The sequence below is a fragment of the Schistocerca americana genome, chromosome 1 (genome assembly GCF_021461395.2).
Source record: "Schistocerca americana isolate TAMUIC-IGC-003095 chromosome 1, iqSchAmer2.1, whole genome shotgun sequence".
Taxonomy (NCBI): Eukaryota; Metazoa; Arthropoda; class Insecta; order Orthoptera; family Acrididae; genus Schistocerca; species Schistocerca americana.
In genome coordinates this window covers 697,095,277-697,239,455 of record NC_060119.1, presented here as the reverse complement: position 1 = coordinate 697,239,455, position 144,179 = coordinate 697,095,277, and positions in this window count along the sequence as shown.

Below are 144,179 nucleotides of genomic sequence, written 5' to 3'. Positions count from 1 at the left end.
TAATCCGCAAACGAATTTCAGCATACTGAATACTTATAGGACAGTAATTGCACAGGGTACTTCACAACTATGAACTGATTTTAAAGTACGATCTCTAAGAGGAAAAGCAGGCCTACAATTATCCTTCGGAAAAAAGAACACATTGTCAATGGCAAACAGTAAGACTGCACCACTATATTAAGCACAAAGTACGAAAATATCGAAACATATTGATACATTTAAATGTATAGGAGAAATAACAATGTCTGATGGTGGAGAAAATGAAAGTATCACGCAAAGATTACGAAAGATGAGCTTATTATTGCATTTAACAAAAGATGTTTCTAATAAAGTAAATCACTCTCTAGCCATGCAATACTTCATCATTTCAAGATTCAAGACAGTAATACGGTGAGAATGAAGATATCCATCAGAAATACTAATTTTGGGATAAATAAAATCATAGTTAGAAGTTAGGAAAAAGAAACCAAAAGCTGTGAGGAAGACATTAGGAACTAGAATAGTTACATTTAAATTAAGAAGTAATACAGAAGTATACAAATATATAAACGAAAATACATGTAAATTAGGAAAAGAAGACTAGTGTTCAGGTTGATTCTTGCAGAGGAGAAAGCAGCAACACCCACTTACAATAACGCTGTTTATTCGCGTAAATAGCGCCGTTATTGTTTTCGAACCGAAAAGTTCATCATCAGACGGCTGTTCACGTTAAGACACATTTTTCATTTACATTAATTTTCAATTCTTATTCACCCTTACGGCGAAAATTCCTTGGGTTTGTGGGGTCCCGCAACCGTAACACGATATCAGAAACGGAATATTTAACTGTAATTGTAATTGATAACAATTAAACACAACGTAAACAACTCATTGAAATGAAACTGTTATAGTTTACGGTTACCTACGTCGTAAATCCCGCGTCATTACGTTGCAATGCTGCAATAATTAACCTGAAAATGTCAATTTTCGATAAAGCAGATTCATGTTCTATGAAGATTTCCAAAGAATACCCTTTCAGATTGACAAGAAACACTACAAAATACTTAGAAAAATTAAAAGCGAAATTAGCTTTGGAAAGTGCATCAAGATCTTGAAAATGATATAAACAAATAACATACTGAAGGCAGAAAAAATGCAGAAAGAGAATTAAGAACGCCTGGAGCAGGGGGAGGGAGACCCAGCGATAACCTTGATCCGCCTCGCCGGTTATGCGCCGCCCTAAGGTTTTGCCAGGCCTGGCTGTAGAAGCAGATAGCGTGTTATTAGCGAGATTGCTGTGTGGGAGCTGGGGACGTCGCGTGTCCTGACAGCAGTGATTGCCCTCGACCACGGCTCTCAGAGGCCAACGCCTCCAGCCGGGAGCAGTTCATGCCAGCCGGGCGCCGCTCCACCGTAGAGACAGCCCGGGGCAGTCACGCGGTCGCCATCCCCCCGCTTATCTGGCAATGGAGGAACGGCTATCATTTGCAAACTGAGACGTCATCTGTGATGGACGAGGCGAGCACCTCCTATCCACTGCCGTACGCTGCTCAGCGACAGATTTGTTTTTCAGAGGCTATTAAGACTCACGCAGCAGTTCGAAACTTAAACAAGTTCAGCAAACCGAGTTGTTTGTACGTATCCGCCCAAAGATCAGATCGTGGTGTCATTAGGTCGCTGCTCAGGGAAAACGAAATATATGGGCTCTGCAACGATCTTGTGACGTCACACTAGTGGTCTTGTCTGCCGCACTTTCGCGTACTCTCGGTTCCGTGCAGGGCCCACGAAAAATCAATACTTAGTTGAAAAGGTCTGAATTTTGTCGTGTGATGTTGAGAACTTGTATGCATTTAAATACGCAATCAAGAATTATTAAACTCGTCTGAAATAGTTACTCACCCCCACCCCGCCGGAGACGGCCGCTGGCATTCGTAAGACCTGCAGTGTCACGTGCTGTGACGTATGCGTGAGCCTGGGTCGCTGCCGCAAAGTTGAGCACACAACTGTTATGAAACTTCTGATGGGAAGAAGTTGGCACTGTTTGCTTCGTTCAGCACTAAGGCTCACAAGCTGTCTTATTTCAATTGTTTTTTTTTCCTTTAAAATTATTTTTGTGCTGAGTTTGTTTGGCCCTAGGTATATCCTAGAATAGTAATTATTGGACATTGATAAAATCCTGGTATCAGAGAAACGAATTCGGTGATTCCCTGGTTCCAATTGATGATCTGCTACTGCCGATACATCAGTGTTTCCCGCATGGTAATTGCTCTTGTGTTCTTTAATACGGGTGCTTTTTAATTTCTATGCGTATTTGACTGCATGTGCAAGCGATTTTGAGTACTCCTGTTGTGATAAGCGGTGGGAGTAGGTCGTTTGTAACATATTTTCACAGTGTTTTAACCATCAAGTGATGTGCGTCAATATTATAATTTCACTGTCTTTGCCGGGGGAGAGCTTTATGGCCACGTAACATTATAAGGTCGCTTATCTGTGGGTGATGGATGTTGTTGCCCAACGTCGTCAACAGCCAGACGGTGGCGGGAGAAAAATTGTTATATGTATCTCAAAGTGCAGTCTTTACATCCTCTTGAGGCGTGAAAGATCAATTTACCGACAATAATGTTCCTCCGCCGACTCTCGCTGGAAATGGACTGGTCAGAAGCAACTCGTACTTAATAACGTTCTTAAATACTCGATGATAACATTTCTAGCAAGTGCACACTTTTAAACTGTGCCGAATACCGTTAACTTGCAGAATATGAATATTAGGTTCGCCAGCTTTTGTCACATGTGCTACATCCGCGAACTCACAGTCTGGTGGAAAACTTACCCACGTAGAAAAACGCTTAACTGTTTTTATAATCACTTTCATTGTCTTAACGCGTGTTTTAATAACCACTTTTACTGTCTTTATGCGTGAGAAGCTGTATTAGCATGCAAATACAGTTCTCACATCATAGCAGCGAATTCAGTTGAGCCAAGCAGCAATAGTAACAACTTCAGAAAGTAATTTACACATGTCCCACGCTACGATCATTGCACAACGAGACCGGAGCATTATAAGAAGAGATTACTTGTTCCACGTTTCCTGCGAACATAGTTCTGCTGCAGTATGGGGAACAGGTGCATCACAGAAGTGGCACTGTGACAGGAAACGTACTCAAAGCTGAACTACGAGGGACAGTACGATTTTTGTGGGCAAAACCCTAAATATCACACAGATTCATTATGAAATGCTGGCGGTTTATGGACCAAATGCAGTGTCGCGTCCAGCCGTAGTGAAACGTTGTCAACACTTTGACCAAGACCGTAAACACGTGGATCATGCCGTTAGGGAAGGAAACAACCCGCGTTTTCCATCTTTTCGACAAGCTGAATGCGCATCTAGGGGAAAAGAGATTCTCCAACAATGAGGACGGATACATAGCGGTCTATTTTGTGTGTGTGTGTGTGTGTGTGTGTGTGTGTGTGTGTGTGTGTGTGTGTGTGTGTATTGAACTGGGGACCTAGAAACGACGGAGAGGCTTCATCCCACCGTAGTCCTCAGTGCTTCACAACCCCACAACAGGCCACAGCAGTCTACCCACCTCTCCGGCGCCCCACACCGAATCCAGGGTTATTGTGCGGTTCGGCCCCCAGTAGACACCCCCCCCTCCCCCCACCCTACCGGGACGTCTCATACCAGACGAGTGTAAACCTAAATGTTTGCGTGGTAGAGTAATTATGGTATACGCGTACGTCGAGACAGTGTTTGCGCAGCAATCGCCGACGTAGTGCAACTGAGGCGGGGTAAGGGAAGCCAGCCCGCATTCGCCGAGGCAGATGGAAAACCGCCTTAAAACCCATCCACAGGCTGGCTGGCACACCGGACCTCGACACCAATCCGCTGGGCGGTTTCGTGCAGGCTTTCCCTCTCGGGGAGCAGCGCGTTAGACTGCCCGGCTAGCTGGACGGGCTTTTACATAGTGATACTCCAATTCCCTCGTGACTTAGGACCGGATTCCTATCGAGGAAATGAACAGCTTGCAGAACGTCCCGGCTGTTGTTTACAGAGACTTTCAAAAAATAGTGTCATGTATCTGTGGTACGTTGAAACTTAGCGCACCATTCAATAAAAGTTTCTTGCCCTCCCATAATAATGTGTAACATACTTTTTGAAGTCGCCTCGTGCATTGTCAGTACAGCTTGTAGCATCTGGTGAAGCTCACTATTTGAATCGGTTTGAACTCTCTCGCACACATCTGTTCGACGCATTCTTCCAACGAACATCAGTCTGGCAACCGCTATACCCGTGATTATTTTAATGTGGTCGTTCCACTTCAAATCGCTGTGTACCCACACTCCTCGATATTTTCTGGAGGTACTTACATCCAGTGATTGTTCTGGCATCGTGTAGTCGTACAGTAAAGAGTCTTTCCGTCTGTGTATTCATATTCTAACACAACGTCACAGACTACTGAGAGAGGGCAAAACTACCTACCTAATCACGTAAAAATTTCCAGGTGTCGCACTAAAATAGATATTCCATAACGACTTTCACTGCTATGAGTGTAGAACAGGGGCTCATAAAATAAATACTGTGAGACATTCTAAAACATAATCAAATATTAATTTCACCGCAAACTGGACATCCCTTATTATTTTTTACACAATCAATAACATGAAACATCACAAAATGAAGGGCGTTGGTTGCATCTCAATACGTCAGTTATATCCCGAGAAATTGCAAAGCGAAATTGACGCATGAAATGAACGAAATGCGCCGCAATTGCACATCTCGAAATGCAAGCGTGGACCCCACATTTCTCGTAATCGCGATATGATTGACTTGCGTAATCTTTACTTTCACTGTTGTCACGAGGGATAAAAGTAATAATAGGATTTCCTGCCACAACATTCATATGTGGGATCACGCTTGCACCTCAGGATGTGCGATAGCGACGCCTTTTGTTTATTTCAAGCGCCAACTTCGGTTTGCAATTTCTCGGCATGTAATTGACGTATTGCGATGCAAAGAGCGCCATTGCACTTATACTGGATGTAATTAACGTATTGCGAATATATATACAGGGTGTTTCACTAAATGTGTTTGCCTCTGTAACTCACGAAGTAATAGGCGACGAAAATATTTATTGCGGTAGGTCACCTTAAGAAACGTTACACTGTCTGCGGAGCTATGAACATAGTTTATTGTGTTATTATCCAAAGAGTTACAGCAAAAAGATACTATTTTTTACATGCAACAATAGTTTTTTTTTCTATCATGCACTGGAATCAGTAACACCAGTTGTGTATACATCAGTTTAAGTTACATGTCTTGTCAGTTTGGGAGCTACAACCCTTCAAAGTTTCAGGGGCAGATACCACACACTCTGCGCATAACGCAACGCGCCTTCTAAATGTGGTGCGGCCGAGTTGTAACGTCGCCGGTGTCACGGAACGAGAAGCTTCCTCGATGCGCTGTTAGCCTGCCGACTGCCACCGCACACGGCCGTATACCCGACAGTTGGAGCCACACAAACAAACGGGGCTCAATATACCACAGTTACTGACATCGGATGAAGTTGGCATACACGAACAACGAGTACGTTGACATGTTGCTGATGCTCGGCGAATGCCGACACGATGCCACTGAAGCAGCCCTGGCGTAAGCCGTGAGATATCCTAGGCGAAGAGCTCCGGCAGCCATTACGTTCTAACGTTCCGAACAACGACTTCGGAAAACAGGCAGCTTAGCAATGCCCCGCAGTAACAGACGATGAACTGCAAGAAATGAGGAGACGGAGGAGTTTGTTTTAGCTGCAGTACACCACGATCCTCATGTCAGCTTACGAGCCGTTGCTTCAGTCGCTGGTGTCAGCCTCACATCTGTGTGGCGTATACTACACGGCCACAAGTTTCACCCGTACCGCCTGTCACTGACCCAGGAGCTGCATGGAAACGATTTCCGAACGACAGTTACATTCAGTGAATGGACCATGCGCTATTTCAAGCTGGAGTCTTTACGAGGTGTTGTGTTCTCTGACGAGTCAACGTTCACAAATTATGGTGCAGTGAATCTCCATAACGTGCATTACTGGGCCGCAGACAATCCTTGGTGGCTACGACCTGTCGACCGCCCACGTAGGTGCTCTATTAACGTACGGTGTGGAATCCTTGGGGATGAAATCATCGGTCCACACTGCTTCCTAGGTACATTGACAGATGAGTTATATCGCGCGCGCCGGCCGCTGTGGCCGAGCGATTCTAGGCGCTTCAATCCGGAACCGCGCTGCCGCTACGGCCGCAGTTTCGAATCCTGCGGTTCTAGGCGCTACAGTCTGGAACCGCGAGACCGCTACGGTCGCAGGTTCGAATCTTGCCTCGGGCATGGATGTGTGTGATGTCCTTAGGTTGGTTAGGTTTAAGTAGTTCTAAGTTCTATGGGACTGATGACCTCAGAAGTTGAGTCCAATAGTGCTCAGAGCCATTTGAACCATTTTCAAATCCTGCCTCGGGCATGGATGGATATGTGATGTCCTTAGGTTGGTTAGGTTTAAGTAGTTCAAAGTCTATGGGACTGATGACCTCAGATGTTAAGTCCCATAGTGCTTAGAGCAATTTGAACCATATATCGCGCGTTTATAGTCGACAGTTTTGGTGGTCTCCTTGAACATGTGTGTCTACACACGAGAGTCCGTATGTGGATGCAGCACGATGGTCACCCAGCCCATTCTGTGCGTGCTGTTGCGGAATAACTAAACAACAGGTTTGCAAGAAGGTAGTTGGGGCGCCATGGTCCTAATTCATTGCCCGCAAGGTCGACCGATCTAACACCATTAGATTTCTTTCTGTGGGGATTAGGATCGTGTCACTGAACCCACATCCTCAGATGATCTAAAACGGCGCATCGAAGACACCAGCGATGTTACATCTCGTCTACAGATCCTTTAGAAAGCGCATTGCATTGTGCATTCAGGAACATGGACACACATTTGAACATCTCATTTAAATCAACTTCCCACCGCCAGAACACCCATCACCCACCACACAGCCATGTATTATGTACAGCGTGTGGTATCTGCCCCTGAAACTTGGAAGGGTTGTAGCTCCCAAGCTAAAAGTGACAGGAATGTTGATTTAAATTGATGTATACACAGCTGGGGCAACGGCCTTGCCGCAGTGTATACACCAGTTCCCGTCTGATCACCGAAGTTAAGCGCTGTCGGGCGTCGCCGGCACATGGATGGATGACCATCCGGGCCGCCATGCGCTGTTGCCATTTTTCGGGGTGCACTCAGCCTCGTGATGCCAACTGAGGAGCTACTCGACCGAATAGTAGCTACTCCGGTCAAATAAAATCATCGTAACGACCGGGAGAGCGGTGTGCTGACCACACGCCCCTCCTATCCGCATCCTCTATGAGGATGACACGGCGGTCGGGTGGTACCGATGGTCCACTTGTGGCCTGATGACGGAGTGCTTGCTATACACAGCTGGTGTTACTGATTCCAGTGCTTGATAGAAACAACTATTGTTCCATTAAAAAATTGTATCTTTTTGCTGTAACTCTTTGGATAATAACAGAGTAAACTATTTTCATAGCTCCGCAGACAGTGTAACGTTTGTTATGGTGACCTACCGCAATAAATATTTCCGTCGCCTATTACTTCGTAACTTACAGAGGCAAACACATTTAGTGAAACACCCTGTATGTAGTTCCTATATTGCAATGGCGAAAAAAGTGAAAAGATAAGGAAAAAAGAATTACTTCTGAGAATCAGCAACGTCCCCAAAGACCACATGTTATTTAATACGTTTCCACAGACTACATGTTATTTAAGTACGTCAGCGGAGTGGATCGCTGTAGGGAGTTACTCGGTAGGTAAACGCCTGTTTCTCAACTAGAGTGCCAATAGAGTCTGCTTATAGTCGGGGGACCACAGTAAATTCATACTGGTACTCTTTAAACCACGCACATACACTGCGAGTTGTTTGACACAATGCGTTCTCCTGCTGATAGATGACATCGTCTCGAGAAAAAACAAAAACTGCATGTAGGAGTGACGTGGTTCCCAAGGACAGATGCATACTTCTATCGATACATTATGCCTTCCAGAACGACGAGGTCACCTAATGAATGCCAAGAAAACATTTCCCAGACGGTAACGCTCCCTCCAGGTTGCAGAGTTTGCTTACAAATGTTACATGCCTTTTACACCAACGGCTGTCGGATGGAACATAAAACGTGATTCATCTGAGAAGGCTACGTGTCGCCAGTGGTATTGGCGAACAAATTCCAACCTCCGTCACCGATGAACGGTAGTCAGCAGGGACACATGAAGCGGGCACATGCTGCCGAGGCCCAAACGCAGCATCGTTCTTTACGGAGACCCACATGTAAAAATGTCCGCTGAACAGTTGTTGAGAAGAAGCTGTTGGTAGCCTCTTGGTTCATCTTGGCGGTCAGTTGTTCAACAGTTACACGTCTATTCGTCTGTGCACATCTCCGTAGCCATCATTCACCCATGTTATCTATGGCTGATCCACTACAGTTGCCTCGAAGCCGATTTTGGATATCGCCATTTTGCCACGCACAGTGTATGGTAACCACGGCACGACGCGAACACGGAAATGCTTCCACCCTTGGCCCGAAAGCCAATGATCATGCGCTTTTGGAGTCAGACGTCGGATAAATCGCTCCGTTTCCGCATTACTACAGCGACAGCACTGTTTTACGCGTCCCCCGATACGCTTTATACACCATCCGCAGCTAGTGATTCCATCTGCCGTCTGTGAGTGGTTATTGCACGTTTACGTCGAACATAGAAGATGGTCACGTTTATCTGACTGACCCACGTATATAAACACAATAATTAAAGTTTCCTTATTTACCATCCTCCCTGTTGTTGCAGTTTTAACAGCCAGCAGTGTATATCCAAAAACCAACAGAAGATGTGTAGTCCGACAGCTTCCCACCGATCCAGCAAGCCAGCCACAGTGTAATTCCCCGTACTGAGCCACAGTGACTTGAGTTTTCATCCCTGTGTACCTTAGCCGGAGTAGACGAATATCGCGATGATATTTTCAATGACAAGCGTTGTATCACATTCCTTCGACTCTTCTCAACTCAACTACAGGTCTACAAGCTTCGTTATCGACAGCGAATCAAGCCCACAGAAAAAAAATGTAGTGACCTTTACAACCATCTTATTTATGAACTTCAGTGTACATTTACTGTTATTTCTTTCATTTTTGGAGGTAGTACACTAGCTAACATACTTGCGGTTATAATTAAATCGATGGTGTTCTGAGTGCTGCAGTGCAGGCTGTATACATCGCAGGACGCTGCAGCATCGTAAATATGTGCTTCAATCGGAGCAGTCGCAGAGTATGCTGAAAAACATAATAGTTGCACTTTCTGCCACCAGGTGAAAATACGGAGCTTTAAACAGTCAAAATATGCTGCGGGTGCAGGAGAAGGGGAGGAACGACCAAAAACATGATAGTGGCGGTTTTGGCTCGTTTAATAGGGTATGGTCACAAATTAGAACATGCGTTCAGTAAGGTCTCCCTACTCAGCGACATGCTGGATCCATAACATTGCGTGGTAGACAGTTGCTTGCAGCATATCTGGTGTAATCTGAGCGATATGTCATCGTATCTGTCCCTCAGCTCAGGAAAGGTTCCGTTAATCGCTCATAGACACACATTTTGAGATATCCCAACAACCAATAGTCACATGGATTTAGGTCCAGGGATCTGGAAGTTTCCACATCTTGAAATTGCCTAGATATGGTGTGGTTGATACGTAAGGTTTCTCGAAGTAAATCTTTCACTTGGCAAGCAACATGTGGTGTCGCCCCATTTTGCACGAAAATAGTGATCTGGACACGGCTGCGATCTTGCAAAGTGGTATCACGTGTTGCACATGGAGGTCCTTATAACATGCAGATATCACTGTGCTCCTAACAGGCCTACAAGATGTCATGTCCTCGAAGAAAAACGGACCGAGACTGAAAGAGCTCGTGAAACCACGCCAAACATATGAGCTGAGCGCATTGGATGTTGCATTGGATGTTCCTGCGCAACATATCGCGGATCGGAACCCCATTTGCGACAATACTGTGCATTCAGGACACTGTACGTAGTAAAATGTGCCTCGTCTATCCAAAGGATATTCCTAGACCACATGTCAACAATTTAAATGGGTACTAAAAAACTATGTGCGAAGTCATGGCGTTGTAGCCTATCTTGGGGCTTCATGCGGTGCACATTCTTAATCTTGTAGGGTCCCTTTGTAAAATGCGCTACAAAATCTTTTCGTCTGTTGACCAGGGTAGAGACAATATCCGTGACACAGATGGAGAACTTCCTGCAGAAGTTGAGGCATGTGCTGTGCAGTCAGCTATAGCTATATAGCTACAGCACCTTCATCAACAACTGGCATGGGAATGGGCTTCCTCCATCACACCGCTGCACCAGCTACATCACCCGTTACTTTAAATTTCTTTATCATATTCTTCAGCCCATTTATTGACATGGAGCCCCTTCACAACTGTTTCCGTTAGCGATATTCCCGCAATGAAACGTTGGCATTGCTGCCGTTGGCCAAAGGACTTCACTAGCAGTGCACGGCCATTCTTCGCAATAGCCATTACGTTTCTTGTGGAAAACTTCAACCTTTTTGACCCTTTACACCAACAGTAACTTCACAAAGAAACTCAACTAGCGTCATCAAGTGATAAACAGCATACTGACGTCAAAACAGGTAACATTTCACATTCTGATTACTTACAGCGCCATATTTTCGCCTTTTGGCAGAAAGTGGAACTATTGTTGTATTCAGCGCACTGTGGGGGCACACCGATTAATGAACATCCCTACGATGTTTCAACGTCCTGCGATTTATACAGTCTGCACAGCATCACTCGGAACTTCGTCAGCTTATTATAACCACGCGGTATCAAGCAGGTCACAACTCTTCAAGGTCAGTGCATATGAAACGATCTGTACATTGCAAGATCAGATTGGAAGGGTTTAAGCGGTTCAGTAAAACTGAAACTGCCGGCCGCGGTGGTCTAGCGGTTCTAGGCGCTCAGTCCGGAACCGCGCGACTGCTACGGTCGCAGGTTCGAATCTTGCCTCGGGCATGGATGTGTGTGATGTCCTTAGGTTAGTTAGGTTTAATTAGTTCTAAGTTCTAGGGGACTGATGACCACCGATGTTTAGTCCCATAGCGCTCAGAGCCATTTGAACCATTTTTGAAAACTGAAACTAGCAAGACGATTAAAGCTAGAGTAAGTATGATTTTCCGACGCGAATGCTAGTTCCAGAGCATCAGTCTTCCGGCATTTTTGTGTCTCGCCTGGAACTCAGTCAACATGTTTACATCTGGCGCTTGAATCGTTTTAAAGTGCCATGTTAAGGGAAGCGAGCGCCGTGCTTTAAACACCGCTCGGCGGTCTGGTCGCAGAAAGGAAACGGCGAGAGTGTATAGTCAGCCAGCGCAAGGTCACAGCAGGCGGCCGGGTCACTTTCACTGCTCTCCGTGCCTTTTTCCGCACGTTTAAAAGCCAGCGCGTCATGCGACCTTGTCTGCCTCACAAGCTATGACAAGACACCGAAATTTCACACGAATTTGTCGCTTGCGTTTTACCAACATCGGCACAAGAGCGGAAAGAGGGCCTATTCCATCATTTTCTCCTTTCTTCACTTATCATCCAAATGATTTCTTAATTTTTATGCTCATCGATCACTCCTGCTCTAGTCTCAGTCTTCGCCCTCCACCCTATTCATCTCCTTCCTCTGCTCTTCCTAATCATCTGCTCTTCCTCTCTCCCTCTTTCTAATCATCTGCTCTTCTGCTATCCTTTCTCAATCCCTACAGACACTGCTTTTTGTGTACCTAGCATCAGCCCTGTTTATTAGGTGTAGCAGCACCCTAATTTCAATCGTCTTGAAATATCAAAAATCAAAGTAGTCCCATGCTCAGAAAATGAGCGTTGGGGAGCATCACCGCACTGGGTAAAGTTGGCTTCAAATGGCTCTGAGCACTATGGGACTCAACTTCTGAGGTCATTAGTCCCCTAGAACTTAGAACTAGTTAAACCTAACTAACCTAAGGACAACACAAACATCCATGCCCGAGGCAGGATGCGAAACTGCGACCGTAGCGGTCTTGCGGTTCCAGACTGCAGCGCCTTTAACCGCACGGCCACTTCGTCCGGCATGGGTAAAGTCTCAGCAGGGTTGGTTAGCTGTTGCTTTCTTTCAACCTGTTATGAAGACTCAAGCGTGTATCTGTGTCGTGGGAATAACTGTGATGAGCACTTGTTCAACGTAATGATGCGTTTATGATGTCATGGATGAAGAGAAGTAAGAGGTGAAAACCCTGTGCTGGCACAAAGCCTGCTCCTAGTGAATAGCACCAAAGGGGCCGCCGAACTTAACGTACCATCCGATGGCGGATCACTGTCAACAGTGCCATATATCGTCATTTCGGAGAGATATGGAAACTGATTCAGGAAATGGGCGCACAGCCTGGTGATGAGGAAATTTACATCACCACCTTTCCTCCCCTTGCTGGCCAAATATTGTCACTGACAATTTCAACCGCCACCAGGATACTCCGAACCGAGCGCCACTGTATACTCGTACGTTACTGGCCTCTGATACGGAGGTTGCTCTGTCTTTAATTATATTGCCCTGGATACTTAGATCATGCACTGCAATATTGATCTTGTGATACTCAAGGCATGATTATATCTCCTACTTGCTCCAGTACATGGTAATAGCTGTTTGCGAGTTGATCTGGTCTAGAGTATCACGGACCTATTCCTTGCGCATCACCTCCACTTTCCTAATATTATCACACATACAGCTTGCCTATGGGACATAGAGTGCATTCTATTTAAAGAAACATATATCATCTTTACTAAGACAACCTGTTATGTTTGTAGGTAGAAGTCAAATCTTCTGACTGTTCTTTCCAGAAAAATGTAAGTGCTACACTAAATACTGACAAAAGCACGCCGGAAAAACAGTTCTCATACTTAAGACACGTCACGCTAATATCGAGCAGACCCATCTATATAGCCGGCCGCGGTGGCCGAGCGGTTCTAGGCGCTTCAGTCCGGAACCACGCTGTTGCTGCGGTTGCAGCTTCGAATCCTGCCTCGGACATGGATGTGTGTGATGTCCGTAGGTTAGTTAGGTTTAAGTAGATGTAAGTTGTAGGGGACTGATGACCTCAGATGTTAATTCCCATAGTGCTCAGAGCCATTTGAACCATTTGAACCATTTGAACCCACCTCTATCTTTGAAATTTCCTCACTTCGGCGACGAATCAAGCACCTAAGTTTCTTGAGATATGCCACATGTAGCTGAGGCCACTAATTGTTGATTAAATCCCATGATCTTCCAGAGATATTAATGCGCAGCAGCATTTGCCACGCGGCGTATCATTTTTAATAAGCTGCCCTGAGCTACATGCTGCCTGCTGCACTGTATCAGTGAAGTTAGAAGCGTTTCTGCTAAGCCTATAAAGGAGGAAGGAAGAGCTACAGGTTAAAGAATAAATGCAGTCGACACAATCTTTATAATAACTCTATATTACGCCAACTGAAGATTGGTGAAAACACGGAACACGGCATAAATAAAAGCATACAAAAAGTGTCCGGTGACTGTATTTCTGCATGTAAGTTCACATATTATACAGTATGCGTTGAATTAGTCTACTCTAAGCCTTTTTCCGTGGCTAACAACTGTGTAGTAATAACTGCCTGGCTCTGGAGAGCAAGCCAAGATTCTGTCTGGAAACGGGCCAATGACAGCTCATATGACATTTAGAATTACTTTACATCACACCTTTGTTGCGCACACGAAGAAAAATAATCATGGTAAACGCAATACTCATGCAAGAGGTCCTATAGACCTATCCGATGTTTCAAAATGGTTCAAATGGCTCTAAGCACTATGGGGCTTAACATCTGAGATCATCAGTCCCCTAGACTTACAAACTACACTACTGGCCATTAAAATTGCTACACCAAGAAGAAATGCAGATGATAAACGGGTATTCATTCGACTAATATACTAGAACTGACATGTGATTACATTTTCACGCAATTTGGGTGCATAGATCCTGAGAAATCAGTACCCAGAACAACCACCTCTGGCTGTAATAACGGCCCCCGATACGCCTGGCCATTGAGTCAAACAGAGCTTGGATGGTGTGTACATGCAGTTTCAACACGATACCACAGTTCATCAAGAGTAGTGACTGGCGTATTATGACGAGCCAGTTGCTCGGCCACCATTGACCAGACGTTTTCAATTAGTGAGAGATCTGGAGAATGTGCTGGCCAGGGCAGTCGAACATTTTCTGTATCCAGAAAGACCCGTGCAGGATCTGCAACGTGCATTATCCTGCTGAAATGTAGGGTTTCTTAGGGATCGAATGAAGGGTAGAGCCACGGGTCGTAACACATCTTAAATGTAACGTCCGCTGTTCAAAGTGCCGTCAATGCGAACAAGAGGTGACCGAGACGTGTAACCAATGGCACCCCATACCATACACCAGTATGGCGATGACGAATACACGCTTCCAATGTGCGTTCACCGCGATGTCGCCAAGCACGGATGCGACAATCATGATGCTGCAAACAGAACCTGGATTCATCCGAAAAAATTGCGTTTTGCCATTCGTGCACCCAGGTTCGTCGTTGAGTACACCATCGCAGGCGCTCCTGTCTGTGATGCAGCGTCAAGGGTAACCGCAGCCATAGTCTCCGAGCTGATAGTCCATGCTGCTGCAAACGTCGTCGAACTGTTCGTGCAGATGGTTGTTGTCTTGCAAACGTCCCCAACTGTTGACTGAGGGATCGAGACGTGGCTGCACGATCCGTTACAGCCATGCGGATAAGATGCCTGGCATCTCGACTGCTCGTGATACGAGGCCGTTAGGGTCCAGCACGGTGTTCCGTATTACCCTCCTGAACCCACCGATTCCTTATTCTGCTAACAGTCATTGGATCTCGACCAACGCGAGCAGCAATGTCGCGATAAGATGAACCGCAATCGCGTTAGGCTACAATCCGACCTTTATCAAAGTCGGAACCGTGATGGTACGCATTTCTCCCCCTTAAACGAGGCATCACAACAACGGTTCACCAGGCAACGCCAGTCAACTGCTATTTGTGTATGAGAAATCGGTTGGAAACTTTCCTCATGTCAGCACATTTTATGTGTCGCCACCGGCGCCAACCTTGTGTGAATTCTCTGAAAAGCTAGTCATTTGCATATCACAGCGTCCTCTTCCTGTCGGTTAAATTTCGCGTCTGTACCACGTCATCTTCGTGGTGTAGCAATTTTAATGGCCAGTAGTGTACTTAAACCTAACTAACCTAAAGACATCACACACATCCATGTCCGAGGGCAGGATTCGAACCTGCTGCGGCAGCAGCAGCGCTGTTCCGGACTAAAGCGCGTAGAACCGCTCTGCCACAGCGGCCGGCTCTGATGTTTCCTAAGGTCGACTATTAGCCTCGTAAATCTTACCCATCAAGTGGTTAAATGCGCCGCAGCACCATGAACTTTAAACCACTGGTTGTCAGTTTATCGTCACTTTTCGTGTCGGCAATCTTCTTCCAGAATGAGTACTTTTGTCACCATGCTTGGCTGTGTAAGTTTATCGCCACTTTTTATATATACGAAAAGGGGCGATAAACTGATACAGTCAAGCATGGTGACAAAAGTACTTATTCTGGAATAAGTCTGCCAAGAATCCCAATCACAATGTTCACTTGAAATGGGAAACCGTTATATGTGAGACATAACGGCTATCGCACAACGGATTTCGTAGTCCCAGATGTAACTGCTGATATCACTGGTGTTCACAAAGTCAGCTTCTTTTGTGAATAACACTTATTTCTGGAAGACAGCACCATTACTATTTCGGTGAAGACACTAGTGCAGAGATTCCGTACACACACTTTTTGATCAAAAGTATCCAGACACCTTTATGTAATTGGCCACTAGGTGTTACGAGAGATGAACTCGACACTCTTACAGGAGGCGGCGAGCGTGTTGTCAGTAGAGAACCAGTGACAACAGAATGGATTTGTTAAGAGCGCTCCGTGACATCGACTAAGTTATTGGATGTCACTTGTCTCACAAATCCATCACGAATATTTCAATCCTTCTCAAGATGCTCAATTCGACCGGTAGTTACGCTACTCTGAAGTGTAAACGTGGAGGGACGACCACAGCCAAATCAGGACCAAGCAGACCTCATGTACTGACGGACAGTTATCGTCGAGTATTGCGGAAGGTGTTTCTAAAGAATCGCATTAAACTGAGTGGTCAGCGTGACGGAATCTCAATCCTAACGGCCCGGGCTCGATTCCCGGCTGGGTCGGAGATTTTCTCCGCTCAGGGACTGGGTGTCGTGTTGTCCTAACCATCATCATTTCATCCCCATCGACGCGCAAGTCGCCAAAGTGGCGTCAAATCGAAAGACTTGCAACCGGCGAACGGTCTACCCAACGGGAGGCCCTAGTCACACGGCATTTACATTTACCTAACAGAATCACTCATGAGTTCCAAGTGCTACCGACTGTTCAGCTGGCACAATAAGTGCGCGTAGAGGGTTGAAAAGAATGGTGTACACTAGTCGAGTAGCTCCTCATGAGCCAACATCTCTGTTGTCAGTGCTGAGTGACGCTTGAGGTGGCGTAAACAGCGACGACACTGGACAATGGATGCCTGGAAACGATTGGTTTGGAGTAACACCCTGTGCCAGTCCGATGGAAGGGTCTGGGTCTGGCGAATGCCCGGAGAACACCGTCCATCGTCAGGTAAGGTGACAATAATGAAGTACGGAGGACTGGTGTTACGATACGTCTTTTCCTGGTTAGGGTGTGGTATCCTTATTGCGCTTAAGAAAACGCTAAATGTGGAAGAATGTGAACTAGTCTTACAGCATTGTGTACTCCGTACATAGAGGAACAGTTGGGATACGATGATTGTGTCAGCATGACAATGCAACCTTTCATAAAGCAGCATCTATGATGCAATGGTTTGTGGATAACAACACTCTTGAACTGGACTGGCCTGCCCAGAGTTCCGATATGAACGCAGTGGAACACCTTTGGGATGAGTCAGAACGCCAACTTCACTCCAGACACCAGCGTCCAACATTACTACCGTCTCTGGTTACGGCTGTTACGGCACTCCTCCACAGACGTTCAGACACCTCATTCAAAGTATCTTCAGCAGAGGTCAAGCCCTCATATTAAGGTCCACAAAAGGTGTCTCGATACTTTTGAATAGACAGTGTAGTGAATCGTCGAAATCCAATGTTCATTCTTCATGCCTCCCACCATAACCACGCACAGGACGAAGACTTCCTGAATCATTAAAGCACTGGTAAAATTAGCAAAGGTATTGTGGTGTGAACGGATCCTGCTGGGAAACCGAAGGAATGAAGATTAGTGTTTAACGTCCCTACGACGACTAAGTCATAACAGACGAAGTACAAGCTCAGTTGGTGAATGATGAGGAAGGAAATCGGCTTTTCGAACTAATTATCCCAGCACCTGCGTTAAGCCACCATAGGAAAGCTTCCCACATACGAGATCAGTCTCCTCCCTTCATATCACCTCTTTCGGTTGGGAAAAGTGCATCCCGTAGGTACGACGAGTGTCACTTCCTTTATCCCTCACTTCAGCGTGTTACATACATACCTGTGACCTCGAAAACTTTGTAGCTCGTGAGGGATCTAAATCCCCACGAACGAGTACAAACGACAGCTGATACCGGACACTAAGGGGTTCAAATCATAACTTCACTGAAATCGAAAGGAGTACGATTAGTTTCAACTAAACATAAAGCAAAGTAAGCTAAAAATCGGATTGGTTGTGTTTTATTCGTGTTATCAGAATGTGCAACAATCATAGGCATAACTAATGAACAACGGGCTAAACATTAAAAAAAATATTCGTCTGTGTGACCTGAAGTCCTTAACGTTCCACCGTATGAATTTTTTTTCAATGTGTTTAGTTAACCAATGGCCCTAAAACAAAAAATTAAATAAAAATCACCAACTTCCAAATATTACAGCGAGGCTGTGAATGTTTCGTAGAACAGCACCTAAAAAGTAAAACTTTTTAAATAATGCAGATATTTATTCACACTTGAAAAAACTTGGCGTGGTGCGAGTAGGCCAACCTTAATTGTATGTATAGACGTTCACCCTTCCCACAGATCAAGAATCTCGAAGATTTTTGCCTGTTACCTTCATTGATACTGGCAAGATATCGGTCCCGGGAATTCCAAGACTTTCTAAAATGTTTTAATTTTAAGTTTGAAGTCAAATAACGATTGACAAAAGAAATAATTTTTGGTGTGATATACTTACAAACTTACAATTTTCCGATTATTTCCTTTACTTGTACTGTAAAACCTTGCTTCTTGCCATATTTCACGAGTGTAGGTCAACTGAAGGTACGCTATAGTTTTCTATAAGTGAGTTTGTATATAAATATGTGGCATACGTGGCTGTATCTTTTGGTTTCATTGACTTACAAGCTTACGTTTATTACAGTGCCGACAGACATTAGACATTATTAAGTGACATATATTTCAACTTGATACGTCAACCTTTTCCTGAGAAAAAGGGTTCTTAAAAGAAGGACAGACAGGCAGGCGGTCGGGATAACAAATGACAAATATATTTTTTCTTGTGATATAAGTACAAATTAACAATTTGTGAATTTTTACCTTTACTTCTACTGAGAAACTTTGCCTCTTACTGAATTGCCTGATTCCACGTCAACGACAGATGCCATATAGGTTTTGATGAGTGAATTTGCGAGCATCAAAACATGTGACATAAATGACCGTATCTTTTGATTGCAGTGATGTAGAAGCCTCAACTTTTTACGCCGCCAAGGATCATAGACCCTAGCATGTGCCATAAATCTGAACTTGATATATTTGTCTGCTCCTGAGGAGAAGGGCTTTTAACAGAAGAACAGGCAGACACACCGATAGATAGACAACAAAGTGATCCTATAAAGGTTCTGTTTTTATTGATTGAGGGACAGAACCCTAAAAACAACTTTTATCTCTAGAAAAAAGTAATTTATATATCAAAGACTTTTTTTATTTCGTTCGCCACAATCACGAAAACTCGAATATTTTTGCCTGTTGCCTACACTGATACTGACAAGATATCGATCCCAGAAATTCCAAGACTTCCGAGAATGTATTAATTTTAAGTTTGAAGTCGGATAATGATTGATGAATGAAATCGTTTCTGGTTTCGGCCTTAAATTAGCTCGCTCCAGAATCTATACGTCGTAGACAACGCGTGGAGAATAAGGATCCATGGCATGAGTACGACGATACATGTCGTGGACGATTTATTCGCAACATGATATCTGTGTCATATAGATCTGAAAGATTTTGGCCGAAACCGGTAGCGGTTGAAATCGTGTTCTATGTTTTTGTAAGAAACAAAAACGTACATAACATAATGCAACAACAGATTATTCCATATTGAATTTATAGTGATTGCAGAGAGCTTTTGGCGACGTAGTACTGTAACACCCCACCCGTCACTTATCTGGTTTTGGCGTGTGTTCACCCCAGCTAATTGACTAACAGATCAACAGAGAGTGCAAAACTGCCGTAATATCGGATAACGCAAGGAACGTATTAAGGCCCTGTGACTCCTGATTGAACTGCAGTGGCAGTGTTGACACTAATTGATTCAGAATTGATCACTTTTAATTAAAAAGGGGTGCACATTGATGTTATATTCAGCTATTGAACACCAGATGCAAATGTTGAACATAAAATTAATTAAGAAAATGACTTGGAATTTCAACTACTTGATTTAAAACAGATGCAGTCGATTAGCACAAATTTATTTTAAGTCACGACCTTCAATCATCACATTACATGACTCTCCTACCAGGCAGTGGTAATAAATTGCGTTTGCGTGGAGCAAAGCGCAATAACTCAAAAGTAATTCCTATCGACTGACCCAGGCATAATGCGAAGTGCGAGAAGAATTCTACAATACATGGTCCATGAAACCCTCATGGAAACTTTTCCGACGTTATCCAACAAATTAATCAGTGGCCGGAGCGGGCGCAATATCACCGAATACAGCGTGGCGGAGTGGCGTCGTTGTGTGGACGTCGGCCGACCTCGTGGTGCTGCAAGGCTGCGCTCGTCTATTACTCCTAGCTATCTTGCTCAGTACATAGCTGAACCAAAACTTCCTATGTCTAAGCTCAATCGTTCCATTTGCTAAGTCCTAAACTGCAGAGATGCTCACTCTTTCTCAGGCAAGCTGAGTAAAGAACGCCACGTCCGCACGCTAGGCAAGCTGGGAACGGAAGACCTCAATGGAGACTTCTCCCAGTCCGCTCTTCGCCTCAGTTTCCCCTCCAGCAAAATCACTTACGCCAATTGCAGCGCAAGTCGCGTTAATTATGCGTTGCTTCCCAGCGCCGACCAATACCTGCTCTGGAAAGTGAACAAATTCCCACAAAATTTCCCTTCCTCTCAACTTCTGCTATTTAGTTCCTCCCAGGCCACCCATCAAGGTTAACGTCTGCACAAAACCAATTTTTCTGGAATTCTGACTCCCAGGAGAGTACGTTCCCATCGGAGGCCGACGTATTTCGTTCTGTCGCTCTTCACCTGATTTACTTCAGACTCTGCAGCCCGTGAATTCAGTATGAAGTTGCTATAGTCACGAACACGCATATTTTGACCTCTGTTGACCGCTCCACCGTAGCTTTCCGCGGCTTTCTCGCATGTATCACTGAAAACGGGATGACGGACATTTATCAACAGGCATACAAGTTCTCCGTCTGCTTCCCGGTACACTAGCATGGGGTCAACCACCCACTCACTGTCACTCATCTTAAGGCAGCTGGAGGCCGCGCCCCGTTACCGCTTTCTCAGAGCTTGAGCCGCCCTAAGCTGCCTATTGTCGCTTTCCTTCGCCGCTCCCCCGCCGGCGATGGTGGTCAACTCGAATACTTCCCTGGGATAAACTAGCCTCCAGTAAATTGACGCGTTTCCACAAAGTTTTCATGTCGTGTCAATTACTTCAAAACCATCACCCGACATTAATTATTCCAATACGTCCTTACTATACCCTCTACAAGATGCATTGTGCCTTGTCAGTCATTTTTGTTGAGCCCTACTGTTCGCTCAACGTGAGTTAGGTGATCTTTAATGGCTTCATGTAAGGGGCATAGTTCTTGCCATCTGACAGTACAAGTGACACTTTTTGCATTCGCATGTACTCTGTATGAAAAGAGCACCTCGTTCGTTCAAAAGGCAGCCAGTCGGCATTATTTGCCATTTGTGCTACGAAGAGAAATCTATTGTTACGAGGTGTGTTCAGAAAATTCCGCGCCAGTGGTGTGTTGGAGAGAAATGTGGAGGTTGCCGTTCCTGCACACGCCTGTGTTTCATGTGTAACTGCCGGAAGTTTCATTCTTGTATGTCTGTTAGTTATAGTTCCTTGCTGTATTCAGCAGAATGTTATGTCGCACAGTCTGCGAATTTCGAGATGGCAAAGTTAGAGAAGCTATGCATCTGCATTAAATTTAGCGTGAAGCTCAAGAAAACATTTACAGAGACACGCCAAATAGTGCAGGAAGCCTACGGTGATGAGTGCTTAAGCCGTTGTCAGTGTTACGAATGGTTCCACGGTTTAAAAATGACCATAGTTCAGGACGACCTTTGACGTCTACCTATGACGCCGTTGTCTGGAACGCCAACGAAATTGTGCGTGCCAGTCGAAGACTGACTCTCCGAGAGATTGCAGAACAATGTAACGCTTCAGTTGGATCATGTCATGAAATCCTGACACAGCATCTTGGTATGCATCGTGTTGCCGCCAAGTTCTTCCCATGCACCCTACATCCATCTCTGTTGGTGCGTGACTATTCCATAAAAACGAAATCATTGTGCTGCCTTATCCACCGTGCTCTCCAGACCTGGCCCCAGCGGACGTTTTTTTTATTTTCAAAGTTGAAAATCCCGTGCAACGATAGAAGAGATGCGGACAAAGTTCCGGAATGTTCGAACAGTCCTAGTGCAGCAGCAAACAGCACCTCAGAAACAACTGAAACGTCGCCATTACTAATTAACTACTCAAGTTCTTCATGTATTTCAGTTTTCACCGGGTACAGTTTCTCGCACTTTTGGGGTCTTTTTTACAGCGACGATGCAATACAGTAAATTGGTCCCGTTGAAGAAATGTCACTTCTACGACTGATTACTGCAAGGGGCAACGAATTGTGCCGACTGGCCGTGACGGCTGTTGCGACTCAGGTGCAGAATGACGTCAGCAAACAATCACACACACACACACACTGTGGTGTCGCCAACCGTGGAACTCCGTCTGCGATGACGGGTGACAATTTCAAAAAAAGCAGCACGGTCTTGGCAACAGAGGCCGGCGTTCGCTAGCCAAGAGTTGCATTATTCATAGCTACGGCGAGTTGGGGCGGCGATGACATTTCCCTTGGCGTCGATGGCGTGCAGCAGAGAGTGGGCGGTGAGATGCGACGGTGCAGAAATTAAATTCCAGCTACACAAACGCTGCGACGTAACTGTCTGAGTGTGTGTCAAGATATTCCGAGACGTAAATATACCCAGTGTCTGTGATTCTTGAGTTTCTCCCGGCGTATTTGATAATCAAAATATCCACGGGTGTACTGCCGGTCTACAGTATTTTCTTCTTAGTGGAGAATACTACGAACAAACGGAGGGAGTCGCCATGGGTAGCCCACTCTCACCGGTGTTAGCGAATTTGTACATGGAGAACTTCGAGGAGGAAGCCCTGTCGTCATCCGAATGGAAACCTACTTGCTTTTTCCGTTACGTGGACGACACTTTCGTCATCTGGCCACATAGTATGGATAAACTCCTTGACTTCCTTACACATCTAAACTCCATACACCCCAACATCAAATTAACTATGGAGACTGAAAAGGAGAGTAAATTACCTTTCTTTGACGTCTTGGTCAAGAGGAGGGCTGACGGCACCCTAGGTCATGGGTTGTATCGGAAGACAACGCACACTGATCTGTATCTGCACGCAGACAGCTGCCGCCACCCTTCACAGAGGAATGGGGTACTTAAAACTCTAGTACATAGGGCGCTCACTATCTCTGACGCAGAGAGTCTACCCCAGGAATTGGAACAGCTGAGAACTGTATTTCGAAAAAATGGGTACTCAGAGTGGCAGATTCAACGTGCTCTCCGCCCAGCAACTACAACACAACCTGTGGAGATGGATGAAATCACGAGGGAGGAGGTAGGCACTGCGTTTATTCCATGTACAGGCGCACTCTCGGGGAAAATCGCCCGCATTTTGAAGAAACACCGGGTCGGAACTGTGTTTTGTCCTCCGAATAACACTCGTGCACTGGTGGGGAGCGCCAAAGATGACCTCGGTTTGAGGAAGGCCGGCGTGTACCAGATTCCGTGTCAATGTGGCTAGTCGTATATTGGTCAGACGATGCGTACCGTCGAGGATCGATGCCGTGAACACCAGAGGCACACTCGACTGATGTATCCGAGCAAGTCGGCGGTCGCTGAACATTGTTTGTCGGAAAATTACGCTATGGAGTATGAACGCACGAGGATTCTGGTACAGACGTCGAGATACTGGGACAGCGTTGTTAGAGTGGCCATCGAAATTCGCACCAATGACGACCTCAGAAACCGTGACTGTGGCCATAATCTTAGCAAGGCTTGGGAACCAGCGATTGGGTTAATCAAGAGTAAATCGAGCAAACGTATAGCTGTGACAACCACGGCGGACAGAGCCATCACACCGACGTCATCTCAGACGCCGTCGCAATCTGTTCCACCGCGCGACTGTGGCGCGGGGCGCGGACGGCGGAGTGAGCGCGCCGCGGGCGGAGGGCATTTAAATCGGCCGCCGCCGCGACCGAACCCAGTTCCCCCTGAGCAGCCATAGCATACGGATCTCCGTGCCGGCACGTTCACGGGAGCTCAGTCCGTCAGTTCACCTGATGATGGCGACATGTATGATCGCCGAAATATTGTGCCCGTTGGACACTGTAGACCGGCAGTACACCCGTGGATATTTTGAATACCCAGTGTCTGTGCTGAAACACGTCTGCAGATTTCGAAAAACATTGTTGCTATCTCCGGGCCTGCATACCGTCAGTTATATGTTTTGTATCGTCTATTTGCTTGTTTGCGTACTTTTACCTTTCCCAAAATTATACGTCGTCTTCCTGAAAATGTTTTACATAATGGTTCGTTCTTAATACGCAACAAGTAAGACCATACGAGTACATTAGCGGCAACTGTGCGATGAAGATTGTCAACAAGTGTAATAATATTGTGAATGTTGCATTTGTTCTTATTCCTGTGCTTCCTAAGATAACTGTAGAGGCATTCCGCTTCATGCCAGACACCTTTGTAGTTTTGTTTTCACCCTGACATGTTTCAGTACTTTTTGTGCAACCTTGCGTGGTTTTATATGTTTATATTCTTTCTGTAAGAGTGTTGTTACAAGTTAACCTTTACAGAAACGTTTGGTACAAAATACTCACAGGTTACAGTGGTTTGCCTACAGTACAGAGCTGAAACACGTATCACTGAGTTGAGGAATTCCATGTCGTTTATTTACAATATGTCTATGGGTTCTAGTTTTGTGGTACATTTGCTTCTAGTTTTTTAGTACGTTTGGGAAAGAGGTAGCACAAAAATCACTATGCATCGCATTGTTTAGCGCTTTACTTACAGTTTTAGATGCTGTGGTATTTTTACTTTGTTTGCCTCGAAGTAACGCTTTTGTCGTCTCATATGCATTTTCAACGATAGGCGAACAGATCCTAGAAAATGCATATGTAACGACAGAAGCGAGGGATATAAGCGTGTTACCTCGACGCAAACAAAGTAAAAACGCCACAATATCAAAACTGTAAGTAACACGCTAAACAACAAGATACATAATATTTTAAGCCAGAAATACATACTAAACTGAAAAATAAAATAACTTTTAGCTGTTTGCAGATGACGGCTGTAGACTGCGTGGTAGACCAAACTCTACTAGTATAAACATCCAGTAGCTTCATTTGGCGTACGTACAGGCTGACAAATATTGAAATATACGAAATAATATCGTCATAACTTCTGAACGGTTTGCGTTAGGGCGTTCAAACTGCACGGCTGGCCGCGGGGCATGATGGGAATTAGAATGCGTATGCATTGTTTGGCTTAGCAACGAAGCCCACTTTCATTTCGAGGGGTTCGTCAATAAGCAAAATTGGCGCATTTGGGGGACTGAGAATCTGCATTTCGCCATCGAGTAGTCTCTGCACCCATAACGGATAAGTGTGTGTATTGTCCAGTCATGGAATAATTGGTGCGATATTCCTTGATGGCTCGGTGACTACCGAAAGGTACGTGAAGGTTTTGGAAAATGATTTCATCCACATTATCCAAAGTGACCCTGATTTCAACAAGATGTAGTTCATGCAAGACTGTGTTCGACCTCATCGAAGCAGGAGAGTGTTTGATGTACTGGAGGGGCACTCTGGCGACCACATTCTGGCTTTGGGTACCCAGAGGCCACTGGCATGGGCCCCGATTTGCCACCATATTCTCCGGATCTAAACACATGCTACTCCATTTTACGGGGCTACATTAAAGACTAGGTGTACAACAATAACCTCAAAACTATTGCTGAGCTGAAAACAGACATTCAGGAGGTCATCGACAGTATCGATGTTCCGACACTTCAGAAGGTCATGCAGAATTTCGCTATTCGTCTGCGCCACATCATCGCCAATGGTGGCAGGCATACCGAATTTGTCGTAAGCTAAATCCGAATATCTGTAGTGACGTCTACATGCTGAATAAAGTGTGTGCATGCCATAGTTTGTAACTAATTTACTTTTTATTCCATAGAGTTCAATATGTGTCACCCAGTAAACAAATGCATACATCCACTTTATTTCCAAATATACTACAAAACTAGAAGCTATAGACATATTGTAACTAAAGAACTTAGAACGCCTCAAGTCAGCGACGCATGTTTAAACTCTGTCTGTATGTAAACCAGTGTGTAATATTTGACGATGATCGCTCATTTTGCAAACGTAAATATTTTGTACCAAACGTTTCTTTAAAGGTAAACGTGCAACAATAATTTCGCAGCAGGAAAATAAACATATAAATCCACCGAAGGTTACACAAAAAGTGCTGAAATATGTCTCGGTGAAAACAAAACTACAAAAGTGTCTTGCATGAGGCAAAATTCCTCTCCGGCAATATCTTTACGAGCTTGTTTATTTTGCACAGCTGACTGATACCTAATATAAGGCATTAGATAATTTCTTAGGCACGGCGTCTAAAATTATGAAAGAAAAGCACTCGATTAAGCCGAAGAGCTCCTGCCCCACAATGCTTATTACGCATGAATTATTTCTGAAAATACGTGTTCTTCTAGCTAGTTTTATTTGAAAAGATGAGCCACACGATGACACGTGTACAGAAATACGCATATTTCTCAAACAAGCGTTCCATCCACGGCTGAGGCTTGATTTACGATCTGAACTTTGGCCAGGCGCCTGACAGCGTCTGGCCAGTTTCCAAAGTCAGAATGGTGTAACGTCTTTGACAAATCAGTAGCAGTAATTCTGAGGCACTGACAACGGAGTTGTGGGGTTTGGCAGATATCGTTGCAGGTCATTTCGTAGCATTTGCCGCCAAATCTACCACTATGTTAATTTCTCCATTAAAATTGTTTTTCTGCAAACAATGAACGCTCAGTATAACTTGTGTATGTCTTGATGCAAAGATACAATTCTGATGATCAGTTTTGATTCCTAACAAGCTTCATATATTTGTTGTGGTCTTCAGTCCTGAGACTGGTTTGATGCAGCTCGCCATGCTACCCTACCATGTGCAAGCTTCTTCATCTCCCAGTACTTATTGCAACCTACATCCTTCTGAATCTGCATAGTGTATTCATCTCTTGGTCTCCCTCTACGATTTTTACCCTCCACGCTGCCCTCTGATGCTAAATTTGTGTCCTACCAACCGGTCCCTTCTTCTTGTCAAGTTGTGCCACAAACTCCTCTTCTCCCCAATTCTATTCAATATTTCCTCATAAGTTATGTGATCTACCCATCTAATCCTCAGCATTCTTCTGTAGGACCACATTTCGAAAGTTCTTTTCTTTTCTTGTCCAAACTATTTATCGTCCATGTTTCACTTCCATACATGGCTACACTCCATACAAATACTTTAAGAAACGACTGTCTGACCCTTAAATCTATACTCAATGTTAACAAATTTCTCTTCTTCAGAAACGCTTTCCTTGCCATTGCTAGTCTAGATTTTATATCTTCTCTACTTCGACGATCATCAGTTATTTTGCTCCCCAAATTGCAAAACTCCTTTACTACTTTAAGTGTCTCATTTCCTAACCTAATTCCCTCAGCATCACCCGACTTAATTCGACTACATTCCATTATCCTCGTTTTGCTTTTGTTGATGTTCATCTTATATCCTCCTTTCAAGACACTGTCCATTCCGTTCAATTGCTCTTCCAAGTCCCTTTCTGTCTCTGACAGAATTACAATGTCATCGGCGAACCTCTAAGTTTTTATTTCTTATCCATGGATTTTAATACCTACTCCGAATTTCTCTTTTGTTTCCTTTACTGCTTGCTCAATATACAGATTGAATAACATCGGGGAAAGGCTACGACCCTGTCTCACTCCCTTCCCAACAATTGCTTCCCTTTCATGCCCCTCGACTCTTATAACTGCCATCTGGTTTCTGTACAAATTGTAAATAGCCTTTCGCTCCCTGTATTTTACCCCTGCCACCTTTAAAATTTGATAGAGTATTCCTGTCAACATTGTCAAAAGCTTTCTCTAAGTCTACAAACGGATGATGAGCATTGATAAAAACGACAAACAACCGGGACGGATTCCTGACTGGAAATCGAGGAAAATAAGATCCTATGAACACGTGTCCGGAAGGCATCGTTACCACGGTAGATGGCGATTGTAAACAGCACACTGGTGCAATATGCATGTCAGGAAGAACTCGAGATGGTGTTTATGTAGGACCAAGCAGACGGAAACGGTAAAGTGGCAGAATCCAATCCTCGAAATCTGGTGTACTCACAGTCCACCGCCTCCCTGCACGTTCGTCTGTCTGAAAGGACCCACGACCACACAAAGGCCAACAAAGGAGTTGAGATATTGTGTAATGCGGCTGGTGTCTGTGAGGGTGCTTGTTTTGGTATAGCGGTGCTGCCTCTCGACCGTTTACCGTGCGAGGTGCCGCAGTGGTTAGCACACTGGACTCGCATTCGGGAGGACGACGGTTCAATCCCGCGTCAGGCCATCCTGATTTAGGTTTTCCGTGATTTCCCTAAAGCGCTCCAGGCAAATGCCGGGATGGTTCCTTTGAAAGTCCACGGCCGATTTCCTTCCTCATCCTTCCCTAATCCGATGAGACCGATGACCTCGCTGTTTGGTCTCTTCCCCCAAACAACCCAACCCCCAACCCTCTCGACCGTTTCCATCTGCATGGCGGTACACAAACATCATCTCGGTTTGTTCCCGACATGACCACTCTGCTGTTTACAGTACGCTGCGTCAGTCACGCAGCCTGGAACACACAGGGAACACACGGGACGTGGTCAGGGGAACTGACATTCGTCAGCACCATATACCGTGGTAGCGATGTTTTGCGGACACATGTTCATAGGACCTTCTTTTCTCCATTTCCAGTCAGCAATCCGCCCCTGCAGTTTGTCGGTTTTATTAATGTTCAACCTGTAAATGTGAAGACAACTAAGTTTTATTACATGTCTTCATTTAAGTCTTTTGTTGTGAGTATTTATGGTGAATACGATTAGCGCTGATCTTTTCTGTCACGTTTACATCTGAACGTGATAGTTTGGCAGTCAAAATTGATCATCAGAATCGTATCTTGCGATCAAGACAAATAAAATTTATAGAATATTTGTGAAATTGTGTGTTTACTCTCTTATAAAAGTGATTCAGTTGTATGTTTACGGAAAAGAATTTAATCAATACTTTTTTTCTTTCGTTTCAGGTAAGTACCGTAACCAACTGGCACGTCGTTTCCACTCAGGATGTCCACCAAGGAAGATGCGTAGCTCCTTCGCCCCGCACACGGTAGAGAAGTTACAAGTTACTTCCTGGGGCTATTAGGAAAGTATCTTCTTCATTATCTAGCTTATACCTCTTTGTGATCAGAGCGGCGCGCCTTTCTAAGATGATACACACTTGCGACTGACAGGCTCTTGTTAATGTAGGCCGTCTTCTACACGCCTGCCGCCGAGACAACGGACTATACTGTGATGACCCATTAACGAGACTGAAACACCAGATTTTTGGAAGTACGAAGAGACAGAAATCTCTCGTGTAACTCGTGTGCTCGTGATCCGCATGAGAAGTTAAATGCACCCACATTTACGATTAATATACCAGCCACATCCATCGTCAGTGGTAATGTAATAGTTACTGTGTTTGTATACATTCATTCTTTGTTGTCCTTTTCTTTTATGGAGGAGATGGGCATGGGGCAGGCGTATCATTCTTCTTTTAGCCTTTAAACGGCCCACCATCTTCCTCTGTGTCAATCTCATCAACTCAGCTAATGTCTGTCTTCCCCCCGCAATGTTCCCCTCTACAACTCCCTGTACTACCGTCGAATTTATTCTCTGTTGGATTAACATTTGCATTATTATGGTGTCCGTCCTCCTACTTAGTATTCCCCAATAATACTTACACTGGTTCAAAGATCCTTCTCACTGCTTATTGGTCCACTTCATTCTGATCGTCCTTCAGTAACACGCATTTCAAAGCTTCGATTCTTTACTTTTCCCGTTTTCCCACGGTAGATTAGTCCCCTTCATACAGTATTGTGGGCCAGGGCTTCGTTCTCAGAAATTTCATTCTCAAGCTAAAGTCTACCGTCACTCTTAGTACTCTTGATTTGACAAGGAATGCCCTCTTTGCCTCTGGTGGTCATTTCTTACATCCATATTGCTGGTACGTCAATAATTATCTTGTTTCCAAGAGATCAGAATTCATTCTGTATATTTTAAGAAGGAAATATCGGAAAAACCTCATGATTCACCACCAAGAGCTGCTGATAAAAATTTCTTTGCTACACAATGTGTTTCGGTCCACAGACTATCTTCATATATCACAAAACATTAATTATTTTGTGGTCCTGTGTTTTTTAGTCAATCCATAAACGTTCAGTAGGCCTTTCATTCCGTTCAAAAGCTTATCTTGCACATAATTTTTCAATGTAAATTTGAATCTCACATCTAAAAGTTTCTCGTATTTTCAAATGGTTCAAATGGCTCTGAGCACTATGGGACTTAACATCTGAGGTCATCAGTCCCGTAGAACTTAGAACTACTTAAGCCTAACTAACCAAAGGACATCACATACATCGATGCCCGAGGCAGGATTCGAACCTGCGACCGAAGCGGTCGCGCGGTTCCAGACTGAAGCGCCTAGAAACGCTCGGCTACTGCGGCCGGCCCTCGTATTTTCTTCACTGCTTCGGCGGTATATACGGCCATCACAAACAGTGTGAAAAGCTTGAAAAGATGTTGCAGGGTAGGTTGTGCTGAAAAATAGTTGTTAAGAAAAAAAATCGATACGTTGCGCCGTTTCTGAGTTAATTAGCATTGAAGTTAGCCAATCAGACTGTTGTGCGCGCAAATTCGAGTGCCCCGCCAGAGACGGAGGTTCTAAACGTGTTATTCGTTTGGTTTTCTAAGACCAGACAAGAGAGTGATGCAAAATTGGTAGTAAGGATCGAACCCCATGCAGAGTCTGAGCAGTCTCGTGCGCTGTCACCTACGCTATGAGAAAAACTGAAAATAATTTATATGGCGGGCCGCTTGGATTGACCCGCGGAGCGGCCTGATCGGCTAATTTCAATGCTAATTAACTCGGAAACGGTGTAACATATCGAATATTTTTCTTAATAATTATTTCTCGGCACAATTTACCCCACTACACCCTTACAAGCTTTTCAGACTCTTCCTCACCTCTCTTTACAGGTTGAACAGTTGAAAGACCATATCCCAACTTTAGCATGTTTTTCTGTACATGTTGTATGTTACGCGTCTTTTCCCTGTAGCGTGTATTTCTTTGAAAAAGAAGGATGATTATATCGGATTGCCGAAGGATCGGAAAGAATATTGGCTGTGTCCAAAAGAACCATCCTGGCATTCGCCTAAGCGTTTAAGGGAAACTATGGGAAACCTAGACGTGGATGGCCGGACGGGGATTTAACCTCTGTCCCCTCAAATACGAGTTCCGTGCTTTGACAAAGACGCCGCCTCACTCGATTCCAACGACGAAACGACGGGGCCTAAACGTCTGGTGTTTGGGATGCTAATATTTAACCTACTCCCAGGCTTTAGTGTTGAATGTAGCCGGTTGAGCTATATCCGCCGATAAATATTTCGTTCACTAGTCATGACGTGGTTACGTTGCGCAACGAACTCGCGAGTGGCGTACACCACCCTAGCGACGTCCCTTCGCGAGTTGACACAAAAACGAGGAATGGAACAGGAAATTGTCTTGTACCCATTTCGTCATCAAAGCTCCGAGGTGGGAAGCATCTGCCACCAGCAAAATAGAAGGGACAAAGGAAATACACGGAAGAATGCTGGCAGCCAAGTCCAGGTTTGGCACGGCGCCGACTCCCCCTAGGCACGTTGCAGAACGGCGGCGAAATAACCCGGCGGCAGCGCATCCCGCCGCGAAGAGCAGACGCCGTGGCAGTGGGAATGGCGCCCTGGCCTCCAGCCAGATGGGGGCGCGGGCTGCCAGAGGAGGCGGAGGAAGGCGAGGTGGCGACGCAGCGACACGGCGCCACTGTCAACGTGACAGAGGCAGCCATAACGTCCGGTCTGAACCCATTTCCTCTAGCTGGCACTGGCTACCACCAAACGACGCCCACCATCTCCTGTGGCACTTGTTGCACGACACGGATGTAAAAAGACAGAAAGAACATCGGGAGTGCCAAAGGGAAACGTCGTAGCCACCCTCATACGACGCGGAGCTAGTCGAATTTTGTGACGTCACAAAACGGAATCCCATGTCCCACAGCGTTGTGCAGAGTGGAAGACTGGGTAAGACGTGAGATCTTTGCTTCGTGGAGAGGAACGTGGCGATTGAGATGCAAGATCGTGTTCTACGTCACCAGCGGGAGACGCCATACTGTATGTTGTCGTTTTCAGTTGAATCCCATATTTTTTAGTTTCTAATCACAGTCCACTCACGTTAATGTGATCGCTGCCTATGTTCGACGTCAGCTTGCAGTGACCATTCACAGACGGCAGGTGGCAGCACTGGCAGTCTAGAGTATGTACGAGGGGCGTTTGAAAAGTCCGTGCAAAGTCCGAGAGATGGCACCACCGGCGCGTAACGAGGTCATGTTTATTTACTAGCATCTTTAGAAAGAACGCACACCAAGTTTCGGCCATATTTGTCTACTTCTTTGTGTTTGGCATTCGTGTGAATCAAGGAAGTCGAGTGATTGTGAAAAAATGGACGAAAAATAATTTCGTGTGGTGATTAAACATTACTTTATGAAAGGCAAAACGTCTCAGGAGACTAAAGACAAGCTTGATAAACATTATGGTCACTCTGCACTTTCGATTAGAACATTTTATAAGTGGTTTCAAAATTTTCGGAGTGGCCATATGGGCACAAGTCACGCTGAACGTTCAGGGCGCCCTGTGGAAGTTATGACTCCAGAAATCATTGATAAAATCCATGATATGGTGATGGATGAGAGAAGAGTTAAGGTGCATGAGATTAATGCTGTGGGCATCTCGAATGAACGGGTGCATAGCATTTTGCATAAACATTTGGATGAGAAAGCTATCCGCAAGATGAGTTCCGCAATTGCTCTCGCTTGACCAAAACCGGAATCGTGTGAAGTGTTGCAAGGCTGGTTTGTAGCTGTTCAGGAAGAATCCGCAGGACTTTAAGCGTCGTTTCGTCACTGTGGATGAACCGTGGATACATTACTATACTCCTGAGACCAAACAACAATCTAAACAATGGGTTACCAAGGGAGAAGCTACACAAAAAAGGTGAACACCATTCCTTCCACCGGAAAGGTTGTGGCGACTGTCTTTTGGGATTTACAAGGGATGATCCTCATCGACTATCTGGAAAAGGGCAAAACTATTACAGGTAGATAGTATTCATCGTTGCTGGACCGTCTGAAACCCGAGCTGCAAGAAAAACGCCTGCGATTGGACCGCAAAAACGTCCTTTTCCATCACGATAATGCACCAGCACACACTTCAGCAGTTGTGGTCTCAAAATTAATGGAAATAGGATTCCAACTCGTTTAGCGTCCCACTTATTCTCCAGACGTGGCTCCCTCGGACTACTGTTTGTTCCCCAATTTCAAGAAATAGCTGGCGGGACAAAGATTTTATTCAAACGAGGAGGTGATTGCAGCAACTAATAGCTATTTTGCAGACTTGGACAATTCCTATTATTGGGAAGGGATCAACAAATTAGAACAGCGTTGGACGAAGTGTGTAGGTCTAAAAGGAGACTATGTCGAAAAATAAAAAAGGTTTACCGCAAATACATACGTAGTTTTTATTTTTGCACGGACTTTTCAAACGCCCCTATTATACAGCGTGTCGAGAGAATGAGGAAAAAAGTGCAGTCGTTGTTGTAATGGTTCAAATGGTTCTGAGCACTATGCGACTTAACTTCTAAGGTCATCAGTCGCCTAGAACTTAGAACTAATTAAGCCTAAGTAACCTAAGGACAAATCACACATCCATGCCCGACGCAGGATTCGAACCTGCGACCGTAGCGGTCGCTCGGTTCCAGACTGTAGCGCCTAGAACCGCACGGCCACTCCGGCCGGCATTGTTGCAATGAGGAAACAGAGTGATTTATCTGACGTTCAAAAATGCATAATCATTAGCTTTCGGACCAAAGTTAGAAGCATTTCCGAAAGGGCTAAGTTTGTGAACTGTACGCCTGCCACCGTGGTTAAAGTATACCGTGCACGGCAAAATGGGGCTATCCAGAACCGGCACCGAGGCAACTGTAGCGCACCATGGACCATAGATGGCAGGGGTGGACGACCACTGCGGAGATGCGTACGCGCGAATAGACGAGCAGCTGTTGAGCAACAGATCTTCCAGATGAACCTAGGTGCTACCAACAGTGACTTCTCAATGGCCATTCAGCGAACGTCGCTTCTTACGGGGCTCCGCACCGAACGCCTGGTTCATGTTGACTGCTGTTCATCGACAACGAGGGCTGGTACGCCAATACTGCAACTGGACGTCCGCTGATTGACGACATGTGGCCTTTTCAGATGACTCACGCTTTATGCTCTATCGGACGGATGGCCTTTGGCTTGTATGACTTGAAACGTCTGAAAGAAACACCCTGTCGGAAGGCTCCACGCCTTGGCATTGGTAGTCATTGGGCTATGCCCACTAGACTTGATAATAAGGCAACATGCAGCCTTCTATTGGCTGCATGAACTAAACATAACAAAGTGCAAAATATTATGGGCATTCCTCTGATAAGTGTTAAAGCCATTAAAGAAAGAATGCTTGACATTTGGCAGGGAGGATGGGATAGGTCTAATACGGGCCGTAGAGTCCATATGTTTCTACCTACCGTAAGGGAAAAAGTAAACAACAAGGTATTGAAGCCCTCGCAGAGCCTAGTTCATTTCCTTACAGGTCATAGTCCCTACTCCACGTACCTACATCGAATAGGGAGAAGGCAGACACCAGAGTGTGACTGCGGTGCCCACGAGGGATCGCCTGAACATACAGTATTTGACTGTCCAATTTACGAACAGACTGTCTCAGTTGAGAGGCAGCTTCTACAGACAAGAAATGTTGAGGAAATTTAGAGGAATGGTGAATTTGTCGACAATTTCGTAAAATTGATAAACAAAATCTCAAAGGAGGCTCAGTGAGCCTACCTTGGGAGAGCTTGAATAGCGTGTGCGCGCTCAAGATCTACAGCGCAAAATGTAAATATGTAAATATATTGTTTGTTTAAGTCTCTGACTTGTAGTAGATGGTAGTTGTAGTTAGTTCAGTATGGTGATGGAGGGACTAAAAGAATGTTATAAATGTAGTGGTTTCCTGGTAGTAGCGGCCCGCCTTCCCGTGGCTAGGGACGGGTAAGTCTCTGGGAAGTATCCAGAGAGGCTAAGGGGCCTTTCCTTGATACATATTACTATTTAGTTTATTTGCTTGGAAGTGTGTTCATATTAAACCACTTTTGTAAAACCAGTAGCAAACTTTAGTGTTAATACACCCTCTCAAAAGTGTTAGAAAGCGGGTTGTGTATGCATCGATAATTCTGGGGGAAAAAAATCTGGTCTGTGGCATGTTTTCGTAGCTTTCCCTGGGTGATCTGGTCACTCTGGATGGCACAACGGGTCAACACAAATATGCATCTGTCCTTGGCGATTACATCTATCTCTCCATGAAGTTTGTTTTTCGTCGGCTTGATGCCATCTACCAGCAGGACAGTGCAATGTGTCACACAGCTTGTTGTGTACGTATGAGTTTCGTGGAGTGCCACTATGAATTTGCCGTACCCCCCTGGCTACCAAGCTCCCCGGATTTAAACCCAGTCGATAATCAGTGGAACCAACTTGACCGGGCTCTTCGCGCCAATGATTCTTAACCGAGAAGCAGAGTGCATCTGGCCACGACACTGGAGTTGGCGTAGCTCCACGTCCCTGTCGGTGCGGTCCAGAACTTCATGACACTCTAAATACACACCTCACAGCGGTCCAGGCTTCGGAAGATGATTATACAGGCTATTGATAGGAGGTCACATTAATGTGGCTGGAAACTGTATGTCAGCACACGTGTAGTTTCTGTATACCTCTACGGCCTTTTCTTATTTATCATCGGAGTGCAAATTTAGAGTTTCAGTGTAGTGCTTAAAAGAAAGCTGAATGGAAAAGTACACATTCTTGACAAGGGTAACATGTGGACAAGCTGTATCATTTTCAGCGTGTCCGCACTGCAGTAGAGCAGTATCAGTAGTCACAGTAGTTACATTGCCAAATAACGCAATCGGAATGCCAACTTCGTAAATAGATATTTGCAGTGCTTGCATTAACACAGCTCCCGATTTCGGTGCATAAAGCTCGTTGTAGATAACGGAGTGAGCAATGATGATGATAACCGTCACGTAAAGCGACCTTCCGTTTTCCGATTTGCATACGTACAAAATCAACAAGACGTCTAGCGTAGTATAGCACAGAATAAAAAATACTGTATATAAAGAAAGTAATGCAACGCATTTTTCTTCAACCATTCCTTATTGGACATAGTGAGAATTACACACACCAAAGAATGGTGTTTTATCTACACACCCTATTTTTCCACGCAATCTCCACACGGTTCTATGGCGTTCCTCCAGCGCGAAACAAGGACGTGTATGACCTGTCGGTACCAATCCTTGTCCTGCTGGCGGATCCAGTGCTTCACTGTGTGAATCACCTCCTCATCGTTCTCAAAATATCTTCGACAAATGGCATCCCTTAATGGCCCAAGCAAGTGGATGTTCGCTGCAACATATCAGGTGTGACAGCCGTGGATGGACTCCACGACCGCTGCAAATCGTGGAGCTCCGCCGAACCGCATTCCGATGACATCACCCTCAGTGCCCAGCGATAGATGATGCTCCATAGGCTTTGCACAAGCGTTAGTGAATATTCCCCACAGCTCCTCTGAGAAATTCAATGACGGCAAGTTGCTTGTAATGTACATCACCTACAGACGCCATTTTGAAACAGTCCAGCAGTTACGCTACCCGTCGGGAGTGACGGAAACTTGGCGCACCCACCCAGGAGTCTTCAAATAATACATACGTAAAGTTTCGCATTCGTAGCATTGTTTTTGGATGATAGAAAAAATGCTGTGTATTACTTTCTGAGTAAACCTCGTACATCCAGAGGTTGGCAGTATTTGACTGTCGTTGGTGGCAGTATCTTCAACGTAAAATGCTTATTGGGAAAACAATCGAACATCGATTTGCACTCAAATACAGACATGGCGTCATCTATTATGAGCTACTAAAACCTGATGAAACCGTTAACACTGATCGCTACCAACAGTAAATGACGTTTTAAATCGAGTATTACTTGAAAAACGACCGGAACATGGAAAAAGGCAACACAGTTATATTGCTGCATGATAACGCCCCATCACACAGAGCAAAACAGGTCAGGGAAACGATCGAGGCGTCCAGTTGGGAAATACTAGGGCATGCAGCTTATTCTCCAGGCTTGGCTCCGTCCATGTATCATCTGCTTGCATCACTGGGATAGGCTCTCGATGAACAACGCTGCAGTTCCTATGAAAATGTACGAAAATGGTTCGCTGACTGGTTTGCTTCAAAAGAAGAACTGTTTTTTTGGCGTGCCATTCATAGCCTGCCGGAGAGGTGGGAGAAATGTATAAATAGCACTGCAGATTATTTTGAATAAAATGTTGGTTATCAGTTCCAAACAACAGACGTGTAGCTATTGCAACCACATTTCAGTTTCATACTACTACATCTGGTAGCTTTGTTTTTGGCATACTGATGAGCGCGTATGCGTCTCCCCCAGTCGATTTCTTTGACGTTTTATTCTAGCCCAACTTATCACGCTGCTTTCAGCCACATTGGTCAGTATGCACTTCGATCGTAGAAATAGGAGTGGACTCAGAATTGAATTCTTTGGAAATAGATTTGTGATTTCTCCCCAGTCATTAAAATTTTTCAACTTTTCGATATTGTTTGAATAATTTAGGACAACTTTTTACATTCTTTTGTTTAAGTATGATTCAAATCAGTTCTTTTCGAAGGCCCAAGTTAAAGCCGTCAGTTCTATAAATAACGATATACATTAAATGTGTTTACCATTTGGAATAAGGCATATGTCCATATGACATCTTTTGCTTCAAATTAGTGTTCTTGCCATGTCCCTGAATATTGGTCATTCCTCATGAGACATTGAGAAACTGACTCTTCCACACACAGCGAGAGATCACAACTGTGATCCATAGAACATGTAAGAAGTTAAGTGACTGACTGACTTTGGTAGTCTATTATTTCATGTTCATGGAAAAATGTTCAGGGAAATTAAGGAATACAGAAACAGATACACAAGTCATTTCGGAATGAAATAAACAGAAAGTACAGGGATGATAAGAGAAAATGTTTTTTACATGAAAAATCTGAAGAAATCGAAAAAGAAACGACTGTCGGAAGGACTGAATCTGGCTTCGGTGAAACTAAAAGCAAGAGCGGTAACATTAAGAGTGCAATGGGAATTCCACTGTTAAACACAGAGGAGAGAGAGGATAGGTGGAAAGAGTACATTGAATCCCTAATGGGAGGGAGGACGTGTCCAATGACTTGGTAGAAGAAACTGAAGTAGACAGGGAACACAGGGAACACAGGGAATTCAGTACTAGAGTCAGAATTTAAAAGAAGTTTTGACGACTTAAGATCAAATAAGAAAAAAGAGATCAAATAAGAAAAAAGGGATAGATAACATTCCATCGAAATTTCTAAGACCATTGGGGGGAGAGGAAGGAGTGACTGTGTAGAATGTATTTTCAGATACGACATCATCCACACTGTTACGAAGATTGCAAGAGCCGAAAGTTATTATTGCACAATAAGCTTAACAGCTCATGCATCCACGTTGCTGAGAGGAATAATAGACAGAAGAATGGATAAGAATGTTAAGGATTTGTTAGATGACGACCATTTTGCCTTTAGAAAAGGTAAAGACACCAGAGAGGCTGTTCTGACGTTGCGAATGAAAATGCAAGCAAGACTGAAGAAAAATCAACACACGTTCACAGGCTTTGTCGACTTGGAAAAAGTGTTCAGCAATGTAGAGTGGTTCAAGATGTTCGAAATTCTGAGAAAAATAGGTGTAAGCTAGGGGAAATACGACTAAAATACAATTTGTACGAGCACCAAGAGAAAACAATGGGACTAGAAGATAAAGAACGAACTGCTCGGAATAAGAAGGGTAAAGCTTTCACCCCGACTGTTCAATACGTACATCGAAGAAACAATGACGAAAATAAAAGAAAGTTCAAGAGTGGGATCAAAATTCAGGGTGAAAGGATAGCAGTGATAAGATTCGCTGGTGACATTGCTATCCTCAGTGAAAGTGAAGAAGTACAGGATCTGTTGAATGGAATGAACACTTTAATGAATGCAGAATATAGACTGAGAGGAAATCGAAGAAAAACGACAGTAATGAGTAGTAGCAGAACTGAGAACAGCGATATACTTGACATCAGAATTGGGGATCAGGAAGTAGATGAAGTTAAAGAACTCAGCTACCGAGGCAGCAAAATAGCCACTGACGGAAGGAGGAAGGAGGACATCAAAAACAGACTAGCGCAGGCAAAGAGGACATTCCTGGCCAAGAGAAGTCTTCTAGTATCAAACATAGGCCTTAATCTGAGGAAGAAATGTCTGAGAATGTACGTTTGGGGCACAGCATTGTATGGTAGTGAAACATGACTGTGGGAAACCCGGGACAGAAGAGAATCGAAGCATTTGAGATGTGGTACTACAGAAGAATGTAGAAAATTAGAGATACTGATAAGGTCCTCCGCAGAATCAGCGAGGAAAGGAATACATGGAAACACAGACAGGAAGAAGGAACAGGACGATAGAGCATCATTTAAGACGTCAAGGAGTAAGTGCTATGGTGCTAGAGGAAGCTGCAGAGTGTAAAAACTGTAGAGGAAGACAGAGATTGGAATAAATCCCGAAAATAATCGACGACTTAAGTTGAAGTTGTTACTCTGACATGATTAGTATGCTACTGGAAAATAATTCGTGGTGGATTGCATCAGACCAGTCAGATGGCTAAGGACTCAAAAATTTCTGCCTTTGTCCTTTCCATGCTCTCGTTTCACGAAAATATTGCGGTCAACGAATGACACGAAACAACGGAGGACCAGCGTAGTGAAGGATGCACTACAGATGTAGAAGTTGTGACAGTGCGGTAGTGAGTCAGTACGAGTACATGTGTATGCGGAGACGTGGCCGTGCGAGAAGCAGGGGTCTTGCGCAAGAGCGGTGGCGCAGATGGCAGGTAATGGGCCACCTCCTTCCCGCCGCTCAGCGCTGCTGGCAAGCTGTCAAAGTGCCGCCGCTGCCGCCAGCCAATCCGCGGACACCCACGCCCACAGCTTCAGCTTCCCCTGTGTGACCTGTTTTGAAACCAGCGGAAAAGAAACTGCTCACGCGATTGAGTATCCCAGATTTCCAGTCAAGCATAGCCGCGCCTCAATATTAAGAAACAACCAACAGACACCGCTGTAATTAATGCCTTGTACTATTTCTGTGATGTACACTATCTGATCAGAAGCATCCTGACACTGCTATGTACACTACTGGCCATTAAAATCGCTACACCACGACGCTGACGTGCTACAGACGTGAAATTTAACCGACAGGAAGAGGACGCTGTGATATGCAAATGATTAGCTTTTCCGAGCATTCACACAAGGTTGGCGCCGGTGACGACACTTACAACGTGCTGACATGAGGAAAGTTTTCAACCGATTTCTCATACACAAACAGCGGCTGACCGGCGTTGCCTGGTGAAACGATGTTGTGATGCCCAGTTTAAGGAGGAAAATGCGTACCATCATGTTTCCGACTTTGATAAATGTCGGATTGTAGCCTATCGCGATTGCGGTTTATCGTATCGCGACGTTGCTGTTCGCGTTGATCCATATCCAATGACTGTTAGCAGAATATGGAATCGGTGGGTTCAGGAGGGTAATACGGAACGCCGTGCTGGATCCCAACGGCATCGTATCACTAGCAGTCGAGATGACAGGCATCTTATCCGCATGGGTGTAACGGATCGTGAAGCCACGTCTCGATCCATGAGTCAACAGATGGGGACGTTTGCAAGACAATAACCATCTGCACGAACAGTTCGACGACGTTTGCAGCAGCAGGAACTATCAGCTCGGAGGTCATGGCTGCGGTTACCCTTGACACTGAATCACAGACAGGAGCGCCTGCGATGGTGTACTCAACGACGAACCTGGGTGCACGAATGACGAAACGTCAATTTGTTGGATGAATCCAGATTCTGTTTACAGCATCATAATGGTCGCATCCGTGTTTGACGACATCGCGGTGAACGCACATTGGAAGCGTGTGTTCGTCATCGCCATACTGGCGTATCACCCGGCGTGATGGTATGGGGTGCCATTGGTTACACGTCTCGGTCACCTCTCGTTCGCATTGACGGCACTTTGAACAGTGGACGTTATATTTCAGATGTGTTATGACCCGTGGCTCTACCCTTCATTCGATCCCTGTGAAACCCTACATTTCAGCAGGATAATGCACGACTGCATGTTGCAGGTCCTGTACGGGCCTTTCTGGATACAGAAAATGTTCGACTGCTGCCCTGGCCAGCACATTCTCCACATCTCTCACCAACTGTAAACGTCTGGTCAATGGTGGCCGAGCAACTGGCTCGTCACAATACGCTAGTCACTACTCTTGATGAACTGTGGTATCGTGTTGAAGCAGCAAGGGCAGCTGTACCTGTACACACCATCCAAGCTCTGTTTGACTCAATGGCCAGGCGTATCAAGGCCGTTATTACGGCCAGAGGTGGTTGTTCCGGGTACTGATTTCTCAGGATCTATGCACCCAAATTGCGTGAAAATGTTATCACATGTCAGTTCAAGTATAATATATTTGTCCAATGAATATCCGTTTATCATTTGCATTTCTTCTTGGTGTAGCAATTTTAATGGTCAGTAGTGTAATTCGGAATGGTCCACCAGTCGTCACGAGAAATGGACCCACCGTATAAAAGGAGGCGGGGAGCAGTATGCTGTCAGTGGAGCAGCAGTAACACCAAAAGGCGTCGTTCAGGAGAATTCAGTGGCTTCGAACCTGGGCTAGACGCCGGATGTCACCTGAATAAAAAATACTCCACAAACATTTCGACCCTTCTAATGATGCCCAAGTTGACTGTTACTGAACAGATTGCGAAGTTGAAACGAGAACGAACAATTACAACTAAATCAAGACCTGCCAGATCTCATCTAAAGACGGACAGGGACCGTCGAACACTCCGGGCGAGCTGCAAAAAATCGTATGAAATCAGCGTGGGTTCCGAGGTACTACCGTCAGTCCAGTTAGCACAATGACTGTGTGTAGGGAGTTAAAAATGAATGAGTTACGAGGGCGTGCTGAAAAGTAATGCCTCACAATTTTTATGTGAAAACCTTCAGGGTTTTTAAATAAAACAAATGTTATTAATATTTTTCAGCTTTATTCTTCACGTCTACTTATTTCCCAACATAGTCAGCCTGACGACGAACACATTTCTTCCAACAAGAGACCAGTTTCCTAAGACCATTGCTGTAGAATGTTTGTTGATAGAGCCACAACTTCACCTCTTCTTGCACTCCTTCATTACTGTCAAAGTGCAGTCCTCATAGGCAGTGTTTTAGTTTGGAAACAGAACAAAATTGTTTTAAAATTTTTATACGTGGCTGGAGCAACAACAATAGAATAGTAAGCAGCCCATCAGTTGCAAAATGGAAGATTTATTAAAACCCCTTTAACATGGTCTCAAGTTTATAGAAACATCTTCTTCAGAAGGAAATATTGATAACTGGATTGCATGTTGTGGCAGGGTTACGATAACGTTTTATAGACTCTGAAACCACGCTAAATAACTTTTAATAAACCTTTAATTTTGCGACTGGTTCGCTGTTTACTACTCCTACAAGAAGATGAAAATCGGATGGGGCGAAGTCAGGAGAATATGGAGAATGATCGATGAGAGTGAACCCAAGGCGTCGGATCGTTGCGGAAGTCGTAGCGCTCGTGTGTAGTTTTGTATTTCATACCGTTGGAGATGGTTCTCCATGCGTGGACGAGCTCTTCGATTTCGAAACTCGATTACAGTTTGCCTTTTCTCACTCACCGACAAAGCTTACGTTACACTTTGCTAAGTAACACTCTACAATTCGGCGCCCTCCAGCGACAGAGGGCTGCAAATATGTAGACCTCGGGAATAAAGACATACGAGAGTTGTCCAGAAAGTAAGTTCCGATTGTTCGTTAAATGGAGCGTCTTCACTGCCCCTGCAGAGTGTAGCTGAGAATTGCCGTGAAGAAGGAAGTGCGTGGCAATTGTGTTGGGTGGGCTGCATTCATTAAGGCGGAGGCTCTCAGAGAGCTCTCCAACTTTCCGGGAGACATCGTTGTTCTAGGCACCTTTACTCGCTCACAGTGCGATCACAACTGCAAAGAGTGACATGACGCGATCGATGGTCATACTAGAGACACTAACCAACACATCTGTGCAAAACTTCATTGGGTTTTCACTGTGGTGTCCATTTCGCGACCGATCGGAACTTACTGTCTGGACAACCCTCGTATAATGTTACTAATGTTCATTTGATTTAAAAAGTTTTAAGAGTTTCCACATAGAAATTTCGCAGGCGTTACTTTTTCGCACGCCTCGTACAATTCTCAAGCAGCTCCTCATAAGCCACACATTTCTATAATTAGTGCTAAGTGAGGCTCGAGGTGGTGTAAAGAGCGACGCAACGGACAGTGGGTGACTGGAAACAAGTGATTTGGAGTAATAAACACGCTGTTCCCTGTGGAAATCCGGTAGAAGTGTTTGGGTTTGGCGAATCATGTGTAGTGCCAGTAGTGATGTTACAGTATGGGAGTGTGTCGTGTCGTTAAGGTGTGGACCCCTCGTTGCATTTACGAAAACCCTAAATGCGAAGGATTTGAATACATTTTACAGCAATGTGTACTGCTTACAGTGGAGGGACAGTTTGGAAACGACGATTGTTTTCATTAACATGACAATGGCCCTGTCATAACGTAACATTGTGACAGAATATTTACCCACTTCAGTGTGGAGAGAAACGGGGTCAAATGGTAGAGTTTTGCACTGTAAACCAAGTCAAAGCCATTAGTAATTATTTATTCGTTTCCTTCATTCACAGATTCCACATTAATGTAACAACAACGTGCAATAAGGCATCAGCATCTCTCTATACCCTACAAAAATATGACAAGCTCTTCCCTCTTGACCCGAAAAAGAAATTTTGTACAAACACTTATATTTTCCTGGAACTGGTTATTAATGCCTGAGTTCGACATATCTGAGTTTTTGGACGTTTTGATCATATTTCAACATAGTATGCACACGTATCCTGACTGCATGCAGACAAGTGCAGAGATTTCGATACCCACTGTCTTGACTACTGTTTTATCAACGCACGCTGCCCTCATATCTCTCCTCGACTTTTAACGCTCTCGTTTGAGCACCAGCGCAGAAGCAAGCGTTCCCATCAAAGCAAAATTCTGTTTGTCCCAGCACTTTCTAGAGCTCGTTCTCAATAGCAGAAACCTAACTCTGGAATAACCTCCCACGTTAATTAGAGAACTGAATAACAGCTTCAACATAAGAAGACAGCTTTGAGATAATCCATTAAAGGAAAGCAATGATCACCATTATCCCTTAACGCGCTCGTTACCCCATATATCCTTCTTTGCAACCAGATATTTCTCATTTCCCAGTATTCTTAGCTTGTGCAGTCTCCTTAAATTTCCTTTCCCCAGAAATCGGTACATCATAAAACACCTATCTTGTACACTTGTAAATTCTTTTCATATATGCCACTATCATTATGGTGTTATTATTATTATTATTATTATTATTAGTGGTGGTAGCTGTAGCAGTAGTAGTACTGCCAGTATTAACTTTAGAGTTCATAGTCAGTTTTATTTACTCAAATTGTCATTTTAGGCCCTCAAAATATTTCAATACTATTTGCAATATTAAAATTGTTATTTCTTAGGTAACTGTGCTGTAAGATGGTTCAAATGGCTCTGAGCACTATGGGACTTAACATCTGAGGTCATCAGTCCCCTAGAACTTAGAACTACTTAAACCTAACTAACCTAAGGTCATCACACACATCCATGCCCGAGGCAGGACTCGAACATGCGACCGTAGCGGTCACGCGGTTCCAGACTGTAGCGCCTAGAACCGCACGGCCACACAGGCCGGCGTGTGCTGTAAGAAAGGTTCTGTGTGTGGGAGGCTGTGGTCCGATGTAAGAGAGGGTATGATGGCCCTAATCGGATCAGTTGGAACAAATAAACAGAAAATGAATTGTAACAATACAGATTTGCTGCTGATTCTGTGGAATAGTCAACGTTTCCGAATCTGGGACGATACACTGCTTCTGTAACAGTGGTTGTCATTACAATCACAAAATCTAGAGTAATCAGGATGACCCCCAGCACATGAAGCCTCAGATTCATCCTCACTAGCGTGAGGCTGGTGGCAGAGAGATTCTGTGCTCACACTCTACTACTGGATATTCACAGAGTTCCTAGTCCTCATTTCGACATTAGCACCGACGACGTCGCACATGTACAGATTTTGTTAGATTGATGTCACTGGGTCTGCACTGCCCTACCTCTACAGCTCTAAACCCATCTGTAGGTCAACAGAGCTTTATTAGCGATCCTTTGATGTGCTATCCGACATATAGGGTGATTCAGGTGCCCCCACTTATAGGTTTTATATAGCCCACAACGCCTTCAAACACCATGCGCGAAATTTTCATATCTTCTCGCTCGCTATGCATGATCTATTAGCCCTACAGAAAAAAATGAACAGGACATTTTTGTAGGAAATGTAATGTAGTTGAATTTTGTATTGGGGTACTATTTTGGTGGAGGCCGAAGGTTCGAGTTTCTCGAGGAACATTAAATTTCCTACAAAAAGGTCCTATTAATTTTTTATCTAGAACTAATAGTTTGCATGTAGCAAGCCAGAGCAGATGAAAAATTTCCACGTGGTATTTCAAGGCATTGTGGGTTGCATAAAACCCGCAGGTAGAGGCAGCTCACACTGGATTGTATAAAGTAGTGCCAATGTGTGAATGTCTAGGATCTCCTCCCAAACCCCTGGATCGATCTCAACCAAATTTGGTACATAAACATCAAACTGCACAGGTGCCGTTACTGAGTGGTTTATATCCTCGTAACTCCAATAGGAGCAAAGATACTAGAAGCATGTTCTTTTTCACCCCCTGCCAATAGGATGCTTGACGTGACGGATTGTGTGGGAATGGTTTCAGTCTGTTATTGTCTTGCTTTGCTGATCAGCCAACACATAAAGGGCAGAAAACGCCCCTGACAAGTAGACTGCCTTGCATGACAAGAATGTTGTGTTGGAATAGTATCGATGTGAGACAGAGAGGGTGGAAAAGGATGAAGAGAGAGGGAAGTTTGTGGAAGATATGTTGGAGAGAGGGGGCGAAGGAGATGAACAGAGACTTGGGAAGGAGGAGGTCAAGACGCAGAGAGGGCTTTGGAGGAAAAATGTGTACTGTATGTGCCTAATAAGTACATAGGAGATGCTGTGGGGAAAAAGCTAGTTAGCTATAAATAAAGCTGTCCTCAACCAAAAGGTTACTTTCAACACAGCACTGCTTTGTTAGACATGCTCACATTGGACATCGCATTTCGTTGCCTTCCTCTGACCGTAGGATTAAAAAACCAGGCTCCCTTAATACCATAATCTTAGTTGTGGGAGTGACATTGGGACAGTTGTGACTTGTATCCAAAATTCTGCAACTCCTGAAGAAATTTCTACCAAACGTCGTAAATATACTATGCTCAGGCTTGGAAAATATAGCGTCTCTGGTGGTGCTGAGAGGGGGATGGGGGGAGTGGAGGTGGGATAGCAAGGGGAATGAAGGGGATGATATGTATTAATAATAAAAAACGCGCTACATTAATATCAAATCCATAGTTTTCGGGCAACGAATCGCAGCGTGGTTGCTGGGTTCACGTAACGGCATTTAATCCTTTATATCTGGCGAAAGGAGGACACATAAAGAGTAATTCTGGAACGCTAGGAGCAGTTACAACTTAACTTGGCGTCAATACAAATTGCTCCAACTCTCTAGCACCATTGTAAGAGAGGATGTGGGTGTAGGTCATCCAGTACGCAAGCTTAGCTTTATAGTGCCTGGTGAAGTTCAATTAAAAGGTTTACTAATTGGAAAAAAGTACTGTTGCTGTAAGACGCTCTAAGCACCCTTAAGAGTGCGATATAGCGGCTGCGAGTAAAAATTTCAGTTCTGACCAAAGTGAGCGTAGAATCCATAGTTTCTCCCACTACGTTTTGTTGCTTACTGAAGACTTGATTCATTCAACACCATGGTTCAACAATGAACGTATTCTTGCATCTGAAGGGAAAAATAAGAAAACTGAAGATAGTTTCTTGTTAAATTAATGTTATAATGAATTTGTGAAAGATTTTAATTTGTAATTCGTGTACTGTGTTTAAAATTTTAAGTCATGTAGAAAATATAAATTTATTTTTACAGTTTGACAGACTTCATCCTTTTCCTATATAATATAATAACCGAAGCAAGCGGCAGCTACCAGATTTTGCAGGAATGTTAAATACATAACGAATGTTAAAGCACTAAGCATTCATCTCATCCTGCTTACGGTCGCCAACACCAGTGTGAGGTGTGACCCAAACGAACACAATTGCCATCTCATATTCGCCGTAGGATGAAAGCTAACAGCCAACGAATATCATCTTGAACAATTCCTTGCCATGTGTGAAACATATGCTGTGTCAGTTCAAGGCTGGTGGCCGGTATTAAGGTATCCGAGACATGCTCTGTGGGCGACAAATCAGGCCAGTTACAGAACAATACATTCCTCAAGTTACAAAACTCTTGAGGCTTTAGTGGCCGCTTATGGATGTGTTGCCTGTTGACTCTCGTCTCGGCATATTCGGTTGACGTTTGTGTTATTATTTTTCAGACGAAACGTCATAAAATTCATTAAACAAACGAGAGTCATCAGGTAACATATCATTCCTCACGGCGTACGTTGTTTGTGGGGTCTCGCATTACCCATCTGGAATATAACATGTGGCACCATGGTCATGGCGTGTATAACATAGTTTACCATTCTTGCGAAATAATGACTAGCATTCAGCCTCCATTCAACAGTTACCAAGTTAATCCTGGTACTAAAATATGCAACACTTTCCCACACCATGATCCCAGGCATTGGAAATGTATACGTCTGGAGAATCAATGCTTTCTGTGACCTTTTGCCAGATCATCTACGAACACGTTGGCGTCGATCTGTCTGCCATGAACAGAAGCTTGACTCATTGCTCAACGCCACAGAACGCCAGTCAGTGTCCCAGTTGACTCCGACTGATCGCCATGCAAGCTACTATTGTCTGCGGTAGGGAGTCATCGATAAACTAGATATCTCAACCGAGCATCAAGTAATCCTGCCCTTAAGGGGAGGTTGTGGTCGAGACCGAAGAAGAAATGGATTTTTTTATTTCCACTATCTGGGTCCTTTGGATGTATAGATTATACTTGCAAAAGGAATTCTTGATTGTGAAAGTACTTCAGAAATTACAGCATGCTGAATGGATCTCTAGGCGCTCGATGGATTTGTGCGAGAAAAGGTTACACATTTCTGTCCAGTGAAGATGTGCTTTAGAGATGCACCGGTGTCAGTATGCAAAATAACAAAGACCTCCAACGCGTGCGTTTGGAGACTGGTACCGAAACATCTTCATTGTAGAGCAAAAACTGTTGAAACAACAGCATGTAAAGCCTCAGGTACACTAAAGAGCCAGAGAAACTGGTACACCTGCCTAATATCGTTTAGCCCCCCCGCGAGCACGCAGAAGTCCCGCAGCACGACGTAGCATGGACTCGACTAATGTCTGCAGTAGTGCTGGAGGTAACTGACACCATGAATCTTGCAGGGCTGTCCACAAATCCGTAAAAGAACGAGGAGGCGGAGATCTCTGAACAGCACGTTGCGAAGCATCCCAGATATGCTCAATAATGTTCATGACTGGGGAGTTTGGCGGCCAACCGAGTGTTTAAAATTATAAGTGTGTTCCTGGAGCCACTCTGCAGCAATTTTTGACGCGTGGGGTGTCGTATTGTGCTGCTGGAATTGCCCAAGTCCGTCGCAAAGCACAATGGACATCAATGGACGAAGGTGATCAGAAAGGATGCTAACGCACGTGTCACCTGTAAGAGTCGTATCTAGACGTACCATGGGTCCCATATCACCCCAACTGCACATGTCCCACATTATTACAGAGCCTCCACCGGCTTGAATAGTCCCCTGCTGACATGCAGAGTCCAGGGATTAATGAGGTTGTCTCCATACCCGTACACGTCCATTCGCTCGGTACAATTTGAAACGAGACTCGGCCGACGAGTCAACATGTTTCCATTGATCAACAGTTCAGTGTCGTTGTTAACAGGCCCAGGCGAGGCGCGAAGCTTTGTGTCGTGCAGTCATCAAGAGTACACGAATGGGCCTTCGGCTCCCCAAGGCCACGTCTATGATATTTCGTTGAATGGTTAGTACGCTGACACCTGATGATGGTTCAGTATTGAAATCTGCAGCAATTTGCGGAGGGGTTGTACTTCTGTCACGTTGAACGATTCTCTTCAGTCGTCGTTGGTCCCGTTCTTGCAGGATCTTTTTCCGGCCGTATCGATATCGGATATTTGATGTTTTACAGGATTTCTGATATTCGCGGTACTCTCGTGATATGGTCGTTCGTGAAAATTCCCACTTCGTCGCTGCCTCGGAGATGCTGCTTCTCATCGCTCATGCACCGTCTATAGCACCACGTTCAGACTCGCTTAAATCTTAATAACTTGCCATATTAGCATCAGTAACCGATCTAAGAATTGCTCCAAACGTTGACCGCAGCGCCGTATTCTGCCTGTTTACATATCTCTGTATTTGAATACACGTGCCTGTACCAGTTTCTTTGGCGCTTCAGTGACTATTCATCGTAGGTTATTGGTCTATTCTGACGACCATGAATGTGTTAGAAATCGTCACAGGGACGAACAGCAGAAACTTCACGGAGTTATCTGGGAGATAACATGCAATGTCTGAGTTTGTTAAAAGAGCTAGGATTGAAAAAATGCAACACGAAATCCGGAACTAGAGAATTTTTCAGTTAAAGAAAGGACTGCTCTATGGTCCTGGGATCGCAAATTAACAGTAAGCTTAGAAACTCGGTTTTTCCCCTCTCCAAGCCATAGAAGCAGCGTTTTTCTCGAGCCAACATTTGTCGTCGTGCGAAGAGCTCTAGAGCCTCGACAGATAATTCGAGCCCTTTGACTTTTTTTTTAATAGAAGATAAGTAATTTTAGTGTCACTTAGCAAGAGCGGTTTTGTATTGGAATTTTAATTTTTAAAAAAATTTCAACGTAGAAAAACATCCCAAGAAATTGTCATGTTTTTCAAATAGCTATCATGTTTTTCGAGCTATTTTTGAAATCCTCATCGTGATGGCCCCCCAAAAATTCATTGTAATGTAAGAGTTTTCTGTTTTTATGGGTTTCAGAAATAGCTACGAGCCTGTACAACGCTTCGCACAAACCAGTGCACGGCGCGAGGCGAATACTTTGACGAGTTTTGAAGGGCAATAATTGATTTGTTATGAGTTAAAACTTTTTTTCGCACACGAATACATGTATAATAACGTGTTGAAACACTCATTGCAACACAAACAATCATCGTATGAAATCAAAAGTCTAAACTTCACCAATTTTTCATGCCTCTCGACCGGAACCTTCCCTTAACCTCTTCCTGGTTTTCAAGTGTTGTCATTCGTTTATTCGTCAGAGCCAGTCCAACAAACGTACGATCTTCTCTTGGTGTAGCGCTCCTGGAAGTACCCATGCCACGCAGCTGGTCTCTGAGTCCATCTCTTCATCGCTCGTATTCCTATTGCACTACAGCTCAATGTCCTCGCGATCTGCCGGTATGAATATTTCCCACGTCCCTCATGCCAGTACTCTAGCGTTCTCAAAATCAGTTAGAGCTGCTTATTTAACCTAATGGATTTAATTTTCATCAACCGGCGCTAGACGCTCTGGTCTCACAGTTTATTTCACACTGGTGCCATCAACTAGTTTCCTTATTCACCCATAAATCCTTGGAAACGTGTCATTGATCGAAATACTTAACTTTTTGACAAAAAGACATCAGATAAATTTCGAAGATGAAACCCAAGAAAGGTGAATCTGCACTTGTGCGGGAGTAAGTAAAAAACTTTCATTGGACAGTTTTTCATATAAACTTAATCCTGCAGACTTCATCTTATTCACGAAATAAAATATGTGGTACTTAGCGTGGTCACGCGTGTAAAGAAATCCACTGACACTATATCATTCTTTTGTAAGATGACTGAAGCTCTTGGCAATCTATAAACAGTCTTTCTTTGAGCACGTATAACACGGGATCTTTCCCGTCCCTTGTCCCCCGCTATTGTGCTTGTGTTTCTCCAGTACAGAGCATTATTTCATGCAGGAACCTTACCAACTCTTTGCGAAAGCATAGATTAATGAAGTTAAACCCTTTTTTTAATTACTGTTTTCACAAAGGAGTCAATGGCTTGAGAATCAATTTACTCTAGAATTTGCTCAGATGTAATTATTACCTTCAATTCCTCAGTGCTCGTTTTACTGAATTTTCTTCGGTACGAAAGATACATGTTCATAATGTCTTATCCTGCGTGCTATAGACATCTGTCAGCCACACTTCTGATTAAGAGAGCGACCCCTTTCTCCACATTTATGAAGATGACCTAAAACAATTCTCTCTATATCATCACACAACCTGTTAAATGTGTAGATGGACGTACGAAATTAAATTTCACTCGCTGTAACTATGTGTCGGTCTTTCCACGTAAATTTTACAAATCAAAGGAAATTCACTTGCTGTGAACTATGGATCGGACTTCCCACGGAAGCTTCAAAATCAATCGTTGCAATTGTTTATCACGTAAACAAGATGGCGGTTAAAAATCGGTGAAAGGCTACTGTCTATTGCTGTACTGACCTTTTCCACACTTAACCCTAGAACACTAAAGAAGGGAAAATTTGATACTAAGCCACAGTAAATGCTACTGCTCCAGATTCTAATCAAAGGACGTCGTGATTTATAGCTTATGCACTAGATAATTAAGTTGTAAGAACTCCAATGGCATGTCACATACAAAATAAGTACAAAATGTCCTGTTTTTCACCCTATACTGACGATACCAGATTGGCAAGAACTACAATCGTAAATTTTACGATAATTAAGTAATCTAGGGTTAAGTTGAAAACGCTGAAATGTTCTGTATGTTGCAATGACAATTAAATTTAAACGATAAGAAAAAAATCATATTGTAAGTAAATACGGTTTCCTTCTGACCTGCGCGTTTCGTAACCTACACTAATATGCAAATTTACATTTATGGATCGTCTGCTACTGCTTCTTTCAGTATAATAGACTAGTTTCCTTTGCGTTGATGCTCAAAGAACTTCGACTGTTGTAAGTGGAAAATCTTGACACTCATACAAAAATTTATTTCTGTTTTCTTCATGTTTACCTAGCACCATGGTTCTACCATCCATAATAGATGGCTAACGCCTGCTTACCGTAGAATAAACGGCAAGATTTAGGGGGTAGCAGAGCTTGACCTTTTCTCCTCACTCAGGTTGAACGCCACGCAACACATTGTTTCTGACATTTGCTTCGAGGCAAGCGTCGATCTGACGGTATGTGAAAGGGCAAGGCTGCTGTACACAGCACTCAGCCATAACTCGATGCAGAATTACCAGCATGGTTACACTGCAGTATTAAGCGAAAATGTGAATCCTGCGTAGTTTCTCCTGAGCTTCGTCCTCTGCTTCATTGTGTCACCAGGTGGTGCAGTGGATGAGACCTTAGATTGTTATTCGCGAGAAATCTTGACCGGTCACAGTTCACTCTAATGAAACACTCGCCTAAAAGTTGTTAAGCACTAAACATAAATATTTTCTTGGTTGGACGTATTGTTACCGTAGAACGAGCGTACGAAAAGAAGTTGACGTCTGTAATCAATCTCAAATGATCTCGGGACTGCAATGTTTGTTTCGAGGATCGTCCTCAGAGAGTTCAGAAGTTCTGTGAAAGTGGAGGTCTAGAGATTAGTGTGAACAGGGACGCGCCTAGCGATGAGAAAGGGAGCCACTTGGCGTGGAGCCGTAATAACATCACTCACATAGATTCCTAGACGAAAAGTCTATAATATCGTAGCAAAATTTTTTTTCACGTAAGACTGCGCTTTTAGATGTTAACACGAATTAATTCTTGCTCCCTTTTACATATGTCTGTGTAATGCAATATTTCAAACAAAATTTCAGAATGTAAATACGAATTTTTACACATAAGATGTGACTCCTTCAGAAGGAATGTAATATATATATGACAATTAGACATTTTTAAAAATTACCTGCGATATATAAATTCGGCAATTAATATATTTTTGCTTTTCCTGACCGGGCATTGTTTTTTGGATAAGTATGTACTGAGTACAGCCACATCCGACACACACAAAATAGTTTGACCCGAAATTCGTTGCCACGAGCGTGACCCGTGACGTATACGTTTGATCCGCATTTGTTTCCACGAGTCGGACTCGTCAATGTACGGCAAGAGGTTAATGGTGCAGTTTTTCAATAACACTTTTTATGCATAATGCTGGGTCAGGGGATGGAGGAAAATTTTTAGGCTGTGTGGCACTGCTCTTGAGACACTTCAACGCTCACAGAACAGTAACGTCGTTACACAGAAACTTATGAATGACATTATATCGGAAATGTACTGATAAACTGCTACAGGTAGCGCAGTATTTGCTTTGTTACTGGTTCACTATACACACGAGAGCGTCTTCAGATATTCCTTGCGTTGATGGCAACACGATAAAATTCAGAGACTAGTTCAGGACAATCATGGGTGCACGGCCTCTCGATACGAATGGTATACGTACTAAAGGTATCGCGGTCGTGGAGAAATCATTTGGTAAACTCCGTGAAAAGATAATGCCGACTTAAACGACATTAACAGGGGACAGACTGTGAGGGTCCCGTGAGTGGCAACGAGATAGATGCCTGGAAACAGCGACGCGTATTCGGTGATGAGTTGCTTGTCTTTTAGTAGAAACGTAAGAAAGAGAATAGTTTCAGATAAATGAGAATGAAATGAAATGAAGAGGTCAGGTAGCTGATGATCACTACAAGATACGTTTGTCCTCGCTTGGTGTAGATCTTGAAGAGCGCACGTTGGAACGAGCGACTCAACGGATTCCAGGAGGTGATTATTAATCAACGGAGCCCGAAATGCGCGGTTCAGACTATGTACTGGTAGAAGCTACTATTTGGGTAGGCTGTCATCTTCTGGTATCAGAATATAGGTTACTAACGAATTTGCATGACACCAGATGTTCCAGTAACAGACAGGAAGCGCCCAGTACTATTTTTTTTAATTTTTGATTTCACGATCGCCTTGCGTAGATTGTTTTTTGTTAAGGTGGTTCTCTAAGGTTCAAAAATGGCTCTGAGCACTATGGGACTTAACTGCTGAGGTCATCAGTCCCCTAAAACTTAGAACTACTTAAACCTAACTAATCTAAGGACATCGTACACATCCATGCCCGAGGCAGGATTCGAACCTGTGACCGTAGCGGTCGCGCGGTTCCAGACGGTTCTCTAAGGGATGTGGTTGTTGGGAAAAGAATATTTCTTATATCAAGCCTAGATGCACTATATGATAGTCATAAATTGGTCGGGCTCGGTATGTTAAAGGATTTATCTTCCCACATCAGCAGCCATTTCGCGTCTTATCACACACGCACAGGATGATATTCGTCTGGGGCTAGCCGGGGTTTAAGTGTTTTGCAACTTTTACACAGAGAGCTGTAGACTATGTTAGTGTCATTACTGCACGTGCTACATGCTTTTGTTAATTTGCGGGTTCTTCACCAGAAGAGGGGTTCCTCCGTGAAATATGTGCGTCACAAGATCAGAATTTTACTAACGTGACTTGAGAAGGTTAATTCTGCTCAATACCCATGTCACCAATTTTGCTGAACATTCAACCCCATCAGAGAAACGTGTATCACTTTTTATCATCTCGTAATCTACTATTGCTTGACCCTTGTATGGGTATATGGTTCCATCTTCCAGCGGTGACGCACTTAGAAAGAAAAATAGCTGACCGACATACTGTTCACCCCAGCTTCTGTTAAATGAAATTCATGCTGACTGACACATGTCTAAAAATAACAATGTTCGCTGAAATGAGTGTGGATTTTATAATTTTATCTTTAACTCTTCCACTGGTCCGTGCTTGCAAACAGAAACAACAATGTGAGTTTGTGGGTCCGCTTCAACGCAAAACACCTTTGTTATTTATTTACATACTCAACCAAACTAGTTTCAGCAACAAATATCGCCATCATCAGTGGGCTCTTTGATTCCTATTCACTATGCGTCACAACATGATCTTACAATTGTTGCCACTGTTTCGAGCATATTTTCTGGGTTTATTTGTTACCGTCTTTCTCAGCATACATTATGTCATCTGCAAGTTCGTTGAGCGGCTTGCAGCTACTTTCACACACAGAGAAACCTAACCTTCGCACCTTGTTGGAGATCCGAAACATTACACCATCTTACTATATGCGGGTGTTTCCAACTTTCTGTCGTCCCTGTGACCTCACAGTGAGGCTATTTTAATGGCTTTGGTAGCCAACACCTAGAAAATGGAACATTTTCGTAACTTAATCGACTTAGAACCTGGACATAGAAACGGAATGCTTTGAAATTTCGTGCGACTAAGTTTGAAAAGAAGGAGAAAGATATTGGCAAAACTGAAGCCATGATGTCGAGTCGCAAGGTTTTAATCTCTCATCAAGTTTCACAAGAGCGCACACTCCACTTCAAAATAGATTCATTCTGTACGTAACTGACCGTTAACTTATGAACGAAGAAATTCGCGTTTGAAACTGTGGCACATTCTTGGTTATTGATCGGCTGTCTTTTAATCTTCCCATTTGAAGATGAGTTACTGGGCCGGAGATTTCGATTTATAAAAAGTCAGCAAATGCATATTCGTACTTACTGGTTGTTCCGATCGGAAATATTTCCCTAACAAACAAAAAAAGTCAGCGGAGTTTCTGGACTGATACTGCGGGGACTACTGCACTTTCCGATGGCTTTAGAGTGGGCCCAGGAATTCTCTTCATAATCAGTGCCTTTTTTGAATATAGTAATTTGTAGATCTTCGCAATGATTTTCTTATAATATGAACACCACGACCTTGGACATGGCATACGTGAAGTTTCTGGCCTAGCAACCTGCACAGTTTGCACGACCGACCGCATCAGGCGAAAGTTCGTCCACGCACGGATTTCAATAAGATGGTCGCCCGCTCAGTGGCAGTGAAAGCTCGTCAGCCAATTATTGCAGCAGCTTTCCATCTGCAGAATGAAAGCTCCAACCACACCGGACGGAGCGCCTAGCCTCGTGTGCCAATTACACTTTCCCCTTTGCTATGGCATTATCGGGAGCTCAGCAAAATGATCTCTAACCAAGTGACAGAAAGCCCTGGAGATCATTTTTCTCGCTGATTAGTACATAATGAAGTAAATAATTTATCCAGAGGAATAGTTACTAACTCCTTGAGAGTCAGTATTCAGTAGTGACAAACGGCTTGAGACGATCAATAAATTCCTGTGTCGTGGAAAAAAAAATGGCAAATATATTTCTTTTCAACATGAAGGTATTTGTCTCCTATTCGTTTCGTATTCCATGCTGAGAGACTTTTTCTGTACCCTCATGCAAGACATTCATGGTCAGCGTCCTGGATTACAGAGACCGGCATTGTGGAACTTCTGTTCCTCTAAACGGAGTACGAATCTTGCCCATAAATTTCCACAGACAAATGGTATCACGATGCCAAAATAAAAACTGGGTAGCGTTCCTTAGCGCCAAAACCTGAAAACGATGGAAAATTTGTTGAACTTTTGGTTGTCTGACTTCGTACGGACCCACGAAGATCCTCATTGACCGTTGTTTCCATTACGTCGTAATAGTCTGATACACAGAAAATGCTTTCTCACAAAATTGAAAATGCTCTGACGATTCGGAAATCATTATAAAAGGTTAAGTAGGCGCTGGAATGGGTGTAAATTCCCAACTGGAGTATTTTGTAGGTTATTGAAACAACAGTTCTTCTTCACTTCATGTGTTAGACAAATTGCCCGTTACGGTACTCTGTCTCTCTTATGGTCTTCCTTCGTTTCTTCTCCCAGTGCATTTACAACTGAAATTCTTTACCGGGAGTCTCTTTCGAACCTTGCGTCTATAAGTTCCTACCATTTTGCCCTGTTGTCCTCTATTTTTTCATTTACGTTCCATATTCCTAAATCTTTCTTCCGTCCTCATACTCGGAAGTAAATTAAATTTTTGGTCCACTTCATGGACAGATCCTAGATATTTAAAATTTTTAACATTCTCCGAGATTTCGTTATTCAAAACTATTTTTGATCTTGCTGGTGGTATGCCCTGAAATGCCATCCCTTTCGTGTTGTCGACAAACAATTTTAGGTTGTAATTTAAGGCTGTAAGCTATAGTTTACAGACTCCCATCTGAAAGTCATCTTCATTCTCTGCAATCAGAATTAGGACGCATTTAATCTTGTGTCGCGATCTAAAAGAAACTCATTTGTTGTACAGCATTTTTCACTCACCGATCACTTCATGCATGTTTTCATTGAAGAGTATCGGAGAAATATAACATCGTTGCCTTTTTTTTACCTGTTTGTTTGTGTGATTATATACAGCAGCTGTTAGAAAACACCAGCGCAAAATAAACGATCCGGAATAGACCTTCCAGAACCGATGTAAAATACAGATTGGCAATAAAAAGTAGTGCCGATTTGACGAGTAGATTGTTTTCTGTGGATACAGAGGTTTTGAGCAGAATCAAAGACGGGCAGTGGCTCTCACTTCTTGGATCTCTGTGAAGAATTCAACGCTCACTTTTCCGTGGATACAGTAAGCATCCAGGTCACATGGACCACAAGTTTAGGTAGCATGTAGCATCAGTGTTTCTAAGTGCTGAAGGTTCAGAAATATAGGGAAGGCTGTCAGTTTTCTGCGAACAAATCGCTTAAACATCTTACTACTAGTTAGTCATGGTAATTCGGTTAATAGATACTACGCTGATAGCTCGAAAGATTGATCGCAATCGAACCACGAACTCATTCATGCTGCCGCTTCTGTTACCGTCGCGTCAGCATTTCAGAAACTCTCTCTCTCTCTCTCTCTCTCTCTCTCTCTCTCTCTGGATCACCTTTACTTCCTCATATATTTTCGTAATTATTATGTGCAGTTTTCTCCAGTTTATCAAGCAGTGATAGCCGGTTCAATAACCGGTAAAAGTTGAACACTTGGAGAGCACACTGAAACACATTCAGATTTAGCACATTAAGTGATGAAGTTTCTTGTAACTGTAATTGAGGGCATTATATATCTATCTGGACAATACCTATCTACCGTCGTATACATAGCTTTGTAATCTCCTCGCATATCTAGCTTCGCGTCAGTAGCTTGACCATAATCAGTAACAGAACGAGAAGATGGTGATACCTGCTCCACAGTCAGAACAGGAAATGAATGTGCTTATTTTAGTAGCAACAGACAACACCAGGTGGTGACCTGTTACATGATTCCTCTCCGGCAGCGGTGGTCTAGCGGTTCTAGGCGCTCAGTCCGGAACCGCGCGACTGCTACGGTCGCAGGTTCGAATCCTGCCTCGGGCATAAATGTGTGTGATATCCTTAGGTTAGTTAGGTTTAAGTAGTTCTAAGTACTAGGGGACTGATGACCACAGATGTTAAGTCCCATAGTGCTCAGAGCCATTTGAACCATTTGAACCTCTCCGGCAGACTTTGATATTCCGTCATAAACCATGAAATGAACTCTGTTAGTTGACTTTCTAGTGGCTAATATAATGGTAAATTATGTAGTTAGATTTCTTAAGCGGTCAATTAATGCAATAGATTGAAGTGTTTATTCACAATCATTTCGTGTTAACGTTTGCGTAGTAGAACGTTTGAAATACGTGTGTGCACATTTGCAGTAGTAGCACTGAAATGAAATTATGGTATGGCATTATTGCCCGGCAGACACCGTCTGAGGTTACACGGCCGCCTCGTGTAAATCTTTCTGTTGGACTCCACTTCGGCAACTTGCGCGTCCGATGAAGGTAAGACGATCATCCAGTTAAGAGTGAAAAAAATCTCTCGGAGCATGGCGATACAGAGACAGCCTCACTAACAACTTCTTTTTCCCGTATTACTTTCTGTCTGTCTGTTTCGTTGTTATTTTTCTTCAGCAATTCAGTGAGGATGTCGCACGACATCTCTCCAATTCCACAGATAAAAACTTCACTCAGTTCTTTTTGCTACGGAGGGTGGCCACTCCACTGAACTACTGCGCCGGGGCCTCTAGATCACTAGATGGTGACAGTAAGATCTCTTGGCTTGCTTTGAGTGTGCAGACAGATTTCAACAGGCAGTTACAAAGCGTTGGAGCTTCGGAGCGCAGGCGGAGTGGCATTTACGCCCACCTCCCCCATCCCTCCCCCCAACAAGAAGCGCAGCGATACCCTGACGCGTGACGGCGCAAACACAGGGGGGGGGGGGGGGGGGGGGGGGGCGAAACCCCTGTTGCCGGGCTGTGGCCTCCTCCTCGCGCGCTTCTGCCCTTATTTCCGTCCCTTCTACCGCTTACCCTCCCTGATTTATTCAGGCGGCCCACGGAATGTTCGTTAAATGTCACACACGGGAGAAAAAATTTTCTCTACCACGTGTTTCTGAGACGTTGGCACCTACGTTTGGATAGACGTAAAAACCAGCGTGTTCTTGAGCCTGATGATAGCATCGGTCAGCTTTTATTCACGGTATCATCACTAAGGCGGACAAGAACCACTCACCGAAATTCGAAGTGCGTGAAATACGTGCTATAACAAGAATTATAGTTATTCGCATAAGTGGACCTTCCATCCTAACCTAGACGCTAGGTTACACCATAAATCAGTCTGTTAAAAGAACACACATTTCAAAAAAAATTAGCTCTAGCACTTTACTTCCGCCGTTTTGTAATAGACGGCAGTAGCGGCAAGTGGGGTTCAGGTAGTTGGTCATTATAATACAATAAGCTTAGGCATCTCTAAACATAATGCCATAAAAATATTAGTCGATTTGTGATTGCATCATAAGGTTATTCTCGATTAAGTACTGACGTACCCATTTCTCGCCATTTGTGGGAAGTTTTAATTTTCTGCTTTAACATGAATAAATCTGCGGCTGTGGCTCTTAAAATGCTGGTAAGACCAATGGTGAGGAAAGTGGAAGAAAGTCCAGAGAATGTTTTCAACGCCTTAAGAACGGTGATTTTGATGTCGAAGACCGTCACGGCGGTGGAAGACAGAACGTTTTCGTAGCTACTGAAACTGACTAAGACAGTCACAGGACATCATTATGGAAAGCAATTGATGCGTTCGAGCCCAGCACTGAAACACAAGCGGCCACAATACATCGATAGACACGTAAAGGTAATTTTGCAGCAGGTCAGTGCTCGACCCCATGTTGCAAAACCCGGTAAAATATACATGGGAACGTTGAAATGAGAAGTCCTATCCCTCCCGCTGTATTCTCTATACATTGCTCTCTCTGACTACCACCTTTTTCGATCAGTGGCATAAAGTCTGTCTGACCAGCACTTCCGATCATACGAACAAGTGCAAAACTGAATCGATTCATGGATCCCCGAAAAGAAGGCCCAGTTCTTCCGCCACGGGATTCGTATGCTATCGGAAAGATGGGAGAATGTAGTGGGCAGCAATGGGCAATACTATGAATCATAATTTTTTAAAAAGTTTTTCACAATAAAGCCCCGAACTTCGAGAAAAAACGGCGGAAGCAAAGTTGTAGACCTAGTAACATAGAAGCAAAATGGATATTATTAGTTTAATACAATTTTTTATTCTCTTTTATTTTGGACACAATCACAGGTCAGTCATAACCGGCATCTATCTTAATATCGACAATCTTCGGATTGTAAAGGTCATCCGCAGCATTTGTCGAACAGTGCCATCATGACATATACAGATGAGCAAAAACATTATGCCCATCTGCTTAATAGTTTGTTTGTCCATCTTTCGGAAGAACTATATCACTGATTCTGCGTATAAGGGGTCCGACAGTTTGTTGGTAGATTCGTGCAGGTATGCGGTATTCGATGTCTACGCACAAGTCAAGTAATTCGCATAAATAACGGGCTGCTGGTTTACATAAGTGGTGATGGTGCCCAATAGCGACCCGGATGGGTTCCAAAGGATTTACATCATTTGAATTTGCTCGCCGAGACATCAAAGTGATTTCACTATAATGCTCCTCGAACCACTGTAGCACGGTTCTGGCGCCGAGACGCGGACAATTATACTGCTGAATGATGACATCGCCGTCGGGGAAGACATCGAGCATTAAGGTAGGCGGGTAGTTTGCAGATGTCTGCAAACGCAGGATAATGTGTCCCATAGCGTAATACTGCACCCACCAGCGTGCGTCCGTGGCGCGCTGCATGTTTCGAGCCGCCATTCAAAATCAAATGGCTCTGAGCACTATGGGACTTAACTGCTGAGGTCATCAGCTAGAACTTAGAACTACTTAAACCTAACTAACGTAAGTACATCACACACATCCATGCACGAGGCAGGATTCGAACCTGCGACCGGAGCGGTCACGTGGTTCCAGACTGTAGCGCCGCCATTCATCTCGGTGACGGCGTTCGTGCAGGCGACCATCGACCTACTGTAGCAAAAATGTGATTGAGAAGAGTCGACATGTTTCCATTGATCAACGGTCGAATTACAATGATCCTTTGCCGCTGCAGTTGTAATTGACGACGTCGTTGGGTCAACATGTGAACACGTAGGGGTGGTCTGCTCAAAAAATGTGTGTGAAATTTTATGGGACTTAACTGCTAAGGTCATCAGTCCCTAAGCTTACACACTACTTAACCTAAATTATCCTAAGGACAAATACACACACCCATGCCCGAAGGAGGGCTCGAACCTCCGCCGGGACCAGCCACACAGTCCATGACTGTAGCGCCTGAGACCGCTCGGCTAATCCCGCGCGGCGGTGGTCTGCTGTCGAGCTCCACGTCTAACAATGTACGATGAACGGCGTCCTCCGAAACACTTGTGCACTCACCAACACTGTGTTCTTTCAGCGGAGATGCCACGGATCACAATCTATCCTGCTTTACAGAACAGACAAGCCTCAGAACCCTACGTTCTGTGAAGAGTCGTGGACGCCCAATCATTTAGCGCCTAACCGTAGTTTCCCTGTCCTTCCACCTCTTTCCGTAGATGCTCACGACAGTAATGCCTGAATATTCGACGACCTTTGCCGTTTTCGAGATACTCGTTCACAGACTCCGCGTAATAATAATCTGCCCTTTGTCAAGATCGGGGGTCTCAATGGGTTCCCCTTGTGCAACCAATATCTTCCCTAGGGTGATCCCCCGTCCGTATCTGCTCCGCTTCCATACTTTTGTTACCGAGTCATGCATATCATGAATGCATTATTCGCCAAAATATACTGATGACCTATAGGCCTACAATCTAGTCAATGTAAGGCAGAAACCGTTTGTTTGACACACAATGGTTGTTTTTTAAATAAGAAGGCGTAGGCAATGTCGTTTTTCCTAATTCCCTAAATATTGTCAGTCTTCTGTTTATCTTTTTTTGAGTCCGTACGGCGTCATACGACGCATCACCATTGCGTCACAAGTAAAGCCGGCGTTCAGTATCTGTAGGTGCAACCCATTCGAAACTAGAGCATAGGTTTTCTTTCTCCCTTTAGATCTATCAATTTCTTTTGCTCAAGAGCAGATTGAAAATTGTGGTAATTTTCGATGTGAGAACGAGAAGTTTCGCTAATCTGCATCAGTGCTGGTATACGTGACTCTTGCAGAAATTTCGTTGAAATATTAAAATGGATTACTTCACAGCCAGCTTAAGTGGATAGAGTGCCGCGTGATCTGTAAGATGGAGACACACATGTTACGCGATCTCGTTAAACGTTTTCATTGACTTGAAACCTGCCCAGTTCAAACCAAAATGGTTTTAACTTACTGCTGGCACTATAATGATGATTAAAAACTTTTGTTTCTGGTTGAATGCGTTTGAAAATTTTCACGGAGAGGCAGAAGTTTAAGCTAGGTGAAATAGTAGAGGTTATTTCACACATTCATTTGAATAAGCTCGGATATGACACTGGAAGATATAAAACATACGTATGCAGTTGATATGAGGGGCATCTTACACGGTGACAATCACTGAACTATATGAAAACAAACGTAAATTAGCTAGAAAGTACTTCGTGCACAGATTTCATTCAACATGTAAACGTCACTACAGATATTCGAATTTAGGTTATGACATGTTCGACACGTGTGCCATCATTGGCGGTGATGTGGCGCAGGCGAATATTTAAATTCTGCATGAACCGCTGTAGTGTCGGAACGTCGATGGAATCGATGATCTACTGAATGGATGTTTTCAGCTCAGCATGGTTTTGCGGATATTGATGTACACCTTTTCTTTCGTATAGCCCCACAAAAAGGAGTGGCATTTGTTCAGATCCGGAGAATATGGCGGCCAATCGAGGATCATACCAGTGGTCTTTGGGTACCCCAAAGCCAGGCTGCGGTCCTCAAAGTACTCCTCCAGGACATAAAAAACCCTCCTGCTTCGATGGGGTCGATCTCCGTCTTGCATTAACCACATCTTGTGAAATCAGGGTCACTTCGGATAACGGGTATGAAAACATCTTCCAAAACCTTCACGCACAGTTCGGTAGTCACTTTGCCATTACGGAATATCGCACCGGTTATTCCTCGACTGGACATTGCACACCACACAGTCTGCCTTTGAGGTTGAAGAGACTTCTAGATCGCGAAATGCGGATTCCCAGTCCCCCAAATGCGCCAATTTTTCTTATTTACGAACCCATCCAAATGAAAGTAGACGCTGTTGCTAAACCAAACCGTGCATGCGCATACTAATTCACATCATGTCCCGCGGCCAGCCGAGCAGTTGGAACACCATAACGCAAACCTTTCAGAAGTTATAACAAATTTATTTCATGTAGTTCAATAACTGTCACCCTGCATCTGAACGATTTCACTATGTTCTGGTCGACAAACTGTACATAAGTACGAGTGATGAGAAAGAACACTTCACGGTACAATCTGGCAATGTGCAGGTACAATCCGTTGGGCTTCATGCGTTGTTTTGTTGCTGTGATTGATACTGAAATACATTACACTCCTCACTCGAAAGAACAGTGACCGCCTTGGGATTTCTGAGGGATCACAAAAGAAGTCCAACATCGTGTTGTCGGATCGATTACTAGTCTTGATTAACAAGCAATCGTGTATGTCACACAGTCATACTCTGATTAGGATAAGGGTCCTACCTTCATAACAGTAGTGACAATGGCGAAACAGCACCGTTTGGGGTTCTAACTAGTCACACATTATTCTCCTGGTTCTACCTTATTCCTTAACAGAAAGAATTAATTTGACGGAATTAACGACATCAACTCAAGGATGCAACTGGCCCAATACATCTACATCTACATGGATACTCTGCATATCACATTTAAGTGCCTGGCAGAGGATTCATCGAACCACCTTCACAATTTTCTATTATTCCAGTCCCGTATAGCGCGCGGAAAGAATGAACACCTATATCTTTCCGTACGAGCTCTGATTTCCCGTATTTTATCGTGATGAATGTACCTCCCTATGTAGTTCGGTTCAACAAAATATTTACGCATTCGGGGGAGAAAGTTAGTGATTGTAATTTCGAGAGAAGACACTGTCGCAACGAATAACGCCTTTCTTTTAATGATGTTCTGCCCAAATCCTGTATCATTTCTGTGACACTCTCTCCCAGTAGAGGAGTATTTTACAGACTTAGACAACATTTCGTCTGATGAATCGAAAATTTCGTATCCCTCGAGAAAACGTGCTGTTGTGAAAGGCGAGTGTGGTACAAAATAAATGTTTTCAAAACTTTTTTTCAGATCTCAGTATGGCATCTGATATTATTCATTCTTTTTGATTTCCACAGTGCTAGTTTCTGTAAAAATGTGAAGAAATGAATTCTCACGTTGTGTCTCCTACGTGACCGTCTTTGCAGTGTCACGACGCTGGTCTGTCTGCGTTATATCGGTGTAGTCTTCGCGGAAGCTTTCTTAGAAGACGTTGCGAAATCGTACGAGAGGAGAGAAACGTTTTAATGGCCTGAAACCCATTCGCTTTGCGGCGTTTGTTGTGACTTATAGTCGCGCCACCACTCGATGTAGAGTCGCCGTAGCCATCCCAATTTAATTTACAGCCTCTAAAGTTTTTAAATATAGAAAACTCTCCTTGCCTACCAGTTTCGTGGCGTTTGTCACAAAGCCGCTACAGCGATACGGAAGGGCCGACAACATCATCCGTAACAATGCCGTCTTCTTATGGTGCAAATGATATGCCAATGATGTACGGTGAACTTACGTTTAGTTTACTGCTGGTTCACAGTAATGGAGTGATCGAATCACTTTTCGCCGTGTAAGCGTGTTTGAGAACGCGAAGTTGAAAGCCTTGTTCTTACGTGCTCCAAATCGACTTGTATACATGATGACTTACGTTTCTCACATATTGCGTAAATCATGTCACGACGATACTGGGATAACGATGTTAGATCACACTTTATTCCTCCTTCATCCTTATGAAGTGATCCACTCATGGTGATCTTGTTGGCGGCGAATCGTTGTAACTGAAGTAAATAAGGTAAAACGTCTCACACAAGTGAAGTTCTTTAATGACAAACTAACTGAAATCCAACCACATATAAGAAACCGCATCAGAAACGAGAACGCTGAGGTGCGACAGGAAAAATAAACACAGATTCAAATGGCTCTGAGCACTATGGGACTTACCTTCTGAGGTCATCAGTCCCCTAGAACTTAGAACTTCTTAAACCTAACTAACCTAAGGACATCACACACGTCGATGCCCGAGGCTGCATTCGAACCTGCGAACGTAGCGGTCGCACGGTTCCAGACTGTAACGCCTAGAACCGCTCGGCCACCCGGCCGGCAAACACAGATTCTTACCGTGGGATCACCAGTCAGCTGATTTCAACGGAGAAATGCGCTGTTAACTAGGAAGATCCGCTACAGTTTACTAAATCTCGTACATCATAAAAGCAGACAGCGTGTTGGCAGCTTCGTGCTCTGCGTAAGGATAACAATTGCACCATCTAGGTGGGGACATGGAGACCGACAACGAGTGCGGCCTAAACTGACTAGGCTTTTTATGTAATATTGACTGTTATACGGTTAATGTAATAGCAGAGCTCGGTGCAATATATAAGATTATTTGAATCCAGTTGCTTTTGATATAAAATAGATTACTATTAGATGGCTCGAGGACAAGTAAAGGCCGGCTGCTGTTGCCGAGCGGTTCTAGGCACTCCAGTCTGGAACCGCGCTACCACTACAGTCGCAGGTTCGAATCCTGCCTCGGGCATGGATGTCTGTGATGTCCTTAGGTTAGTTAGGTTTAAGTAGTTCTCAGTTCTAGGGGACTCAGATGTTAAGTCCCATAGTGCTCAGAGCCATTTGAACCATTTTGAACCAGTAAAGCTGTGAAGGCTTTTGAAACACGAATGAATATACCATTCGCTGAGACGAACCTGTTTATTAAATCCGGCACTGGAAGTCTCGGGCTCAAACTTGGATTTTTCCTCGTTGCAGTCACTCAAGGACTGAAAAAAAAGAAAAGTGAGTTCTTAAGGGACCAAACTGCAGAGGTCATCCGTCTCTAGACTTACACACTACTTAAACTAACCTTTGGTAAGAACAACACACATACCCATGCCCAAGGGAGGACTCGAACCTCCGGCGGGAGGGGTCAAGGACTGACCCAGCTCCACTCAGCCTGATATTAAATGAGTACCGGGGATCTTCCTCGGGGCAGCAGGCGGCCATAACGATGGACCCACCTCCCTCCACCTGCTAACTGGGAAGAAAGGCTGCACTCTGGTCGGGTCAGTTCCCAGTTGCGGATTTGCGCCACAGACCGTTTTTTATGATACCTATAAGACTGCTTCGAATATACAGCAAGAATAGAAATGAAATTATTATTTTTTCCTTTTACTTACAGTCAGATAAGTCTTTTATCTTCTAGGAGGCGGCTAGGTGAACTCGAGCTCCCACGCTCGCCGCCGCCTGAGTAGTGAGCGCTCGCGGTAAAATGTGGCTGTCAGGCGACATTATGAAGCGCAGGGTAACTGCAAACTGTGCGCTACCTTCAGTGGAATGACAGTGTGTTACGGTCATCGTAGTTTTAAACACAGCCTTAAATAGTTAATGGCGTAGTGCTTAAAATGGAAAACGGCTATTCTAAAACAGATGTAAAGCAGCATTATGGCAGGGTTTGGAATTTCAAAGCGAAAGTCCCACACACCAGCATGGATTTATAACATGTCAGTGCACGATGCCTAGCTAATGTTAGAACTTAGAGATCTGCAGAGCAACAGGTAGTTGAGTGACAAGTTTCATAACAAAATAAGTCTTGTACATTCACGTAAAAATTTTCATCAATCTACATTTCCACAAATTCACAAAATTGTAGCTATGATTATGTCAATGTTTGGACCAGTATATTTGTGCGAACAATTTTGTTCTGCAAGGAAGAGAACAGAATCTACACACAGAAACTCACTGAAAGACGTAGATTACAAACATTATCACCGAATGAAATAGCAGCGCTCAGAAGGTGGTGGAAATGGAAATGAGCGTTTGGCGTCAATGGCCGGGAGGCCCCTCGCGGGGCAGGTCCGGCCGCCATATCGCAGGTCTTATTACATTCGGCGCCACATTGGGCGACCTGCACGCCGGATGGGGATGAAATGATGATGAACACAACACAACACCCAGTCCCTGAGCGGAGAAAATCTCCGACCCAGCCGGGAATCGAACCCGGGCCCAGAGGACGGCAATCCGTCACGCTGACCACTCAGCTACTGGGGCGGACAGAAGGTGGTAGCAGACATTCATGCTTTAGCGAAAATCAAAATAAGTAGTATTCATTTCCAGTGTTTCTATGTTCAACGAGAGAATAAAATCCTCACGAAATGCATGGTGATGTCAATTTAAGCTTCATCCGGAAATGATATTCCTCATAAGGCTGCATCAGTCGCAACAAATATCATGTTTCGTACTAAGTTGCCCTATGTCCGTTGCCATATCAATTAAAATAAATGTATCATTTCATTATCATTTCTCTCAGTGCGACAGTTTTGGGGGACAAATTTGCCTCTAAAGGCATTAGTTAGCCACAGTAAAGTAACATATTTCCTTAGAACTACACTACTGGCCATTAAAATTGCTACACCACGAAGATGACGTGCTACAGATGCGAAATTTAACCGACAGGAAGAACCTGCTGTGATATGCAAATGATTAGCTTTTCAGAGCATTCACACAAGGTTGGAGCCGGTGGCGACACCTACAACGTGCTGACATGAGGAAAGTTACCAACCGATTTCTCATACACAAACAGCAGTTGACTGGCGTTGCCTGGTGCAACATTGTTTTGATGCCTCGTGTAAGGAGGAGAAATGCGTACCCTCACGTTTCTGACTTTGATAAAGGCGGATTGCAGCCTATCGCGATTGCGGTTTATCGTATAGCGGCATTGCTGCTCGCGTTGGTCGAGATCCAATGACTGTTAGCAGACTATGGAATCGGTGGCTTCAGATGGGTAATACGGAACGCCGTGCTGGATCCCAACGGCCTCTTATCACTAGCAGTCGAGATGACAGGCATCTTATCCGCATGGCTGTAACGGATCGTGCAGCCACGTCTCGATCCCTGAGTCAACAGATGGGGACGTATGCTAGACAACAACCATCTGCACGAACAGTTGGAAGACGTTTGCAGCAGCATGGACTATCAGCTCGGAGACCATGGCTGCGGTTACCCTTGACGCTGCATCACAGACAGGAGCGCCTGCGATAGTGTACTCAACGACGAACCTGGGTGCACGAATTGCAAAACGTCATTTTTTCTGATGAATACAGGTTCTGTTTAAAGCATCATGATGGTCGCATCCGTGTTTGGCGACACCGCGGTGAACGCACATTGGAAGCGTGTATTCGTCATCGCCATACTGGCGTATCACCCGGCGTGATGGTATGTGAGCCGTGTGTACTTCCATCTTTCCACGGCTCGTTTCCTGAGCGTCGTGTGGAGCCAATATTTCTGGTAATCGACAGTGTTTGGGCGCGATCGGGCTCTAGCATCTCGTTGCTGTCTTTTATTGCTTCGCTTCTTTTTCGTTTTTCCGCGGTTTTTCATTGTTGGTCTTTTACGAAGCTCTTTCGTTTGAACTCCCGCCCGTAGTGTACCCACTAGCGATCTCGAGTTTTGTCTTTGGTGTACTTAGAAACCGTAGGTTGGTAACACGACCGACTCACGTGTTTACTGCAGCAGACTCTTTGGCTTGTACTATTTATAGGCGAGCGCGGTCACGCTGGAGGAGGTTGTCGCGCCGTGGCCTTCGTGTCTGATCTGGTGACGTCGACATCCTGCCTTCCGCGTACGGGTGTTATCGAACCCGCACTTCCACACGTGGAGGAACGTCGGCCTGGTTGTGGCCCTCTTTCCGCTCTTCACTGTTCACCGCGGGAGGCGGATGGCAGTCTAATCATCGCCTGCGTCGACGAAGGCAAACAAACAGTAACCATCATGGGGCGGTGGAGCCGCCGTTCGGAGAGGGTTTGAGTTCGGGAGCAGTTCGGCTGGGTCGGTGTCTGCCGGGACGACTTGGGACGGCTCAGAATTGTGCACAGCAGTCCCGGACAAACGACGAAGTGCGCCGAGGAAGGGAGAAAAGAAGTTAAGTGTGAATGTTTCAAGTTGATCGTCCTTTGGGATTGAGTTCATCCAGTCGTCTTTCCCGCCTTGTGGCCACCGCCGTGGCAATCCTCTGTTCTGTTCACTGGTGCAATTCTGACAGTGCAGATTCCTCCATGCAGCGTTGCTAACCGGTGTAGTGGTGTATTTTGGTAGTTATTTGTGTACATTTGCACCTCTATGTTTTGGTTGTTCATCCTCCCGCCCTGTGGTTGCAGAATTTCAGGTGGGGAGTTAGTTCCTTGTCTCCCAAGATCTAGTGCTCTATTATTAAGGTTAATTCTAGTTCAGTCTAGTGTTCTGTTAATCCCTGGGTATATGTGTCCGCCATACTATTTGCGCTGTATTTATTCTAAGTGAGTTGCACTGACAGTAGTTGGGGGTTCGAGTCCTGTCACGGAGCTGATAAGGGTTCACATTGGTTTCGGCTTGTTAGTTGGAGGGTGTTGCCTTAGAGTTTTGTTAACATTGGCATGTCAGCGTTGTCTAGCGCTACCGGGACCTGACGAAGATCATTGTGCTGATTAGGGAATGTTGTTACACGTTCTTGTTTTCATTTCGATACCTGTATTTGTGAAGGCAACCGCATGAAGTAAGATCTGTTCTGAAGCTATGCTGGATCTTGCGCTCCTGGTATTTTTGCTTTTGTTTTGATCCAGACTAGTTGGGTGTCAGGAATATGGAACTGGCTTGAACAGCGGACACGCGGCTAGTTTAGTACGTGTATAGTGGCATGGCGTCCTCGTGAAGGCGTGCCCGCTAGATTGCTATTGCGTCTCCTCAAAGTGTAATTTCCACCTTACTCAAACCCCCTTGTTAAAAGGGAGGGAAAAAAAAGCTTTAGAAATACCTTCTATTTGCATTAACTATCATACCTGTAGCTTGAGTAAATATCTGCTCAGTGATTAAGCTAATGGGAGCACCTATCCTAAAAGCAACTAGCGCAGTTCTGTTATGGTGGCCATCGTGCCTGTTCTGGTCCGAAAGATTGTATAAACAGGCTTACATGATCAGTATCGAACTTCTGATGTTGTTTTTTGAGTGATTGTGGATTATTAAAATTGATTATAGTGCAAACGTTTGTATTTTACCAACCGTGTTTGTAAGTTATTAAAGTGATTGGCTGGAATGTAATACGAAAGTTTTAGGACCATAGGTTGTCCAGGTAGAAATTTTGAAGCCATGCTGTGCTGTGAATTCATGTGTTTATGTTTTTTATTGCAATGAGAATTTAAATGGGGTAAACTCACGCTTTGCGATTAGTAATTAAAGATTTAAGAGTGCGTTCACTTAGCGCTTACTTATGTCTTGTATTATTATTATTTAAAAAAAATTATATTAGGCGTTCTAATTTCTTAAATTAAAGCCTTTCCAATTCGAAAGTGGTGGCCCTCCCATTTGGGCAATTGTAAGCATCGAAGCAGGTTCAAATGGCTCTGAGCACTATGGGACTCAACATCTTAGGTCATAAGTCCCCTAGAACTTAGAACTACTTAAACCTAACTAACCTAAGGACATCACATACACCCATGCCCGAGGCAGGATTCGAACCTGCGACCGTAGCAGTCCCGCGGTTCCGGACTGCAGCGCCAGAACCGCTAGACCACCGCGGCCGGCATCGAAGCAGGATTTACGTAGTTGGTGTTATGTATTGTATGTTATGAATAAATTATTTATGTGTTAAAACACGTCTGATATGTCAGTTCCTTGCCCCGTCCACACCTTGGTCGTAGTCTTTTAATATTAAATGATCAGACCACCGTTCCAGCTGGTAGCAGAGCGTTTGGCGACATCGCTGTGAACCCACATTGGAAGCGTGTATTCGTCATTGCCATACTGGCGTATCACCCGGCGTGATGGTATGGGGTGCCATTGGTTACACGTCTCGGTCACCTCTTGTTCGGATTGACGGCACTTTGAACAGTGGACGTTAAATTTGTTACGACCCGTGGCTCTACCCTTCATTCGATCCCTGCGAAACCCTACATTTCAGCAGGATAATGCACGACCGCATGTTGCAAGTCCTGTACGGGCCTTTCTGAATACAGAAAATGTTCGACTGCTGCCCTGGCCAGCACATTCTCCAGATCTCTCACCAATTGAAAACGTCTGGTCAATGGTGGCCGAGCAACTGGCTCGTCACAATACGCTAGTCACTACTCTTGATGAACTGTGGTATCGTGTTGAAGCTGCATGGGCAGCAGTACCTGTACACGCCATCCAAGCTCTGTTTGACTCAATGCCCAGGCGTATCAAGGCCGTTATTACGGCCAGAGGTGGTTCTTCTGGGTACTGATTTCTCAGGATCTATGCACCCAAATTGCGTGAAAATGTAATCACATGTCAGTTCTAGTATAATGTATTTGTCCAAAGAATACCCGTTTATCATCTGCATTTCTTGTTGGTGTAGCAATTTTAATGGCCAGTAGTGTATTAGCGGGCGTAGAAGAGACTTATTGACAATAGTTTCTAGTTCCGAGCTGCCTTGTTCTGCTTCCTCCTCCCTTCCCCTCCCATTACTGCCCGTGAGCCGGCCGCTTGTTCGCTGCTGAGACGTGAGAGCAAGCGAGCGAGCTCACACGAGCAGATCGGTGAACACGCATGTTGAGGTGTATTATGAATGATCACACATTTCTAGTTACTCGTATTCGACAGAAACCTCGTGGTAAAGTTTCTCTTTTTCAGTCGTTAGATTATTCTTGTTCAGCACTAAGGCAAGGGAACCGTTTCTCTGCGGGCTTGCGAGCAATTCCCATAGTCTTTAAAGTGATTTTTCTGTGTCCACAGAATGTGAAATGCTGACATGAAGAAGACTGTTAGCGTAAGTTTTTTTTCTTCTCTGATGTTACCCTTTTTCCCGGAAAATACAGGCCAAAGAGCTATTGGGTTACTGATGGTCTGGTGGACGGCTTCTAACAGATATTCATTTTCGAGATTAGTTCATTGCGTTCCATGAGTTGATATCAGTAACAGTGGTGTCTCCAAAATGACGTGTGGCGGCCTGCCTTATAAACAATGCGTGGTAGAGTGATGCCACTCGCCCGCAGTTATCCGGTTCGAATCTCGATAACGGACGATATTTGTGACACTGGTATTTGGTCGGCAGGGAAAGGAGAAGTGGTGGTGCAGAGTGGATCCTTGCCACCTGAATGTACTGTGTCTTGCGCTAAATTATAAGACTGCCCGTGAGTAACACAGAATGACGCTATTGCTGGTAATCCGTCCTTCGGATGGCAACGTGTAGACTGGCTGGTCTCCTGATACTATTGGAGTATTTTCCTCGCAGCAAATCTATTTCACTCACCAGAGCAGAAAAACGGCGTTATTTCGTGCAAGGTCCATCTCCCTTTCAAAAATAAATAAATAAAGTAATAATAGTCCTAAACGTTCGTGTTAGAGCGAGGGATACGACAAAAGACACAAGGAACATTCTCGTTTTCAAACGGATCAAATGGCTCTAAGCTCTATGGGACTTAACATCTGAGGTCATCAGCCCCTAGTCTTAAAACTACTTTAACTTAACTAACCTAAGGACATCACACGCATCCATGCCCGAGGCAGAATTCGAACCTGCGACCGTAGCAGCAGCGCGGTTCTGAACTGAAGAGCCTAGAACCGCTCGGCCACACGGCCACAGCGATCGGCATTCTCGTTTTCTTATTATCTTTGACAGGGGAAGCTTATGGCGCTGCAGGCTGAGTCATAAGGTGAGGTACATGCTTTGAGGGATGACAGTATTACTGATTTCGAACAAAAAAAACTTCATATGCACATATGCCCTTCTCCGCAAGGTTGCCGAGGTAGAGCCGGCCGAAGTGGCCGAGCGGTTCTAGGCGCTTCAGTCTGGAACCGCGCGACCGCTGAGGTCGCAGGTTCGAATCCTACCTCGGGTATGGATGTGTGTGATGCTCTTAGGTTAGTTAGGTTTAAGCAGTTCTAAGTTCCAGGGGACATATGACCTAAGATGTTAAGTCCCATAGTTCTCATAGCCATTTGAACCATTTCCGAGGTAGAACACATTTAATGTACGTTGTCATTTATTTTTTGTATTATTCAGACACTGTCATCATTTTTGACGTACCACAGGAGTGTAGAACGAGCTGAGACGAACAATTTGGTACAGCAATAGTCGCAAACTATCTCAAACTGGCCAACAAAAACTACAGCGGCAGCGATATTTGCAATATTCTCGCGTTCTGTTCGTGCAAAATGTTCGTCATAGAGAGAAAAATGAATAGAAGGTAGGAGACGGATACTGGCAGAAGTAAAGCTGTGAGTACCGGTCGTGAGTCGTGCTTCGGTAGCTCAGATGGAAGAGCACTTACCCGCGAAAGGCAAAGGTCCCGAGTTCGAGTCTCAGTCGGGCACACAGTTTTAATCTGCCAGGAAGTTTCATATCAGCGCACACTCCGCTGCAGAGTGAAAATCTCATTCTGGAATAGAACCTTTCTTTGTAGGAAATTTAATGTAGTTATACTCTATACTGTGAAACGTTTTGGCTGGAGGGTGCAGTTTTCGAGTTACACAAGAGAAACGTATAAAAGTAATATTAAATGTGTTCTATCTCAGAAACCATTGGGAATAAGACATATATCCATGTAAAGTTTTTTGTTCAGAATCACTAATACTATTACCTCTCAAGGCAAGTATTTTTCCTCCTGACTCAACCTGTATACCTTATCCTTCCATGAGACACGTTTCGCCTCATTGAGAGACGCAATGCGCTCTAAACGTGATATCTGTGCCGAGATGAGAAGCAGTTGTTTTGAAAAATTGATACCATGGTAGTGAGTAATTCGCATCCTCACTGGACGTCCCAGGTATCAGATTTCTCATCGAAGTCAATTAAAACGAATGCTTCAAGATCAGTTCAAAAAATGGTTCAAATGGCTCTGAGCACTATGGGACTCAACTGCTGAGGTCATTAGTCCCCTAGAACTTAGAACTAGTTAAACCTAACTAACCTAAGGACATCACAAACATCCATGCCCGAGGCAGGATTCGAACCTGCGACCGTAGCGGTCTTGCGGTTCCAGACTGCAGCGCCTTTAACCGCACGGCCACTTCGGCCGGCCAAGATCAGTTACCCACAACAATTTTAGTCTGCATCTCTATTGATCTCGTAATCCGTGGGACATTAAATGCTTCTCTCTCGCTTTCCTCCATTGTCCCTGGTATCCCACATCGTTATTCATTTTGTGATCTTGGGGTGAGGTGCTATTGGAAGTTTCCTATGGTTCGTTCAACTATTATGCACACATAAAGCTCTCCTGTTTTAAGTCAATGGTTTTGTCTGGTTCCACGCCACGCCCCATCTGTCCCTTCCTTGCATACTTATTACCCCAGATACATGAATATCTCTTATGTCGTCGTCATCACCAATACTCCGTCTTTCATAGTCGACAGTTTGTGACTCATCACACGATCCTAATAGTCTTCTGCATCTCAGAGTAGCTGGCTCCAGGTTTGGTTTGTTTCTCCTTTATTTCGTCGATCCATCGTCTCGGTGGTCTTCCCTACAGTAACTTTTTTTTTCGACTTTGTCTTGGACGATCGTGTTTTCTAACTTATCCTCTTGCTGTAGAACTGTGTTACCAAAAAATGGCAGGATTCGCTGGAAAGAAATAGTGTACAGCCTCTTCTCCACCCTGGGCTCTTGAAGGATTGATTTGTTACTTCGTAACCCACTTGTGATGTTCTCAGCGACCGCCTGTACTCGTAAGTCCACATCTCGGAAGCATCAGTTCTCCTGCGGTCCCTGTTTCAACGCCGTAAAGCAAAACTGGAAACACCAGAGGTTCCAGCGAGTTCAATTTAGTATATCTAGTTACTCCTCAGTCTTTCCAGATCGCTATCAGCTACGATGTAGAGTCCACACTAAGAACGATTCTACGGCGTATTTACTGTGTACAGCCACTCTCTTTCTAGACGACTGAGCCCAGGTAGACAAAGTTATCAACTTATTCATATTCTGATAGCACGTTAATAGCTGATGGTGACTCAACTCTGTCAGTTATCACGATCTTGGTCTTTCCCATATTTACTGGCGACCCAAGTTTCTCACTTTCTCCCTTAACTCGAACCAGTAGTTTCTTCATTTCCCTTTGTGATAATTCACACACCATGGTGTCATTAACAAATCTTAAATTACTTATTGTTCGCTCATCAGTTCGAATCCTACCAGTCCAACTGTGAAGACTTTATATTCTACATAGATGTTAAATAAAACTGTTGATAAAATGCATTCCTATCCAACTCCTTTACATGGATCAAAAGGACTTGCAATAATCTTATCTAATCTTATTTCTGCTCTGCTACTAGAGTGGAGATTTCTGATAAGGGTAATAAGGTGATGACTAACGTCCACTGCCATCACACTCCACAGTTCTTTCCATCGAGCACAGTCCAAAGCCCTGCTATAGTCCAGGAAACAAATAACTAAATTGGTATTGGATTCTCTACATTTGTCAACTACCTGCCTGAAATAGAGAATCTGCTCTCGCGTTCTTTTATTATGCACAAACCCCGCTTACTCGGGTGGTATTTCGTAATCTAAGGAGGTTCTCAAGCGCTCATGGATGACATTTAGAATAATCTTACTGGCATGTGAATTCAACGAAATGGTTCTGTAGTTCTCACAACGCTCTTCGTTTCATTTTTTATGAAAAGGAATCATTACCGACATGATCCAGTCTTCTACGTATGTACCGTATTCCACATGCCGTTACATATTCCATGCGTGAGTTCCAAACACAGATCTCCAATTGCTTTAATCATTTCGGCAGTAATAAGGCCAGATCCAAGAGCTTTGTTGTTTTTCAGTTTAGCTATGGCTTTTTGGACTTTTACCTTTGAGGTGTTAGGTTCTATCTCTAGTGGAATTTTTGCCCTTTTTCATTGTTATTCATGTACAACTTGTTACAGTATGTTGCCTACCGATGAGCAGCTAGGTATGTCTTGGTTATAGATGTATCATTTTCGTCTTCTGCAACCCATGTTCTTGGTCTGAAGGATCTTTTAGTTTCTCTATTTCTCTGAACATGCACCTGATCTTGTTGCAGTCTCGGAATTTCTCAGTTTTCTCGCACATTTCATTGATCTAATTATTATTGTCTCTTTCGTAATTTCTCTGTATTAACGCGGATAACTTGCGGCACTGCGGATTTCATTGCACTCCTTTCATCTTCGGTATATTTCTTTCTCCAATGATTTGCATGGTTTGTTAGTACGCCAGTTACTTTTATTCTTCATTTTTTTTTACTGTCCTGGATCAGTTCCACAGCTTTGTTCTGCAGATATCATATTATCTGACTGATTGGTCGAATGATTTTCTTGGATTCGACTCGTAAACATTTCAGTTTCAGTCTTTTTTCTAGTCTTCTGGTTTTTCTAGGTGTCCCTTTAGATTTCGACAGCTTCGATCTCAGTTAGAGACACAGAAACTGATGGTCAGAACCAGAGTCGGAACCTGAAAGTGTATTAATGTTTTTATAGAACAATCTCCTTCTTAATTCAGTCAAAGATGGTCAGTCTGATTACGGTAAGTTCCACTTGGTGAGGTCCATGTGTAAAGTCCTTGTGGATTATGTTGTAACCAAGAGTTCATAATAACAAACTTGTTTTACTGACGTAACATAATCGATGTGCACGATCATTTCTCTTGGCTAAACCATGAAAACCATTTCGCGACTCGGAGTGGCCGAGCGGTTTGAGGCGCCATGTCACGGATTGCGCGACCCTTCCCACCGGAGGGAAGTTTAACTATTGTGTAAGTCTAGGGACCGATGACCTCAGCAGTTTAGTCCGTTAGGAATTCACACATATTTGAGCATTTGAAGTATATTTCCTCTGATGAGTCCAATTTCCCTACCTTAGCATTAATATATCCTTCCTCTGCGGTAACTTACTTTTTGCGTATTGAAATGGTTCAAATGGCTCTGAGCACTATGGGACGTAACTTCTGAGGTAATCAGTCCCGTAGAACTTAGAACTACTTAAACCTAACTAACTGATGGGCCTAACACACATCCATGCCCAAGGCAGGATTCGAACTTGCGACCGTAGCGGTCGCGCGGTTTCAGACTATAGCGCCTAGAACCGCTCAGCCACCCCAGCCGGCTTTTGCGTATTGATTCAAGGCAGCTGGAAAAAGATTCAGAAAATTCTTGTTTCATCCTGAGCTGTTGAAGTTGTCTGTAAAACATTTAACTTCCAAGAACTATTATTGAATTTAATTAGCATGTCTCTGTGAGGCTTGTATTCAACAACTGCGGCATTCAAATGGTTCAAATGGCTCTGAGCACTATGGGACTCAACTGCTGAGGTCATTAGTCCCCTAGAACTTAGAATTAGTTAAACCTAACTAACCTAAGGACATCACAAACATCCATGCCCCAGGCAGGATTCGAACCTGCGACCGTAGCGGTCTTGCGGTTCCAGACTGCAGCGCCTTTAACCGCACGGCCACTTCGGCCGGCAACTGCGGCATTCCATCCCTTCTGTGCTAACAAGGCAGCACCATTAATGGGATCGTCCGATCTACTAAAAAACTTTGCTTTGTTGCCATCAGCTGTTCTGAAGTGCCCACTGCCTTTCCAGTGAGTGTCTGCAAGTCCTAGAATTCCAATTTTAGTTCGATGGTTGTCCATTTTCACAATGTATAATTTACCATTTCGGCTCAGTCCTTGTACATTTCAAGTCGCAATCTTACGTACATACTTTGGATGTTTATACTTTCGCATGCGGCTGCCCCCTGTTCCCCCCTCCCGCAATTTCCCGAAGATCCGACTAGAAGATTGTTTATATTTCCGGTGAGCCAAATCCATAATGAATTTTCTTGTTTACATACTTTGGATGTTTATACTTTCGCATGCGGCTGCCCCCTGTTCCCCCCTCCCGCAATTTCCCGAAGATCCGACTAGAAGATTGTTTATATTTCCGGTGAGCCAAATCCATAATGAATTTTCTTGTTTAACAAAGCGTTGGGTTGGTTTCTGTTGCCTTCCCCTGTTGGCTGGGAATATAAAGAGAAAATTTAAATGACTAAGTGGTGAGGTCATGTTTCGTTCTGGATAAGAAATAGCATGACACAAGCGCCCGCTTAGGCAGGTTCGCTAAATCCCTGAAATAGAACTATCCTTCACTGTGATTGTAGAGGAGTTCCTATCCGCTACCACATGTTACAGACATACTATTCTTTTTTCCGCGGCCCTCCAGGTAATCGCTTTTTCTGCACGTTCCAGTGATGCCCTTACACAAATACAGAGAATTCTTTCTCCGGGCGAAGGAGTTCCGTAGTCTGTGTTGTTGTTGTTGTAGTTTTTGTTGTTGTTGTTGTTGTGGTCTTCAGTCCAGAGACTGGTTTGATGCAGCTCTCCATGCTACTCTATCCCGTGCAAGCTTCTTCATCTCCCAGTACTTACTGCAACTTACATCCTTCTGAATCCGCTTAGCGTATTCATCTCTTGGTCTCCCTCTACAATTTTTACCCTCCACGCTGCCCTCCAATGCTAAATTTGTGATCCCTTGATGTCTCAGAACATGTCCTACCAACCGGTCCCTTCTTCTTGTCAAGTTGTGCCACAAACTCCTCTTCTCCCCAATTCTATTCAACAACTCCTCATCAGTTATGTGATCTACCTATATAATCTTCAGCATTCTTCTGTAGCACCACATTTCGAAAGCTTCTATTCTCTTCTTGTCCAAACTATTTATGGTCCACGTTTCACTTCCATACATGGCTACACTCCATACAAATTCATTCAGAAACGAATTGCTGACGCTTAAATCTATACTCGTTGTTAACAAATTTCTCTTCTTCAAAAACGGTTTCCTTGCTATTACCACTCTACATTTTATATCTTCCCTACTTCGGCCATCATCAGTTATTTTGCTCCCCAAATAGCAAAACTACTTTACTAATTTGAGTGTCTCAAAAGGTTCAAATGGCTCTGAGCACTATGGGACTTAACTTCTGAGGTCATCAGTCCCCTAGAACTTAGAACTACTTAAACCTATCTAACCTAAGGACATCACACACATCCATGGCCGAGACAGGATTCGAACCTGCGAGCGTAGCATGAGTGTCTCATTTCCTAATCTAATTCCCTCAGCATCACCCGACTTAATTCGACTACATTCCATTATCCTCGCTTTGCTTTTGTTGATGTTCATCTTGTATTCTCCTTTCAGGACACTGTCCATTCCGTTCAACTGCTCTTCCAAGTCCTTTGGTGTCTCTGACAGAACTACAATGTCATCGGCGAACCTCAAAGTTTTTATTTCTTCTCCATGGATTTTAATACCTACTCCGAATTTTTCTTCTGTTTCCTTTACTGCTTGCTCAACATACAGTTTGAATAACATCGGGGATATGCTACAACCCTGTCTCACTCGCTTCCCAACCACTGCTTCCCTTTCATGCCCCTAGACTCTTATAACTGCCATCTGGTTTCTGTACAAATTGTAAATAGCCTTTCGCTCCCTGTATTTTACCCCTGCCACCTTTAGAATTTGAAAGAGAGTCTGTGTAGCTCCTCTTTATTGCAAATTCGTTATGCCGGAGGATTGTTTGCTATCTTCCGTCAGCTCTCCTCTCCCTTACAGAAGGCGTTCTCCACTGCGCACTTGTTATTGGACTCGCGCCCGCTAGGATCGCAGACAGGGCGGCGAGGCGCCTCGGAGTCTTCTCGTGTGCGTCACCTGGCCGTTCGCGGCAGTTCAAGTTCCAGGCGGCGCGGCGGTAGCAGCCGTCTCTAATGAAGCCGTACGTATGCGGGCCGCGGCGCTGCCCGCCCCGCAGTCACGTAACACCGGATTTCTGCAGGGGGCGCCAGCCGCGTCCTCAACTTCGTGGGCAGGGCAGCTCGCAGCCCGCATGGGTCCGCAAATGATCCCTAAGGGGCATGCAGTGGTAGCGCCACAGACCACTGGGGACACAGCTGGCGTTTCATTTATCCAAACCGGTCGAAATGGCCCAGCGGATCTAGGCGCTACAGTCTGGAACTGCGCGACCGCTACGGTCGCAGGTTCGAATCCTGCCTCGGGCGTCAATGTGTGTGATGCCCATAGGTTAGTAAGGTTGAAGTACAATTTTGGTAAACATTTTTGGAACAGTGATCAATAAAGTATTATATTTTAACTAAAGTTCAGTCTTGATGGTAGGCAGAGCTCTCCTCAGCTGCTTCCTCCGAGGAAGCCATGGGTCTGAAGATGGTTATATAAATATAACCGAAACCGGTCACCTATGTTATTGAGACATAAGTGTTGTGATCAAGACTAAACTTTAGTTAAAATTCAGGTTTAAGTAGTTCTAAGTTCTAAGGGACTGATGACCTCAGAAGTTAAGTCCCATAGTGCTCAGAGCCATTTGAACCATTTATCCAAATGGCACACACTGTAAGGTCGGCTAAATACACCGCGGCCTATTAAAACTGCAGCACTAACAACTAATGAAATTTACCTGATTCTGACCGAGTGCCTTGCCATAGTGTAACAATGGTTTCCGCAGAATCACAGAATTTCAGCGCTGCTGGGCGTGGCTAACACTTGGGTGACCGTGTGGATCTGCTGAGAGCTGTTGTCACGCGGGGTGCACTCAGCCAGCATTTGTAACGCCTACGGAGGAGCTATTTGATTGAGAAGTGGCGGCTCATGTCAAGGAAACACAACGGCCGGGCGAGCGGAGTGCTGACCGCATGCCCCTCCGTACCCGCACCCGGTGACGTCTATTAGCAGAGGATGACGCGGTTGTCGGTCCGTACAGTTGAATCTGGTCGGGCGGAGAGATGGCCTACTTATTCTGCCTACACAGTGTAGCAGGAAGAATACATGATTAAATTTGCTGATAATTTGGAGATAAACAGGATGCGAAATTTAGAACACGTAGCCGCCACTGAAACGTATCTTTCTCGTGTATTGAGATTTTTTAAGGAAGGTTCCTCAGTAAGTGACGTTACAAAACATTGCGAAGAATATATGTCTTCGCGTAATTCAATAATCACAACGAGAATGCACGTCCTAAAGGCGAAGGCGTAAATTTTTCGGTTTAGAGACACTGAGAGAATGGTTCAAATGACTCTAAGCACTATGAGACTTAACATCTGAGGTCACCAGTCCCCTAGACTTAGAACTAATTAAACCTAACTAACCTAAGATCATTACACACATCCATGCCCGAGGCAGGATTCGAACCTGCAGCACGGTTCCGGACTGAAGAGCAGCATAGAACCGCTCGGCCACAGCGGCCGCCACACTGAGAGATGTGATCGAATTCTTCATCTGTAGTTTAGATATTTAGTTGTCTTATATCGGTCATCATCATTATAATTTTATGTACGGCTGTATCAAGCCAATAAGAGTGTTGGCGGGCGTCATTGTACGACGATGCACGACCGCTCAGTCTTGAACAATTCTTACGCAGGGAATTGCGTAAGATAATGGAAATGATTGGCAAATTAATATCGGGGGAGTTCTCTTTTCGTTTAACGAAACAACAGGAATAGTATTCGGTTGTTTCATCATCGAACAACCGGCCTTCATCGTGACCTCTGAAAATGATTAGTACACGATACAAATTACTTTCATGACGAGGAGATAAGGAAGGTGATAAACCTTTTAAATAATCAACACAACTACCTGTAATAAAAGACTTGTTTATTTTCCAGCAAAGAGAGAGAACAAAATTTACGTCCCATCCACGAGAGCTAACACAGACGACAGCTAAAAATCTATTTATATGATAACTGAAGATCAGTCTCTTCATTTGTTACCAGCGATACAAAATAGGCCTTCAACAGAATTGCAGAAGCTTCGTTGTGAGTAAAAATGCTTTCTGTGGTTACAAGAAAGAGTTCTCTGATTTTCTACGACATAAAAGGAAATTATTTACTGAATACGGTTATGAATCCATTGTCCTTTCATTACCCACACGGCATATTTTAAATGTCAATTAAGCGACTGACTATAAGTGTATGATCAGGTCAAATGAAAACGAGTCGCCGGCCTAAGTGGCCGTGCGGTTCTAGGCGCTGCAGTCTGGAACCGCAAGACCGCTACGGTCGCAGGTTCGAATCCTGCCTCGGGCATGGATGTTTGTGATGTCCTTAGGTTAGTTAGGTTTAACTAGTTCTAAGTTCTAGGGGACTAATGACCTCAGCAGTTGAGTCCCATAGTGCTCAGAGCCATTTGAACCATTTGAAAACGAGTCAGATGGAAAAACAATTATTTCAAAAGTAATAATCATAACTGTAAATACATTTGCCCCACTGTGAGAAGAGACTGCCAACATCATCACAGAAAATTTTTTTGCGGTTACCTGCGCAACTATGGTCTTAATACATCTAGCCCACTGTGACAGAAGACTGTCAATGCCTTTACGGGGAAATGCTTAAGATTGACTACGCGACCTTGATAGTACTAAGGTGTGCACCTCTTCGTGCGAGGCAATTCGACGGCCACGAATGTCTTTCTTCAGGGCTACAAAAATATGGGAATCGCATGACGAGAGATCGGGGCTGTGTGGAGAATTTGGGTGGACCCGCATGATGCCAAGGGGGCTTCGACCACTCTGCACAAGTTTCGCTGCGAAGTCCTTACACTTCCTACTAGTGATTTCCATAGTTTTGAAGCCGTGAAGAAAGAGATTCGTGGTCGTTGATTTGCCGCGCACGAAGAGGTGCACGCCTTTGTACTATCAAGATCCCGTAGTCAATCTTAAGCATTTTCCCGTAAAGGCGCTGACAGTCTTGGGTCACAGTGGGCTAGAAGAGTTATCGCGATTACTTTTGAAGTAAGAAACAGTTTGTTAAAATTTTAAAATTTAGAATATAGTATCTGTTCAGAAACGGTGAATCTAATTGAATGATTTGAGAAAATCAGCTAACCAGTTGCGGGTATAAAGGTTTATTAACAATCTTTGATCAAGGTTTCAACAATTGCAAAATTGGTTTCTTCAGAAGTATATGGAGATGTAAAATCACGTATTGGCGACGATATGTACTTCTGAAACTGCTTTGAAATTTGTCGTCGTCACTATGTGAGTTTACGTGCCCATGCTCTTCTGAAGGAGACAATTTCACAATTATTGAAACCTTGATCAAGGGCTGTCAATAAATCTTTATATCTGCTATTGTTTAGCTTATTTTCTCAAATAATTCATAAGCAGTTCATTACTTTTTTTTCATCTAGCTTACTTTCATTTGAATGCTTCTTATAATTCAGTTGTGCAACGCTTTAGTCACGTGTTGGCAGCTTAAATCTGAGCAGTGTTGAAAATCGTCATTATTTTTTATCCAAGTGAATTTCTTCAGTGCTTTCTAATGTTGCTGAGGGTGGGTGTACTATATTCCATGTGCTGCTAAGTATATTTATTTTTATTTTGTTAAACATTGACATCAAAGTTGACTTTTAATTGTTGTTAAGCATTAATATTTTCGAAACTGAACAACATAGTGTGAATTTAATCGCTTTTGTGGGTCTATTTTATTTTAAAATGACGGTTAGGATATAGTGTTGATTTTTTCCCGAGATTTCTGCATCAGTTTCGATATCACGACGCGATGCTGGGCTAGCAAAGAGTGGCACATTATAGATTCCAAACAGCTAAATTGATTTCATTGTAATTGTAACTTAGGAGCAACTAAGTTTGCCTCAGTGTCCGTACCAAACGACTTTATAAGTTTTTAAAAGTCAGTGTTGAGTATTTCAGCAAATGCTGTACAATACAGTGGGCGCAAATCCTTCGACAATCTGTACAAGCAATTTCGTTTGGAACATAGCGAGAAACACGAGTATCCGGAGAAACTGTTTACCACCAGTATAAAGAAACCACATAAATATGACGTAGACATTATAAAGCAAGTTATATCATGCGGATTCGGTGTTAATGTAGATCTTTTTAAACACTGTTGTGTGTATACTGCGAAAATATTAGTACAACGTTTTTCGTGGTACTGTAGGCCCAAGTCAGTTAATGAAGTACTGTACAATAGACCCTCACAGTCAAATGGATACTATAGCCGTTCAGGCAACTATCCTAGGAAGCTCAAGAATAGCGAAACAAAGACATAAAAATAATACCGAGAAACGTATTTGCGAAAATCTTTTAGAGAAAATATGATGACAGATGTTCTAAACTGGTTGCTTGAGTCATAAGATTCTTAATTTCTAATGATTAATACCACCAGAAAAATCTACAGCATTGGCATCTAAGGCTACACAGTTATTGTTACTTTCTTAAGCACACGTTGAATCTTCATCGGACGAGCCGGCCGAAGTGGCCGTGCGGTTAAAGGCGCCGCAGTCTGGAACCGCAAGACCGCTACGGTCGCAGGTTCGAATCCTGCCTCGGGCATGGATGTTTGTGATGTCCTTAGGTTAGTTAGGTTTAACTAGTTCTAAGTTCTAGGGGACTAATGACCTCAGCAGTTGAGTCCCATAGTGCTCAGAGCCATTTGAACCATTTCATCGGACGAGTTTGATGTTAACTCTTATGCACACCACACGGTGCTACATATTTTAACTGGTGTATATAGTTGAAGAGTCTACAATGAATTGCAAAGTATTATTATTTCAAAGAATTGTCAAAACAGTGAATAAAACAGTTCTTTTTGAGAATTAACAATTTTCATAACCTTCATGAACTTCTTGTTCTCAAATTAATGAACTTTTTAATTGCAGAGTCCGCAGTTTCCATCCGCCATATTTAATATAATATATATTCCAATTTAATAACCTTCCAACCCTTTAATTCATGAAAAAGTCGTCCATTTCTGCTCCGCCATTTTCAGTTTTGATGAATAATATCAAGTAAATAGACAAAGATCGTCGATTTATTTAAATACGAACTTTTATAACAATCTGATTTTTTTTTTTCCATTCCTCTCCGCCGTTTCCACGAAGTGGGCCGTTGTATGTCGTCGTGGGCCGTTGTATGTCGTCGTGGCAGTTAGTGGTTCTGCACATATGCAGGCACACGTTTCTTCTTTTTACATGTGACATAACTAGATTTCATCATAAACAGTCAACATTCAAATACGATTTCCAACCGAAAATCCCGCTGTGAAATCTTCCCGTATACGATATACAGAATGTAGATAGGGACAGTTGTACCCCCTTTTTTATGGTTGTGCTGAGATGCTAATCCTTTGCTTATCCTAGCTATTGAACAGGACATGCCAGTTTCACGCTTGTTGCGTGCCGTCTTCATCGTGCTGCATGTTTAAAGGTCTCAAGAGATACGGCAAGTCGCTTCTTCCACTACCCGCATGGCAACGCCCCGAGTAGTCGTGCGATGAAAATATCTAAAGTTCCCGGTATGCATCCCACACGGCGTTGACAACAGCGACTGTTGTTTTTGTTATCTTGATACATGTTGCGAAATAATGTAAGTCAAGTGCCATACGTTCAGACACAGTGCTTGTTCCTCCCTCCCCCCCCCTCCCTCTATTCTCCTCCCTCCCTCTCTCCCTCCCCACTCCTCTCTCCCTCCCCACTCCTCTCTCTCTCTCTCTCTCTCTCTCTCTGTCTGTGTGTGTGTGTGTGTGTGTGTGTGTGTGTGTGTGTGTGTGGACGTTTATGCTAGCCTTTTATTCACTACATGAAGTGTATCTCGTCGAGTAAGTGTAAACTAAGCCTGCTGTTTTAACAGCCACGCACCCCTAGCCGTCACAGTCGAGGAAATGCATCGCCACGCCAACTCGTTAAACTCACCAGAGCAGAAACTACGCGCTGCAAGAGTCTTTAGCACAAACTGTTTTGCGGCCACTGGGCAAAACATTCGCCAGTCGTTCCGCCTGCAGAACGGTCTTAGTAATAGCGCGAAACAGCAATGGCCTGTGAGAAAGAGACCAGGAAATTCATGGAAGGCACTAACGCTGACAACACTTACAAATCAAAACTATGTACCGGATCAGGTCTGTGCTCTGGGTTGGCAGTCGCATAACACCGAGCCATCCAAGAACACCTACAAATACAAACTCTCAGCGTAGCTGCACGCCCTTGCCCCTTTTGCATAGTCCAGACGAGACACCAGAATCTGTAGCCATATCGCTGTGACCGCATTAGTTTTAAGCAAGTATGTCAGAACTCTAGAATTCAGAGGCAGGTTTGTGATCTCATTTTTTATTGTTGTTTCTTGTACTTTAAGACATAAAAACAAATAAATAACACATTTTACAAAAACGAGGAATCTTATTACATTTTGTTTATTTAACACCAGCGTCTGCATTCTCATTCGCTGATTCACGCATTTGCGATGGCTTTCGTTTGTTAGGCACTCTGTATTTGTCCGACAGGAGGAGGCGATGGAGTCTTACCAATGTCTGACCGCCAGAATGTGGAACGATGCCCCCTATCAAGTTGCATATCCCTCCGCAGTGTCGCATCCGGTGGAGACAAGTGACCCTCTTAATCCTCTCGCCGAAGGGGGCAGACGCTTGATGCATTTAGAGTGGGACAGGCTCTGTACCGGAAGGATGTTTCTCCACATCCCAGCCTTGCATTTGATATTCGCTTACGCTTATTACAGCAACGACACGATACGTTAAGTTGTGGCAAGGTGAGAGGCCATTTCTCTATATCTTGCATGCCGACTCATGAAGATGAGTCGCCAACTGTGAGTCGAACGAATAATGACTTTATTGGAGAATCACGGCTGTTACATGCCTAGCAAACTGGTGCACCGATTAGACGTTAAACCATAACCTTCCTTCCTTACGAACGACTAAGTAGACTGTATCAGTTTGGCAAATGTAATTGTGTAATGTCTACGACCTTTTAATAGCTACTGTTTCGTGAATTATTAAACGTAATGATCATTGAGTGCACGCTTTGACTGTCAGGATTTACGTCTTCTGTGATTTAAGTTTTAGTTCGTGATCTAAGGGATACAAGTATTTTTGTGCCTAACGTTCGTCTTCCTGTGCAGGGAGATACCATCAGAGGCTATAAAGATGATATCTCCAGTACTGGAAGACGAAACGTTAGGCAGAGAAATATGCATTGGAAGACGACTTAATACCTATAAATCTAAAATCACCATTGAATGTGTTGTCAAGAAAGCTAGTGATGAACTAAATCATAAACATACCGAGGGTGGCACTCATATTTGGAAAGACCGGGTTCAAAGCCTCGCCGTTCCCTCACATCGCTTAAGATTAATGGCACCTTATGAATACAAGCGTTTATCGAAAGTCCCTAGAGTGTTTTCTTCCGCAGCAAAGCTGGTTTTTCGAAAAGCGGTTTAGCATTCTTCTAGGTGGCTCCTGTCTGACGGCAAGAACGTCTATACGGGTTTGCGATATTGGATGAACTGAAGAAAGCTTTAGAATGAGAGTGTCTGTTGTTCTCAACTGAAACATTGCCGTATAACTGAAGGAAAAACCGCAGCTAATCACTGTTTTTAAAGTTTACTTACAGAGCCAATAGCATGACATCGGTCTCCAGCAGTGTTCAGCTCATTTTCAGATGCGACCCTTATAGGTAAAGCAGAACCATTACGACATTCACATATTTTCACACATTTGCTTGCCCAACTATCGTTTTCAACCTCTATCGTTTCGGATTGTAATGCAACAGAAACATGATACCAGACTACCCACGCACGTTAAAGCGCGCGCTTCCAGAACACGGAAGATGGGGGGGGGGGGGGGGGGGGGGGCACCAGACCAAGATCGAATACGCCTGGTGGATAACGACAGTCAGCCTGAATGTACTTTCTAGGCTGTTTGTCATATATACTTAAGCCAATACTGGGATGGTTCCCACTTCCCGCCGGCCGCGGTGGCCGAGCGGTTCTAGGCGCTCAGTTCGGAACCGCGCGACTGCTACGGTCGCAGGTTCGAATCCTGCCTCGGGCATGGATGTGTGTGATGCCCTTAGGTCAGTTAGGTTTAAGTAATTCTAAGCCTAGGGGACTGATGACCTCAGATGTTAAGTCGCATAGTGCTTAGAGCCATTTGAACACATATGTTGAACTAAACATTTAAACAATTTTAGCGACTGGTCTGTGCAGTCCGGGGATAACATTTTATAAAGTCTTGTCAATCTTTGTATTGGACAAACAAGTCAATGAGCTGCCTGCTCTGTGTCTGTCATCTGAAGATGGAAGCTATGAGGTACGAACTATATGAAAAACAAAATGTAAATTCCTTGCAAACTGCGGCGTGCGCATACTTTATTCAACATGTAAACTTCACTACAGATATTCGGATTTTGGTTATGTCATGTTCGATATGTCTGCCATCATTGACGATGATGTGGCGCAGACGAATAGTGAAATTCTGCATGACCCGCTGAAGAGTCGGAACATCGATGCTCTCGATAACCTCCTGAATGGCTGCTTCCAACTCAGCAATGGTTTTGGGGTTATAGTTGTACATCTAGACTTCAATAAAGCCCCAAAACAAAGAGTCGCGTGTGTACAGATCCTGAGAATATGGCGGCCAGTGCTTTTCAAAGTGGGTAACTGCCGCATACTGGTGCATGTTTTCCGTATACAGTATACTTCCCTAGTATAAAGGGGAAGACATTCACTAGTATCCAGCAGTTAACCGCCCTGAACAACACCGCTGCGAAGTGTGTTGAAACATCATCAATTTACTTGTTTTAATGTGTCATAAGAGGCGACCGAAAAAGTTTCCGTTCGTAGGCTTTACAGTCCAAAATCGGTATGCCAATCGCGAAAAACCGCCGTGAGCATTGAGGCATTCAGCCCAACGACGCACCAGGTTGAAGGTACCCGTTTGGTAAAACAACGTGGCTTGCTCTACGAGGAAGTCCATAACTGCCTACTTCAATCCTTGTCCTACAGGAATCGTCGACCCTTCAAGACCTTTTTTAAGGGACTGAAGGCGAGGTAATCGCATGGGGAGAGAGCGGGTGCTCGAGTGTTTCCCACTCAGGCGAACGTGCGTTATCATGAAGTAGCATGGAACGGGGCTCACAGTTCCACAGTGGTGGTTTTCGACAGTCACGCTGCTCCTTACACATCCTTCATTCTGCGATGGATGCCTACCAGCGTTCGTCATTCGGCAGCCAATAAAGAAACAGCAGAGCGTCGGTCCTGTTTGGAAGCATTTAGCAGCACGTTGGAAAGACACGAATGCCACGCTAATCCCTTATATACCCGCATTAAGAATCGGCTACGTTGCATGTACGCTGCAGCAACGACCTCAGACGGGAACCCCTTACATAGGGTGGTCAGAAATGGACTGTAAAGCTTGTAAGGCTGTTGCAGGGGAGACTGTGCTGAGAAATAATTGTTAGCAAAAAAATTCGGTATGTTGCACCATTTCCGAGTTACTTAGTACTGAAGTTATGGAATCAGCTCGCCGCACACGGAAATTCAAGCAGCCTGCCAGAGACAGTATCGCCAGACGTGTTCTTCGTTTGGTCTCCTCAACCGAACAAATGCAGCTTCCGCTCACCTAGCGTATATTTATCGCTTCCGAAAACAGGTACACGGTAACTGGTAATGAGCTGCTGACAAGTGGTAAGTCAGGAACCCACAGATGTCTGTGCATTACCGCATTTTAGCGTTTGAATATGCGCGTGCATCAACCTGATTGGACAACTCCAATGCTAAATAACACGGAAACGGTGCAATGTATCGAATTTTTTATCTTAACAATAATTTCTCAAGACAACCTCTGTTGCAACACCGATTTTAAGACTTATATGAAATTATATGAATGTGTCGTGCCCGAACAGACAGACACCACAGATTCATATAATTTTGTGGACCTAGCCGGGCAAAGACTGCACCTTCTCCAGTGCAGATGCACAAAGACGCCCGACCCCCTGTGGGAATCTCGGAAGAGCGAATATGGAGGAGATGGGCTGCGGGTAGGTGGCGCTCCAGTCGGCCGCGAGGCGAGCCGAGCCGAGACAGTCCGTGCAGTTGCAACAACACTGTGTCCCTGGCGGCGCAGTGGTTACCGCACCTGCCTAGGAAGCAGGAGATCCCGGGTTCGAACACCGCTCCGGTACACATTTTGACTCGTCGTCGCCCATGTCCCGGTTCTAATGGCACTTGAATTACGTAACCATTACGGCATCTCAACTCAACCTCTCGATACCAGCAATATTCTACTGTGTTTCTGTAACGTAGTTAACATGTTTCTGAGACAACATTCAGATTTGATTTCATTAATGTAGAGGTACTTTGATACATCGATATGTTTATATTGCAATGATATTATTCTTATGTGTATTCTTTCTTTTGTCACTATGATCTTTGACGTTCTTGTAACTCCGATTTTTGGGCGCATAAGCGGTTATTAGAGAGTCGAACCTTGAGAGAGTCAAGTCTTGGACGTCATGTTGAAAAGACGCATATTGTAGTCAGCTTATAAAATGTGAACTTTAACAGTGAGGAAGATATTATCAAGTATGTTTTATATTGTGAAGTGGCGATTTGTGTGTTACGTGATACTGCAACAAAAGTAATAAAAAAGAAGTGTAGCTTAGATACGGAGTGCTGATTATTTTTTTATATCAACATTGTGCTGACTTTCAAAAGTTTAATCTTCAAGAATGGTTTGTGAAACACATCTATAAAACTTTTGAATATCGCACAATAAAACCCAGGCCTCTGTGCATCCGAGCTTGGAATCACCACCACCTAGATTTTCGACGATTGAGCCATTTGTTCACTACGAGACCAGCGTGGGAAACACGAAAAGATGAGTGCCTAGTTTATCCATTATTTCACGAAATGACTTTATTACCTGGCTCTGTCCGCAGCTCGTGGTCGTGCGGTAGCGTTCTCGCTTCCCACGCCCGGGTTCCCGGGTTCGATTCCCGGCGGGGTCAGGGATTTTCTCTGCCTCGTGATGACTGGTTGTTGTGTGATGTCCTTAGGTTAGCTAGGTTTAAGTAGTTCTAAGTTCTAGGGGACTGATGACCATAGCTGTTAAGTCCCATAGTGCTCAGAGCCATTTGAACCATTTTTGAACTATGCTCTAATGACACCTACCACATAATGTAACTTTGTTGTTGCCCGAAAATGCAGTGTTTAGCAGCGTGAGCAACACCACAAATCTTGATTAATTTGTGACCTTTGTTGTGGTAGGGTTGTTAGACGGGGCAGCTTTTAAGAGTGTTTCTGAACACGCTGTATAATGACGCGGCCTGATACCCAACTTATTTGATTCAAATCGACCCTGGCCGTGGTAGCCTTATACCTTATATCATTTTTGGGTCATTATCAAAACCATCGGAGCACACTCACAGTGATAAAACTTAGGTTGTCCTTCTGCTGTAAGTATTGGCGGAGCTGACTGCCGTTGCGGCCATTCGCAGGACTTCCTCGCTTAGCAAGACGTTGCTTTGTACGGTAGTGTCATATAGATGGAGTTGGAAACTGACAGTACAGCTCCTCCCACGTTGTAAGACGACGCGGAAGCAGTAGCTGCACAATGGTATTCGGTTGTCCTTCTGCTGTAAGTATTGGCGGAGCTGACTGCCGTTGCGGCCATTCGCAGGACTTCCTCGCTTAGCAAGACGTTGCTTTGTACGGTAGTTTCATATAGATGGAGTTGGAAACTGACAGTACAGCTCCTCCCACGTTGTAAGACGACGCGGAAGCAGTAGCTGCACAATGGTATTCGGCGTCGAGACTAGTGCTATTATTCCGTACAAGTCCTTCTCGAAGGCGCTGGCGTCTAAACTTCTTATGCTGCTTTTGTGCTGTTACTTCATTTCGCGCAGAATGACACGTAATTGCTGCCTTCCCGCAAACGTTCGGTCTTTCGCCGCATCCGGCTTGCAGAAAGAGCGTTTAGTTTCGCCAGAGAGGTGCTCTGCAGAGGCCCGCAGCCCTCGAGGCGAGGTGAACAATACCTGCCGCCACGGCTCCGTCACGACCCGACTGTGGCCACGTTTCGTGGTGCGCACTCAATGCACTTCCTGCGCGCCGCGCTAGTCACGGTCGATTACACCAGATACTGCGAATTCTGTTTCGGTGCGGAGGATCTCACTGACGCTCCAGAATCTATTCCTCGCTCCTTGTCTCAGAATGGAACCGTGCACCGAAGTGGAAAGCGAATTCGGATCTCCAAATTTCCTTTGTACTTGTGTATCCAAAGACATCTTCGAAAATGAAAATTAAATGTGATTTTCAAAATTTGTGTGAGAAAAAAATGTTTGGTAGAGAGACAGCAGAAAAATGTACTACATACAGGGGATAGGCAAAATAATGTGAACAGAGGTAATAATGGTATGGTTGTGTTCGACGGTCAGCGACGCAGGTAAGGCTCGTGTCGTGCTGGACTGTGCGTGTTCAGAACGGACTATGAATCAGTGCACGTTGTTTGCGTGTAGTGCACACTTGGTATTTGCATTCAGAGGCCGAGGTCGTCGTGTAATGAAAGACCTAACAGAGTTCCAAAGAGGGCAAATTGTGGGAGCCAGATTAGCTGGAGCATCAGTGAGCAAGACAGCCAACTTACTGAATGTTTCAAGAGCAACAATCATGACAGCCTACACAAAACGTAGAAAGACATCATCATGTAAACATAATAGTGGGTGCAAGGGCGCAAATGAAAACTAAATGACAGAGATCGTCGTTCACTAACACGAATTGTGTCGAAACAACACAAAACTACGGCGGCTAACGTGGCTGCAGATCTCAGTAGCCTTCTTCGAGACCCCGTATCTATCGGCACTGTCCACCGAGAACTCCATAAAGAGAATATTCATGGACGAGTTGCTATACCTAAACAAATAGTGACGACAACCAACGCAAAGAAGCATAAAACATGATGTCAGAAGCATAAATCCTGGATAGCTGATCACTGGAAACACGTCATATGGTCCGACGAGTCAACGTTTTCGTTATCTGGCCGGGTTTACGTCTGGAGAATACCAAAAGAAGACTACAATCCTGACTGCTTGATTCCAACTGTTAATAATGGAGGTGAAAGTGTGATGGTGTGGGTAGAAATACCATGGTATTCTGCTATTCCCATCATTACTCTCAAGGCCATTTTACAGCCAACGATTATGTGAGCATTTTAGGTGATCAGGTGAACCCCATGATTCAAATGTTGTCCCCAACAATGACGCCGTATTTCAAGACGATAATGCAACCACTCACACTGCCAGGACAGTACAATCGTGGTATGAGGAGCATGCATCTGAAGTGCACCGTCTTCCTTGGCCAGCGCAATCCCCTGACGTGAACACTATCGAACCTTTGTGGGCGGTATTGGAGAACAAACTCTGGAGCAGATTTCCACCTCCCTCATCACTACAGGAGTTAGAAGAGGTTCTCATCAAAGAGCGGCATAACATTTCACTGGAGACCATACAATCGTTATATGCCAGTATTCCAAGAAGAATCACAGCTGTATTACGGGAAAATGGCAGTCCAGCCCCTTATTAATAAACCACTCCCAAGTAAGTACACGTGTTCACATTATTTTGTCTATCCCCTGTACAGGAAATGCATTCGCAGTTTCGAATACTAACAACCATCAGCTGTACAACAGAATGGCGACAATGAAGATTTGTGCAGTACCGACATTCGAACTCGGTTTTCCCGCTTTATGCGGTCGGCCGCCTTAACCGATTTGGCTACTCGTGCACTACTCACGCCCAGAGCCCAAACTAACATATGTCTGCGTTTCTGCTTCAAAACCTGTACTCATACACACATTACGTATTTCCTGTACAGCAGAGGACATTTTAATTGAAAGTCGCTGCCCGAAGGAACGTTACATCGTTCGCCTTAACAAAACAAATTCAGTATCAGATGTACTACATAATAAAATGTATGGTTACAGTTCACAGCTTCTTTTTTAATAAACTGATTTTTGAAACTTCCTGGCAAGTTAAAAGTATGCGCCGGACCGGCAGTCGAAACTGGGGTGTTTGCCTTTCAGGGTAAGTGCTCCACCGACTGAACTCTCCAAGCACGACTCACGACCCGCTCTCACCGCTTTACTTCCAACAGTAGGGCCTACCACTTGCCCCACCTGCCAACCTTGACAGCTCCCCTGCACACCTTGCAAGACTCTTGACCTTAGTGCGACGCTGGACTTTTTTTTCATCATTTTTGTTGAGTCTCCTTATCATGATAAGCAGCGTAATGTCAATAATTTTATGTTGCTTGCTGATGATCGTTCTGATGGAAACTTGGAGCGAATATAGCTTGTTGCTGCAGCAGATCTCGGTAGTTCATACATACCACTTTGTTCAAATACTTTAGAACTGTGGGATACGAACGGCACAAAATATGAATTAATTCTTGATGGTAAGGCTGATTATCGAACTCCTGCACTGTGCTGCAGTCATACAGCCACGTATACTACACTCCTGGAAATGGAAAAAAGAACACATTGACACCGGTGTGTCAGACCCACCACACTTGCTCCGGACACTGCGAGAGGGCTGTACAAGCAATGATCACACGCACGGCACAGCGGACACACCAGGAACCACGGTGTTGGCCGTCGAATGGCGCTAGCTGCGCAGCATTTGTGCACCGCCGCCGTCAGTGTCAGCCAGTTTGCCGTGGCATACGGAGCTCCATCGCAGTCTTTAACACTGGTAGCATGCCGCGACAGCGTGGACGTTAACCGTATGTGCAGTTGACGGACTTTGAGCGAGATCGTATAGTGGGCATGCGGGAGGCCGGGTGGACGTACCGCCGAATTGCTCAACACGTGGGGCGTGAGGTCTCCACAGTACATCGATGTTGTCGCCAGTGGTCGGCGGAAGGTGCACGTGCCCGTCGACCTGGGACCGGACCGCAGCGACGCACGGATGCACGCCAAGACCGTAGGATCCTACGCAGTGCCGTAGGGGACCGCACCGCCACTTCCCAGCAAATTAGTGACACTGATGCTCCTGGGGTATCGGCGAGGACCATTCGCAACCGTCTCCATGAAGCTGGGCTACGGTCCCGCACACCGTTAGGCCGTCTTCCGCTCACGCCCCAACATCGTGCAGCCCGCCTCCAGTGGTGTCGCGACAGACGTGAATGGAGGGACGAATGGAGACGTGTCGTCTTCAGCGATGAGAGTCGCTTCTGCCTTGGTGCCAATGATGGTCGTATGCATGTTTGGCGCCGTGCAGGTGAGCGCCACAATCAGGACTGCATACGACCGAGGCACACAGGGCCAACACCCGGCATCATGGTGTGGGGAGCGATCTCCTACACTGGCCGTACACCACTGGTGATCGTCGAGGGGACACTGAATAGTGCACGGTACATCCAAACCGTCATCGAACCCATTGTTCTACCATTCCTAGACCGGCAAGGGAACTTGCTGTTCCAACAGGACAATGCACGTCCGCATGTATCCCGTGCCACCCAACGTGCTCTAGAAGGTGTACGTCAACTACCCTGGCCAGCAAGATCTCCGGATCTGTCCCCCATTGAGCATGTTTGGGACTGGATGAAGCGTCGTCTCACGCGGTCTGCACGTCCAGCACGAACGCTGGTCCAACTGAGGCGCCAGGTGGAAATGGCATGGCAAGCCGTTCCACAGGACTACATCCAGCATCTCTACGATCGTCTCCATGGGAGAATAGCAGCCTGCATTGCTGCGAAAGGTGGATATACACTGTACTAGTGCCGACATTGTGCATGCTCTGTTGCCTGTGTCTATGTGCCTGTGGTTCTGTCAGTGTGATCATGTGATGTATCTGACCCCAGGAAAGTGTCAATAAAGTTTCCCCTTCCTGGGACAATGAATTCACGGTGTTCTTATTTCAATTTCCAGGAGTGTATTTTGTGACTGCTGCATTCACCAAATGCACTTCGCACTAACATATAAATGTGGCAGGAAGAGAACCCTCTATCACACATGTAACTAATGTTATGAGCTGTCTTGCTTGCAGGCAGCAACTGTAGAGCCTCGCCAAAACACCAAACACGGTTAGGCAATAGCTATGGTAAATAAAGATGGCAACACAATTTACAATAATAATTACTATTTTTTATATCACGAAAGAAAATCCTCGAAGTCAAGATCGCAAATAAATTTTTAGTTTGATTATTAGTTTCAGCTACACAGGAGTCATCTTCAGATCATAAAAACATTATTGATCAGTTAATTGATTTGACAGCTCGACACATCGTTAAAATTTTTTTAAATACTGACAGCACCCAAACATACCGTATAGATAAAGTAACTTTACATCGTTCATATCCAATCAGGTAGAGCTAAGTACTTAAAATTAAGGACTTATGCCATTAAAACTTAGTAATTGGCAATTTAATCAGTATTTATGTTATCTCATGGCAGCAAATGTCATGAGTATGTAACTACGGCCTGGTGTATGAGAGTAATATTGCTGTTGATGACCATTACGACGATCAAGAAATACGACGATTGAAATGCACATCATGCAAACTTGTGTAGCTGACACTGGAGATGTCTTTTCAAAAAAGATTTTAGCGACGCGTTGTGGCGTCATGGCAAGTACACTAATCAATAATATTTTTATATATTGAAGATGGCTCGTGTGTAACCGAAACTAGTAATCAAGGCTTCCAGGATTTTCAACCCTCCATGTAAAATTACGACAGATCCCTTCTCTCCAACGTTGACAATTTCAGCAAACATAATTTACAATGGTTTACTGATAGAAGTTGCCCAACATTTAACTGGAGTATGAAGATTGTACGTGACATATTGTTAATTGTTCGCTTGAGTTATCTGTGTTTAAACGTTGACATAATAACAAATGTAGCTGTGGTGGTCTAGTTGTTAGAGCACTATACTCTGGTCCCATGGGTCACGACTTCAATCCTGGAGAGGGGTGGGGATTTTTCCCCCAGGTCCATTCATCTTCCTACCAAATGAGTATTGAGGACCTTCCCCAAGGGTAAAAGGCGGCTGGGGCGTTCGGTTCGCCACCTGGCTCTGCCCCCTCTGAGCTCTTGGAAGGAAAGGCTGTACCTATAGTCAGGCCGATAGCCTGGTCACAGTTTTGTTCCACAGACTTTCCCTTTACGTCGTACTCCTAAATCCCATGAGGGATTGCTACCATGTATGACATTCAATTTTGCTCTTCTTGACGGAAACTGTAGATGGGTCCTGAGAAACTGACTGGGACACTGCGTTGATACCTCTCTCAAGATTGTCTGCTGAGTGGAGCCTTACGTTTCTTTATATTCACGTCTGGCAGATGGGCGTCCATTTGGCAACTATGTACGTGTATGTCGTAATGTGGACTGTGTAACGTAGTTCTTGTCCTGTGTGCCCCCGCTGCAGTCTAACGTTAACTAAGTTGCGCCTGAGTCGTAGTCAGCTTGGCGCTGTTGTATGTGGGATGTGACCCGTACCTTCTGGAGGACGCACAAGTGACCTTGGTGGGATAGTATTAACACAATATTTATCTATATTAATACATGATAGATGCGTAAAGAAAATATCACAACATACTAGGTGGTTATAATTAAAGTCCTGCTACTCACAGAGGTCCAATGTGGGCTAAATTATCGCATGGTAGCGAAAGTCTGTAGATGAGCTAATGCAGAACCGATGTATACTGTAAAAAAATTAGTTCCAATTTTACTCACCTGGCGCTAATTTGACGCTGTACAGCATCTCGTTGGCGTATCTAGCGCTCATATTGCACAAATTGTGTAAGCTGTGGTTAATAATGAAATCAACATTATGCTCTTCTGACTTGTTTGATGTTTCCGCCCACATCTCATGCCTAATCGATTGCATATGGAAACATTCGTTTATGTCTTTCTTAGACTCAAGGTGCAAGATTTTCACCTGGTGGCCTAAATTGGAAGTAATTTTTTCCAGCTTAAATCGGTTCCGCATTAACACATTAGAACAGCTACCAAGTTTCGCTGCCATACGATAATTACAGCCCTCACTGAACAACTGTGAACAGCTGCACTTTAATTAAAATCACCCCGTATTTTACACTTTCTGTAATGGTACGACCTGCAAAGTCTGCAGGTATTGAAATCGCACTGGAATTTGGATCTCAAAATATTTTTAAATGAAGACCCTTTACAGCATCTTTTCATTCAAGAAATAAAACCTGCTCTCTAGCCGAAATATAAGCGTTTGTATTGCCTATCATACTCTGTCTAAATTTCAGAGGTTGTTTTGAAATACGATGCAAGAATTTTAGTAAAAAGGGTCCACAGTCTCAGTCGGGTCCTTCCCGAGTAATAACGTAACTATGATTAATTCGGTTTATTAACGCCATCACTCTTGTATCTGTGGAAGTAACTTCACAACAGAGAAAAGGCCTGTAATATACAACCACCACAACGTAAAACACAGAGCAATGCAGCAAACCTTAGTTTCGAAAGTACTTGTGATGTGGCTGCCGTAGGTGTGGGAACACGTCAGCACAGTTTCGTTGCGCCCCACGACCTAGACGGTGATGCGTTGTGCCGCTCTTCCATTGCATTCAGTGAACCTATACACAAAGTGCATATCGGCCATCTCTTCATCCGCAAACCTGTCTACAGTACTGCTGTGTACCACTGTTAACGCACAACTAACCCTGCCGGAAAACAAAACCCTACACTGAACCGAGCAGAACTGAATGCAGACTTGGGGACAACGAGTAAAATATAGCATAACTGTCAACAGCAGATACCGTGAGCGAATGGAAACAAGACACACAGCACATACTGACGACATTTGTACTGTTGTGCACTATTTTCACTGCAATACCATTACAGAGTTAATACAAGAAATCAGACGAAATGCAATAACTCATTAACGAGCCACCGAAGATCGTGGGTCCCTTACACAAAATTATTCAGAAGGTATCCTCTGAAGGTGACCTTTGAAAATTTGTCAGTGTACTTCTGGTTCACCTTGTATAGCTCAGTAGACTACTGGGAAAGCTCATCATTGGATATTCTTCTTTTCGTCCGTCGAACGAAACTTGATCAGAGATATAATGTGGTGACAGGAGACCATACTCCGACGGTGGACGGCGGTCACGGCATTGCCTTTTCCGTCCTGTACACAAGACTTCTGCTCATACCCTTTTGAATGTGCTCACAGACAAAGATAAAATTAGAGCCGGTGAGGGAAATCCTCCAAAATAAATTTAGGAGACTTTCTTGATTAGGTCATCGGTTCTCAAGTAAACAAAATTCTTAGAGTAAGTTTCTAAACTCTTCACCATCTGGCTATAATAAAACGAACAAGATTAGTTGGAACGTCTCGAGCAAGTCACATTGTAAAACTAATATTGGTTACACATGAAATGGGACGAGCATTTAAAATTAGTATCAGCGAAGGCGAATGGAAGAGAGGTTTGTTGACGTGCCTAAGAAAGCAATCAGTTTCATATTAAAAACAGATAATTCCTTGTTTCTAAATACTGTAATTTCTTCGAAACTAATAATCGGATATTAAAGAGTCAAATGTCGTTGTATTCGTCCCTTTTTTCAGCTGCGGTCCTCGCAGCAGAAGTTACTATAGCTATATTTGAAAAAGCAATGTTGATCTGACATCTCTCTAATTAATATAGCTACGAAAAGAAACTACATGCCAAATAATAAAAAATAGTATCACTCGCACAACTCATTTATTAAAAATGTGACCGGTTTCGGCCTCTAGTTGTGGAACATCTTCAGATAATGCACTGGAAAGATAAAAATTAAAAGAGCTGACTTACATAGGGAAGTTAGAAAATATTAAAAAGAATATACGTTAAAATGATGTATCCTTACCACTGGGGTCAGCACAGCTGTTCCAGCAGTCATCATCGTCAGCCGGATGGATAACGATACATCATTTTAACGTATATTCTGTTTAATTTTTATCTTTGTACTGCATTATCTGAAGATGACCTGCTATTAAAGGCCGAAACCGGTCGTATTTTTTATATATGATTGTGCGAACGAGACTGCTTTTTGTTAATTTTATTTAACTGACAGATCGCCGTTTCCTAATAATGTTATCTCAAATCAGAAAGCTACATTTTTTTAAGATCACAGCACCATTTGATTGTATTGTTGTTTATTTAATTAGGACCCAGGTTTCTGCCTTTTATTCCATTTTCATGTGACTGATAAAAGCACAAATAGCATACAGTGAGACCACATAAAATTTCAAATATGTAAACTGTCTTAAACAATAAATGTAAATTAGTGTACAATTACGAAATATGTACTTACAGTTTGTCATTAACACATGTTGTACGACATCAAGCTCAAAATTGGCCATAAATTATGAAAAATATTCGCTCTCCACAAACTGTCAGATGTAAAATTATCATCTCGTATAAAGATCAGTAAATAATAGGGGGAGCACGTCATGTTTCATAAAAACAAGTTGACTTTGGTATATAAAAGATGAACACATGCCCTGATGATAGTGAAATCAAAGAGTATGGGTAATAGAACAACTTTAATGACAAATATCAAAGATATATGACTATTAATGTTACATGTCTCCAGAACATATATAATTATCTTTCAGGTGGCACTGTGTATCGTCATCTTTGCAATAAACTTGTATGATATCTGCATGTTCTCGAAATTCTGTCTTGGTACTGTCCTTAGTTAACCTCCTTGTAATAAATAACATCTGTATCAATGTGATTAAGATAGACTGTACACATACATGAATCTATCTATGGTACATAATACCTAAGCAGCTTTCATTAAGAGTTTTTCCTACTAAGGGCAACTACTCTATTTCATGCACGTGTCATGTATTTTTACATTTCGATAAGCATACTATGATTACTATATATTTTCCCGCTTCATATATATTCCACTGTGACTGCAATCTCATGTTTTCTACGCACCTTGGACACCCCCCCCCCCCCCCCCCCGCCCTCGCCCCATCCACCACAACAACTTTATCCCACATCCACACTTTCATTTTGATTTTCCCTGCTTTAACATTTAATCAAATAGTCACTCATATGCCTACTGTCATTTTATCCAGCCCCCCCCCCCCCCCCATGTCCACCACATACACCGACTTCTTTAGCGTCCATTTACCCCTTCCCATCCCCCAACACCACCCCTCCCCTCGCATTTTTAACTTCTAGTGTTAACTTTCTTATCTTTATTATCAATGACACTTGCTGTATTCCTTTGTGATTTATTGTCTCTGATTTTATTTCGTTTTGCTTCTTTTATACATTAGTTCCTCATCAACTTAATGTTTGTTCGCTTACAGTTGTTGACGATTTGTTGTAGACATGTTTATTGCAAAAACGATGATACATAGTTCCACCAATATAGTCTGGAGATGGGTAACATTAACAGTCATGTATCTTTCATATTTGTCATTTTAGTATTCAGAGGTTCTATTATCCATACTCTTTGGTTTCACTATCATTACGACTCAAGGACATGTGTTCATCTTTTATATACCAAAGTAAACCTGTATAAAGGACCAGTACCGGAGTTCGACAGCATCCACTATGGATAAAATTCAAAGTAAACCTGTTTTTATTAAACATGACGTGCTCCCATTATTATTTACTGACCTTTTCACGAGATGATGATTTTACATCTGGAATTTCGTGGGGAGTGTAAATTTTTCTTAATTTATGGCCAATTTTGAGCTTGATGTCGTGCAATATGTTAATGACATAAACTATAAGAACATATTTCGTAATTATACACTAATTTACATTCATTGTTTAATACTTTTTACATCTTTTGAAATTTTATGTGGTCTTACTGTATGCAATTTTTGCTTTTAGCAGTCAGAAATGGCATAAAAGGCGGAAATCTTGATCGTAATTAAATAAACAGCAATACAATCAAATGGCGGTGTGTTCGTTTAAAAATTATTGTATGACTGTTGCTCAGCAACACCAAAAACTATCTAGAATTCTACATGTCTTTTACTGAGTACTTTCTCGCGGTTCGTCTGAGTGAACACAGAAACGGTTCCAAAAATGTAACCGTTGCTAACTTGTGTCACAATCTTAACGCATACTGAGGCCGTTGTGCCTGGCACCGCCTGGTCAGTCGCAACGGCAGCGGCGGCGGCGGCTTCCGCCGTGGTTCAGTGGCCGCTAGCTGGCCGCCCGTGACAGGTCGCCCGCTTCCGGTCACCTGCTCGGGGTGTCGTCCACGAGGAACTGCTGTACCACGGCCTGGCCTGCCTTGCCTTGCCTTGCCTTACTCGACAGCGCTGGGTCCTGTAACCCATTCACGTGGTAAATACTTTAAGTTAAACTTAGAGCAATCACCTGATTCTAAATTTCTGATGGAAGATAGGCAAGGAAACGAGGCGACAGCGAGGCCATGACAGGTAAAGCTACTTCCGTGCGATGTAAAGTCAGTGGCATAGAGTTTGAAGTGTAGTATACAGGGCGTTTCAACAACAGAGGACATAGTTTCAGGTGGAAAAATGAAATTTGCTTATGGTGTCTTTTGGCCGGGAGTCCCGTTGCGGGGACGAATTCACATCATTCTGTTAGTAATAGATTACATCAGGCTGAAATTAACTCTTGGTACATACAAGCCGTCTCAAAACTAGATGTTTTTGGTGAAGTGGTTCACCCACACTCCTAATTACTGTGACTGCACGATACAAACGATGAGAACAATATTAAGGTTTTGTTAGCTGCTGCTCTATCGTTTACGGCCTACGCATGAATGGTACATCAGTCTTGTAGGAACTGATCTGTTGTTTCCGCGACTGCTATCCGAATTTATTTATCTTTAATGACATTTTAATTGTCGGCGAAAATATGAATAATACTAATTACTTAAAGTCGATAATTAAACATAGAACTTACAATCTAAATGTTGTTTGTGGTATGTTCCTCCGCTATTCACCACATGCTGCCATGCTGTTCCTTTAGCTTTCTTGTGTAATTAATTACGCTGACTTTAATTAAATGTATGATTCAGATACTACAGAAGAATGCTGAAGATTAGATGGGTAGATCACATAACTAATGAGGAGGTATTGAATAGAACTGGGAGAAGAGGAGCCGGCCGAAGTGGCCGTGCGGTTAAAGGCGCTGCAGTCTGGAACCGCAAGACCGCTACGGTCGCAGGTTCGAATCCTGCCTCGGGCATGGATGTTTGTGATGTCCTTAGGTAAGTTAGGTTTAACTAGTTCTAAGTTCTAGGGGACTAATGACCTCAGCAGTTGCGTCCCATAGTGTTCAGAGCCATTTGGGAGAAGAGGAGTTTCTGGCACAACTTGACTAGAAGAAGGGATCGGTTGGTAGGGCATTTTCTGAAGCATCAAGGGATCACCAGTTTAGTATTGGAGGGCAGCGTGGAGGGTAAAAATCGTAGAGGGAGACCAAGAGATGAATACACTAAGCAGATTCAGAAGGATGTAGGCTGCAGGAGGTACTGAGAGTTGAAGAAGCTTTCACAGGATAGAGTAGTATGGAGAGCTGCATCAAACCAATCTCAGGACTGAAGACCACAACAACAACATGATTCAGTTACCTACCATTGGTAAACAAACATTTCAGTAGCTCTGTCGGTGCATCCTGTTGAGATTGTGGTTAAATTATTACAACTACTATTAAATATACTGTCAAAAATTTGTTAAATACACCTTCTTGGCTCCAAAGTCAACTAAGTAATCATTTCCATAGTGAATCTATATGTCAGATGAATCGTCCCGCTCTGCTCTCGAGGTTGGTATGCCGTATTCTGCTGTAGTTCAGTGGTTTATGCACCACATACGAAAACGTGTACAAACCTGTTTACCCTTTGTGCGAAATCCATCCGCTCTCGTGACGTCACATCGGGACTCGAGAAGTTTGACGGAGCACGTGCGCCGGCCGCCGCTACCTCGCCAGCCAGGCCCCACGCCTTCTCAGCCTCCCATCGCACAGACACGTATTAACTCCACGCTTCCGCGGAACTTCACACAGGTGCGCAGCCGAACGGCCGCGGTCTAGCGCGCCCATAAGCGCTCTCATCTCTTTTCTTTTTGTCGTCTTACACCAGCGCAGTTTAGGTTTAATCAATTATTACTCCTAGACTCCTTGCTGAAGGAATGAAATTGACATTTCTCCCATTTAGATTTAAAGGTGGTGGGCAGTCCTGATGTGTCGGGCCAACGAGCTTAGAATGACCATCCAGATCCGCTTAGGTTTTGGATGGTCCGATCTTTACCCCGATATCACGTGCACAGTATGATGAAGCATACAAGTCAGCACTAAAATTCTCGATGCATTTCTTCAAGTTTATTGGTTGCGCACTTAGGCGTAACACGAAGTCATCAGCATACAACCATTACTACTTGCTCATTGTACAGATTGAATAATATACAATCCCTGTCTCACTCTCTTCTCAAGCACTGCTTCCGATTCATGTTCTTCGACTCTTATAACTACAGTCTGATTTCTCTTTATTATTTATTCGAGTCAAAAAATAAATACAATACATAGAAATTACCATTACAAACCAGTGAAAGAAAGAATTACCAAGCTACATATCTCTTGACCAAATGCTGGACGTACCCTCATGTGGCGAGATTTGGGAACATGGAATGCACCCTGGAATATTGTCGAACATGGACGATTTGAGGGTTCAGGTGTTACAGGGTGCGGAGGCGTAATGTTGCGTGGCCCTGCAGACATCCAAATCTTTCAACATGGTACACTCTCCGGTCAAAGTCACTGTGACACTGTGCGTCTTTTCAGGTATGCACTCGGCCCTGACTTCGCTTTGATGGATGACTGTGTGTGATCGCATCAGACAGTGCGGTTGGATGAGCTCTTGGAACAGAGGGTATTCGGCGAATGCACTGGCCTGCCCGTTCCATGACTTAAATCCCATTGAATTTGGGGAGGCGTATCGCAGCACGTCCACATGCACGAGGGACTGTCCAGTTGGTGGAGGAATGCAACGCCCTATCACAGGATTTCCTTACCAACCTTGGCGTCAGCCTGGAAGCACCTTGCAGAACATGCGTTCCCGTGCGTGGTAATCACACACGCGATTAAGTACCGTATCCCGCCTTTTTTAATGTCCAGTGGACCGTCATAAATCTCATTGTAATTATTGTTTTTGAATAAAAGTGTCATTTTTGTTTGTTTCCTTTCGTATTTCTTTGTTACCTTCTGTACTACGGTGTAGCAATTCTTTCGTTGGATGGTCTAAGTTTCATACAGTTAAGTTACTTGGCAGCGACACATCTTTCGAAATTTGCTTTCGTCCTTAAGTTTTGCACACCTGTGTAATTTAGCATCGCTAAAATCTTTAAAATGTAATAATTGCGCACAGTTTGATATAAAGAGCCAGATAAAATACGTCACCAAAATAGAGTACTCGTAACTTTGAACTTATCTAAGTATTTTCTGAAATACTTACCTCCAAAATAACTCCTGTTATATTGATCCACGGAAGCAGGTTTTCTTTTCTCAAGCATAAATAACTAAAATACTAACCTACTTCAAAGACATCAATTCAACAATGTTCTGACCCAGTTGCTCACATCGTGGCTTATTTGGTTATTTTGTTGCTGCAGAAACGGGAACGCTTATCTCAAAAGGTGACTGGTATCTAGCAAACATGCAGAATGTGCCACGGTTTTGAAAATATGTAATTACGGCGGCAGTAAGAGTTGTTACCATTTCTTGCTGATAGCTGTGTAAGTGGTAAAGACCAGAAAAGCTGGTTCTCCAGTTAGCTGCGTTATTAATTCGTCGAAGAGCGGTCTTTATAAGAATCCGTTGCCAGCAAAAACCAGTCAGGCCTCACTCGCTTCAGACAAGGAATTTCTTGTGGAATTCTGAGAGAGTGAGAACTCGTTCCTTATGTAACCAGAGCTTTCGCGAAGAATACGTAACACTCATTCGCACATCTGTATTAACTAAGGTAGGTAACTTTTTCATGGTAGTTAAAGGACATTATCATCTCAACACACACGAGCAATTTAGTTTTCAATGGGGCATAAATTTTTAGTTACAGCACAATTCTTTTGTAAAAGAAAGTGTACAGTATATTTTATCTATCCTCGTTAGTATGTGATAAATTAATTTATTGGTTTATTGCAACAGTGTGATGGTACAGTATGTTCTTGGTAGTTAAGTGTGCTTAATATTTAAATAGGAAGTCGTTCAGTCAAGAGATGTACGTGAAGATTGTGACTGATCTCTAAGTTCCTGCCTATGTCTGTGTAAAGACACAATGAGAATTATTTGACGACTAACAACTTGCTGCTGATCACCTTATGACCTCACATTAAGGACTAACGCTTCTACAGTCTAGATTTTTTCCAGTTTACCAATCTGGTATCGTTGCAGTCTATTAAAATCTTACTTTCGCTGAAATGAACTGGCGATGAAGTACAGAATCCCCCAGTTAGTCGGTAGTGATAACCATTACATTAAACTTATAACTGCACTTTTTTGTGTGACTAATTGAAACTATGTCGCCTGATGGAAACTGATTCAGTATCCGCCAATCTGTACATGGCTCCCGATTTCTTTTCATCATACCTGAGTTTCGTAAAATATTACAGTTTTGTTGCTCGGGATTTCGAACACATCTGAAACTGTTGTAGGTTGGCAAAAAGCAAAGGTAGAATGGGGCGGTCCATATGGGTCGGGGTGGTGAGATCTTAGGACGAAAAAACTAAGAGAAATTGTATGGTTGTCGTAAACCTGGATGCAAACGAGTCGGTAACTCAGATTTTCTACTTAATACTTTCCATTGGTCTGCTCACCGCTACACAAAATATTTTGGTTTTATGATGAGTCAATAACAGTACTACTCTTATTGATAAGTATGACTTAGATTGATAAGTATGACTTACATTTAATTTCTTGTCGACAGGGCTCATCATTGACTGATGAACGGTTTCTTTTACCATCTCGGATGCTTCCGTAGGTCAAAATACGAAAATCGTAGAATACCCTCTAAATATCATCACAAGCAGCCTTTTAGAATCATTGTCAAACCTGATTTACTGAGATTCCCTCTTCAGATAATACTGTGAATACCATACTTTCCCTAAACCAGATGTTAATATCAGACTATTTCTAGTTACTTAAGGCAAAATAGTGTGTCCCACTGGGTGAGAATGAAAATATAAATTTGGGAAACAAACTGCTCCGACCGTAACGTCTTCCGAAGTATATGTTTTCTGCCTGACACACTATCATTTTCTTATAAAACCTGTGTTGCTTCGGGACAGATATAAAACTGTACATCGAAATTTTGTCTTCATTGCCACGTTGAGATCTCGGCTACTGATATTCACCCCGTAAAATTGCGCTTACTTTGTAGCTCTACATCGAGCGCTTTGAAAGGTAGGATGAATTGTTGCCAGCAGTACTCCGGATGGAGGGTACATGAATGCACAGGCACCCTGAACAGTAACAAATCCGGGAAGGTGAATGGTGCGGGATCGCGGCTGTCTCTAGCACAATGGATATCGAAGGGGAGGCTGTTAAACTATACCATTCCAAATATACCCAGAACGAAGGACTTCCACTTAATTGCAGCAACTTCGGAACATCGTAGAATATGCTCCATGTTATATCACCCCTTACACAAGGTCCGCACAAAAAGCTTTCACAGACCTGTGATGGTTTCCATCCTACTCATCACTCAAGTTCAGACAGACACGTGACTCACCTGACGGGTAAGACGTCGACCATCTCCCACGATCCGCTGTCGGTGCCTCATCGAATACTACCGGTAGGAATATTGAGCGCTGAGCAAACCTCCCTTGCATACTACATTGCTGTAAACTGCAAATCCCTCCCGCACCGTATGGTGGGTTGCGGAGTATGCATGTAGATATAGATGTAGTCTTCAGTCGAAAGCCGGACAGGCAGCACCAGCGTTGCTGTTCTACAGTCTGCCTCAGAGCGCACAAGTCAAGGACCAACATGATAATTCATCAGCTGAAATCCTGGTGTAAATTTCTTTCAGTGTGTCTGTCATTGCAGGTAAATCCAGTGGACACAATTCGACGAAACAGCTGCGATAACTTCCACTTCACAGACTGATCTTTGGGAATTCCGAAGACAGTACCAGCTTTCACTACTCAGTCGCCGAGCCCTTGTTAATGCAACGAAGAAGGCAGAAAATTACTTTGTAGCTTTTCCGCAAACACTAGCGTTACGTCTCTCAAGCATCTGTACCGACAATTCGTTTCATAGCATCTCCATCTCTTATGAATCTGCTGAGAGATTAAAGCTGTTTGAAGGACCAGGCTCAAATCCGAAATCTGCTTTCCAACGGCAATTCTCTAGTAAGGGGAGTGCCCAACTTTTCACAAGCCGGCAACTCTTTCCTTTCAGAATTGTTGTTGTCTGTCACAGATTAATATGACTTTGCCGTAAGAAACAACAAACAATTAAAGAACAATCAATAATACGTTACATAAAGATACACATCAATTAGTTTTCTTAATTTGGTTTATGTCTAGACTCGTCTCGTGGTAATCTTCGATTCGCTTAACACGAATTCGTAATTATCATTACGGGTATGTCGACTGTATTACATCTTGGCGTAAATAAAGTTTAAAAAAGCGGTTGGTTGCTGTATTTCTTCAAGCAATTTAATTTGTGGTCACAGAGCGCTGTCATCACAATCATGAATCGAGAGACTTTTGGGTCAGTTATGTGTTCTCGACAACACCGTTTCTTCTTCTCAGACTGCACAAATATTTGTTAACCGCCTGTCGTTAACCCTGTTATTACTGACTCCGCTTTCTGCCAACCGTAAAGTCGGTGAACGACCACCATTTCGCGGCCATGGTTCAGCGGAGCATTAAGTCTTCATTAGCAAAGGCAGAGAGAATTGCCTTTTCCTAGGTCCTTGCTTAACAACATAAAGTTTGCTTGATGATCAACGTCGAAGTGCAGGCTAGCGCTTGTATCGTTTAGTGCGGGGTTATTTTGTTCCTCTTTGGGAGCTATGATGGAAAAAAACACTAAAACACGCTCTGTTCAAAAGCTCTTAACGTAATTGCGGATTCATAGAAATGCCGTATTTGGGTGACAGAGTATCTGCATGTAATCGTGAAAACCTCATTGCATTAGCCAATGAGATGACATGCGTTCGATCTCATTTTCTTTTGTATCCAGGTTGTACATCTTTTGGGAGCAGTACATAGATATAGAGCATTTCATGTGAATACTAACCGACTAGCTTGAAAATAACGTGTAGACATTTACGTGTAAGTTATCGACTTAGTACTCGTATAGAAGAATGATAGAGGTAGAGATGAAAAGAAAAGAAATAACAGTGGAATAACAGTGAACTCCCTACGAAGAAATTCATACAGCCAATTTGAGCAAAGCCAGTCCATAAATCAATACAACCTGCGGTTCTGACAGGAAAATTGTCGCTGCTGCGAGGTAAGAGGCGAGGCCACGCGTGCAGTGCATACTGAACAGTGTTAGCCCTCAGTGGTCGCACGTTCCATGTGTAGGTCTCTCTAATTGTCTAAAATGCACCGTACAACCAGTCACTCGAGCCGTTCATCACACTATTGCTTTTTTCTAAGACCAATCATCCACAAAATGTTAGGCAAAGATAATAAGCACTTTAAAGGAGTATTGCTTGCGTTGTTCCAAGTAAGAAAGATTTATTACTTTGAGCTGCTGGCGTTTCGGTCATCAACTCTGAGGTTGACTAGATTCAGTTCTCCAGTTCCGTCGATTGCTGGCAATCTTCTTTGTTTCAGCGTAATTCCTGCATACAACCTCATCAAAATCTGCCTTATACACTTATCTGCGTAACTCTAGCACCCGACCTCATTAAAGATTTTCTTTATACACTCATTTGCCCTTGTTACACTGACGAAAAGAACACATCACAGCACCAAGAAATAATTGGTTCAAAATGGTTCAAGTGGCTCTGAGCACTATGGGACTTAACATCTATGGTCATAGTCCCCTAGAACTTAGAACTACTTAAACCTAACTAACCTAAGGACATCACAGAACACCCAGTCATCACGCGGCAGAGAAAATCCCTGACCCCGCTGGGAATCGAACCCGAGAACCCGGAAGAAATAATTAATGTAGCGTAATGTAACCGGGAATACATTTGTCTAGCGACATTTTTAAGTGATTAACATTGCAAGTTCACAGGTTAATGTAAGCGCGAGAAAAGCCATTGCAAATGTGAAATGCTGGTACATTAATAGGCGGTGTAACCGCCAGTATATTGGATACAAGCATGTAAACGTGCATGCATTGTGGCCTTCAGGTGGCGAATGTCAGTTTGCGTGGTAGAGTTCCATGACTGTTGCACTTAGTCGGTCAGATCTGGAAATAGATCAGGCCAAGACAACATGTCGGCACTCTGTAGAGCATGTTGGATTACAGTACAACAGCGGAATGTGGGCGAGCGTTATCCTGTTGAAAAACACCCGCTGGAATGCTGTTTATGAATGGTACATAACAGGTCAAATCAGTAAACTGACGTATACATTCGCAGTTAGAGTGTGTGTGATAATCAAGAGAGTGCTGTTTCTGTCGTACGAAATCGTAACCCAGACCCTGACTCCAGGTGTAGGTCCAGAGCGTCCAGCACGCAGACAGGTAGGTTGCACGCCCTCAGGTGGTCTCCTCCTAACCAACACACGTACACCAGTAGCACCGAGGCAGAGCCAGCTTTCATCAGAAAACACAACAGACCTCCATCCTGCCCTCCAGCGAGCCCTCGCTTGACACCACTGAGATCGAAAACGGCTGTTATATGGAGTCAGTGGAATAGACGCTCCAGGGAGTCTGGCTCAGAGCTGTCGTGGAAGTAATCGATTTGTGACAGTTCGTTGTGTCACTGAGATGCCACCTGCTGCTCGAGTTGCATTCCAATGCGCCACAACCATATCCTGAACAGTACGGTCTTCCCTCTTGGTAGTGTCACGTGGCCGTCCAGAGCCCAGAGACAGTACCTCCCTGTGACCACCGCTGCCAGTAATCATGTACACCGTCTACACTCCTGCCGAGTCTTTCTGCAAGTATCGCAGAAGGAACATCCAGCTACCCTTAGTCCTACCACGCAACCTCGTTCAAAATTAGTGAGCTGTTGATAATGGCGTCTTCATCTTCTTAAAAGCATTCTTGACTCAGTAGTTCAACGTCAGATGTAACTAATGCTCACAACCGTTACAGCGCGTATTTAAAGAAAACCTGATTTGCCTCCTCACGGTGGCGCTACTCCCGGCGCTCTTATGCGATTGGCGTGAAATATGAATAGACGTCATCTTTCAGATGCAGAAACACACCTACCAATTCCTTGGTGTTGAGATTTCTTTTTTCGTCAGTGCACTTTTCTTCTACCACCCTATCGACAATGAGCTTTAATGTACTGCTTGAGCTGGGTGTCTCGATCAGCGATATTCCCGCCGCCGGTATGGGTCATCTTTCCGGTGGAGTGCGTAGAGCGCGCGGTGGCGGAGAGCGAGGGGAAGCTCTAGCAAGTAGCGAGGATTTTGCTTTGGGGGCCTAGCAGTAACGTCGTTTGGGAAGTCTGGCGGACAGTACGGGCTCCGTGCGAGGCAGCAGGAAGAGCACATCTAAAAGGGGCTGTTTACCCGGGTATCGGCGCCGTAGCAAATATCACGTTACTGGGAAGCCGTTGGTGTGTTTCGCTTCTTGCATGTCTGTTGGCTTCGAAATCTGCGGCGGCTGGCTTCGTCGAACAAGCAAGAGGGTAAGGACCTTGCTTGTGCTGTAAATTGTGGCCGGAATCTACTCATGGTTTCAGTTCTGTTGACTTCATTTTCGTGGCCGACCGTTGCTACTCCTACTGAGTCTGTCCCCGAATGTGTCAATTTCAACTTGCTTAGTACGCAAGGTTCTAGTGAGAGCTGTATGTGATGTGATGATTAACATTTACTAGGGCCTGGAGTGCCGATACATTCAGTTTGTAGATTGCTACTATCAGTGTTAACCACCACTGAAAACAGTTTGGCTGGTCCTTGTCTAAGTGCCGCCTGCTTATTGTATGTATATCAGACGACGGAGTTACGCTGGCCAATTGCTGTAGATATACATGAATAAAGTTTTCCTGGATATATTTTGCTGCAAATTGCAATAACATTACTGTTACGTTTCTATCTGAAGTGCTAGTGTGTCAGAGACACGTGTCTAATTCTAAATGAGTAGTTTCATAAATTCTTACAAGTTACTGACAGGCCAGTTGTTATTGTGTGTTTAAATAGTTAGAAACTGATTCTATTAATGAAAGTGCAAGAATTCCTCGTTAAATTTTAGTAAATTGTTCATCAGGTTGATCATAGTTTTTGAGTAAATAAATTTTAACTCATTTCACTTAATGTGTAACAGGCCATAAGTGCCGTAGTTTATGAATTTTTAAATTTTGAAGTAACTTGCTCTCACCTATATGGTAATTTTAAAAATGTGTTGATGGTTTTATTTGTTATTTGTCTTGTTTAAATGTGCCAAATAAATGTTCAGGGCAACTGTCGATGTTGATTGCCTGATGTGTCACTTGGTCCAGTCCTACCACCCCACAGCCTATTGTGCTGAGCTTGTGTCGTTATATAAAAGTTGAATTCCATGCTGTGCTGACACATCATTGGTAGCACAGCGGTTCAAATGGTTCAAATGGCTCTGAGCACTATGGGACTTAACATCTATGGTCATCAGTCCCCTAGAACTTAGAAATACTTAAACCTAACTAACCTAAGGACATCGTACAACACCCAGTCATCACGAGGCAGAGAAAATCCCTGATCCCGCCGGAAATCGAACCCGGGAACCCGGCCGCGGGAAGCGAGAACGCTATCGCACGACCACGAGCTGCGGACTGGCAGCAGAGCGTGGTTTCGATCCACTGCCCAATACGCTTCCATTGCGACGATCATACTATCTTCTCGATTCTTTATGTTGTTAACTGAGTATTTTTCCTCGTCGACTTGTTGCATCTCGTCCTCTTTCCTCACACAGTCCATGTGATCTTTAACAGCCTGCTGCAACACCACATTTCAAAGGCTTCTAATCATTTCATTTCAGTATTTCCTTTTCTATCTGCTTCTCTCGATCGCTGGGATATGCTTCATACATAGCTTTCTCTGAATTTTTTCCCTGTTCTCACCTTTTTTAGAAAGCCTTTTGCCTCGTGCAATTTTTGCTAATATGTACCTATTCCGACTTCCTTATTTATCTATTCTCCTTCCGAGAAAGCAAAATCCATCCATCAAGAGTCCGTTGTTCGTATAAACACAACAGCCACAATATCCATTTCATGTGCTACTTGATGGCTGTATTATTCAATGAAACAGAATGAAAATTAACGGTGTGCGCTGCGGGTGGAGAATCGTGTTAACGGACAAACGACACTGCATCAAATAACATCCACGTTCAATAAAGACCGTGCTTAAGTCGTGTCGTTGAGAGAATAGGCCAACGATTTCTGCCGTTGACGCCAGAAGACAGTATCGATACTAACAACACACACTTGGGACCAAAGAGCCTTGGATATGCGGACACGTACAGTGGACGCGGGATAGGTGAAGAAAGAAAGATTGGGTGCATCGGATGAAATTTGACTAGATACGAGGCAAAATAAAGTGTTGAGTGTTGTCAGAAAAGAGAGCACAGAGCAGCACGATGGTAACGAGTTTGTTTGAACGGCCGTCCTCCGCAGCGAGCACAGAAATAATTGTTTTGTAAATAAAGAACGCTTTCTCATGCTGTACTGTATTTATTCTCGCTTTTTTTCACTTTAAGCAATCATTGGTGGGGTCTAAATGATAGAGTTACTATATACTTTCGTTTTGATATGTATTATACGTAGATTATAATACTGTACACTTCTTGCTTTTTATGTAAATAAGTGATTACTTACAGTTCTTTGTGTTTTTATTGCTCACTTGTTGGAGGTCGCGCTACCACTGTGTTTACGAAACGTAAGAAGTTTTTACGTTTCGAATATTTTTCTTCCCACTTTTCGTTTTCCCTTGTTGTTGTGATGCACTACCAGTCGGCTATCACTAATATAGACATTTGATCGCAAACTATAACTTCAAGATATAACTACTCTGAGCTCAATGTGTATCTCGTCCCCCACAAACAGGAATAGCTGGGACCACCGGCAGGCGTCCAGCCGCGTGGGTGGGCGGGCACTTCATTCGCCCGCCACGGCGGCGTGTAACCGGCGCCATTAGAGCAATTCCCTTGCGGTCGCCGGCTATTACGCCCCGAGGCTCCTTCCGCAGTCACTCTGGAGAACGACAGCTTGCGCCTAGCGACATCACAGCGCGCGGCGGATTCCAGCTATAAAACTCGTGTCTCAAACAACTTGAGAGCCTATTTATATTATGTTGAGATTTAAACCTGGCAAGTCCCTGACTGGTCCCTTCCTCTGTCAAACTCTTAATTTGAATGTAGCAATTATTTGTTCTGCATAATCTTGTCTTTGACTATTCTTGCCCTCTGCATCTCTCTCTAGTACCATACAAGCTATTCCCTGATTTTTCATATCATCCTATCGCTTCTTCTAGTTAGTATTTTTCACTTTTTTCCTTTCCTGATCGATCCGATCAACTAATCATTTCTTATCAGTCCACTCAGTTTTCAGATTCTGTAACACCATAAGTATCACATTCCAGTTATCTTCCACTCCGGTTATGCCACAGAAAATGACACTTACATGCATTTAACATCCACGTATTAATTTTGGTCGACTGACTCGCGGATTTATACGGTGAAGAGCGAAATCATTAAGACAACCTTCTTAACGGTGTGTTGGTCCATTTTTGAGACGCAACACAGCAGCGACCTTGCGTTTCATGAATTCGAAAAGACCTTATCGGAGGTACGTTACGTGTCGGTGGTTCGTGGCTGCAGAACTGGCGCCCACCAGCGTCCCAGATGTGTTCTATCGGTTTCACATGAGCCGAGTCTAGTGGTCAATACATCAAAGTGAGTCCACAGTCACGCTCCACAAATCTCTATAGCACGATTTTGGCGTTATGATACTGACAGTTATTCGGCTGGAACATGCCACGACCGTCGAGAAAGACATCAGTCGTGAAGGAACTCAGATGGTTTGCAAAAATCTTCATTGTAATCCTTTATTACCACAGATTCTACATATTTCTGGATGAATGTCCCACACAGCGTAATATACACTCACCGGCTTTCGTCCGTGGCGTGGTGTATCTACATCCACACTCGGAAAGCCACGGTACGGTGCGTGGTGGAGGGTACCCTATACCAACACTAGTCGTTTCCCTTCCTGTTCCACTTGCAAACAGAGCGAGGCAAAAACGAGTCTCTGTTTGCCTGCGTATGGGCTCTAATTTCTCGTATCTTATCTTCGTGGTCCTTAAGCGAAATGTAACTTGGCAGCAGTAGGATCCTCCTGCAGTCAGCTTCAAAGCCGGTATTGTTCCTCGAAAAGAACTTTGTCTTTCCTCCAGGGATTTCCATTTGAGTTCACAAATCATCTCTGTAACACATGCGTGTTGTTCTAACTTGCAGGTAACAAATCTAGCAGCCCGCCTCTGAATTGCTTCGATCTCTTTCTTCCATCCGACCTGGTAAGGATCCCAAACACTTGAACAGTACTCAAGAATAAGTCGCACCAGCGTCCTATATGCTGTCTCCTTTACAGATGAACCACACTTTCCCAAAATTCTCCCAATAAACCGAAGTCTACCACCTGCCTTCCCTACCACACTCCTCACATGCTCGTTTCATTTCATATCTCTTTGTAACGTTCCGTCCATATATTTAAACGACGTGATGCTTTCAAGGAGGACACTACTAATGCTGTATTCGAACATTACGGGTAATGTGTCCCAATCATCATCATTATTCTTTTTTTCTTTCACAGCCAGCTGCCATTCATCATACCAACTATTAAGTTTGTATAAGTCATCTTGTATTGTCCACCAGTCATTCATCTTCGATGATCCACGCAGCCGTTCGCTGCCGTGACGAAGTATAGGAGCACGACCAACGACATGGTGTATTAAAAACGTAACTCATCCTACCAGGTGATATACGTACCCATTGATTCAACATCCTGTCTCAATGATTCCGTGGCCATTGCGGCCGTAGATATTTCGATGGATCACCTGGGAAATACCTAGGATCCGTTTGCTGCGGAGATCCATCAAGAATGTGCACTGAACGTTGCGCTCTGAAAGAATTGTGGCTGCAACAGCATTGCACTCTGTTGCCAGATCTGCCACAAATCGCTGCGTAGACTACTTTACTACACGACCAGCGATTACGCCTCACACCTAACGCCCTGTTGCGTACTATTGGTTTCACCATCCTTCAACCACTTTCCGCATATGTTCACAACTGTAGCATGCCAATAGACAAACGGCCTTGTCGTTTTCGAAGTACATCCCAGTTATTATGAAAGAAACATTCTGTCCTTTGTCAGTGCCGCTAATGGATTTTCCTGTTTGAGCCGTGTATCGTCGCCAGAATGAATTTCCATTTGTCTCCGCTTATATAGGTCTACTTTCTGTATCACGTAACGCACCCTCAGAGACACCAGACGGTACTCGATATCGTGGAGGGCAGTGGTCATGGTCTGACTCATCAGAGGATGAATTAGGAATGACTGAATCTCGAATTAAGAGCACACCACAAATAACATTCCTTGTAGACCGAGGTAATACGTTCGTTAATGCGCTCAAGTCAGGTCGACAAGTGTCCGTTTTCAAATCTCCTTTAGGCGACTCTGATTTAGGTTTAGGTCAGTTTTCATAAATGTCTCTATGAAATTCGCATGAATGCTTTATTTAAAAGATACGATCGATTTCCTTTCATATCTATATCCAGTCCGAGGTTGTGATCTGTCTCTCTCATGATCTCGACATCGATGGGGCGTAGAGTCGTAATCTCCTCCCTTTTCTTGTAAATACGACTACTCAGATAACAAACGCTCTCCGAAATTGTTTCAGATACTGGAAGTAACTTGACATTCCCCGCATCTATATTACTAAACCGCTATTGTAGACCCAACACCAGTTTGCGGATTACCTGCCTAACGACTTCCAGGGACGAGAGAATTTGACTGTCAATATTTCACGTGATTATTGACCGAATATAATAATTTAAAATTCTCTCATAATCTACTCATTAAGAAGTATAATCTTTTGTTATGGTGTAACACAGTAAGAAAACTAATACAGTTAGAAACCGTGTCTTTGTTTTAAGGCAGCGTAACTGACAGAGCGACAGATACCTGGGCTTTATTCATCCAGTGCTTTAGAATGAGAGAATATAGCGACTTCCAAGAAACTTTACGCATACTTTCAAGCACTTACGAATCTTTTTGTCGCTGTCTCCCCCCCCCTCCCAACCCCCCACACACAAAATGTTGAGGACAAAAAAGTTTATCACTTACAATATTTTCGCTGTTCATGCAGGCAAACATCTGCATATGACGTGACGTTTTAATTTATTACTTCTTTTCTGTCAACTTTTCGCAACACAGTTAACGGACAGTGTACATATATACAGTATGTGATCAAAAGTATCGGTACACCCGGCTGAAAATGACTTACAAGTTCGTAGCGTCCTCCATCGGTAATGCTGGAATTCAGTATGGTGCTGGCCCACCCTTAGCCTTGATTACAGCTTCCACTCTCGCAGGCATACGTTCAGTCAGGTGCTGGAAGGTTTATTGGGAAATTTCAGCCCTTTCTTCACGGAGTGCTGCACTGAGGAGAGGTATCGATATCGATCGGTGAGGCCTGGCACAAAGTCGACGTTCCCAAACATGCCAAAGGTGTTCTGTGGGATTCAGGTCAGGATTCTGTGCAGGCCAGTCCATTACAGGGATGTTACTGTCGTATAACTAATCCGCCACAGGCCGTGCATTATGAACAGGTGCTCGATCGTGTTGAAAGATGCAATCGCCATCCTCGAATTGCTCTTCAACAGTGGAAAGCAAGAAGGTGCTTAAAACATCAATGTAGCCCTGTGCTGCGATAGTGCCACTCAAAACAACAAGGTGTGCAAGCTCCCTCCATGAAAAACACGACCACACCATAACACCACCGCCTCTGAAATTTACTGTTGGCACTACACACGCTAGCAGATGACGTTCACCGGGCATTCGCCATACCCACACCCTGCCATCGGATCGCCACATTGGGTACCGTGATACGTCACTCCACACAACGTTTTTCCACTGTTCAATCATCCAATGTTTACACTTCTTACACCTAGCGAGGCGTCGTTTGGCATTTACCAGCGTGATGTGTGGCTTATGACCACCCACTCGACCATGAAATGCGTGTTTTCTCACCTCCCGCCTAACCGTCATAGTACGTGCAGTGGATCCTGATGCAGTTTGGAATTCCTGTGTGATGGTCTGGATAGATGTCTGCGTATTACACATTATGATCATCTTCAACTGTCGGTGGGCTCTGTCAGTCAACAGACGAGGTCGACCTGTACGGTTTAGTGCTGTACGTGTCCCTTCACCTTTCCACTTCACTATCATATCGGAAACAGAGGATCTAGGGATGTTCAGGAGAGTGGAAATCTCGCGTACAGACGTATGACACAAGTGACACCCAATCACCTGACCACGGTCAAAGTCCATGAGTTCCGCGGAGAGCCCCGTTCTGCTCTCTCATGATGTCTAATGACTACTGATGTCGCTGATATGGAGTACAGGGCAGCAGGTAGCAGCACAATGCACCTAATATGAAAAACGTATGTTTTGGGGATGTCCGGGTACTTTTTATCACATAGTGTATCACTGAATGTACCTGCAAAATTACGTCTTTGTAAGACGCATAGTTCAGGACATATGACTTTATAGATATTTTGATGCGTGGAAAACTACATTCTGCGTAAAATGAGGCGCAGTAAAACTACATCATCCGGCATGACGTTTTAATTATTATTTTTTTACTACTAACTCTATTCGCAACAACTTGTCAGACATTATCTATATACCTGCGAAATTATATAACTGTATGACACATAGTTCAGGACATTGAGATGCGTGAATAACTAGCATTTGCTTGAAATGGACCGAAAATTTCTCAGGCTATTTTCATCCAGCGTTTGATTATGAGCAAACTTAGCGACTTCCAACAAACCTTAAGAATAATTATGTTGAATCCTTAAAGTCAAATTGTAAAGTAATCCGACGTTTGAAGCTGTTTTATACATCTGAGCTTGATTCTTTAAAGAATCGTGGATTTACTGGTAAAGGTAGAAGCTGCCCTTGAGGATATCTTCCACCGATGGAGGCGAAACTTTGAGTTACTCCAAGAAATTCATTCGACCACGACACAATAGTTTGCGATACTTTAAAAGGGGGATATTTCCGTCAGTGAAATTTTGGATTTTACTTTTTAATGCCATCACATTTTTATTCCAGGTATTCTGCGCTTTTTTCGTTAATTAATTTGTTTATTGGGTTTGATGTTGATTTCATTTCTATTCGACCTTCACAACAGACTTCATTTAACAAGCAGTAAGTTCTTGTACTTCATTTTTTCAGTGTTACACTCAAGGATTTCTTTAATAATGCCTGGTCATTTTAGACTTTAACCGTAACTTTGTTTCTTCTAATTCTTCTCAGTTTCATTAATTATACCTCATGATATCAAATTTTGTTGTTTTAAATTTCAAGGCCAATACTTAGTGGTATTTTTGCTATATCCGAGTACACGCTACCTACAAATTCTCCTTAGTCTCGTATTTTCATCCAATCACAACATACTTCATTAGATATCATCTTGCACTTATATATCGTCTCTAAGACATCTTAGTCTCGTCAGTTTTTGAAACAATTCTGCTCAAGTCAGTCGTGGAACATCAGAAGATTTCTGTATCTGTCATTTACTTCTATCCTCGTTATTCCCATTTATGACCTGGAAAAGCGAAGCTGAAAACCACCTCCAGCCATCCTGATTTACATTTTCTCGTGTTCTCGAAGTCTGCCCCATTCTCGTCCAGCTGAAGATGTGATTTGGCTCTAAAGATCCACGTGACTTATAGTGACAGACTGAGTTCTAAATTCAGTCTGTCGCTGTAACTCATGCATTTTTGCTCCCCTGCTATCGATTCTAGTTTCCAACTGCACTTTGATTTTCTTCTTCCTTCACGTACTTAACTTATTCACAAACTTGCCTAGTGAGCTACATTAAACATTCCTGACACTGTAACCGAGATATTAAATTCTTCTTCGAATGACAGCCGATGATAGTCGTATTCCAAGTTGTCTTTATAGGACATTAACAACGAATCATATTCTTAAGCTTCACAATTTTCTCCATTTTTTTAGGGTTTCGTACTTCAGTTGGTAAAAACAGAAACTTTATAGAATCACTCCGCTGGCCGTCTGTCTGTCTCTCCGACCGTTCAGAATCCTTTTTGTCAGGAACGGCTCTGTGTATCAAGTTGAAATATACGTCACATACTAAGGTCTATGGTTCCTTGGCGATATAATAAACGTTAGCTAGTAGATGCAGATCAAAAGATAGGGCCATTTATGCCACATATTTTGATAGTCGCAAACTCACTCGTTAAAACTTCGGGGGTACTTCCCTTGACATAGAATCGTGAAATTTAGCAAGAAGGAAAGTTTCACAGTATAAATAACGGGAAAAATCATTAATTATTAACTCTTGTCATTTGTTATCCGACTTCAAACTTAACTTTAAACATTCTCGAAAGTCTTGGGATTCCTGGACCGATATCTTGCCAGCATCAACGTTGATAACAGGCAAAAATCGTCGAAATCCTCGATTCCCGAAATGAATGAATTGCCTTTATGCATAACTAAGTTCGCACGGAACCTTCAGTGCGCTAGTCCTACTCGTATTTGGCCAAACCATTTCATTATTTCAGATATAATTTTGTTCCGGTTGTCTAACTGATAATATTTCTGGAAATTACTCTGTAACGGCTGAATTCTGTTCCATTATTTATTTGTTCACAGCCAATTTCAAGACCGAATACCCATCATGAAGAATTGGAAACTAATTAAAGTTAAATACCGGCCGGAGTGGCCGTGCGGTTCTAGGCGCTACAGTCTGGAACCGAGCGACCGCTACGGTCGCAGGTTCGAATCCTGCCTCGGGCATGGATGTGTGTGATGTCCTTAGGTTAGTTAGGTTTAATTAGTTCTAAGTTCTAGGCGACTGATGACCTCACAAGTTAAGTCGCATAGTGCTCAGAGCCAAAGTTAAATAATGAGAGAGTCGCAGTCAGTATAAAGATACAAAGTTCTGAATAAACAATTAATTAATATAGGCGTAAGTAATTGAATTAAAATTAATTACACTATTCAGGAATAAGATCTGATGGTTTTTGGAAAAATATTAAAACTGAAACAGCATTCGTTCCTGAGACTTTAGTCTTCTGACTGGTTTGATTCATCCCGCTACGAGTTCCTCTCACGTGCCAAACTCTTAATCTCAGAGTGTCAGTTGCAACCTACGTCCTCAATCATTTGCTGGGTGTATTCCAATCTCTGCCTTCCTCTGTGCAGTTTTTACCCTCTACACCTCGCTTTATTACCGTGGAAGCTATTCCGTCATGACATAACAGATGTCCTACCATAACATTGTACTGCCAGTAATTAAATGCAAAGAGCGCCTGATAATGTGCCTGCGGCCTTGAAACTAGTTGTGGCCAAATAAATAAAGAAATAAAATTTATTTTCTTCATTTAGTGTACTGAGGTTGTGAATCCATGAAAAGCCAGATTCATGCATCCGCCTAGGCCATTGCTAATTAATAGGTGTTTAGTTTATTAAGTTTCGCTCGATTGGTTAATTGCGGCCTTACTGCTCAGTGTCAAGAGCTATAGGCACCGATAACATATCATTATCGGCAGCGAAGACGCACGCGTCAAGTTTAAAACAGAATATAAGTTAGTAATGGTCGTCGTTGACTCTATTTGCACTTTCCTAGGCGCTTCAGTCTGGAACCGCGTGACCGCTACTGTCGCAGGTCCGAATCCTGCCTCCGGCGTGGATGTGTGTGATGTCCTTAGGTTAGTTAGATTTAAGTAGTTCTAAGTTCTAGGGGACTGATGAACTGAGATGTTAAGTCCCATAGTGCTCAGAGCCATTTGAACCATTTTTGCACTTTCCTAGACACCTTATGTGCTCACTTTCTTAGTGAAAGTTAGTTTGCCACTACGACAGTAAGCACATACAGTGTATAGGAACATACCAATAAAGGACGACCATTGTTGCTGTATTGAGCAAATATTCTGTTTTAAACTTGATGTGCGTACATGTATGCTCTCGCTTTCGTAACAGCCATATCCGTCGTTTATAGTCAAATATACTGATACGTGTTGTAGCACTAGAGAATGGCCTGTAAAAACGAAACTGAAAAATCGTACGAAACGTAGTGAAATAAATTCTTGTTAATCAAGCAGAAACAGACGTGGAACCATGAAAACGTCCTATAAGTTTAGCTGTGGAAGAGAAATTTCTGGAAGTTCTTTAACTGTGTACAGTTCCAGTTTCAACCAGCGCAGTATCTGGGCTGATGGTGGGTGGGTGAAAGAGGGAGGAAATGTATATAAAGTAGTTGGTACTGAGAGATGGCCAGACATGAGAGCGTGCGCACTGTTTACACACGGACCTCATTTTTCAGGCACCGCATGGCAGAGAGAGGGAGTCTCGCGGTTTACGAAACGCCGCCCCTCCAGCCAAATCGTGATCGACGGCTGTTTGTTCATCTTGTGTACCACGAGCGTCATTTCCCATCCATTGACGCAAGAACCTGAAAGTAAGCTCTTGCGTGCTAGCTATTTGTTATGCAAATGTGCTCATGTGCACCCCACGTGAACAGGCGCTGCGTGGGCGGTTCGCTTCTAGGCTTCGGCCTTCCTGCCACTCGACTGGGCATCCCGTTTTTCTCCCTCGCGAATAGCATTACCATAAATCTCTTATAATGCATTTCATGCTCCGTTACATGTTCATGAGAATGTTCGCATTCTGTCCGGTTCTGTAGCTGGTGGAATAGTTAATGGCCTGTAAACGAATGTTTCTCTGGAAGTCATCAGTTCCGGGGATGTAGGCACTTCTTACTTCATATTCTCTCAACGCGAATGTTTCTATAGTGTTGACTTCTTTCTATGGTGCCGAAGACCAGTTCCCGTCTGCGACTGCACATCACTAGTCAAAACAGCCGTGTGGCGGGTAGCACTACCTCTACCTATGACTGTCTGTAACTGGAATAAAGGGCTGCATCCCTGCCCTACCTTATCGTTTTTTAATTCGAGCACTTCTCTTTTGGTACTGCGTTCGTGTTGTTCGCTACTGGGTCCTTTACGTATCGCATACGAGACGTGTCAGAAAAGTAACGAGACTGACAAACTGATATATGGCAACGCTGTGTTGTTCACTTGCGTAGACCAGTGAGTACATTCGCTCCAGATGCTATGTCCGATCTTCGCTACGTACAGTCATCACGTGATTTTTGAGAGCGCCTCCAATGAAGTTCTGTTTTTGTTGTGCGTTACGGAAATGGAATAGCGGAATTTAGAGCAACGTTATTCAATTAAGTTTTGTGTTAAACTTGCGGAATGAGCCAGTGTGACTTTTGAAAAGTTGAAACAGGTCTATGTGGAACATTCCTCATCAGGAGCACAAATCTTTTCGCTGGCGTACAGGATCTTTGGAAGGTCGAGAACCAGTTGAAGATGAACTTCGCCCAAGGAGACCATCAACTTCAAAAATCGACGAAAGTGTCGAACGTGTGCGTGCTCTTGTAAGATTCTTTCTCCATTACAAGCTGTCCACCAATTGTTTTACAAAGATAGCTTTGAAAGGCTCAGGAAAAGGGTGAATCCAGAAACACCGGACATTGCAGATGTCGCCCCTATCATACGGCCACTTGCATCTCTGAATTCTTGAACACAAAAGGCATTCCTATCTTTCCACAGCCTCACTATTCACCAGATCTGAGTCCTTGTGATTCTTTTCTTTTCCAGAAACTGAAAAAGATCGTAAAAGGACGTCAGTTTGAGACTCTGGAGAACACCCGGAAGAATGTGACCGACATGTTAAATGCCCTACCAGTCGAAATCGCTGCGAGTAAGACTAGGAACAACGACTCCGTCATGTATAACTGCCAGAGGGAGCTACTTTGAGAGGATCGACATTGTTATTAAAAAAACTAAAAGCTTTGATAGATGAGACCAGTTTCATTACTTTTATCACACACTTCGTATTGTTTGTATTATACGGGTATATCATCCGTCTTGCCGCATATCGTTTTTTTTCTGAGTATTTCAACCAATGCACTATTTTATATGGTCTTTTTGTCTACACATCCTATGAAAGTGCCTACCTCCCAATATCAAGCTTAACACCACCACTGCTTATTTGGTGCCTTTATTTTTCCTAGAGCCAAAATGTTCGTCATCTAACAGACACTTAATTTTTTCCCACTCTTTTGTATATTACTTTTGTCAGCAACCTGGATGCATGCGCTGTCAAGCTGATTTTGCGATAGTTCGCTTATTTATCTGCCGCTGCTATCTTCAGGTTGTGTGGACGATATTATTCCAGTAGTGGGAGAGTTTGTCTACACTCTTGTACCGGGTGAGTCCCAACTCCACCAACAAAATGTCGGAAATTGTTCAGGAATATTTTGTGAGTATTTTGATATATGTGACCCGTGGTCTCCGTTGGCTCGTCACACAGTAATTGCATTTCATACGATCCCCTACCCCATTTCTCTTTGTATCTGTATTGCACTGAAAATATGAGTACAACAGTGCAAGTGTCGACGGTATGCTCTGTGTGCGTTGATTGAAAGTTAAATGGTTGCATTCACTCACAGTATTTGTTCTTGACAAGTACCCAAGTACCCAACTTACTCTTCGCCTCCAAGCTTGCATTCAGTACTGTCCGATTCTGTCTCGAGTTTGTTTTTCGCCCTCAGTGTTAGCTGCACGTTACCTGTGATACACAGTGATAGCGATACGTTTACTGATGATGAAATGTCCGATACGCACCGTGTTTTGGGGTTCACTGAATACGTTAAGAATTAGCTTAACGACTCTGTGGTGAGATGTTTCTGCAGTGACGGCAGCAACACCACAGTAATTTCGCATCTGGACAAGGGTACCACAAGAAAACGGAACCTTCCGTAATTGTGTATTACCGATTTTTTCACTATTGTCAAAGTATTTTCACAGAAAAAAGTAATTGGGATAACAAACCGAATAAATCGTAATTACATTATTACTTGATAACGGCCCACCGGAGAGCAGAGATTCCTTACATCAAATGACTCAGAAAGTATCACTGATTAACTGCCAAAATGTTATAGCTCGAGCTTAAATGCACCCTGTATAATGAACTGTGTTTAGGAAAAAAAAGGGAGCCTGGTCGTTTTCCGCTCTTTTGAGATTTAGGAAACGTCCAGTTGGAAGCAAGAACAGACCTCTGGATGTATGAAGCTGAATTACGCTGGGTCCCCCACAATAAAGAGTATACATACTTATAAACTAACGTGGCTTGTGCTTCTACTTATGTTTGTCAGTGTAGGTAATGGTGGGCCAGGTAAGGGGAGAAAGTTGGCTGAAAATACTAATGTTGCGTTATAATTTGTGTTATGATGAGAGTGATCACTTCAATGAAACATAAAATTGGTTCAAATGGCTCTGAGCACTATGGGACTTAACTACTGTGGTCATCAGTCCCCTAGAACTTAGAACTACTTAAACCTAACTAACCTAAGGACATCACACACATCCATGCCCGAGGCAGGATTCGAACCTGCGACCGTAGCAGTCGCGCGGTTCCGGACTGCGCGCCTAGAACCGCTAAACCACCGCGGCCGGCAAACATAAAATTGCATACCGTAAACTTTATTAGATCTACATTACTTACTCCATCAGAAAAGAATCAGCAGATCACTGCAAATGCACAGCACTTCTAATACGCTGCTTGTTTAAACACAGGACTCAAGGAAGTTCTATCCACAAATATTTCGCAACAGTAACAGAAATACAAATGTGTCTTAAGTCTAGCTGGCAAAAAGTAGCCTGAACACCGCTACCAATTACCAAGACGGATCAGCACTCCGTCTTCTTTAGGCTGCCGACCCTACATGAGAAGTCAAAGCCACCTGGTTTTGGCTAGGTAAGAATTTTTCCACGTCTCCCAAGGAAGCGGGAAAGAATCCAGGGCAAATAGCACGTTTGCTACGTCGCCACTTCTTCTGAACTGTCAGGCAATCACAGGGTAAACATCCCCCAAGCTGTCTATCTTTGCTATTAAGTTTCAGTATGTGGTTATATTATATTCCGGTTTTCTTGTCTCTCTTGTTAGTATCGTGAGCAACTATTTCTCTGTACTAAACGTTAGTTTTAGTTGTTCGTCTATAAATCTAATTAGGCCTATCTCTGTCTCTGATTTTCTGTGACAGTATTTGACACTTCCTTTGCTAGCCACCCCCTGGGAGGACTGGTTAGGTGTCACTGCTTCTTGCAGAAACCAACTTGTCCCACTGTTCTGGCCTTCATGGCGGTCACTGCCGATATGCGCGGTGTCTTTGATCTGCAAATGTCACCGCTCAGCGCTCCCGCCCTGTCCAACGCTGTAAACCTAAAGCACAGAAAGCACGTGCCTACCTTATTTAATGCATTTCAGTCAATGGGCGGGAAGTTTGTATCGTTACATGTTCTGAAATGTGCTGTGCCCCCCTGAACACTGTGATAGGTCGTCATGTTCCAGTGGTAGGACGAGTTGCTGAAAGTGCAAGTTGTGGTCAGCGAAGCCAACCAACCAGCTAGCTCCCCTGCAGCTTGTTTCATCTCCGAGCAGTGCTGCCTTGTTGACTCGCCTCCCAGTTGGAGGAATCGATTTTGTTTGCTTGAGAAGATCCACAAGAATATGATTTTGGTAGAATGTAACTTATGACCTGATTGTAAGTGAGCCAAGCACCTTCGAAATTATTTGTATCAACTACCATTTTAAACGCCTTTGAAGAAAGGATGTTCCTGTTTTCTTTAAGAGGCTAGTTCAAATCACATAACGAAGCAATAGATCCATCCTAGTTTTGCATGTGTTTTACCTCATTTAAAATATGCTCTGTGGAAGGGCAGTTACATGCGCCGGACATACACATCTAATGAATACAGATAATGTAATAACGGCAACACCCCTTCCCTCCCCCCCCCCCCTTGCCATCTTCAGCCCGATTCTACAAAGAATCGAACTTACATGTATAAGACAGCTCCGTTTTAGGAAAAGCTGTTTCTTTGTGCAACTCAATGTTTATAACGCCATGTCTCCTGAAGTATGTGTCGTGCAAAGATGTAATTTTGCAAGTACATTTAGTTGTATATAGGGATACTGTCTGCGAATGTGTTCCGAATAGAGTTAGTACTATAGAAGTAATAAATTTAAAAGTCAAACTTGATGCTAAAATTTCGCTGCTCGGAGAGCAAAAATGTAGTAGTTCTATTTCTATATTTATTTTGTGAGAGTTTCAGGGAGAAAAGGTTTCGAAAAGGTCTGAAATAATGTCTAAGTGCTGTTAGTCTCAAGTATTGAATGAATATACTTTGGGTAATTTTCGTGCCGTGAGTTATGCTGCCTCGGGAGAAATAAACAGTTTCTAACTTTAATGTTTTACTTACTGCTTTTAACCATTAACGTAAAATAATATCCCTTAATCCGTAGATTACAATAACATTTACATTTGGCCAATAGTTGTATGAAATACTGTTGTTCCCACAAGCTGTTAGAGAAGCAACCTGCAGCAGGAATCATCTGACCGGGAGAGAGTTTTACCCTTAATTGTAGAATGCGCACTAATGGCGAAGCATACAGAAATATTTCAGAGAAACGTGCCGTAATAAATTCAAGGTGCCACTTTGATTTACACTGGTGTCCAAAATTAAAGCAACAAACGGAAATTTTGCAATGTTCTCTTTTCTTTTCCACAAAACAATTTCAACAGGTAATAGCAAAATAGAAACAATCTAAAGAAAACAGAACGTAAACAACTGCAACATGCATACCAGTAGAAAAAATGCTCTTCGCTTTTCCCAACTTAACGGATTTGTAACTACATTCCGACAACTGGATAATGTGCTCAGTATCTGGCACCAATACAGGCCCCACAATAACGGGTCATGCTGTGAAAGATGTCATCAATCTCATTTTGAGGCAATAAAACATTTTCACGCAGAACTGCTCACAAGTGTTGGAGAGTGGTTGGTGGGTGCTCACGTGATGCAGTCCGTCTCCCTAGTGCAACCCAGACTTGCTCTATAGGATTCAAATCGGAAGACCGAGGAGGCCATGCCATGCGCGCATGGCTTTACGAGAAAACATTAACCGCCCCTGCTCTATGTACCATTGATGACCAGCAGCCGTCTAGAACGAAATTAGAATTATATATTAATACCTTCAGCTGCTGACGAGCGTTGATAAATATCAATGGGGACAGGTGAAAATGTATGCCCCGACCGGGGCTCGAATCCGGGATCTCCTGCTTAAATGGCAGACGCTCTATCCATCAGAGGCACCGAGGGCACAGAGGATAGTGGGACTGCAGGGACTATCTTGCGCACCCCTCCCGCACGCCTTCCTCACTTGTCCCCGTTGATATACATCAACGCCCGACAGCAGCTAAAGGTATTAATATATATTTCTAATTTCTTTCTAGACGGCTGCAGGTCATCAATGGTGTCTGTTCTTTCGGACATGTCAGAAAGAACAGACACCACATCCATAAACCAGGGAATAATGTAGGTAGAGAGGCAAAAATTGACACACATGCTTGGAATGACATGGGATTTTATTAGAACAAAAAAAAAAAAAAAAAAAAATTCACAAAATGTCCGACAGATGGCCCTGGACAGCAAAACCGCTACCGTGACGGGTGAGAGGTATGCCGATATGTTACAGAATCGCATCATCCCCAGCCTGGGTGATAAACACCTGCTGGAACGTACGATGTTTATGCAGGATGGCGTTCCACCCCATATTGCTAGACACGTGAAATATCTCTTGCGCGCCTCGTTTGGTGATGATCGTGTGCTCAGCCGCCACTTTCGTCATGCTTGGCCTCCCAGGTCCCCAGACCTCAGTCCGTGCGATTATTGGCTTTGGGGTTACCTGAAGTCGCAAGTGTATCGTGATCGACCGACATCTCTAGGGATGCTGAAAGACAACATCCGACGCCAGTGCCTCACCATAACTCCAGACATGCTTAGCAGTGCTGTTCACAACATTATTGCTCGACTACAGTTATTGTTGAGGAATGATGGTGGACATATTGAGAATTTCCTGTAAAGAACATCATCTTTGCTTTGTCTTACTTTGTTATTCTAATTATTGCCATTCTCATCAGATGAAGCGCCATCTGTCGAACATTTTTTGAACTTTTGTATTTTTTTTGGTTCTAATAAAACCCCATGTCATTTCAAGCATGTGTATCAATTTGTACTTCTTTATCTACATTATTCCGTGATTTATTCAGTTTTCAAATTTATACTGACTTTTTGATCACCTGGTATATAGTTCTGGCAATACCAGCCATGACCTTCCTCTTCTGTGCGGATGCACACATATTACCCGAACTCTTACGTGACCTGGTAAGAATGTCTTCCACGAGTAATGAGTGTGTTGGGTAGGGACACTACGAATGTCGTGTGTGGACATATAAGGCGAGAATATGGATCTCGCGGGAGGCGTGCGTGAGATAGTCCCTGCAGTCGCACTATCCTCCGTGTCCTCGGTGGCTCAGATGGATAGAAGTCTGCCATGTAAGCAGGAGATCCCGGGTTCGAGTACCGATCCCCATTGATATATATCAACGTCCGTCAGCAGCTGAAGGTATTAATATATAGTTCTAATTCCTGCTCTATGTGGTCGGCCGTTTCCTTCTTTGAAGATACATCAGAGTTACACATACAGAAGGTCTACGACAATACAGGATACTCTGCCGAAGCCTTCTGTATATCGTTTGTCTCGATACAAGACGTCCAGTGGGTGCTGCGAGGTCAGGTTCCCGTTGCCGTGTAGTACTAAGGCGGTGCCGTCGTGCCCTTATGGCCAAATAACGGTCCTCTCCTTTTGACATCACAAGTGGTCGGCCATGACCTAACCTTTGGATACTGTTTCGGTGTCTATAAATTGTCGCCACATCCCAGAAACAACAGAACGATTCACATTAAGCCTTCGGGCCACATCAGTTTGCGACTGCCCTGCTTTCATTCTTCTTGTGGCGCTCCACCGGGCAAAGGCTGGTAGGCGTCTTCTTTGTGCCATACTGCACGGTATGTGACTGTATACGCATCGATTGTGAATGTGGGACCACCCGGCAAACATTAACCCGTTTCAAAATGGTTCAAATGGCTCTGAGCACTATGGGACTTAACTTCTGAGGTCATCAGTCCCCTAGAGCTTAGAACTACTTAAACCTAACTAACATAAGGACATCACACACATTCATTCCCGAGGCAGGATTCGAACCTGCCACCGTAGTGGTCGCGCGGTTCCAGACTGCAGCGCGTAGAACCGCCCGGCCACTCCGGCCGGCTACTAACCCGTTTGATAGATGCCCTTACGTCATCGTTGACGTGGTTGCCATTGACCGGGAATGCCATCTTCCGTTAGGAATAAAAATTGTTCAAATGGCTCTGAGCACTATGGGATTTAACATCTATGGTCATCAGTCCCCTAGAACTTAGAACTACTTAAACCTAACTAACCTAAGGACATCACACACATCCATGCCCGAGGCAGGATTCGAACCTGCGACAGGAGCGGTCACGCGGTTCCAGACTGAAGCGCCTTTAACCGCACGGCCACACCGGCCGGCCGTTAGGAACACGATTGTACGGACATCTGTTGACAGTTCGTATCATAATACCGTGAATTAGACATTGGACGGTGAAACAGCGGTTTGTCATTTTAATTTTAGACACCAGTGTAATTTTTACCCAAAAGGACAAACCAGGCTATTGTGAGAAGAACTACTGCCGCCTTTTCTTTAACGCACCACACTGCGATCTTAATAGATGTATGAACACTGTCTGTGGAAAACGACAGGGACGCTTAAGGCGTTCGTTTTTGACGGACGGCAAGATGCGGTTCCCAGCCCGGACATACGCGGGCAGAGTCCGCGAGGAGGCGCCATGTTGGAACTGTGACGCCAGAGCAGGCGACACAGTCCGCTAGAACTTAGAACTACTTAAAGCTAACTAACCTAAGGACATCACACACATCCATGCCCGAGGCAGGATTCGAACCTGCGACCGGAGCGCCTTAAGCGTCCCTGCTGGGTGGAGGGGCTGACCTGGAAGCAGACCGCGGCTGGCCTGAGGACAACAAGTTAGCTGAAACGTTGTCACGATACTGATCAGTCACATGTCGCTACGCGACGTTTGATAATTGCATTATGCGCTGTATTGACCATGGCTTTCTGGGAGGACAGGGCAGGTGTAGACGAAATTCTGTGTTCGCTAAAATTCCACGCTGATGGGATGAGAGGCGCATAGCCACTTCACACACTCGAGACTTAATGTGGCTGAATAACGGCGTCTTCAGATGTTCCCAGAATTTTTCACATAGGCGGACTAAGACGCGTGAGACAGTTGGCCGAGAGGGGTATTACCTGGCCGGCGGTATGGCTAACCACCTGTCTGTTGCATGCCGGGGTGTTCTTCAGATGGCTTCAGAAGACCATGATAAAAGGCATTGGGGCCTCTCCTGGAAGCATAGCAGAGGGAAGCCGCCGCCATATTTTCGCATACAGCGTGGTAAACGAGCGACCTTTCAAGCGGTAAACGTGCAGCCAATAAGGAAAGAGAGCACCGCATATTGTCAACTTCTGGTTTGTCTGCGGCAATACAACAGGTGAGAACTGGAAAATTTAGGCAGGCCTGCTCTGCAGAGTGTTGTGGAGAAGAGAATTCACGTTGTCATTGTGGCAAATCCGGGGACTGGCTCTCTCTGCACAATACAGAACAAAAAGAAAAAAAAGCTAAGCGGGAGCTTTCATCGCCACTCCATGAGGAATTCCCCTGCGAGCTGTGGTTCCAAGGCGGTGGTTGTTGAGAGAGGACGACACGGCAGGAAACGGGGAGGGCCCTGATTCATTTCACGGCCAACACAAGAGTAAAGCCAGTACTAATAAAATCACCTAATAGTGAATGTCATCATACGACAGAGAAAAACGTGGAGAGAAAGCCCCACTTTATATTTGCAGTAGCACATTAGCTGGAGGCGATCAGAGATGTAGGTGTGTATTTGTTCTTTAAAAAGAAACGAATTTAAAACGACTTAAACGATTATAACAATGTTACAGTCCTTGACCAGTAGTATCGAAGGATAGTTGTTTTAATAAATAAATACAAATCTAACAATGTACACCAGTGATTAAAAACTTCGATTAAGTAAAATAATACAAAAACAATAATTATAGCTGCAGTCTGTGATAAGTAATCGGAATATCAATTTGTTCCCTAAATTACCTGACGCGAATTTCGCTACACTACTTTGAAGTAGGGCGTAGTCGATTTCCTTTGCTATTTTTCTCTATCCTGAGTTTTCTCTTAGCAAAGTTCTCGACGTCGGTTGTACCTTATTATCTCACTTTCCCTTCGTTCCTTGTCTCAATGAGAGGTAAAGGTGACTTGCTCCATTCGCACTTGAAACTAGCTCCCACATAAAGGAGGGGATCTGCCTAACGCTTATGTTTACGTAATATTCCACTGTTAAATGCAGAAGAGAGAACGGAAAGGGAGAGAAAAAATGGTTCAAATGGCTCTGAGCACTATGGGACTTATCATCTGTGGTCATCAGTCTCCTAGAACTTAGAACTAATTAAACCTAACTAACCTATGGACATCACACACATCCATGCCCGAGGCAGGATTCGAACCTGCGACCGTAGCAGTCGCGCGGTTCCGGACTGAGCGCCTAGAACCGCTAGACCACCGCGGCCGGCACAGGGAGAGAGAGTACATTCAAGACCCCTACGACTAGGAGGGCTTGTCTGTTGACGTGATAGATGAAGAATCACGAGTCGATAGGGAAGATATAGGGGGACCACTAGTAGAGTCAGAATTTAATGAAGCTTTCGAAGACTTAATATTAAATAAGGCATAAGATATAGATAACATCCTATCAGAATTTCTAAAACCATTGGGTGAAGTGACAGCAAAACAACTATTCACATTGGTATGAAGAGTGCATGAGACTGACGATGTAAAATCAGACTTTCTGAAAAATATCATTCACATAGTTCCGACGATTGCAAGAGCCGACAAGACTTATCGCACAATCAGCTTAAGAGCTAATGCGCCCAAGTTGCTGACAAGAATAATACACAGAAGAATGCAAAAGAAAATTCGGGATGTGTTAGGTGACGATAGTTTGGCTTTAGGAGAGGTAAAGGTATCCGAGGGGCAGTTCTGACGTTGCGGTTAATAATAGAACAAGACTGAAGAAGAAAATCAAGACACGATCGTAGGATTTGTCGACCTCAAAAAGGTGTTCGAAAAAATCAAATGGTGCAGGAAGTTCGAAATTCTGAGCAAAATAGGGCAAGGCATAGGGAAAGATGGGTAATGTACATTATGTACAAGAACCAAGAGAGAACGATAAGTGCAGAAGACGAAGTATGGAGGGATCGGATTAAAAAGGGTAGTCTTTCGCCGCTACTGTTCTGTCTGTACGTCGAAGAAGCAATTACGAAAATAAAAGACGTTGAAAAGTGGGATTAGAATTCACGGTGAAAGGAAGTCAATGATAAGATTCGCTGATGATATTTCTATCCTCACTGAAAGTGAAGAAGAATCACAGGACGCTCTAATTAATATAGAATATGGATTGAAAGTAAATAAAAGTGAGACGAAAGTAATGAGAAGAAGAGGAGATGAGAACAGACAGAAATTTAACATCACAATTGGTGATCACGAAGTAGATGAAGTTGAGTAATTCTGCTAGCTATGCAGCAAAATAACCCACGGCGGACGAAGTAAGGCGGACATAGAAAGCAGACTAGCACTGGAAAAAGGGGCATTTCTGGCCAAGGGAAATCTACTTGTATCAAAAATAGGGCTTAATTTGAGGAAGAAATTTCTGAGAATATACATTTGGAGCACGGCGTTGCTGTGACCCGTTGACTGTGGTCGGAACACGTATACGTTTGGATTCAGGACTTTTTTGCAGGTAGAAATCAACAGGTCGTTCTTGAACAGATAAAAACGTAGCTTCAGGAGTACCACCGGGTAGGATTGGAGGACGTTTCATTTTACAGTTGTTGTTAATGATCTAATGGATAACATTGGAAGCTCCTTGCCGGCCAGGGTGGCCGAGCGGTTCTGGGCGCTACTGTCTGGAACCGCGCGACCGCTACGGTCGCAGATTCGAATCCTGCCTCGGGCATGAATGTGTGTGATGTCCTTAGGTTAGTTAGGTTTAAGTAGTTCTAAGTTCTAGGGGACTGATGACCTCAGAAGTTAAGTCCCATAGTGCTCAGAGCCATGTGAACCATTTGGAAGCTCCTTGATACTGTTCACAGACAAAGTCGTTGTGTTCAGAAAACTTGGTACGCCAGAAACTTTTAGCAAAACGTAGGATGATTTGCAGAGGATCACCCACTGGTGCGGGGACAGGCAGTTGACCTTATGCTTAACTAAATCTAACGTAAAATGCGCAACTAGGCGAGAAGATACATTACTGCTCGATTACACTATTGGCAGCAGCTCATTAGAAACAATATGTAGCGTAAATATCTACAGTAACCATTCGCAGCAGCCTAAGTGGAGTGACCTCATAAAACATATAGTAAGAAAAGCAGATGTCAGGCTGAGATTCACTGGAAGAATTTTAAGGAATTGTAAATCACCCACAAAAGAAATGGCTTACAAGATGCTTGTTCCACGAATTATGGAATAATGTTCATTAGTCTGGCCCCTTACCAAGTTCAGTTGATAGAACAGGTAGAGAAGATCCGACGAAGATCGATACGTTTCGTCACGGAATAGTCTAGTCGGCGCGAGAGCTTTATAGACATGCTCAACATAGACAGTGGCAGACACTGCAAGAGAGATTCTGTGCATAATGAACAACTTCACTGTTGAAAATGCGATAGAGTACGTTCGAAGAAGAGACGGAAGATATACTATGTTGTGTGCAGCGCGTTGGCACATGGGAGATCGGATCACGTTTGCAATGATGACAAACGCCTAGCCCAAGGGCTCACTTAATTTTGTTCACTTCCAGGTCACCATTCACATTCTGTAGGTGCCGATGAAAATCAGCGGTGCTGTGGTTTTCCGCCAGAAGGAAGTCAATGACAGCTCTCTGCTTGGAACGCCATTTTGTAATCTACCTACAGTGCAGACACCTATTGGAATTTCATGAAAGTGTAGGGGTTGCAGCGAGAATATTCCGCGATGTTCCAAAGCAAATTCCGAATTTTTTAAACAGAAAACGGTTGAGAAAAAAGTGTTGCATTACTTATTGAGTGCAAATCGCACTTCCTCACGAATACTTCTCATGAAATTACCGCCCCGAGAAAATTAGAGAAATTAGAGCTCATATGGAGGATGATAGGCATTCGTTCTTCCCACGCACTATTCCCGAATGGAAAAGGGCTTTTTTTGGGGGGGGGGGGGGGAGGGGGAGGGATGATAGTGGCAGCAGGTACCACAAGTTGTAGATGTAGGTGCAAATGTGGATACAGTATAGAGGAATACACTGACAGTTTAGCTGTTAGTCTGTCATCGCAGTTCGGTTTTCTATATTACAAACAGATACATTCTGTACCGTGTAGACCTCACAGTCACGTTACTGCTAACAGTCTCTCTGAGAAGAAATTCGTATTTCATTCATAAATCAACTCTTGTGTGCAAGCTTGTTGTAGTGTTGTCACTGGAGCTTCGATCCCGTTGCCATTCACCAGCAGGGACCATTTATTTGAATGAGGACAACGTTTCACTTCATGAAGCGCTCATGGCGCTTCAATAAAAACGTTGTGTAACAGGCTCAGTCGTCGCAAATCTCGGCGTGATTGCTGCCAATAAGGAAATGTCAGTCCTCTGAGGTTTCGTACCAGAGCCCGATAAGGACAGGGTCGGAGGCAGCTGTGTAGTTAAGCTGACGGACACCAGTCGTTACTCTCTACAAGTTACTTGTGTGGACTACTGCTTCGTGGAATTTATCCTCGTGGTATTCAGTGAATGACAATAACGAAATTCTATGTTCATTACTCAAGACAACACAAATTAAAGCTTCCAGCGGCTCTTATTCCACTGGCGTCGCATGTTGAGGTCCCATCCTGTGCCTCCCGCGAGCTCGTTTAGCAAACGCAGCGACAGCGCGCTACACTGTTGCACCCTTTCCACTTTCTCTTACGTGATCCATCAATGTTAGTCACCTGATGTTTGCCGGGTATTCAGTTCTTTCTGGCATCGCTCGATCATCTTGCCATTCGTACTAACTTCAGGTGTAATAAAATAAATCACGTAGTGGCACAGTGTTCCCAGTAGATCTTTTCCTTCTTCTTGTTCTTCGTCTTCTTCTGTAGTTCCTTCCCAACAGTCGTATTTATTTCGTACTGCTCCGTTTCAGTGACACTTAGTTGCCCTGTTACATGACACTCCGTCATCCATTAAGAATCAGCGCCTAATCTGGGCCTTCTATGCTTGATCTACATAAGCTGCAAACTACCACAAGAAAAGAATTCACTCCTAGTCAAGGTATGTATACTATCGCCAAATGTTGTTGTTGTTGTTGTTGGGTGGTGGTGGTGGTGGTGGTGGTGATGGTGGTTGCGTAGGCGGCGGCGGTGGTCTTCGGTCGGAAGACTGGTTAGATCCAGCCCACCACGTTTTTTGCTATATTCTTCATCTCTGCATACTTACCGCGACCGACATCCACTTCGACTTGCTTGCAGTATTCATGACTACAATTTTTACTCTCCCACTTCCCTCCAGTGCCAAATTGTGTATTCCTTGATGACGCAGCATGCGACCTATATACTGCTCTCTTCTTATACTCAAGTTGTGACATAAATTTCTTTTCTCCCCAGTTCGATTCAGAACCTCCTCATTAGTTATTCGATACATCCTTCTACTCTTCAACATTCGTCCGCAGCTCGTGGTCGTGCGGTAGCGTTCTCGCTTCCCACGCCCGGGTTCCCGGGTTCGACTCCCGGCGGGGTCTGGGATTTTCTCTGCCTCGTGATGACTGGGTGTTGTGTGATGTCCTTAGGTTAGTTAGGTTTAAGTAGTTCTAAGTTCTAGGGGACTTATGACCATAGATGTTAAGTCCCATAGTGCTCGGAGCCATTTGAACCATCTTCAACATTCTTCCGTAGCGCCATATTCCAAAAGCTTCTGTTCCCTCTTCTCTGAAGTGCTTACTGTCCACAGTATACTTCCGATTAAGGCTACAAGCCAGACAGATACCTTCAGATAAGACTGTTTAACACTTGACAGTCAACAGTTATTTTGCTGTTCAGATAACAAAATACGTGCATTACTTTTAATGTCTCATTTCCTGATCCAGTTCTCTCACCATCACCTGATTTAATTCGACTAATTCAATTACCCTTGTTTTACTTTTGTTGGCATTCATTTTATAACCTCTGGTCACGACACGTTCCCTTAAATTTAACTCTCTTCCGAAGTCCTTTGCTGTCTCCGACAGAATGTCATCTGCAAAATTCTTGTTTCTTCTCCATAAATTTTAATTCCTTTTCATTATAGCTCCTTGGTTCTATCTGCTGGTTGCTCAGTGTACAGAACAAACATTATTTGGGACAGAGTCAACTCCGTGTCACTTTCTCCTCAAAAATACGGATCTTAATTTGATAAAGGAATGTAAGAAAAATGTGCTTCTAGAAAGCAGCATTGTATGAAAGTGAATTATGTGCTGCGAGGAAACCAGAAAAGAAGAAAATCGAAACGATTGAGATGTGGTGTTACAGAATGATGCTGATAATTAAATTGATATAAGGAATGAGAAGGTTCTGCGAAAAATCAAGGAGGAAACGAATTTGTAAAAGCACTAACTAGAAGAAAGGATACAATGGTGTGCCATGGTACTAGAGGGGGCCGTAGACGGAGAAATAATGTGGTGTAAGACGCTGGAACACATGTACAGCAAATAAATGAGGACGTTGGGTATGAGTGCTGCCCTTAGACGAAGAAGTTGGGGCATGACAGGGAATCAGTCAGAAGTCATATGACCCTAAAAAGATGAAGTAGTTCTTTCATGATACTTCGAAAAGTACTCTAAGATACCTACTCCGTGGAAACTTGATAGCTGTTCCACCACAGAGACGTGCTTTCAGATATCCAAGAAACACGTAGCACAGTTATTTTGCGACCGAGATTTCATTTTAGGAGGTGTCGGTATAGGCGAATGGGCGAACGCTACATCTTCTACATATGGACGAAAGGGCAACACTTGGTTGCCGAAAATGTTGAAATAAATGCCCTGGTCCATGTTTACGGTAATCTGAATGTTTTAGTCCTAGTCATTGCACCAAAAAGACCCATAAAGCATCACAGAGCCACGTACGGCCGGAACTGCAACGTACACACACTACGAGTTGTCATTGGGCTGTTGTTGCGCTCGACGCCTCGCATCGTTTGCAAAGGGGCAAAATCGGGAATCGTCGGACCACGTTATATGCCGCCAGTCAGCTAATGTCCAGTTTCTGTGTTGTTTGACACAGTGAAGACAAGCACCTTTTAGCGAGGTGTCCCCCTTCGTAATGTTAGTTCGGGGACTGGGTTCAGATGGACCTGCATTCACCAAGAGCAGCAATTTCTGCGGGGTGTGGAACCGATTCTCATTGACAAGTCATAAAACCCGTCTCCGGTCATTGTCAGTTAGGATCCCCTTACGAGCGCTGCTCTTAGGACATGTTACAGGGCTTCGAGTGGTACGCAAGTCTTTGGGTGTACATTGGACAGTCCGTGTTGAAACCCCAACAACCGCCGGGTACATAAATACCTCTTTACTGTCATGACTTACGGCAGAAGTGAAAGGTCACATGATCTGTTGGTGCCAGTTCTACAACTAGTGAAGCGCACCCAAGTGACCAGTGCACTTTTTTAAAAAGTTGACTAGTATTTATCTTCCTCTTCTAGATAATGCTTACACTAACTTCCTATGTGTCCGATCTTCGTTATTTCACAGCTTCGACTTTCATAACTAAGTTCTAATCAGTTTTCTTTTCCGAAGCTGACGCGCTGGTGGAACATTACAAACAGAAGTTTCTGCAAGCGCCAAAATATTGCTCACAAAGTACCCTGCCCCTGGGGAGCACGGCGCAACCCTCGCCCCTGCGTGGGTCGGCCAGCCGCAGCACAGCCCAGGATTCCAGCCGGCCACGCAGTATATATAGACTGGAATGCTGCGACGGCGGGCGACGGCGCGCTGGGACATGCCAAGCTATGCCGGACGGCGCCGGTTCGCATCTTAAGGCTAGTGCCTCCACAAATAGTGCTGTGGCCAGCAGCTGCGAAGCTCTCTGGCGAGTGTGACGAATGTTCTTCCGGAACGGAGCACAAGGAAGCGGACTCAAAGAAAGCAACCAAGCCACCCCCCACTTCCTCCTACCCACACTCTCCCTCACCAGCAAACCGCTTATTCCCGCAACAGAAGTGACCCTGTAGTCGGAGCAACGAACGAAGGCGGTCGAGCTTAGCTTCGTTCTGCGCACCTGACGTCACATGTTCTCCGACAGCTGATGAGCGTTCAGTAGTTCTCACAGCTGCGGAAGTCGTTGCCAGTTCTTTAGTGAATTTTTATTCCGTTTGTTGCGAACTGTAAAGACTTGTGATGGTTGTAAGCGAAAAATTCAACACTAACAAGCGAGAGATATAACTCGTAGGATACAAGGTTCCTCCAAGCACGAAGCATAAAACGGTGGACCTATCATAGGTGTTGACAGATCTCAGAAACGCATTGAGGACAAGCGATTGGTGTCAGCTTTAGAACTGCCAGAGTGGGTAATTTATCTGTCCAGACTTGTGGAGGTATGTTTTCAAATCGCCAGGAAAAGATCTCACTCTGAGAATCCTCTCAAGAATTTAGACGATTTTGACAAAATTGTTCTTTGAATTGTTGTAATGAATATGTATAAGACACGGGAATTTCGTATGTCAAAAAAATTACGTTGCAAATTCGCGAAACTATAAACTTTAAATGTAGCGCTACCTCAATACAAAGAAGACATACAAACATTGAATTCAAATACGTACGAATATATACATGCGACAAAAGAAAGTTTTTAATGGAACATATTGATATCGCTGCTTCATGGGCACAGGTTTTTTACAACTCTTCTTGAAATAAGAAAATTCGGGAATCAGAACATTTCTTACTTCCACGAAACATGTGTAAACCAGTATCATATGAGGAAAGCCTGTTGGAAAGTGAATGAAGTTTCAGGTGGCTTTAACGTACCAGATGGTAAAGCTGGCTTTCAAGTGAGAGGACACCGCATACTGCGAACCAAACTCGTGCTTAATTGTTGAATCTCGCAGAATTTCATAAAACTCGTGTAAAAATTTGTCATAACAGTTGTATTGCACAAAAATATGAACATGCAATGCCACCGTATCATTGCCTGTACAATCCAATAGCTCTCATATGGGCACAAGGAAACGAATGAAAGACGACTTTTAAAACTGCCGGAACAGAAAAGCTTTGCCAAGAAGCGCATGACAGCATAATACCTTCAGGATGAGCTGAATGTGTTCGACACACCGAAGTGCTACAGGAGGAGGACATGCAAAGGGAAATTTATTGACAATATGCTTCATCACATCGTCATCGCTATAAGAACGGACTGCTACGAAGTACATGGCGACAATTACAACGATTGAAAATAATGAAAGGCAAGGCACACATACAGTGTTCCTCTTCTCGTTTTTGTGTTTTATGGTAGTAAAATGACACCTGTCTGCGTGATATTACACTCTATCAGTAGACCTCCACTAGCTGGCTATGAACTGCAGAAGGAGATGTTTTCTTTAAACGCAAAACCTTTGTCAGAATTCACTCTTCATACGTAGACTTTGAATCCGTGAACCCCTCCATCTTGAAAATTTATTTCGAAGCGCGATGGCACGGGTACGGTGGGGGGGGGGGGGGGGCGGGCAAGTTCTTTGTGATGTTCAATAGAATCTTATACACCACCCTTCCTGAAAAGTAGCCCCATTTTCAGATAACGATGGTGTAGATGGATAGCGATCTAATGCTCTTCTTTCCAAACTAAACAACGTAGGCTCAATAATATTGGGATCTGGTGACAATGGTAGGCAGAGTTGATGCGACAACTAGTCTTAGACGATGCAAGCTTTGTGACCAGGGGACTTGTCGCCATGGAACATAGCATCACTATTGGAGAACAAAAATTTTACAGTGGAGTGGATCTGACCGGAAAAATAGACACATTATCCTTGGCAGTAAATCGACCTTATATAACAACATGGAACTCATGGATTATCGCAATGTGACTACCCAAATCACCACGTAACCTCCTCTATGTTTCACTCTTGAGACGTAAATTCGGCCAGAAATTGGAAACAGTCTGAAACAAGACACATCTGGCCAAATGGCTTTCTTCTATTGCTCCATAGTCCAGGTTTTATGGTTTCAGCACCGCTTTTACCTTTTAGGGTTATCTGCGTCATTGATGAGTCGTTTTGGGATTCCACTTCACGCTGTAATTCCTAGCTTAAGGCGCTGCCTTCGTGTTGTCTTAGTACTCACAGGGTCTGCGAGGGCGACGTTCAGTTCTGCTGTGACTTTTGCAGCTGCCGTCGTCTTATTTTTAGTCACACTCGTCTTAAATAACCGTCTGTAACGATCAATCAGCTAGCACTGTCATCCGCTTTGTGACTTAGCGGATGATATTCTCCTGCTTTCCTCTATATGCGGTGTAAATATTCGATACACTGCCTCTCGAAACACTTAATGTTTCGGCTGTCTTGGTTACGGAAGCAACCACCATATGGGCACCAATAATCTGCCCACGTTCGGATTCTCTTAGCTCCTATATAAAGCACACTACACCGAACGCTGTTATGACCACAACTAACGCAACGTATTCGGGGACTGCATATTTTCCGTTCGTGTTCAAATACAACAGCGCAACCTGCAAGTTTGGCTAGCACCTGAGTTTATGTTCAAGTGTGCATTTCTTGTGAGAATTCCATATTTTTCTCCAACCTCTGCAACTCCATCTGCAGGCAGCTTTTCACACCCCTTTTAAATAGACATGGTGTTTAGTCTTAACAGGATATTTATACATCCGTTAAAGTTCTTGTTATCCTTCTCATTGAACGAGCCTTGTATTTACTTCCGAGTTACAATAGCCCTCCTGCAATAGACGATGCAGACAAATATGTGTGAAGAGCTCAGCGCTGGAAACCAGCCGCGCAGAACTATGAACCCGTGTTTTGTTTCACGGCTATAATAGGGCAGTAGAATTCCACGAATGAATTGAAAATATATTTTGCAGATTAAAAATTAATGTAATGGAAATGGATTAAATGAAAAACTTGTTGTGTGTTTTACATTGTGTTATGAGATACCATCACAGTGGGTTCGTGCAGTGTTAGTGCATAAGCGTTCAGCGAGCTTTATTGTGGGTTCAGAATAAAATAGGCTTGGATGACATAAGAGAGTATGTTGCTGATTAACAATATCATTTTATCCGCATGAAGATGTATGCATAACAGAGTATTGTTTTAAGGTGCCAACGTGCAGTAACTAAGTAGCAAACTTACATTACTGTTTTCCTTCTTTCCTTTCGGGTGGGAGTGAGCTTTAGGAATACAATTGTCTATAATCGATGTTCAGTATAGAGGCAGAATTTCCGCAGCACTCGACAATTTTTTAAAATTGCATTAAAATTTGATATTTCTGATAGCACTTTGACACTATGTTACATAATTAGCGTCGACTGCAATATATGACCAAAAATTCTCAATATGGTAGAGTCTTTGGTAAGATTCTTCCAACGTAGCTATGTTTCTAAATGATGTTTCTTATATATTAGCCATTATTTACCAAACTATTGTCTTCTAGTGCCAATCTCTCCAGCTCTGCACACTTTCTACAATAACTAGTCCAATAATCTGTCCAAAACATTATAATTTCTGTCCTAGTCTACTGTTTATATAGCGACTAACCCCTTTGCATGCGGGTTAAGAGCAAGGGATATCGTTGCCTACATTGTGGAG